At 47.4% G+C, this 144,179-nt stretch overlaps 2 protein-coding genes across 5 annotated transcripts; one reads left to right on the forward strand and one right to left on the reverse strand.

Moving 5' to 3' along the window:
• Positions 1-28,195: 28,195 nt before the first annotated feature.
• On the reverse strand, positions 28,196-60,971 carry PRDX6 (peroxiredoxin 6). The gene is made up of 5 exons (XM_054037851.1): positions 60,827-60,971; positions 52,067-52,223; positions 38,174-38,320; positions 37,060-37,206; positions 28,196-29,180 (listed from the first exon to the last, which is right to left on the reverse strand). The coding sequence occupies exons 1-5, from the start codon at positions 60,916-60,918 to the stop codon at positions 29,052-29,054; spliced, it is 672 nt and encodes a 223-aa protein (XP_053893826.1). The 5' UTR covers positions 60,919-60,971; the 3' UTR covers positions 28,196-29,051.
• A 2,814-nt stretch (positions 60,972-63,785) lies between these two features.
• On the forward strand, positions 63,786-106,062 carry TADA1 (transcriptional adaptor 1). 4 transcript variants are annotated; one of them, XM_054037298.1, is made up of 8 exons: positions 63,786-63,932; positions 75,958-76,049; positions 76,491-76,556; positions 85,691-85,788; positions 97,282-97,491; positions 99,092-99,243; positions 102,451-102,613; positions 103,443-106,062. In XM_054037298.1, the coding sequence occupies exons 1-8, from the start codon at positions 63,859-63,861 to the stop codon at positions 103,593-103,595; spliced, it is 1,008 nt and encodes a 335-aa protein (XP_053893273.1). In that variant the 5' UTR covers positions 63,786-63,858; the 3' UTR covers positions 103,596-106,062. The 4 variants fall into 4 exon arrangements, with proteins under 4 accessions (XP_053893273.1, XP_053893274.1, XP_053893276.1 ...); XM_054037299.1 differs by lacking the exon at positions 63,786-63,932 and adding an exon at positions 69,111-70,074; XM_054037297.1 differs by lacking the exon at positions 63,786-63,932 and having other exon boundaries at positions 74,002-76,049.
• Positions 106,063-144,179: the final 38,117 nt, after the last annotated feature.

Consider the following 144,179-nt stretch of genomic DNA (forward strand, 5'->3'; position numbering starts at 1 on the left):
AGGGAAGTGATTATTCCCCTCTATGCGGCACTGGTGAGGCCACACCTGGAGTACTGCATCCAGTTTTGGTCCCCCCACTACAGAAAGGATGTGGACAAATTGGAGTCCAGCGGAGGGCAACGAAAATGATTAGGGGGCTGGGGCACATGATCTATGAGGAGAGGCTGAGGGAACTGGGGTTATTTAGTCTGCAGAAGAGAAGAGTGAGGGGGGATTTAATAGCCTTCAACTACCTGAAAGGGGGAGGGGATTCCAAAGAGGATGGAGCTAGGTTGTTCTCAGTGGTAGCAGATGACAGAACAAGGAGTAATGGTCTCAAGTTGCAGTGGGGGAGGTCTAGGTTGGATATTAGGAAACACTATTTCAGTAGGATGGTGGTGAAGCACTGTAATGGGTTACCTAGGGAGGTGGTGGAATCTCCATCCTTAGAGGTTTTTCAGGCCCAGCTTGACAAAGCCCTAGCTGGTATGATTTAGTTGGTGTTGGTCCTGCTTTGAGCAGGGGATTGGACTAGATGACCTCCTGAGGTCCCTTCCAACCCTAATCTTCTATGATTCTGTGATTGGAGGGAACAACAATTGTGTTTTAGGAGGTGCAGGCAGACTCCATTGAAGCTGCTGAGGGCAGGGGGAAATGTTGGTGAGATTCTTTGAACCCGCCACCTGATTGCAAATTGTGAAAACAACCACAATGTCAGGAGAAAATGGCAGCCGTGTTTTTGGGACGAGTCCCCCCAGCTATAGGAAAAACGCCCCTGAGCCCATCACCACCCAAGCCATTTCTGAAATGGTGCCAACAGCTTGAATTTTGAACTGTCCACATTTTTTCCTATTTTTTTTAAAGTCAAACATTTTTGCAAACGTTCCCATCCCCCCTCCGATGTACAGAGGAGCAACACAGCCTGGGCCTGCTAGAAATTATCATGCTCCCCATTGGAGTTCTATAAATAACTCTAATAAATAACAAGACAAGCCCCCTGGACTACAGCTAAAGAACAGGGTAATTCCTGGGAGGAGGCGATGCATGGGGAGGGGCATGGGGGATCAAGTGTCCTCCTCCCAGTTTGGCCTGCCAGGGCCGGGAAGGGACAGGGGCTCTTCTACCTTCTCTCCCTGAGCCTTCTCTCCCTCCGCCCGCCAATTTGGCTAAATTGGCTGCTCATGCTGGCAGCCGGGCAGAGAGCAGGACATAGCCACATCTGCATGGGCTTGGCGGTGGGGGCTGGAGAGAGGGGACTCCAGCTCACTCGGCCCCTGTCTCCGCAGCAGGGCCTGGGCTGAGGGCAGCCAGAAACATGCTGGGGGGGGGGTGACTCTGGTTCGCTCACCTCTATCCCTGGCAATTGGGGTGGCAGTGGGCCACCCCCAATCTGGGCCCTGTTGCAGGGACAAGGGCCAAGCGAGGCGGAACCCCACTCCCTCACCCCCAGCAACCGAGCCCAGGCGGCCTCCCAGCCAGACTGTCTCAGGCAGAAGCGGCTCTGTCCCGCTCCCTGCCCGGCTGCCAGGGAGAGTGGGTCAAACTTGCCTGGGGGAGGAGGGAGGCATAGGGAGAGAAGGATAGAACCTGCAGGCCCCTCCCCGCAGGTCACAAGGGGTGGGGAGAATGCGGCGGTCCTGGCTGGGTGGGTGGGTGGGGTCACTCGGTAGGGAAGATACATGGGGCAGTCACATCCTCCCCTTTAGCCTGTGCCCCTCCCCCTCGTAACTTGCCCCCAGAGGGGATGAGGACAGTAGTGTCAGTGCAGGGATTGGATTTAGCCCTCTGAGTTGGAGCTAGAGGGTCCACTGGCATTTAACAAAGGCGCTGGTGTCTTAACAGGGGCACATCAACCCCCCTCGCAGACACTTCACCTCCCCAGAAGGCTTCTGTAGTATTTCCCCAGCTGTGCGGATCCCATGTCCTTGTGAGCACGGGAAGGGTGGCTGGGGTTAAATAATGGAACAGCATTCATTGAGACATTTGGCAGGCTTGGACCTTACCTGTTGACTTTCCCATTCACAAGCTTGAGATCATCTCCTGCCTGGAGTGAGGAGAGGAGCCCTTTGTCCCAGCTGCCCAGGGCGTTGAGGAACCAGAGATCCTGAGAGGCATCTACACAGGTGAGGGAGGGGATAAAGCACCTCCGAACCAATCAACGAGTTAAATGAAATGTTGGGACCCTGGGAAAGCAGCATGAGTGTCCCCAGCTCTGCCTCCTCTTGTGAGCTCTGCAGAGGCCAGTCTCGGCTAGAGATGTGCAGTATTTGCCATGGCTCTGAGCAACCCCTTTCCGTTTGGGGGGATTCACCCCCTAAGTACCAGAGTGTTCTGGAGACGTAAAACAAAACATAAACATAGAGTCCTAAGGCCCAAAGGGACCATTAGGCCCATGCAGTCTGGCCTCCTTAATCACCCAGGCCAGAGAACCTCCTCTGGAGAATCCTGTATCCAGCCCAGTGGCTAATGACTGAGCCAGAAAGGATCTTGGGGATCCAAAGAGAGAGAGAGACCCCTGCAGCCCCCGCACTCTGTCACCTTCCCTTCGCTGTTTCCTTCCCTAGCTGTCCTCTTCCATCTCCTCCTCTCGGCAGATGGATGTTGTGCATTCAGCTCTGGGGTTTGTGGACTGGGAGCAGTGGATATCGGTGCCACAGCTGTGTGTGGTTTCTATTCCCAAGGTTCCCTGTCTCCAACCCCCAGGGGACGGCTCATGCCCAGACACCTCTTTATCCCAGATGATGACGGGATTGTGTCTCCAACTCGAGAATCCTCACCTGGGAATCCCAACTGGAGAGTGAGCGAAGCAGTGGGCACCCTCTGGAGCTGCACAGAGAGAAACCCCCTCTGTGCATTGACTGTGGGGAGCGTTACAGCTGGTGGTGCATCAGAGACATCTCCCCTCCCCCCCACATAGAAACCAACAGGGCCGCGTCATCTGGACCCTCAGAGCCCCGTCCCACCAGACACGTTCTGCATCACACACCATTCAAGGCATGTGGGGTCTGCCGTGAGTTGTGGGCTGGGGAAAGGGAGCACATTCCTGGACTGATTGATTGCTTGGGAATCATGTAACAGGGGGCATTGGGGTGGAAACCAGAGGAGAAGGATTCCTGGGTGCACCACTGGCCTACTGGGTGACCTTGGGCAAGTCACTGCCTCGCTCTCTGCCTCAGTTTCCCTATTGGTAAAATAGGGATAATATTATTGACCTTTTTAAAACACTTTGATCTCTAGTGATGAAAAGCATTAGATAAAATAAAATAATAAGACCCAGCTCTTATTTTATTATTAAGGAGCAGCATCTTGGGTTCATTGATCATTGCTTACGTGCCAATGATCATGACTTGATTACATTTGTCATGTGCAAACAGAATAATGTCCAAACCAGTATAATTATATCTGCACTTCTGCTTTAAAAGGGCCAGTTTCACAAAGCTGGAAACAGAGATGAGTCAAATGAGCTGGGAGAAAGGATTTAATCAGAAAATTGTGAATGCTATTTTGGAGTTGTATAAGAACATTGTACTAGATGCCCAAAAAGCCAGAATCCCCCAAACAAGAAAGAAGACTACACAGGTGAAAAAACAACAACCACCTGGCTTAGAGGAGAAGTGAAAACAGCTATAAAAAATACAATATGTAACATATGGAGCGAAATATAAATTAGACGCTAGGAATTGTAGAAAATTGCTAAGGGAAGCAAAGGACACAAGGAGCTCATCTATGGCCAGCTGAGTTAAGGACAATAAAACCCCATTTTAAGAATATTCAGAATAAAAGGAAATCTAACAATGCTATTTGTCGATTACTAGGTGGAAATGGTAGAGCTGACGACAATAAAGTAGAAAAGGCCAAAGTATTCAATAAATATTTCTGTTTTCCATTTGGGAAAATGCCAGATAATGTATTCATGTTATATAATATAAAATACTTTCTATTCCAACAGTGACTAAGGAGGATGTTAACAGCAGCTACTTTTAAAGCAGCAGATCCAGATAACTTGCATCTAGGAGTTTTAAAAGAGCTGGCCGAGGAGCTTGCTCCCCATTAATGCTGATTTTCGATAAGTCTTAGTACGCTGGGGAAATTCCAGAGGACTGGAGGAAAGCTCATGTTGAGCCAGTATTTTAAAAGGGTAAATAGGACACCCTGAGTAATTATGGGCCTGTCAGACTGGCATTGATCCCTGGCAAAATAATGGAATGGTAGATATCCAATTCAATCAATAAAGAATTAAAAGAGGGTAATATAATTAATGCCAATAGCATGGGTTTATAGAAAATAGATCCTCTCAAACTAACTTGATATCTTTTTTTGATGTGATTACAAGTTTGGTTGATAAAGGTAAAAGGGTTGATGTTCTATACTTAGAATTTTGTGAGGCATTTGACTTTGACACACAACATTTTGATGAAGAAACTAGAACAGTATGAAATTAACATGGTGGCACCTTTTAAATGGATTAAAAACTGGCTGGCTGAGAATTCTCAAAAGGTAACTGTAAAGAGGGAATCCTCATTGATGTGTGTGTTTCCAGTGGGGTCCCACAGGGATCAGAGTTTGGCTCTCCACTGTTTAACATTTTCATCGATGACTTGGATGAAGGCAAAAAATCATCACTGATAAAGTTTGCAGACGATACAAACATTGGAGGGATGGTAAATAACGAAGAGGACAGGTCACTGATACAGAGCGTCTGGATCACTTGGTGAATGTGGCGCAAGCAAACAATGTGTATTTTAATATGGCCAAATGTAAATGTACATCGAGGAACAAAGATCGCCGGCCACACTTACTGGATGGGGGGGCTCTATCTGGGAAGCAGCGACTCTGAGAAAGACTTGGAGATCATCTTGCACAATCAGCTGAACGTGAACTGCCAATGTGACACTGTGCCAAAAGGGCTAATGTGATCTTTGGATGTATAAACAGGGGAACCTTGAGGAGGAGCAGAGAGGTTATGTCACCTCTGTGTTATCACTGGTGTGACTGCTGCTGGAATCCTGGGTCTAGTTCTGGTGCCCACAGTTCAGGAGGATGTAGAAACATTGGAGAGATTCAGCGAAGAGCTGCCAGAATGATTAAAGGATTGGAAAACCTGCCTTGCAGTGAGACATAAGGAGCTCTGTCTATTTAACTTAGCAAGGAGAAGGTTTGACTTGATCATAGTTTCTAAGGACCTACTTGGAAGGAGAAATTTTAAAATGGGCTCTTCAATCTAGCAGGCAAAGGTTCTAACAAGATCCAATCCTTGGAATTTGGAGCCAGACAAATTCAGACTGGAAATAAGACACACATTTTTAACAGCCAACGGTTGTGGCAGATTCCCCATAACTGGCAATTTTTAAACCAAGCCATTCTCTGAACTGTTATGTAATGTATTATGGGAGAACTTGTCTGTCCTCGGCCCGGGTGTGGAAGTGTTTTTAGCCCACCAAGTCAGGAAACAGGAGCCATGTGAGGAGCTTGCCCGACCCTTGAGTCCCAGGATGCAGTCAGGCCATACCAGTCCAGAAATGGGTTGCCATTGCCATATGGAAGCTGGCCATCCCAGACTGCTGCAGGTCAGTGGCTGGTCAGTTTGGTGGTGACAAGCCATCCGCCAGCCATTGTGGTGATGAAGGTTTGGGAGGTGATTATTCCTGTGGTTTGCCCACGGGTGGTGGCAATTACTAAGGGCCCCGAAATACTGGCTGGCTTTGAGCAGATGGCCTTCCCGAGCTGTGTAGGGCAGGGGTAGTCAATTGCTTTTTATCAAGGTCCAAATTTCTTGGTGAAGGTATAGTCAAGGTCCACACTCCAGAGGAAAATTTTAAAACATAATAACAATAAATATGATCATAAGTAAGTAGAAGGATTTCAGGGTCTGTTCAAATGCGTCTGGTGGTCTGGATTTGGGACACGGTCCACCTATTGACTACCCCTGGTGTAGGGGCCTTTGCTGGCACTCCTGTTCCCATGGTCTGCCTAGCACGAGGGGCACAGGAATATGGCAGCTGGAAAGGATACTGCTCCCTTGTTACAAAGCCTTTGGTCAACCACAGAGGGGGTTTCATGGACCCAGCATTGGACGCACTGGCGAGGTGCATGGTGCCAGAACATTCCAGAGATCTGGCATTTACCTGTTTGGACGAGAAAGGGCTTTGGTCCCCCACATGCATTTCAGCAGGTTCCAGTCAGCTCCTTAGTGGCCCATCCATTGCACCCGAGACTGCGAGGTGACCCCCGCACCTCACGTCTCCTGCACCAGCCCAAAGCAAACTTAATCCTTCTCCCATTGCTGGGAAGGTGGCGGGAGGGGCTGTCATCTGGGGAGGGAGCAGGCGACGTGCCGGAGGCTGCAGGGCTAGGGAGTGGGGGGAATCTCAGAGCACACCCAAGCAGTCTCCCAGTGTTGGCACTCATGGATCATGTAGGTGCTATTACTACCGAGCATCACCTTATCTCCGTGGAACTCAGGGGCCCACATACTGGTGCCAGTAATTCGTGGCAGGGCCACATAATCGGACCACATTAAGGGAATTTGCCCTGGATGTGCGCGCACAGTTTGAAATTGGACACGCAGGTGCTCATTAATAAAAATCGGGCCGGCAATAACACAAACCCAGCCTTTCAGCACCCCTCAAAAAATGGGGGCAAGCACTCATTGTGACCCAACCGGTTCTTCCTGCACCAGGGTTAACCACAACATCTCTATTTGCATCAAAGCTACAACTTGCTCCACTACACGACACCATTAAACTACTATTCTGTGCAATATTAGCAGCAACACGAGCTGTTTCCCGACCACTATGGTTTAATACCTTCCACATTTGCCATTGTCCTTCCAATTTTGAATTGACGCTCCCAACAACAAGGGGAGCCAGTCCGCCTGCAGCTGGATCACCCCTGAGTTGAGGGCGCCCAATGTGGCAAGCTTATTTTGCAATACTTCTATATCAAAGGAATTTAATATCCCCATACCAGTCCTAACCCCTCCTAGCACTGTCTCCATAAGGCCCTCCTTTTTTGCAACCCTTCCCCGCCCGTGGGCCAACTGAGGCTCGCCATTGCTCCCACAAACCGTCTGTCCAGGGCCAACAGCTCGCATTGTACAACCCAACACGGCCTGCACCCACATTAATATTTACATTAATTTCATCAATCTGTGGCTTCACAATTACGGGGCTACACGAGTCGTGCAAAAGTACTAAATGTGGTTTGCTTCAATTCAGCAGGGCAAAAACAGAAAGTACATATAGCAATATCAAAAGGGGTCTCGCCCCTCTATGTAAGTCTTATTGGTGAAGCTCCACATAGTCCCATGGGTTACGAGAAAACAGGTATCATTCCCAGTGCAGTTAAGCAACTCTTGTAGGGCAGCTGTATAAGAGGATTGGATTTGCAGCATCACCTGTCCACGCCAGTGGGAGGAATCATTTAGTGATTGTATTCCACTGATCGGCATGAGATGCTGGCCAGACCTCTCCAGAGCCGGTGGCCGTATCGACCATGGTGAGAATATTCGCCTTGCGGTGGTCGTGAGGGAGTGGGCCAACATAATCAACTTGCCAAATTTGAGTAGGCTGGTCTCCCCATGGTACCTGTCTGGGGCTTCCACCTGTAAGGGCTTAACAATCTGGCAAATCTTACAAATGGCTTTAGCTGTTTTTAGGGCTACATGTGAAGTGGGGATACCTCGGGCCTGCGCCCAACAGTACGCCCCCTCTGGACCCAAGTGCGCTGAGTGTGTGTGTATCCAGGAAGCCAAGAGGGAAAAGGCCTGCCCCTCATCAGCGGGTGCCGCTGTACACTAGGCTATGTGGGCCAGTTGGTCCATGGCAGCATTCCAATAATGCTCCTGGGTACGATTCTGGTGGGCATCTACATGAAACACATAAATCAAAAGGTCCTGCGCAGCAGAATACAATTCCATCCGGTTCCCTGATTTTGAACCTTTGACCGTCACCTCGCTCCCTGTTTTTTTATTAGTTGTCCCACGTAATTATTTGGTACTGGGTCCAGTGGTCCCTCCCGCTAGGCTGGGGGAGGGGCCTTTAGTAGTGGGCGGGTGAGCCCGCCCACTTCCCAGTTCACCAATATGAGAATACAATTCCTGCCAAATAGGGGCGCCCCACACGGGCTTGCCATGGATGGCCCAATCCTGGGCTCTCCAGTGGCCCATCCAGGTGGCCAGTCCCTGAGCCACTTCCCAAGAGTCAGTGTACAGGTGTACCTAGAAGTCCCCAAGGGCAAGTGCCCACCTCACTGCCAGCAGCACAGCATAAAGCTCAGCATATTGACTGGAGGCTCCCTGTCCCTCGGCAGTCTTGTGCAACTGGTGAAGAGGATTTGAGGCGACAGCTCTCCAGCGCCGCGTATTACAAATGTACCTGGCCAAGCCATCAGTAAACCAGGCGTAGGCCTGCTTGGTGGCACTCAAACTATCAAATGAGGCACCCCATTGCACAATGGGGGCTTCGGGTGGAGGCTGGGCTGCAGCGGGGGGGAGGAAGCTGCCCCACCCTCCACCTGGGGATGCACCAACTATTCATGAAGCTTACTACTGCCCTGGGGTACAGAATCCAATTCATAATGGGGATTTGGGGCTGTTAAACCACAATCTGCCCCTCAGTCAGGCGTTCAATTTCAATTGAGCTCCCAATCCGACGCCATAAGGGCCCTAACCTTGGACTGTGACACGGTGGGGCAGGGGTTCTGCAGGAGGCGATGATGGCAGTCCTGGGCATAGCAGATCGCCATAATCTCAGCTATCTCCTGCTGCTTGCAGGCCCTCTGCTAAGCCGCTTCCAAGGCCTCAGTTAACATGTTATTCTTATCCATGAGAGCCCGCTTATCATCCGCCAGGATGCTTACATTCTTCTCTAGCTGCTTATTATCTGCCGACAGCTTTTCCACCACCGTCAAGAACAACCACCCCCACCCCCAATCCTCATAAAGTTTATTATGCCCATATAACTCTATTGCCTTCTCCATCTGCTCAGCCAATTTGGCCAGGGTGAGGGGAACTTCATTCCTGTCCCATCCAACCGGGGGATCCACCTGGCATAACAATTTGGCCACCAGTGCCCAGTGGGAGGTACTACCCCAGTTGGGTATCTTGTCGGTGGCCACAACCCCACATCCTCACTTGCCCCACATCTGGCTACACCTCCCAGGGGTGTCACTGAGTGTATCCTGCCAACTACACCAGGTGTCGGTCCCGGGGCGGGGAGGCTCGGATACACTAGGTGAAGCCACGCCAGGTGCATAACAGGTTTTATTGCCAACGTATAATAAGCCTCCCGGTCTTCACGCATTACTAAATAGTTGCTTTCCAGCAAGCAAGCAAGCAAGCAAGAATCAATGCTTAGGCCCCTTCTGCTACGGACAGTCCTGGACCCTCCTGCCTTGTCCTTGAGGGCTTGTAGCAGGCGCTGCTCCAGTGTGGGGAATTCCTGGGCACCCACAAGGCCAGGGTCCGCAGGTGAGACTGTTCATCTAAGGCAATTCACATAGCTGCTTGTATCATCATCTCCTTCTAAGGGGGGGAGGGGGCGTATTCACCCACAAGCAGGCTCTGGCAGGAAACACTATTGCTTCCTATTCTCACACTTCACAGTCTTGGGCCTCGCCTATCTCTTCATTTGTTTATCCAGCCAAGTGGCTGCAAGCCAGCCTGGGCAGTCAAAGCCAGTTCACCACTAGCTCCCCCCGAACCATGCTGTAACAACAGCCCAAGGTAACTTTGGTCAGCCCCAACAACTTTATATTATTTTTTATTACAAATATTTGCACTGTAAAAATGGCAAATAAAATAAATAGTAATTTTCAGTTCACCTCATACAAGTATTGTAGTTCAATCTCTTTATTGTGTAAGTGCAACTTACAAATGTAGATTTTTTTGTTACATAACTGCACTCAAAAACAAAGCAATGTAAAATTTTAGAGATTACAAGTCCACTCAGCCCTACCTGTTGTTCAGCCAATTGCTAAGACAAACCAGAGATAATGCTGCCCGCTTCTTATTTACAATGTGATGAAGTGGGGATTTTCCCTTGTTATGTTGTGTGTGAGTCTTACTGTTGAGCTTATGTGAGTTTTACATGAATACTGTGTGTTCCTCAGTTTCCCTGTGTGCTGCACCAATACCTCGGTGGTGGGAATAGGGGTGTGTGACTTTGGATGAGACCTCTGGGGCAGGTGAAGCTGCTCCAACTGCCTGCACATATGCAATGACCCATGCCCTTCATAACCTGAGACCCAGGAGGGGGATGCAACCAGGTGATGACCAAATGACTGCCCAGAAAGAAAGAGAAAAAGAAGGGGGAGAATCAGTGGGGTGTCTGAGATCAGGTCGCTGGAAGCTGGCAGTGTGTTTGGGGGGACTGGAAGAGGGGGAGTACAGGCCATCTGGCCCAGGACTCCCCAAGATGGACTTGGCTGAAAGTCACTGATTTCTGTGCTAATAAGTTCTGTTCTATGCTATGTTCCTGTCAACTAATAAACCTCCATTTTACACTGGCTGAGAGTCATATCTGACTGCGGAGTTGGGGTGCAGGGCCCTCTGGCTTCCCCAGGAGCCCCACCCGGGCGGACTCGCTGTGGGAAGCGCACAATGTGGAAGGGGATGCTGAATGCTCCGAGGTCAGACCCAGGAAAGTCGAAGCTGTGTAAGCTTCTTGCCCTGGAGACAGTATGCTCAGAGAGAGGAGGCATGTTCCCCCAGAGTCCTGACTGGCTTCATATGGAGCAGTTCCAGAACATCGCCCTCGTGACTCCGTGACAACAATGTTACCTGAAAGTGAGAACAGGCATTCACATGGCACTTTTGTAGCCAGCATTGCAAGGTATTTATGTGCCAGTTATGCTAAACATTCGTATGCCCCTTCATGCTTCGGCCACCATTCCAGAGGACATGCTTCCATGCTGATGATGCTTGTTAAAAAAATAATGCGTTAATTAAATTTGTGACTGAACTCCTTGGGGGGAGAATTGTATGTCCCCTGCTCTGTTTTACCCACATTCTGCCATATATTTCATGTTATAGCAGTTTCGGATTATGACCCAGAACATGTTGTTCATTTTAAGAACACTTTCACTGCAGATTTGACAAAACGCAAGGAAGGTACCAATGTGAGATTTCTAAAGATAGCTATAGCACTAGACCCAAGGTTTAAGAAACTGAAGTGCTGTCCAAAATCTGAGAGAGACGAGGTGTGGAACATGCTTTCAGAAGTCTTAAAAGAGAAACACTCAGATGTGGAAACTACAGAACCCAAACCACCAAAAAAGAAAATCCACCTTCTGCTGGTGGCATCTGACTTGGATGATGAAAATGAACATGCATTGGTCTGCACCGCTTTGGATCGCTATTGAGCAGAACCTGTTATCAGCATGGACACATGTCCTCTGGAATGGTGGTTGAAGCATGAATGGACATATGAATCTTTAGCGCATCTGGCAGGTAAATATCTGGCTACAACAGTGACATGAGAATGCCTGTTCTCTCTTTCAGGTGACATTGTAAATAAGAAGTGGGCGGCATTATCTCCTGTAAATGTAAACAAACTTTTTTGAGTGATTGACTGAACAAGAAGTAGGACTGAGTGGACTTGTAGGCTCTAAAGTTTTACATTGTTCTATTTTTGAATGCAGTTATTTTTTGTACATAATTCTACATTTGTAAGTTCAACTTTCATGATAAAAAAATTGCATTACAGTACTTGTATAAGATGAATTGAAAAATACTACAGGTCTGTCTCATCTTATGCTGAGGTTACGTTCCGCAGTCAGCACCTAAAGAGAAAATCACGTATAGTCAAAATTACATTGAGTGTAATGGCGGGCGGAATTGCCCGCACTACAGAAACAGTATTTAAATTGTTATTTTTCTCTTTTTTTTGTTTTGTTTTGTTTTTGCCGACCGCATAAATCTGAAATTGCACATGTTAAATGCGCCAAGATGTGACAGACCTGTATTTCTTTTGTTTTTTAAAGTGCAAATATTCGTAATCAAAAATAAATATAAAGTGATCATTGTACACTTTGTATTCTGTGTTGTAATTGAAATCAAAATATTTGAAAATGTAGAAAACATACAAAAATATTTAAATAAATGGTATTCTATTATTGTTTAACAGTGCGATTAATCATGTGATTACTCGCAATTAATGTTTTTTAATCGCTTGACAGCCCTAGTATTCACCATTGTGGGCAGGATCCACACCAGACCACGAGCAATGGGGAGTTCTTATCTCTAATGACTGTGCTGTGACCACGTAATAGTTATGCTAAGGAGGGTGCCTGCATTGGGAAACCAGTCTGGCCAAGTTGATCTGCTGGGCTTTAGGGGAGTGGAAATTCCCCAAGCAGGACAAAGAGAGAGGGGTGACTAAGCTGGGGGTTATAAATAGACTCCTGGGGGTGGTCGGAGAGGCACATGTAGGGAGTTTGGACAGCAGAGGGGAAGGGGATGGGTCAGCCCTAGGGGATGAGCTGGAGGAGAGATGGATCCATGTTTCAGAACCCAAACCACACCCTGCAGCAGAAGGAGGCTGGAGGAGCCCAGACCACCCTGAGCCCAGCCCAGAGCACCCTCTGGAGAGCCGAGGGAACTAAGTGGGGACATGCAAGCCAGATTTCAGAGTTTGGTAGAGAACTGTGTATTTTGCATGCTGGTAAGTAAGGAGCAGTGCTGCATTTGAGTCCTGCACCGAGTGCGTGTGTGTTATGGGCTCCCCCTGCTCACAGGCCCTCCTGAGAGAGGTCAGCTCACACCTTCAGTGGGATCCTGGGGGAGGGTGTGTTTAAGCTCTAGGGCAGCCTGAGGAGTCAGCACAGGTTCTAGGGCAGAGGTCCCCAAATTGGGGGCGCACCCCTCTAGGGGGGCATGGAGGAACGTTTGGGGAGGTGCAGTGGGCCAGGCAAGCCCCCTTGGGGGGGCAGGAGGGAGCACCACCCAGCCCTGACCGCTCCACCCCCAGCTCTACTCCGGCCCCGCCCCCAAGCGCAGACCCAGCTCCCAGCCCTGCACTGCACCTAACCCTGTCCCCAGCCTTGGCCCCTGGCTCCGGACCCAGACCCAGCCCTATCCCCAGCTGCAGCCCCAGCCCCCTTACACTTGTCTGCATCCGTTTCTCTCCCCACCCCCCTCCCGCAAAGCCTTGGCCACGCTCCTGGCTTCTGGTGGGGGCACGAACACAGAGACCGGGGGCATGACTGTCAAATGTTTGGGGACCACTGTTCTAGGGGCTGGGCAAGGGACTGCATGGTCAGAGCTCTCAGGTTGAGGTGCTGAATAGAGGCTATGTGCCCCAAGCGTGTGGCCAGGGACTGCAGTGTCTGAGCTCTGTTCAGACTCTGCAAGCTTAAAAGACCTGGCACAGCAGTCTAGGGAGAGGCCGTGAGGGGCGGGAGGTGGGTGCTTGTGTGACCAGCCCCACAGATGGATGCGCTGCCAGGAGATGGAACTGATTGCAGATCAAACTTCTCCCGCCTCACCCTCTGCCAATGCCCCTCACCAGCCTGCCCTAGGGGACCTGCTCCGGGCAGAGAGGGGAAGGCCTGACTGTGCCGCTCTGCTGAGGCTGCCAAGGATGGGCGATTAGCACAGGTGGGGTTGGAGCTTTTGAGATGGGGACCCCTGTCCAGCAGGAGCTGGGCTGGGACCCACCCAGTGGGACCAACTCTTGGCTTCTCCAAGGGCGGTGACAGCACCATCTGCTCCTCTGCCTAAGATGACACCCCGCTCATTAAACTCCTCTAGGTGGTGCCGTGTCCCCGCTGCCCCAACCCAGGGTCTAACAGCAACCTGGGCTCAGTCTTGCTCTCTCTGCAGGTTTCCAGGAGCTGGACCAGGCCCAGAAGCTCTGCAGCATCGCCCAGGTGGCTGCAGGACAGGGTGGGGTGGGGTGGGTGTGTTCTGCTCTGTGCTCTCCCCTGTTGGCAGAAGCAGGACAGGAGAGCTAGAAACAAGGTGTCAGCTCAGGGGCAGCAGGTGATCTTTGCCCAGGAAGGTGAAGGCGTCTGGCCTAGTACTGCTCAGAGCAGGATAATCTTTCTTTGCATAGGAACCTGCAGGATCGCCACACCTGGATGAGACGCAGCCAACTTGGGGAGGGAGGGCAGCAGCCAGTAAGTGCATGTGGTACATCTTTGGGGAAAGGGAGATTGAGCCAATGCCACCATGGCAAACCCTGTAGTCCTACAAACTCATCTCCCCAGGGCTGGATTACCCAATAGGCAGACAAAGTACGTGCTTAGGGCACCAGCAAAGCAGGGGGCACCAAAAAAATGAGATTTTTTTGGAAAAAAAATAATATTTGATATTTAAAAAAAAGCATCAAAGTAGTCATCATGAAAAAAATCAGAACTTTGTTAGACTTCTTTACACTCCACTACACACTCTTCCCCCATTTTTCTGTTCTCTTTTTATTACTTATCCCCACTTAAACCAGGGGGGTGTCATACTAATGTAGATCGAAATAATGCGAGGAAATCAGAGACTGTAACTGATCATCCTACTCCTGGTGGTAAAACAGACATTGTTCTAGAAGGTGTGGATGTCAGAGACTGAACCTGCTCATGCTGTAAATAATAGGAGAAAAGATCCTGGTATGTGTGTTGATTTCAGTACTGATGATGTAGCTTACTGGATTGATCGTGGACCAAATGACTGTCAGCACCACACTGGTCCATTTGAGAAATCATGTTGGACTTTTACCAATGGCAAACAAACAAGATATTGTCCACAAAAAATATTTTTCGGCATGAATGGTGAGAAACACACTCGAGAATGGCTACTGTATTCACCATCAACAGGATCTGTGTACTGTTTTGTTTACAAACTTTTTGCATATAAACCTTCAACATCCCAGTTTGCAGATGGATTTAGTTACTGGCGGAATACTGTTTTAATTGAACAACATGAAAATACCACTACTCACAGAGATTCAATGTTGACATATTTAAATCAAAGACAGGGCTTTGGATTGACACAAAAATTGGAAGAACAAATTAAAGGGGAGCGTGAATACTGGCAACATGTCTTGAAGCGTATTATAGCTGTTATTCAAACATTAGCTGAACATGGTCTGCCTTTCCGGGGATCAAATGACACATTTGGATCATTGCAGAATGGAAATTTCTTGGGATTGTTGGAGCTTGTGGCTCAGTTTGACCCATTTTTAGCAGGCCATATCTCAAAATATGGGAATGCTGGCAAGGTAACCCATCATACTTATTCAAGACAATATATGATGAACTCATTGGTCTAATGAGTGACAAAGTTCGTTCAGCTATTGTCGATGAAATAAGTACTGCTGGGTACTTCAGTTTATCTGTTGACTCTACACCTGATCTTTCACATATTGATCAATTGAGTATTGTACTAAGATATGTGTCTCCCACAGATGGAAAACCAGTTGAACGATTGGAAACATTCCTCAATTTGAAAAGCCACACTGGTGAAGAAATGGCAAATCAAGTACTGCATTATCTGTGCCAAGTTTGCAAAATAGATTTCTCAAAGTGCAGAGGTCAATCTTATGACAACGCTGCCAACATGTCAGGGCGTTATCAAGGAATGCAGAAGAAGCTTTTAGAACAGAACAAATATGCCATATTCATACCATGTGCTGCATACTCTCTCAATCTTGTTGGCCGCAGTGCTGTTGATTGTTGTCCGGTGGCAGTAAGGTTTTTCTCAACAGTCCAGTTACTTTATACATTTTTCTCTGCCTCAACATTCTTAAAACATATTTGGGCATATGGATGCATTAGAAAGTATAGCTGAAGACCAATCAGAAAAGGGAGAAACTATACGAGAGGCAGAAAACACTGCAAACAAGATGCAAGAATCAGAGTTTGTATTCATGTTGACCATGTGGAATGAAATTTTACAATCCTTTTACCACACAAGTCAAGCTCTCCAAGAAAAAGAATTGGATTTGAAAACATGTGCAGACCTCTGTCAATCATTAGCAGACCACTTACACACTTTGAGGAATGATTTCGAAAGATGTGAAGGCATGTCAAAAGATATCTTGCCTGATACTAACTACAAAGAAGCCCAGTCCCCAAGCGCATCAGGAAAAAACAAGCAAATGATAGCAGTGCAACAGAAACAGCATTGAATCCTAGAGACAAATTTCACGTATCTACTTACTACGCTATAACTGATACACTTGAAGCTCATATGAAGAGGAGAGGTGAAGTGTACAAAGAAGTATCAAGTAGATTTTCTTTTCTAAACAATATGGACTTATCTAATGAACAATATTCACAAGGTTCCCAAAAGCTAGTTGACTCATACCCTGTTGACTTGAACATGAATCTCTGTGGAGAAGTGCGGCAGTTCTACTGTTATATGCGTGCAAAGTTTAATGAAATAGGAAAAATGAAATTCAGTCACATTGATCTCCATGACACAAAAGACGGAATACAATGTGTATTTCCAAATGTAGAAATTGCACTACGTATTTTTCTAACATTGATGATTACTAACTGCTCCGGAGAATGCTCTTTTTCTCAGCTGAAAAGAATAAAAAAACCCCAGAGAACAACAATGTGTCAGGACAGACTTGATTCACTTTCCCTATTGTGTATGGAAGCGGACATGCTTCCGCGAGTCAGCTTCGATGAACTTATCCAGAATTTTGCAATCAGAAAATCTAAAAAGAAGCTATTTTAATTTCAGGATACATGTAAGTTTTGTGTCATTTCGAAGAATAAAATTTTATTTTACGGTATATTATTGTTTTTATTTTGAATTACATATGGGGGGGGCACCATAATCTTTTCAGTGTTTAGGGCCTCTAAAGGTCTTAATCCAGCCCTGCATCCCCCATACGAAGCAGATGCCAACCCTGGTTTGTAAGGAGCATGTCTGCCTAGGGAAGGGATTGGGCTAATTGTGCCCAAAGGGCTGAGTGTCTCTTTCTGTGTTTCTGAATCTCCTTCCCCCGGTCACAGATATTAACGGGCCAAATTAATACTGACTCCACTTGACAGCATTTCTCTGTTGCTTTGCCAGCCTGGATGGAACTGTGACGAAGCGAGGATTTTCTGGAATATTTTTATGACTCCAATGTATGCCTCAGTTTCCCACTGTACTTTCCCCCAGCGGGGGGAGAAGGGTTACGTTTGCTTTGGGCTGGCGCAGGAGACACGAGGTGTGGGGGCTACCTAGCAGTCTGGGGCAGAATGGATCGGCCGCTAAGGAACTGGCTGGAACCTGCTGAAAGCGACTTCGTATCAGCATCCCAGAACATTCACACCCAGCAACCAGCCACGGGGAGGAAGGAGGTTTCCCTTCCTGCCACCTCTCAGCAGGGAAGCTGCGCAGAGACTCCAGCAAGAGTGAATGTCTGGAGAGGGTGGCTGCTCCCACCTGGGACTGTCAGAGAGGGACAGAGCCTAAAGATGGAGCCGCTCCCGCTTGGCTGTGGCCTGCTGTGGCTTGCCCAGCTGGAGGATGCTTTAAGCGTCATTTCTCCAGGCTAAGCTCAGGACTCCCCGTGCTTGTTTCCAGCAGCCCTTCGATCAATCGGTGAGCGGTCTCTGCGTGGTGCCGGTGAACAGTACCGGGATCGAGAACGGTGCCGATATGCATGTCGGTACCGGGATCCGGATCTGGATCTGGACGACAAAGACCGTCTGTAACCTCGGTGCCGGGAGCGGCCTCAGGAATGGGAGCGGTGCTCATACTGGTGCCGAGAGATGCACCTTGACTCCGACCGGTACCGATGCTCGGGTTGGTGCCGAGAAGAAGACCGGTGCCAGAAGGTAGATCTGTGCCGCGAGTACGACCGGCGCCGAGATGGAGATCGGTGCTGGGACTGCGAGCGGCGTCGAGACCTTCTCCAAGATCGGGAGCGGTGCCGCGAGTCCACGCCCGGAGATGGCGGCCGTATCAGGGTAGGCTTGCCCCTGGACTGTACCATACGAAGGGCATGCGGTGCCGTGGGTTGAGAAGGCACCGGCTCCGTGAGGGCGATGAGGTCTCTCGTCGTGGCAAATGCCTCCGGTGTAGAAGGGAGACAGGGCTCCACCACCTGATGAGGTGGTGAGCCAGTCTGCACCGGACTCAATGGCTCTACACCCGGCACCGGAGTTAATGGTGCTGATGATACTTGCACCCTCTGGTGTTCGGAAGCCGGGCGCGGCTCTACCACCGGTGCGGGGGGAGCCGTTGCCTGTTGGACGGCAGCGTCCTGAGTCTTACGGGGCCTTTTATGTCCCGGAGACAGGGACCGGCGCCGAGGGGCTTGCGGCGGACGCGGTGCCAAGGGAGGATGGTGCCGTGGCGCCTTTTCCGCGTCTGCCCGCAGTGCCGTACCGGAAGGAGCCGCTGGGGCACTACGCACCGAGGCGCTCGGTGCCGGAACCTGGCGCGCTGAAGGAGGATCCGGGCTAAGTGTCGCTTCCATGAGGAGCTGCTTAAGCCTGAAGTCCCGCTCCTTTTTCGTCCTTGGCCTGAAAGCCTTGCAAATCTTGCACTTGTTCGTTTGGTGAGACTCCCCTAAGCACTTCAGACAAGAGTCATGGGGGTCTCCCGTTGGCATAGGCCTAGCACATGTTGCGCACGGCTTAAAGCCGAGAGCCTTGGGCATGAGCCCGGCTGTGCGCCGGGGGGGGCGAAAGGGGGGAATAAAGGCCTCCTTAACCCCCGCTAACTACGAAAAACTATTTATAAGTATTAACAACAACTACAAGAAGCAACAGGTAAAGCTAGGGAGAGTGGAGAACAGCTATGCCAAGCTCCACAGTTCCAACGACCGTCACGGGCGGTAAGAAGGAACTGAGGGAGCGCTGGCTTGGCTGGGGTATATATCCAGCGCCATGAAGGCGCCACTCCAGGGGGCTCCACAGCCGACCCACCGGGTGTTGCTAGGGTAGAAAATTTCTCCGACGATCGTGCATGCGGCACGCGCACACCTAATTGGAATCGATATGAGCAAGCACTCGAAGAAGAACTGGCAGTGCCCAGGGCTTGGAAATGTATCGATTCCAGCTGCAGCATGATGGGGGCGGATCCTATGGCACTGCCTACCTGCCATTAAATGTGGCAGCTGGGAAGCACTGCCAGGCCCTGGAACTCTTCAGTGGCTGTGCAAGGCATGGTCTGGGTTATAATGAAAGAATAAGATGCCACCTGTTTCCCACCCACACTCTAAAAATGCCAGGATGGTAATAGGTCAATCCGGGGGCTGCCTGCAAATGCCCAGCGCTTCAATCAGGGGTGAGCAGAGAAGGGTTCAGCTCATCCACACCCTGCCATTACAGCCAGTGTTCTCAAGCTGGGGGTCAAGAAGAGGCGTCGGGGTTGGGATCACTCCACCATTCCCAAAGGGCCACGTGGGGAGTGACTAGACCCCAGCTAGATAGCAGGAGGGCCTCCCGGGATGTGTGTTGGTATGGATAAGCTGGGAGCCCCGGCTGCACAGAAATGGGGACCGCATGAGCAACCAGCTGCTGACCATGAAAGCTCGTGTCAATCTTGAGACAGTCTTGTTCAAAAGTAAATGAACCCAAAAGCACAGGCAGGGGCAAGGGCTTGGAGAGTAGCACGGACCCCTTTGGGCAGAGTGGGGTAAGGGACTAATGTCCAGCACCGGAGACAGCTCCTCAATGAGGCCTGGACTTGCCAGAACTTAGGACAGCTACCTGGGTTCTAGGCCTGCACCCTTGCAGGCCATGCTTTCAGGTCCCCAGGCCCTCCTGCTAGCTTTCCTAATGCAGCCTCTGCATTGCAACCAGAGACAGGGTCACATTACCCCTGGTCTTAAGCTGTTAGTCACACGAGTGAGGGCGGGTCTTGCAACATACGTGAACAAAACCAAGAAGAGCCCTACGTGGGGAAAGGCTTCATCTTCATTGGGTGCAAGCCCAGGGAGTCATCTGTGACATGACATCTAATGTCACCAGAGCCTGAGCGAGGGGCTGAACAGATACCAAATAGACAGTGTTCTCAGTAACGTAAAGAGCAGCTTGGGGTTTAAGTGCAGTGCCTCCTGCTGGGCCCACTGGGATATTGCACAGCTCATCCCAGCATCCTAGCAATGAGAGATGGAAAAGACCTGCTGGGTCAGAGCTCATGCCTGTGATGACAGAAGGTCCAGCAAGCTGGAAAATTTATGCAAATCTCTTAATATCCTGATTTGCATATGGATGAATATGCATTATATGTCTGGCTTTTCAAATGCCTCCCCACCACTCACTTTCAGAGTCAACTGCCAAACCCATCATTCTTCCTTGTCTGCCCTTCGCTCATGCACTATTGCTCCCATGTTCCCTGCTGTGCTCCAGGCCCTGAATCCAGGCCACTCTCCTTTCAGCAGGTGGCTCATTGACTCCTGGAACCAACATCTTGACCTCCCCAGAAAAGAGCTTGTTTTGGCCTCTGAGATCTGCTGTTGGCCTGACTAGGGAGAGGCAGGGAGGAAATGATTCACTTCTAGTGACGTGTAATGTTAGTCTGCAATAAACCAGGCAAGGCAATGAAATACACGAGAGACTGAAACAGCCCAAGGAGCTGTGTACAAATGGGAGAATGGTTCCTAGTAGGAAGCAGCTGGGATTACCCCACCTAGTTTTTCTACCAGAGCTAACCCAAGCTACTTGTCCATCCACTCGGACTTAGATCTTAGATATCTGTGTCTCTCTGGCCCTTTAGATCTACCCCTGCTTGACATAACCTCTCATTTGGAGGAGGCTCATCCTGTAAAGAAGGCTGGTCTTGTGGGTGAGATGGTAACCTGGGGCTTGGTTCAATTGCGATGATGATGGATGGATCTGCTGTATTTGTCATTTCTTCCAAGCATTTGTCTGCATGTCTTTCCTGGTTAATATGTCATGCCTGCTTCTCAAATGCTCTTCAGTGAGAGAGCAGTGAACATGTGTCTTGTGCTGATTGTGCTTTGGGGATGTGTGACCTCTGTATATCACTTTGGCCGCTGGTCAGTTTCAGAGAGGATGCCTCATGGCTGTTTACAAATTACTTTCCATGGGAAATCAAAGGGCGTTCAACATCAGATCTTTTGATGCAGGGAGATGCATGTAGACGAGGGCTTTAGCAGTTTGCTGGCTCTTTTTCCTGACAAACATCAGTTTGGATGTGCAAAGGAAAGGTGTCTTTCAAATTCCATTTGCATCCTCTGTGATTTCTAGGTACCTTTCAATGCTACCCACACGAAACCCCAAAATGTCATGCTGGTCTCATGACATTTTATGCTTTGAATTTGAGTTCCTGCATTGCTGTGCCCACCCAGCACTCCAGTTGCTTGTGAAAACAAAGGTCTTGCACACTCTGAAATAACCCCCTGGTGTGTGATTCACAATTCCTTTCTGATGGGGGAGGGGAAGAAGCAGTATGGCCCTGGGACGAATGGCCTGAATTTCTGGATTTGGGCATAAGAGGTTCTAGGCAGTGGTTGTGACTGTTTTTGCATTGCTGCAGTTCTGAGATAATTGTCCACGTCTAACTGACAAACCCCTGGCCAGGAGACAGAAAAGGTCAACAGTTCAGGCACAAAATAACCTTGAAGCCTGCCTTGTGGTGAAAACATGGAGAGGGGGTGGGAAGAATATGAGCGACACCCTTGTGTCTTTCCTCTAATAATCTGGGTCAAAAACAAAGTAATTTTCATAATCAGAAATGTATGGTTATTGCATGGTGTCACTACAGGACACAGTTAAGACTATTGGGTCCTAACTTCATTTCTAGTAGAGCTAGTTGGGATAAAACACTTTTTCTACAGAAAAATGCAGATTATTCAAAACCAAAACAGTTCACAGGAACAGGTCAGTTTTATTGGCACTCTAGATTTGATAAGTGAGGGTGGAAGCTTAGATATGTTAAATTATCCTAGTTTAGCACTTTTCAAACTAAAATACAAAAACATTTTGAAATTTTAGTTACTTTAAGTATAAATTAACCATTCCTCCCCCGCCCCACAAAAGGTCAAAATAAAGCCAAAACATCTCAAAATTACCAAAACAAAATGTTTCAATTGACCCCCATCCAAATTTGGTTTGGGCTTATCAGTTTGCAAAAATTTGAGATGGTGACTTTATGACCCAATTCGGGATGGATACATTTTTCAAAATCTCAAATTCTGAAACTGCTCCCTGCCCGACTTTAAATTCCAGACCTTCACATGTTTGGATTTCTTTTAAGTGTAATCTTAATTCTGAATGTTCTGGGTTTGTAATGCTGTGGTTTTGTGGTAATTGCAGCACTCCTGTCATTTTTTATCTTTATGTAACTGCTGTGTTCTCTGAACTGTATTCCATCTAAACATGGTCTTTTTATGGGATTTGATCAGTGTTTTGGAACAGGAGTTGGTAAAGGGAGTGCAATTCCAGAGCAGACTGTGAGAAACTCTGCAGCCAGGGACTGGGCAGCATGATGGGAGATGGGATTTGACTCGAGTAAGTGCTAGGCGATGCCCACTGTCAGGACTAGGCTAACTTCCTGAGTTTGTGGGCTACTTTAAAGATTCCATTTTGAAGCTAGGCCCAAAGAGTTGACTTTACAGGCCCTATTCCCAGCTGAAAGGGCTCTCAGGGGGCCAGTAATACACTTCAAATGGGCACCTATTCTGTACTGGGCCTTTAAGTGATGGTGCAGGTGTGTTCCCACTATGGGGAGGAATGGAACTGGGAGCTCAGGCAGCAGAAAGGGCCTGTTATGGAATCTGCTTGGCTCACCCACCCCCTGAGATTGATTTTCTGCTTGCCAGACTCCGCGCTGGACCTACCCAGAGGTTTTGGTCTCCCCCTAGTGGAACTCTGAGAACCTGCAGGAGTGCGGGAGGATGAGCAGTGCCTTAGAACCGGGGATTGTGGATACAGAATTTGGGTTCTGATCCCACTGCTGGCACTGATGTGGCTAGGGAACACACTTAATGTCTGTGTCTCAGATGGAGGGGGACATCAGGGCATGTGATTAACCCCCCAGCACAGACTCACTGCCCCCTACCACAAATAAATGACCTTTTCCCTCTCCCCCACACCTAACCCACCAGCATTCCCCATTTCCCCCGTGGCAGCCCCTAGTGATGACCCTTTACTTCTCCAGCTAAAGGGCCTGCATGTTCTTCTAGCCTGGTCTTGGGCTCAATTCCTGCCACAGACCATTCAGCCATGAGAATACTCTGACTAACTATGCTTTGATTTAATTTTTTCTTTGCCACTATTTCTCTAGTGGCCTTTCAAAGCTCTAACCCAGGGGTGGCCAACCTGAGCCAGAGAAGGAGCCAGAATTTACCAATGTACATTGCCAAAGAGCCACACTAATACATCAGCAGACCCCCACCAGCTCCCTGCTCCCAGCGCCTCCTACCCACCAGCTGCCCCTCCTCATCAGTTATTTTGTGGTGTGCAGGAGGCACTGCGGGGGGTGGGGGGGAGCAAGGGCACTGCAGGCTCAGGGGAGGGGGCGGGAAGGGGTGGAGTGGGGGCAGGGCCTGTGGCAGAGCCAGGGGTTGAGCAGTGGAAAGTTGGCACCTGTAGCTCCAGCCCCGGAGTCGGTGCCTATACAAGGAGCCACATATTAACTTCTGAAGAGCTGCATGTGGCTCCAGAGCCACAGGTTGACCACCCCTGCTCTAACCAGTTAACACCAAGAAGCAAGATCCTCCCCCACCCCCTTTGCCACTAGAAGTGACTCTCCTTTATCTTTCCTCTGCTCCCCTCCTTTATGGCACATATACAGTCATTTAACTTTATATTGACTGGAAGCAAAAATTTGTAAGCAGCCCAGCTTCATCCCACTAAGATATATCCTCTCCGACTGCAGGTGTCCTTGAAAATAAATGTGAAATCTTCTACACCTAGTTTTGAAGCAGTTCTCTTGCTCTGGAATTTTCCGGTGGGCAGATAACTCTGAATTCTGGGGAATTTTAACATAGTCTCTGTTTGCTTGCATTGCACTGAAAAAGTCACCTAGAAAACCTAGATCACTCAGATATCAAAGGCTGGATCCTCAGCTGCTGTAACTTGGCAGGGCTCCACTGCAATCCATTAAGGTATGGTGGCTAACACCGGCTTTGAATCTGGGCCATAGGTCTCTTGATTTCAAAGGGCAAGGTGCCTCTCAAGTTTGATCCAGAAAAGAAATTACACCGTAAAAATTGTAGGCCTCAGTCCGGAAACAGATTTACACAAATAGCTTTAAGTACATGAGTTTTTCAGTCACAGTCAATGGGACTCACTGCTCATGGGCTTCAAGTGAAGCATGTACGTATCCTGCATCTTGGCAGAGGGTTAGACTAGATGACCCTTGTGGTCCCTTCTAACCCTCTGGTTCTATGATTCTGTGTATGTTCCGGTTAGTTGGTTTTCCTCACTGTTCTGCAAATGTCACAGCGAAGCATGAAAGGAACTTAAAACACTGCAAAGGAGCCTTTCCAAAAGGATTGAAGCAACCTTGGGCTTGGCTAAAAAGGACAATCAACTGGTTCAAAATGGTCCACCCTTTATGGACCAGTGCTTTGAACTACGTATCCTAGGCCTGTCACACAAATGTTTGTAATAGGTCTGAGTTCCCCTTCCTCCCAAAATTTTTCTCTACTCTGGCACAAGGATCAGGGTCTTGCAGCTATTTCTCTGTAACTGGGAAATGGATCTACCAAAGCCAGATCTGAAGGATTTACATCTCATAGCATATGGACATATAAAGAGAGAATTCAAGTTCAGATACTGTAGTTGGATTAAAAAGTGGCCCAACCCTGATGAACACCAAGAAATTATTGTTGTATTATTTTTTGTAATACAAACTCCATTTAAAAATAGGTGGAACATCATGACAGGCAAATGTTAGCAATACACAAGAGGAAAAGGAGGAACTCTGAAATGCTTTTTAGCTAAGTAGGGGAACACGGTAAAAGCAACAGAATTTTAAAAGCAATCTAGTCCCACCTCCCAACTAAACCTGGCCTAGGCAGCATCTGTGCTACGCTGGTGCCATCGCCTGGATACTGCCGGGAATGCAGTGTAGGAGTTGAGACCTGAAGCTGTTCCCCTGATAAATGGGTAATACCGCCGGGACAGCAGCTGCCTTTGGGATACAGCTCTGAAAAGCCCAAGGAGCCCCCAGAATGATGCTTTCCAGAATATTACCTGGCCGGCATATTCAAATTTAGGTGGTGCTGATCCAATATAAGGTTAAGGGAGGCAGTGTGGCCTAGCGGAAAGAGCCCTGAACCCTCACGATCCATACGTTCTAGTTCCAGCTCTGCCCCTGGTCTGCTGGGTGACTTTGGGCAAGTCACTTCCCTGCTCTGTGCCTCAGTTTCCCCACTGGTGAAACACTTACCTCCTTTTTAAGGCAGCAATGAAGAGAACCAGATAAGTTCATTATTATCCAGCTTGGGCCAATTCTCTTTATTCCCTGATGAGACTCCAACCTTGCTAACCCCTAGGCAGTTCAAGGGAGTTGCAGGCTCAGGCTCTGTCTTGTAGGTGAACTAATTTAGTTTTCTTGTTTTCCTCTGATGATCTGAAGATAGAAGTGCTCCGGGCCAGCTCTAAAGATGAGAGGCAGCTCAGCAAGAGCCTTCCCCCACCTGCCCCTGCCCCATCTCTAACCTGGTCAGCAAGGGCCAAACACCAGTCCTCGGAGAGAGAGGGCTGGGCCCGCTGGCAGCAGGACTGTGCCGGGAGGGCAGATAGGGAGCCAGGCTGTAGGGGACGGCCACAATGCTTAATGAGTGTGTATCTCCTTTCGTCAGACACCTGGGGCCAGATCCTGGCACAAAAGCTTTAAGCTGCTCTGGTGGCACAAAGGGGGACTTACATGGGCCTGAAAAGGGCAGCTGGAGATGCTCTGGTGCAGGAGTCCCTGGGTCTGTACCACCCCTTCTCACACAGGGGCATGGCTAGAACATGCTGCATGGCCTGGTGAGCCTGGCTGGTTTGACAGCCCCTTGCAAGCAGAGGCCAGGCTGGAACCCCATTTTCAATCAGTAATAAATGGGTCATTTTTTTAAAACACTGGAAAAGGTGTCAAAAATTGACATCAACAATTATGGTAAAAAAAATCTCATTTGGGGGGGGGGAAATAACTTGAAAAAGTTTCAATCAGCTCTTGGAATAGCTCCCTCATAATACTGCTAGGGATGCCCTAGAGGACACTTGGGAGCAGGCAGTGGCTTTGTAGCTGTGTTGGTCCCATATGAGACAGGCAAGGGGGAGTGAGGTAATAAGATAGCCCCTCACGCACCTTCTCACTTTCTAGCCAGGCCTTGCTAAACTTGCTCAAGAGCTGTTAAGCTACACACTAGACCTGCCCGCCTCCGGGTGAGCTGTAGAGGGCAGGTGGCCTGGCCTGGAGAAACGGGCTGCATTCAACAGCCCTGGCCTACTCTCCGGGGAGAGTCAAAGTACTGTTCTAAAGCAGGGGCCAGGATGACAAAGTTAGAGTATTACGCATTATCCACAGCATATTTCCCACTGCTGATAGGAGCTCTGCCCCAAGAGCAGGGGAGATTGTGGCCTCGACACAGCAAAGCAACGTCTGGTTAGTAATGTTAGTTGCATTCAGCATCCTGCAGTGAGGACAGAGGCAGGACATGTAGGCCCAGTGCTATTTCTGCCCTCTGTGCATACACAATTACTGGATAGCAATTGGGCCACAAATTTACCCTAATTGTGAGCTTAACTGCAGGGAAAGTGGAGCCAGGTTACCAGTGTTCCAATCATATGATAAACATGGATGGGAAAGGTAACAAGGCAAACGCAGCCTGTTCTATAAAATGGTGTAAAAGTGAAGAATAGACTGAGTTTCTCTCCTCACAAGGGGCTCTGTCATACAACTCAAGGATTGTGTTGAGCAATCAAAAAATGTGGGCCTGGAAGTTAACAGACCGAACTCAGCATGTCAGCAGTTAGGCCTAATTGGTAAGAAAAAAAGAGGCTGGACTATTCTGCCCATCACCCCTTTAGTGGGGCCCTCTAAAAGAGGCTTTAGGGGGGCAGTTCAACCAACTAAGGGATGCCTGGAAGAGGGGAAAGGCCATCAGGCTCCCACACCAGGACTCTTGTCCTTTGCCCAGGGATGCCAAGTCATTGCATCATGATGCAACCGCACTGTGATCTGAGCTACCTGACCATCATGGCCACATGAATGGAAACTCCTGCTGGAGACCCCAGATCCAACTTCATCTTCCCAGCCCTCATGGGTCCCTGTCTGCCCCTCTGTTTTCCCTCCTATCCTCTCTCTGCTTTCCATGTGATCCTAAGTTTAGATCCTGGCATTAGCATAGTGTGATATCATGAGATAGCGTATCCAGCTCTGCCCCAGCTTGAGACCAGTAGAAAGGGACCAGACCAGCCAGATGATGTCCCAGACCCCAGACCAGAAGATGAGCCAGGGTAACTGCTGTCATGACTGACCTGCCAGACCAGAGCATCTGGCTGTAGCTGACCTGCTGCCTGAAGCCCTGGGAACATCAACAAAGCTGTATTTCCTCCATCTTTACTACCCTGCCTCTCCCCTTTGTGCCTCTCTCTCTGTCAATTAGGAAAGGTGACCATTCTTAACATCTTGAAACTGAGCAACAAAACAAGCCCGTCTCCCATCTCTCCCTGCCCTCAAGAAGGGATGTCTGATTAGAGAAGACTACCTGGCATCATCTCTCTTTAAATGGGAATTTGATAACCAAAACCTAACTTTGTTTTACAGACTCTTTCCCAGGTAAGTGCCTTAGGACTTGTTTTAGCTTCTTTTCTCTTGTGTATCCCAGTCAACGACTCTCCAGGCTTTAGCATTTGTTTCTATTGTTTGCCATTCTGCAGGCTGAAGTCTCTGGTTTCCAAACCCTGCCCCCTCTGTTTAAAACTTTTTAATGTTTGTTAGTTTCAGGGTCATGTTAACAACTTTGGCAATTTGGGCTCATATACTCCATGGAAAGGAATACAACACCTCTCCAGGGCAAACAAGGGGGATTCAGCCAGATTCAGAAAGTAAGGGTACAAAGGTACAATGTGTAAAGATAATCCTATTAGTTGCTTTTGTTGAGTCTCCTGTATTTTGAGATAATTGCTTCATTTACTAAGTGATTAGGATGGCAAATACTACCATGCTGGCCTGAATCCAGAGCTCTGGTTACCGGTGTAAGTCTCCATTGCACAACTCCACCAGGCAAGGCCATGTTACAAATCTATTTTGAGCCTAATGGTGCATGTTGGAATGCTGAGGTAAGGGGGAGATAAAACACACTACACACACTTCTGATAAATGCGGCTTTATTTGTTGAATTCCCACCTCCAAGAAAGCAAAAATTAGGCAACTATCTAAGCAAAAAAACCCATGAAAAATACAGATCTGTAATAAAGCCATGTAACTACAGAGGAGCCTACAGCTCCTCTAATGCAGCATCGGCTTTGGTAACAAACTTATCAAAGTAAGTTAGAGTAATTTTAGTTCTAAAGGCACATGGCAGCTTGGACAATTCATGACCTACCACCCCATCCAATTTTGGCTGCTTATTCAGCAATTCTCACAGCCCAGCTGCAGCTACTTTGATAATCTTTGTTACATTGTGAATCATTACTTGCAGGGGTGCATCTCATTGTAGGATGGGATCTTCCTTTTGAAGCCTGAAGTGTTTCCACCCTGCCCCAGCACCAATATTAAACAGGAGAGACCCAAGAGAACAAGCATTCAGCACTATTACAAATCCATCATCCTCTTCCACATGTTTAGCAGTTCCCAGTGGAGTAGACACATTTCAGTTTTCTAGCTAAAGGTATGTGGGGTGAGTACCAAATGAATGAATGATCAAGAATTTCATATTGTACTGCTGCAGCCCAGCTGGTTTCAAGCAGACAATACAAGGCTGCTGATCACATGGCTTATCAGAACCAGCATCTGCCATGACACTAATCAACTCTGAGTCAGCCCCAGGAAGGCTCCCTGAGAAGCTAACACCAGGCACAGCAGCTGTCAGTTTAACTGTTCTGACAACTACTCCCTGGAGCAGCCTCTGTCTGTGCTCCCCATCCCACACAGGCCACCGCAAGGCGAATGGCTCTGCTAAAACCACATGATCAGCAGTCTGGTATCTCTGCGGCAGCGACGTGCTCTAAGGCTGCGGGGTGTAGCGGAGATACTTCTTGCCCGACGGGAGTTCCTTGGTGAAGATTCCTTCGGGAAACAGCTTTTTGGCCTCATCATCTGGCATGCTGGGAATAACCATGACACGGTCTCCACGCTGGTAAGAAACGGGGAATATTTTAGTGAAGCAGAGAAATCGAGGGACTCTACAAGGTGTCTGCGCTAAGAAGCGAGACTTTAACCGCCCCCCCTTTTTTATTAAGACCCTAGTCACTGTATACACTGATGTGCACATGCCACCCTCAACACCAGTGTTAAACTTCACCAGCTACAAAAGAGGTGTTACCCCCACTGAGGCAGAAGTGGAAAATGAATCTACTCTTGAACCCACTGTGCCATATTCAGATGTGCAGCAAGACATCCGGCTGCCATGAAGCCTCTGGGACATATTCAGCAGTGACTTGAATGGAGATGGGATATGTGCGAGACAGGCATCAGTAATGTAACTTGGACCAATTCGGCAGTCAGGACAAGTAACACTGCAGCAGCAAAGGAGGGAGGTGCAGCCAGATAAGTAACTTACAGAAGGGTGTAAAGGGAAAATAGGGGGGCTTCATTTTTACACCTTTGCTTGCCACCTGTCTTCCAACCAGGGAACACGTTACACCGGCTTGCTGATCAGTTCCTATGCAACAATACAACTCACCTGGTCATCACCACTGATCTGCTCACAAGGAGGAAGCTGACCCCTGGGCTAGAAGAGTGGAGCTGCAGCGATGCAGTTGCGCCACTGTAAGCTCTCTAATGCAACCTCTCCAAGCGGATGGGAGGGAGCTCTGTTGACTTAACTACTCCACCCCCGTGAGCGTGGGAGCTGGGTTAGCAGGAGAAGCTCTCCCACAGACATTGCGCTGCCCACACGGGTGCTTAGGTCCATGTCACTTATGTTGCTCAAGGGGGTGACTTTTTCACACCCAAGTGACATAAGTTATACTGCAGTGAGTGCCTGTGTAGACATCACCTAAATCTCCCCAAAGAGGGTAGAATTTCCATTAAGCCCCCCAGCTTTTGTGAATTCCCTTCTCAAAATAAAACTTTCACAAAGCCACACACACCTCAGGCCCAGAGAAGCAGCAAAGAAACCTTTGCCTTTGGTCCTTTATGGACATCCCAGCAATAGGAGCAGTATAAAAACCAAGTGCTTTGCATGAATACACAGGGAACTCCTGCATCACCAATGCAAAGCTGAAGAGTCGGGAGGTGGAAGCTCAGTCAAAGTCATGAGTCCTTTTTGGAAGCTTAGCTGATGCTGTAACACCATGTAACTGAGGCCTGGTCTACACTACGGGTTTAGGTCGACTTTAGCAGCGTTAAACCGAATTAAGCCTGGACACGTCCACACAACGAGGCCCTTTCTTTCGACTTAAAGGGCCCTTTAAACCGGTTTCTTTACACCACCTCCGACGAGGGGATTAGCGATAAAACCGGCCTTTGCGGGTCGGAATTGGGGTAGTGTGGACGGAATTCGATGTTATTGGCCTCCGGGAGCTATCCCACAGTGCTTCATTGTGACCGCTCTGGACAGCGCTCTCAACTCAGATGCACTGACCAGGTAGACAGGAAAAGACCCGCGAAGGTTTGAATTTCATTTCCTGTTTGCCCAGCGTGGAGAGCACAGGTGACCACGCAGAGCTCATCAGCACAGGTAACCGTCATGGAGTCCTCCCAGGATCGCAAAAGAGCTCCAGCATGGACCGAACGGGAGGTACGAGATCTGCTCGCCATATGGGGAGATGAAGCAGTGATAGCTGAACTCCGTAGCAGTAAAAGAAATGGAAAAGTATTAGAAAAGATCTCCAAGGCCATGAAGGACCGAGGCCATAACAGGGACACACAGCAGTGCCGCGTGAAAATTAAGGAGCTACGGCAAGCCTACCACAAAGCCAGAGAAGCAAACGGAAGGTCCGGGGCAGAGCCGCAAACTTGCCGCTACTACGCGGAGCTGCATGCGATCCTAGGGGGTGCAGCCACCACTACCCCAACCGTGTGCTATGACTCTCTCACTGGAGAAACACACAGGGAAGACGGTTCGGGGAACGAGGAAGATGACGATGGAGGTACTGTAGGTAGCTCACAGCAGCAAGGAAGCGGAGAAACCGGTTTCCCCAACAGCCAGGATATGTTTGTGACCCTGGACCTGGAACCAGTAACCCCCGAACTCACCCAAGACCCTCAGGGCACACAGGAGACCTCTGGTGAGTGTAACTTTGTAACTATTTGTAAACATTACAAAAAAAAAGCAAGCGTGTTTAATGATTAATTTGCCCTGGCAATCGCGGCCAGTACATCTACTGGAAAAGTCTGTTAACGTGTATGGGGATGGAGCGGAAATCCTCCAGGGACATCTCCAGAAAGCTCTCCTGGTTGAAATGGGGTGATTTTATTAAGGGGGACATTCAGAGGCGCCCGTTCCTGCTATTCTGACCAGAAATGTTCCCCGCTGTTAACCACGCGGTGGGGGGGAGGGGTGAAGTGAAGGGGGTGGTTTACTTGTGTTTGTGCCGCATGTTAACCGGGAAACCGCAGCCCCCTCCTTTTACATTGAAACCCCATTTTAAATGGACAACCCAATTCATCCTTGATATGGGAAATGCGCTGCTGTTTGCAATCTTTCCCGCATGTTAAGAAGGTTAAAAAAGCCAAAACACTGTGGCCTACGATGGCTGCCTGCAAGCCGAAATATGCGACCTTGTAATGAAAGACTGTACCCATTGTTCCCTAAAATGTGTCTTTTTTAACCACCTCTCCCTTCTCCTCCACCAGCTGCAAATGTTTCTCCTTCGCAGAGGCTTGTGAACATTAGAAAGAGAAAACGTAAGACGAGGGACGAGATGTTCACGGAGCTGCAGATGTCCGCCCAGGCTGATAGAGCACAGCAGAATGCGTGGAGGCAGTCAATGTCGGAGATGAGAAAAGCCCAACATGAACGAGAGGAGAGGTGGCGGGCTGAAGACGATAGGTGGCGTCAGCTTGCAGACAGACGGCAAGAGGCAATGCTCCGTCTGCTGGAGCATCAAACTGATATGCTCGAGCGTATGGTTGAGTTGCAGGAAAGGCAGCAGGAGCAGAGACCGCCGCTACAGCCCCTGTGTAACCAACAGCCCTCCTCCCCAAGTTCCATAGCCTCCTCACCCAGACGCCCAAGAACACGGTGGGGGGGCCTCCGTCCACCCAGTCACTCCACCCCAGATGATCGCCCAAGCATCAGAAGGCTGGGCTTCAATAAGAGTTAAAGTTTTAAAATGCAGTGTGTCCTTTTCCATCCCTCCTCCCCCACCCATCCCAGCTACCTTGGCAATTATCCCCCTACCTCTGTAAGGAACTAATAAAGAATGCATGAATGTGAAAAAACAATGACTTTATTGCCTCTGCAAGGGGGAGGGGAGGGTGGGGTGGGGTGGTTGGTTGGTTTACAGGGAAGTAGAGTGAACCGGGTCGGGGGGGGGGGGGGGTTGGAGGGTTCATCAAGGAGAAACAAACAGAAGTTTCACACAGTAGCCTGGCCAGTCACAAAACTCGTTTTCAAAGCTTCTCTGATGCGCACCGCGCCCTGCTGTGCTCCTCTAACCGCCCTGGTGTCTGGCTGCGCGTAATCAGCGGCCAGGCGAGTTGCCTCAACCTCCCACCCCGCCATAAAGGTCTCCCCCTTACTCTCACAGATATTGTGGAGCGCACAGCAAGCAGCAATAACAATAGGGATATTCTTTTCGCTGAGGTCTGAGCGAGTCAGTAAGCTGCGCCAGCGCGCTTTTAAACGTCCAAATGCACATTCCACCACCATTCGGCACTTGCTCAGCCTGTAGTTGAACAGGTCCTGACTCCTGTCCAGGCTGCCTGTGTACGGCTTCATGAGCCATGGCATTAAGGGGTAGGCTGGGTCCCCAAGGATCACGATAGGCATTTCAACATCCCCAATGGTCACTTTCTGGTCCGGGAAGAAAGTCCCTTCCTCCAGCTTTCGAAACAGAGCAGAGTTCCTGAAGACGCGAGCATCATGTACCTTTCCCGGCCATCCCACGTTGATGTTGGTGAAACGTCCCTTGTGATCCACCAGGGCTTGCAGCAGCATTGAAAAGTACCCCTTGCGGTTTACGTAGTCGGTGGCTTGGTGCTCCGGTGACAAGATAGGGATATGGGTTCCGTCTATGGCCCCGCCACAGTTTGGGAATCCCATTTCAGCAAAACCATCCACTATTGACTGCACGTTGCCCAGAGTCACTACCCTTGCTATCACCAGGTCTTTCATTGCCCTGGCAAATTGGATCACAGCAGCCCCCACCGTAGATTTGCCCACTCCAAATTGATTCCCGACTGACCGGTAGCTGTCTGGCGTTGCAAGCTTCCACAGGGCTATCGCCACTCGCTTCTCAACTGTGAGGGCTGCTCTCATCTTGGTATTCTGGCGCTTCAGGGCAGGGGAAAGCAAGTCACAAAGTTCCATGAAAGTGGCCTTACGCATGCGAAAGTTTCGCAGCCACTGGGAATCGTCCCATACCTGCAGCACGATGCGATCCCACCAGTCTGTGCTTGTTTCCCGGGCCCAGAATCGGCGTTCCACGGTATCAACCTGCCCCAGTGACACCATGATTTCCACATTGCTGGGGCCTGTGCCTTGTGAGAGGTCTATGGCCATGTCAATTTCCTCATCACTCTCGTCGCCGTGCTGCAATCGCCTCCTCGCCTGGTCCGGGTTTCGCCTTGGCATGTTCTGGCTCTGCATATACTCCAGGACAATGCGCGTGGTGTTCATAGTGCTCATAATTGCCGCGGTGATCTGAGCGGGCTCCATGATCCCAGTGCTAGCTATGGCGCCTGGTCAGAAAAAAGGCGCGAAAGTAGTATCTGATGGACCAGGAGAAGGAGGGCGGGAGGGAGGGAGGGAGGGAGGGAGGGCCAAGTGACGACATGGCGTACAGGTACAGGAACAGGGAGAAACACAAACAACTGTCACACAGAATGGTCCCCCCAAAGATTAAACTGGAAACCCTGGGCTTAGCAGGCCGTTGATTTCACGGAGGAAGGGGAAGCAAATGAACACAGAATAAATCTATTTTTTACATCTTAAGGTGGCAGCCGACGCTGCAGCATGAGTGACAGCCATACCAGTATGATGATGATGGGTACCAATCATAATATACCATCATCTGCCAAAAGGCAAGGGGCTGCTGCTGTGTAGCAATGCAGCCCCATGTCTGCCAGCCCCACGTCCGCCAGCACCCAGCATCGCCCTCGGCCTCTTCTGGGTGCTTAGCAGACAATATTGGGCAATTGGCAGAAAATAGTACATTATGACTGGTAACCGTCATCATCGAGACAGTAGCATGTCTGCCCAGGTGGCCATGATTGACAGCCACTCCAGTACGACGACGACAGGTACCAGTCATAATATACCATCGCCTGGAAGGGGCTGGTGCAATGCAGCCCTACGGCTGCCAGCCCCACGGCTATCACTCATGCTACACCGTCTACTGCCAAAAGGCAGTTAGCAGCTGCTGCTGTGTAGCAATGCAGTCCCACGTCTGCCGGCACCCAGAGGACATATGGTGACGGTGAGCTCAGCTGTGCTGAGCGGGCTCCATGTTGTCTGCACAGGTAACCCAGGTAACCCAGGTAAAAAGGCGCGAATCTATTGTCTGCCGTTGCTGTGACGGGGGAGGGAGGGGCCTGACGACATGTACCCAGAACCGCCCGCGACACTGTTTTGCATCATCCGGGCATTGGGATCTCAACCCAGAATTCAAAGAAAAGGCGTGAACCGCTTCGCGGCTCGAGCTGTGGCGCAAACGTAGTATCTGACGGCCTAGGGGAAGGAGGGAGGGGGGCCGAGTGACGACATGGCGTACAGGCACAGGGAATTAAAATAAAGAACGGTGGCTGTGCATCAGGGAGAGACACAAACAACTGTCACAGACTGGTCCCCCCCAAAGATTAAACTGAAAACCCTGGGTTTAGCAGGCCGTTGATTTGACGGAGGGAGGGGGAAGCAAATGAATACAGAGAAAATCTATTTTTTACATCTTAAGACGACGGTGCAGCGTGACTGATAGCCCTCGGCATCTTTCTGGGTGCTTGGCAGCAAATACGGGGCGGTGTATGACGATGGTCTTCAGGCCTATTGCACGAGCTGCTGCTCAGGGAAGACTCTGCTAATGTGCGATGACCCGACTTGTAATAGGCCGGCTAACAGTCATAATACACCATTTACTGCCAAAAGGCAAGCCCCACGGCTGCCAGCACCCAGATCGCCGATGAAGGCTACCAGTCTACTGCACCGTCTACCGCCAAAAGGCAGTTAGCAGCTGCTGCTGTGTAGCAATGCAGTCCCACGTCTGCCGGCACCAAGAGGATATATGGTGACGGTGAGCTCAGCTGTGCTGAGCGGGCTCCATGTTGTCTGCACAGGTAACCCAGGTAACTAACCCAGATAAAAGGGCGCGAATCTATTGTCTGCCGTTGCTGTGACGGGGGAGGGAGGGGCCTGACGACATGTACCCAGAACCGCCCGCGACACTGTTTTGCATCATCCGGGCATTGGGATCTCAACCCAGAATTCCAAGGGGCGGCGGAGACTGCGGGAACTGTGGGATAGCTGTGGGATAGCTACCCATAGTGCAATGCTCCGGAAGTCGACGCTAGCCTCGTACTGTGGACGCGGTCTGCCGACTAGAGCACCTAGAGCATTTTATTGTGTGGACATACACAATCGGCTGTATACAACCGATTTCAATAAAACCGGCTTCTATAAATTCGAACTAATTTCGTAGTGTAGACATACCCTGAGACTTTTACCACACTCCCCAGCTACAGGGCATTTCACAGCAGCTGTGAGGACTGAAGCAGGATCAGAGTCCTAAGACGTCAGCCTCTATTAAATCTAAAAGCAAAACTCCATGAGCAGTACAGCTCTGTTACCCTTAAGCAGTCCCGAGTCCAAGGCCAGTGATGAACTCTAGCTAGTTCATTAAGATGGTAACAAGTCAGAAGGAAAAAAAAAAAAAAAAAGTCTTCCCAGTGTTATGCAGATCAGGAGAGAGCTGTTTAGTTTAATCATGAAAAGCTATGAAAAGCTATGAAGACTTTTCCATTAGGTAAAGTGACCTAGATGGGCCTATAAGATACCATGGATCAAACGAGACTTCTCTTTGATGCAGATAACATAAGCAAGCATCAGAAAGGTCTACTTCTTTAGGACAACATGGGTCTCCCTCCTCAGATTAAGAAAGACAAACCCCCTTCGTGGGGTGTCACAGTGATGGGCTCTGGAGGATTCCAGATGGTTTGTTTGCAAGAGAGGTTTTTCTGAAACCAGGGCAGCACTGGGCTCTGCAACTGGCAGAACAATTCTGCTTATCATGCACAAGCAGGAGCAGAATCCAGCTCACTCTGCCCTTGCCTTGCAAAGCCCACACTGATAACGGGGAGAGACAGTCATTTATTATCTCTAAACCAGCCATGTGCAACTCTTAACAAGCGCAATGCGGGCAGTGCTGTTGTTACCGTTATTTTCCCACTGTTACTACACCTCTCAGCAGCGCAGTGTGGAGAAAGATAATTCTGTTTCATGGAGGATTGTGCTATTTTGAGATCTGGTTTGCTCTGGTTAGGAATTAAAACTCAAATTTTCCACCCCAGGGAATGGAGTCCCAGCCCTGGGGCAATCTGTATGCCTGGATTCCATTGCAACGTCGATGAAATTGGACTGTTGCAACAAAAGTCTGATTTTGCCAAATCAGCAAATTCCGATGAAACACTAGTCCGAATTCTCCCAGCCAGCTTCTTCTCAGCCTCGTGGTGTGCTCTTAGCATGTCCCAGGATTGCAGGGATTCTCACAATCCATGTCTCTTAGCGCATCCTCTGTGTGATAACTACCTAACTTCACCTTGTCCTGAGAATGGGCACACAGGCTCTAGGAACTGTCCTTCTCTACACCTGGAGCTGCCCTACAGAATTGGGTTGTAGCTCTACAGATATTTACCTTCCAGTCCACTGGGGTAGCAACCTTGTTCTTTGCAGTCAGCTGCAGGGAATCCACTACTCTTAGGATCTCATCAAAATTTCTGCCAGTGGTTGCTGGGTAGAGGATTGACAGTTTCAGCTTCTTATCTGGGCCGAAAACAAACACCTGAACAGCAGAGACACATAAGGAGACACTCTGGGAATCTGAATAGAAGAGTAACCTGAATTTACATCAGCTACAAGCATTTAACAGTGTCAGGTAAGCCACATTTCAGTGAGACAGGTATTTTAGTACTGATAGTCTCCCTCATCCATCAATGACCCCACTGCCTCCTTCAAAGCAATCCCTGCTCCATCCTTCCTACCCATAATCCCCATGCTCTCCCTCTTCTGAAAGGCAGTCCTGGGTCCTGTCCGTTTTAGACTATAAGCATTTAGGGCAGAACAAGTGCTATTTACATTGATGGCACTAGGTTTATTATAAAACAGTCTCATCTCTTTTAGAGGAAAGATGCAGCCACATACAAAGGAAGTAGCCATCTGCTCTTATGCAGTATCTAATATTTCAGGTGTGTGGTTTATTTTACTGTGTGGAGCATTACTGCCGCCTCCCTCTGCGGGTCCCTACCTTGAAAGGGGACAATAACAGTCTTTTAATACTAGTGCTGGAGGGGAAAAGGAACATCACAAAACTGTTTAGTTCTACTCCTTGCCCATTTGAGATCCCAGACAAGGAGTGTTACCGATCTCGTCATGCTCTCAGCAGGACAAAGCAGTGCAGGATCAGCAAGCTAACATGCTTCTGCCTCCCAGTTACAACTGGCTCCGGACCAGCATCATGGCTGGGCTCCAATGGAGGGTAGCTACAGCTAGGAGAGGGATCACCCACCCAACCCCCCACTGGCAAACCTCAGCAGGACAGGAGTCACTGAACTGCTTTGAAGATCTGCCCCATTCTCCAGTCAGGCAGTTACTCTAGTCACTAGTATGCAATGGACCAGTTATTTAGACTGCTGCACCGGGGTAGCATGCTAGTACAGACAAGGCACCAGGGACTTAGGCACAGTGTTGTCCAACCCTATTCATGCCCACACCTGGTCTACACTAGTGCCCCACATGCAGCCTGTACTCACCACACGCGCTGTCAACGGCATGCCCTCCTTGTCCCGCTCGTCTGGGTCCAACATGCCCAACCGGATTGAAAGTTCCCGCTTTGCATCGGCAATTATGGGAAAGGGGAGCTTCTCTGTGGGCTCATCACCGTTGTAAGCATTGATGTCCTGTAGCAGGAGGGGAGAGAAAGCACAGGCATGCTTAGCGCTTTCTGAAGACTCAGATGAAGGGGGGAAGGGGGGAAAAATCCCATCCAATTTTACTAGCAACCCCTCCAGATTTCAATGTACGGATTAATGTGCTACACCTGGGCAGAGGCAATGAGGATTCTTGGCTCAGGCTACCTTAGATTTCTGGAATGGGGGATTATTTTCTAAACAAGATTTTGAATTTGAGTCCCATTGCTATGGTTACCCATTGGGAGTGACATTAGCAGAGGACGAGGGCAGATGTGTGGAGGAACAGGGCTACAGTGTAGAGAGAAAACTTCTCTTTAACTTTTACAGTTACAGGTATTTGCTCCCTCTCCCATCACTCGCCACCACCTACAAGTCCACTCAGTCCTACTTCTTATTCTGCCAATCACTAAGACAAACAAGTTTGTTTACACTGATGGGAGATAATGCTGCCTGCTTCTTGTTTACAATGTCACCTGAAAGTGAGAACGGGTGTTTGAATGGCACTGTTGTAGCTGGCATTGCAAGGCATTTACATGCCACATATGCTAAACATTTGTATGCCCCTTCATGCTTCAGCCACCATTCCAGAAGACATGCTTCCATGCTGATGATGCTCATTAAAATAAATAAATAAATAAATAAAACAATGCGTCAATTAAATTTGTGACTGTACTCCTTGGGAGGAGACTTGTATGTCTCCTGCTTTGTTTTACCTGCATTCTGCATGTATTTCATGTTATAGCAGTCTTGGATGATGACCTAGCACATGTTCATTTTAAGAACACTTTCACAGCAGATTTGACAAAACGCAAAGAAGGTACCAATGTGAGATTTCTAAAAATAGCTACAGCACTCGACCGAAGACTTAAGAATCTGAAGTGCTGTCCAAAATCTGAGAGGGTGGAGCATGCTTTTAGAAATCTTAAAAGAGCAACACTGATGCAGAAACTACAGAACCCAAACCACCGAAAAAGAAAATCAACCTTCTGCTGGTGGCATCTGACTCAGATGATGAAAATGAACATGCGTCAGTCAGCACTGCTTTGGATCATTATCAAGCAGAACCCGTCATCAGCATAGATGCATGTCCTCTGGAATGGTGGTTGAAGCATGAAGGGGCATACAAATGTTTAGCACATGTGGCATGTAAATGCCTTGCAATGCCAGTTACAAAAGTGCCACTCAAACACCTGTTCTCACTTTCCGGTGACACTGTATACAAGAAGCGAGCAGCATTATCTCCTGCAAATTGTAACCAACCTGGTTTGTCTGAGCAATTGGCCGAATAAGAAGTAGGACTTAGTGGACTTGTCGGCGCTAAAGTTTTACATTGTTTTATTTTTGAATGCAGGGGTTTTTTTTGTACATAATTCTACATTTGTAAGTTCAACTTTCATAGTAAAGTATCAGAGGGGTAGGCGTGTTAGTCTGAATCTGTAAAAAGCAACAGAGGGTCCTGTGGCACCTTTGAGACTAACAGAAGTACTGGGAGCATAAGCTTTCGTGGGTAAGAACCTCACTTCTTCAGATGCAAGTAATGGAAATCTCCAGAGGCAGGTATATATCAGTGTGGAGATAACGAGGTTAGTTCAATCAGGGAGGTGCTCTGCTAGCAGTTGAGGTGTGAACACCAAGGGAGGAGAAACTGTTTCTGTAGTTGGATAGCCATTCACAGTCTTTGTTTAATCCTGATCTGATGGTGTCAAATTTGCAAATGAACTGGAGCTCAGCAGTTTCTCTTTGGAGTCTGGTCCTGAAGTTTTTTTGCTGTAAGATGGCAACCTTTACATCTGCTATTGTGTGGCCAGGGAGGTTGAAGTGTTCTCCTACAGGTTTTTGTATATTGCCATTCCTGATATCTGACTTGTGTCCATTTATCCTCTTGCGTAGTGACTGTCCAGTTTGGCCAATGTACATAGCAGAGGGGCATTGCTGGCATATGATGGCATATATAACATTGGTGGACGTGCAGGTGAATGAGCCGGTGATGTTGTAGCTGATCTGGTTAGGTCCAGTGATGGTGTTGCTGGTGTAGATATGTGGGCAGAGTTGGCATCGAGGTTTGTTGCATGGGTTGGTTCCTGAGTTAGAGTTGTTATGGTGCGGTGCGTGGTTGCTGGTGAGAATATGCTTAAGGTTGGCAGGTTGTCTGTGGGCGAGGACTGGCCTGCCTCCCAAGGTCTGTGAAAGTGAGGGATCATTGTCCAGGATGGGTTGTAGATCACTGATGATGCGTTGGAGAGGTTTAAGCTGAGGACTGTAGGTGATGGCCAGTGGAGTTCTGTTGGTTTCTCTTCTGGGCCTGTCTTGTAGCAGGAGGCTTCTGGGTACACGTCTGGCTCTGTTGATTTGTTTCTTTATTTCCTTGTGTGGGTATCGTAGTTTTGAGAATGCTTGGTGAAGATCTTGTAGGTGTTGGTCTCTGTCTGAGGGGTTGGAGCAGATGCGATTGTACCTCAGTGCTTGGCTGTAGACGATGGATCGTGTGGTGTGACCGGGGTGGAAGCTGGAGGCATGAAGGTAGGCGTAGCGGTCGGTGGGTTTTCGGTATAGGGTGGTGTTAATGTGGCCATCGCTTATTTGTACGGTGGTGTCCAGGAAGTGGACCTCCCGTGTAGATTGGTCCAGGCTGAGGTTGATGGTGGGGTGGAAGCTGTTGAAAGCATGGTGGAATTCTTCCAGGGCCTCCTTCCCATGGGTCCAGATGATGAAGATGTCATCAATATAGCGTAGGTAGAGAACGGGCATGAGTGGACGGGAGCTGAGGAAGCGTTGTTCCAGGTCAGCCATAAAAATGTTGGCATATTGTGGGGCCATGCGGGTGCCCATAGCGGTGCCACTGGTCTGGAGGTATATATTGTCACCAAATTTGAAATAATTGTGCGTGAGGATAAAGTCACAGAGCTCAGCAATAAGTTGTGCTGTGTCATCAACAGGGATACTGTTCCTGACAGCTTGTATTCCATCTGTATGTGGGATGTTTGTGTAGAGAGCCTCTACATCCATGGTGGCTAGGATGGTGTTTTCTGGGAGGTCACCAATGCATTGTAGTTTCCTCAGGAAATCTGTGGTGTCACGGAGATAGCTGGGAGTGCTGGTGGCGTAGGGTCTGAGTAGGGAGTCCACATATCCAGACAGTCCTTCAGTGAGAGAGTGCCAATGCCCGAGATGATGGGGCGTCCAGGATTTCCAGGTTTGTGGATCTTAGGTAGTAGATAGAATAACCCCGGTCGGGGCTCTAAGGGTATGTTGATTTGTTCCTGTGTTAGTGTAGGGAGTGTCCTGAGTAGATGGTGTAGTTTCTTAGTGTATTCCTCAGTGGGATCTGAGGAAAGCGGCCTGTAGAATTGAGTATTGGAGAGTTGTCTGGCAGCCTCCTTCTGGTAGTCAGACCTGTTCATGATGACAACAGCACCTCCTTTATCAGCCTCTTTGATGATAATGTCAGGGTGGTTTCTGAGGCTGTGGATGGCATTGCGTTCTGCACGACTTAGGTTATGAGGCAAGCGATGTTGTTTTTCCACAATTTCTGCCTGTGCACGTCGGCGGAAGCATTCTATGTATAGGTCCAGACTGTCATTTCGACCCTCAGGAGGAGTCCATGTGGAGTTGTTCTTCCTGTGTTGTTGGTGGGAGGGTATCTGTGTATCAGTGCGCTGTTCAGTGTTATCATGAAAGTATTCTTTGAGTCGGCGGCGGCGAAAGTAGGCTTCCAGATCACCACAGAACTGTATCATGTTCGTGGGGGTACTGGGGCAAAAGGAGAGTCCCCGAGATAGGACAGACTCTTCTGCTGGGTTGAGTGTGTAGCTGGATAAATTGACGATATTGCTGGGTGAGTTGGGGCCACAACAGGGGTACCCCTATGTGGCAGGTAGGATTTTAGACCGCTTACGGTCCTTTTTCCTTTGTAGAGAGGTGAAGTGTGTAATGTAGATCTCCTGTCTGTCCAGGAATGGCAATATACAAAAACCTGTAGGAGAACACTTCAACCTCCCTGGCCACACAATAGCAGATGTAAAGGTTGCCATCTTACAGCAAAAAAACTTCAGGACCAGACTCCAAAGAGAAACTGCTGAGCTCCAGTTCATTTGCAAATTTGACACCATCAGATCAGGATTAAACAAAGACTGTGAATGGCTATCCAACTACAGAAACAGTTTCTCCTCCCTTGGTGTTCACACCTCAACTGCTAGCAGAGCACCTCACCCTCCCTGATTGAACTAACCTCGTTATCTCCACACTGATATATACCTGCCTCTGGAGATTTCCATTACTTGCATCTGAAGAAGTGAGGTTCTTACCCACGAAAGCTTATGCTCCCAGTACTTCTGGTAGTCTCAAAGGTGCCACAGGACCCTCTGTTGCTTTTTTCATAGTAAAGAGATTGCACCACAGTACTTGAAGGAGGTGAATTGAACATTTGTTTTTGTTTTTTACAGTGCAAATATTTCTAATCAAAACTAAATATAAAGTGAAGACTGTGTTGTAACTGAAAATATATTTGAAAGTGTAGTAAACATCCAATTTAAAAAAAAAATTGTATTCTACTATTGTTTAACAGCATGACTCATCTTTTTAATCGCTTGACAGCCCTAGTTTTAAGTAGTACAATGCAATATTAATCACTTACAATATGTGCTGAAAGAGCCCATATTTGGGGCAGAGTTTTTGTACTGGAGCTCAGATAAAGGAGGCTCACTGATGATGGATGTGAATCGTTCTGTACATGTGATTCCCTGGGCCTCACCTCTGATAATTAAAAAGGCCCCATTACACACAGCTAGAGTCAAATTTAGACCTGGGGTAAGCAGGTACAACATATGCCGACGTCAGTAACAGTTGCACCACTTAGATCAAAGGTATGTTCGGCCCCTGTTCTTTAGTGGGTGGAACTTTGCTCTCTAGCCAAGGTCTAGATTCAGCAATGAGACCCAGAACAAGTTACCTGACTATCCTCAATACTGGCTGGCTAGGGTAAAAACCACCAAAGAGAGTACAGGCTATGTCAGATTCAAATGAAAAATGCAATGCACATTTGCTGGGGAAAAATTTACACCGTATCCACCCCACCCAGCATTAACCAAGTGGTCTACCCCATCACACTGGCAGAGAAACACACAATTTGATATGCTGTGGTTTTGGAACAGTGAAGAGATTATCTACAACCAGAAACGTTGAGATTGCACCACAACTGTCCAGTACTAATGTAGGACAAACCGGTTCCATGCCCTAAGCCAAACCTGGCCTAGTTAAAGAGTCAGTTTTCTGAGCAGAAACACATTTTCTCAAGGGTTGAGTTTGGATCTGACCAGACTGTTAGTCTGTCAAGTCCTTTTCAAGTCCAATTTAAAAATGTATTTATACACTTTGTGGTGACTTGCTTAGTATTTACACAGCATAGTAAGAGCAGAGCCACTGTGCCAATTAGAGTTTGTAGAACTGCAAAAAGTCTGAGGCAAACAGACCAGGTTTTCCCAGAACAGCAGCTCTCTTGCTACCAGCACTGAACTACTTCTCCCGTTGACATAGGCATCTCCCACACAATATCATGATGTACCATCAGCATAGCAGGCCATTTATACCCTAGTAAGCGGCAGGGCAGAAAGACTAAGGGCAGGACAGTCTGGCTTGGGAGGAACAGGAAGGGCAGAGATGCCACTTGTTAATAGTAGTGACTGCTGGGCAAAGCTTTTCTAGTGAAGTAGGCATTTGTTTCTCAGTGGCCAGTGCACTGGTCCCTATGTGAATGCTGATCCTTTGGTTATGTGTCACAGCCAACTCTTTATAGCCATAAACCTAATGTGGTGATAATTTCTCAAGGATACTTTAAATTTGTTTGTTGTTACCACTCAACTCCTAATGTGTCAAAAAAAGTCTCTGTATAGTCTCTTTATGCTACTCTCTAAGACTTCTACAATTCCCATAGCATGGCAAAATATTTTATACCAGATATTGGCAACCTTTGGCATGCGGTCCGCCAGGGTAAGCACGCTGGCGGGCCGGGCCAGTTTGTTTACCTGCTACATCCGCAGGTTCGGCCAATTGTGGCTCCCATTGGCCGCGGTTCGCCACTCCAGGCCAATGGGGGCTGCAGGAAGTGGCGCCGGCCAAGGGATGTGCTGGCCGGCGCTTCCCGCCAGCTCCATTGGCCTGGAGTGGCGAACCACGGCCAGTGGGAGCCACGATCAGCCGAACCTGTGGATGCTGCAGGTAAACAAACCAACCCGGCTCGCCAGGGTGCTTACGATTAGACAGATGTCTTGTTACTACTATTTAGATCTTGTATAGAACTAAGCTGTGAGCTTTTGGGGGCTGAAATAGTCTATCTCCCCTCCAGCCTCCTTGCTAGAGCTGTGTGAATAAATTGGGTTTGGGTTTTTTTGGTTTGGTGGCCCAACAAGGTGGAGAACTGTTTTGGTTTCACCCAAAACAAAATACAAGTTGCTTTTTGGATGAACTAAAGTTAAAAAAAATCAAGTTTGACCAGAATCTAACATTTTGTTTCACACACACTGTTCCATTTGACATTTTTATTTTTAAATATAAACTAAAATTAAAACAAACAAACAAAAACACAACAACTTTTCCCTCCAACAGAAACAACTCAGCAAATTAAACACCAATTTGTGAAATGTTTCTGTTGACCTGAATCTGTGTTTTTTGTCTGAAGGATTTCACCCAGCTCTACTCCTAGCACATTTCTGTTTTACTGCACCCACAACAACTGTTCAGTGGTCCTTTCCTAAAAGGTCTGCATAGGCTCAGTTTCAGTTTACCCTGAACTCCTCCTGCTGCATATCGATGGAGATGATCAGAGCACCAAGGTGACTAACCCAGCTGACTTGCTTGTTGTGTGTAAGATCCGTTTTGATAGCCAGGCAGGAGGCGAGAGTGCAACCCAGGAGCCCACACCGCCTTTCTGGAGATTTCAGGAGGTGGTGCAGGGCACAGCATTGGGAGTCTGAGACCTGGGCTCTATTCCCAGGTCTTACACAAAAGTCACTTAACCTCTCTGGGCTTCAGTTTCCCCAGGTATGAAATAGGTATGTTTGCCCAACACTCCACAGCTTGAGAGCTATTGGTGAAGTAGGTGGTCTACACTAACACCAGTTTCATAGAGGGTGAGCGCACTGTCTCTGCTCAGGGCTAATCTCCAGCCAAAACCTTTCAGATAAACTCATGAGGAATGACTGAGCTGTTTTCTAGGCTGAGGCAGTGATGTATGCCACAGTCCATGGATGGCTCTTTGAACTCCACCACTGGTGTGCATCTACTGAATGGGATTTGTGATTTATACCCATGACATTTCAGTGAGGTTCCTGCCTGTCACCGGGCTCCAACAGATTAAGATATAAGCAGGTCATAAGATTTCCTTATGATCTCTAGCAAGTCAGAGCTCAGAATACGAAAGCAGCCAACATGCTAGCTTTCTGAATCCACACTAAGGGCTGTATGAGCCTCCGGATGTTAGAAGAAGTTAGTCTTTGTAAATAAACCTGGATGTATTTGGCAGCTCACAGTCATCCTGTGATCAACAATGTGATGCGGCTATTAAAAAGGCTAATGCAGTCCTAGGATGCATCAGGCGAGCTATTTCCACTAGAGACAGGGAAATGTTAGTATCATTATACAAAGCACTGTTAATACCTCATCTGGAATACTGTGTGTAGTTCTGGTCTCCCATGTTTAAGAAAGATGAATTCAAACTTGAACAGGTGCAGAGAAGTACTACTAACATGATCTGAGGAATGGAAAACCTATCTTGTGAGAGGAGACTCAAAGAGCTTGGCTTATTCAGCCTAACCAAACAAAGGGTGAGGGGAGATACGATTGCTCTCTATAAATACATCAGAGGGATAAATACCAGGGAGGGAGAGGAGTTATTTAAGTTAAGCACCAATGTGGACACAAGAACAGATGGACATAAATGGTCTTTCAAAAAGTTAAAGGCTTGAATCAGACAAAGGTTTCTAACCATCAGAGAAGGGAAGTTCTAGAAGAGCCTTCCAAGGGAAGCAGTGGGGGTAGAAAACCTTTAGTCTTTTCTTTGATAAGCAAAGTAGACTGAACTTCAAAGCTCATTAAAAAGCACGTTTTCCAGACCTGAAATCACTCGTGGCTCTTTTCTAAACCCTGTCCAATATTTCCACATCTTTTTTGAAGTGTTGATACTAGCACTGTGCACAATATTCCAGTAATGGTCTCACTATAGTCCAATACAGACTTAATACCACATCCCTACTTACACTCTTTTTCCAACTTGCACAGCTAAGGATAATGTCAGCTTTCTTGACCAGGCACCACATTGGGAGTGCACGTTCAGGTGGTTATCAAGTCACCTGGTTGAGACAGTCTACAATGGCATGTGGCCCATCTGCAGCTGCTAGTAGCAAATATCCCCAACAGCCAGTGATGGGACACTAGATGGAGAGAGCTCTGAGTTACTACGGAGAATTCTTTCCTAGGTGGCTGGCTGGTGCCCACATGCTCAGGGTCTAACAAATTGCCATATTTGGGGTCAGAAAGGAATTTCCCCCAGGTCAGATTGGCAGAGATCCTGGGGTTTTTTCGCCTTCCTCTGCAGCATGGGGCACAGGTCACTTGCAGGTTTAAACTAGAGTAAATTGTGGATTCTTTGTAACTTGAAGTCTTTAAACCATGATTTGAGAACTTCAGTAACTCAGCCAGAGATTAGGGGTCTGTTACAGGAGTGGGTGAGGTGCTGTGGCCTGCAATGTGCAGGAGGTCAGATTAGATGATCATGATGATCCCTTCTGACCTTCAAGCCTATCAGTCTAATCAGAGTGCTGCTCTATAAAGGGATCTAGAAAGCTCACTGAACAGACTGTTCAATCCAGAGCAAGAGTTTCTGGATTTGGAGACTGGCTGGGTGCCTAAACCAAGTCCTAACTTTCCTCTTTCATACCCACTCATCACGAGAGTCATCAGGAAGGTACTGGCTGTGCTAGTCCCTGTTTGGTGTTGTGCTGTCAGTCACTTTTAGGACTGGATTATTCTCTTTTAATTAAAGGACTGTGCTTTTCTGAACCATTGTAAATCCCCAGCCACCTCATGAAATTCTGTACGAAAAAGTGAACTGGCTCAATGGGAAGTCTTGAGGGTAAAGTGCACAACTGCCAGTTTCTCCAGTTTATTTTTAGCAGCAAAGTCCTGAGATCCAAGGAGACTCCATAGCACAGTGTCATGTGCAGTGAGCGGTTTAGTGGATAAAGACATGGCTTTCTGGACTTTCATCTAAGTCTACAAGGCACTTGGCAGGAGTACAGAAAAAGCTTCAAGAAAATGATTTGATGGCTGCAGTCCAGTCTAGCAGGGGCAACCTCCTGCATTACAACTTTCACTGTGTTCGTCATTCAGAGAGCAAGGGCTAATTTGACAATAAATGCACCGGCTCGCCTGGAAAGACGTCTCACCCATTTCTAGATCTGGGCAGTCCATCACTAACGTAGTGAACCAATAAAGGAAGCTGCTAGATGGATTCATAGGCATGCAGCATTATCCTGCATCATTCCACAAAGCTTCAAAGCACAATAGTCTCTCCATCAAAACTAAAAACCAAAATTAAACTCCACTACAGCCATCTCTACTCTTTTGATATAGGTAAATATTCTTGTTTCTATTACAGCCCCTGAAATGCATCCTGTTTAGAGCTGCTGACATTTCCCAGAAATAATTCTACTGTGATATTTTTTCCTTTCCTCACCTGTTTATTGAAAAAGATTATTAGCATGATGATTTGTTTTGAGAGATCTGCTCCAGAAGGAGTCAGTCTTTTTCATGCAAATACCCCTAAATGAGAGTAAAACAAACAGGAAAAGCAGCACAGAAGCAGCAATATCCAAGTCAGAACCATCTCTAAACAGTTCACAGAGGTTCCAAATTCTTTTAAGTGACCCATGAGATACATAACTCTGGATCAACCATGTATCTTCATTCAGAAAAGCTGGGTCCAGAGGAAGAATCCACAGGATTTAGTTATGACTTCTGAGAAGTCAAGTCATTCCAGTCTCTCCCCTACTGCCACAGAGCTTCATAAAAAGTAACTGCAATCTGCACCCTTCAATGCAGTGCAACAATCCAAGACTCTTTCAGCTCCCCTATAAACTGGTATTTCCCTGTGTCCAAGTTAAAATAAGCAGGTGTCACTGAAGTGACTGGCAGTAGGCTTTTCTCACCTGAAGAATCTGAGGATAGTTGGGCTGAGACAGCAATGAAAAACAAGACCATAGATGCCTGCTAAGGTAATAGTAGCATCAGATGTTGGTGATCACTGCAGTGATCGTTTAGCTTGGGGAGTCGGGGCGGAAGAGAAATGAAGATCTCACTTTCTGAAAGCTATTTGTCACTTGCTTATATCAGCAGAATATTAAATACTGAAATTTTCCTTCTGATCTCTTAATTGAAAGACGAAAACATTTTTTTACTCTGACTGCATATAAAGAATACTACAGCTTGTGAGGAGGCAGGCAAGTTATAACCTGACTGATGCCACTGACATTATAATACTAGCAGAACTAGCTCCGTTGGTACAAGAGGGAAACTTCACTTCTGCATATATAAAAAAGGACACTTACTGTATAGCAATTTGAACCATAATTTGTATACCTTCAGCACCTCTTCTCCAGTTATCACAAAGCTCTTCATAAGCATTAATGAATTCACATGGGGCTGGACAGGACCGCGAAAAGTCATCAAGTCCAGCCCTGTGTGCTGTGGCAAGACCAAGTAAACCTAGACCATCCCTGATAAGTGTTTGTCCAACTGGTGTTTGTCCAACCAGTTCTTAAAAGCCTCCAATGATGGGGATTCCACTGCCTCCCTTGGAAGCCTATTTCAGAGCTTAACTTAAGGGCTGTTATAAAGAGGATGGTGAGCAATTGTCCTCCAAATCCACTGAAGGTAGGACAAGCAGTAATGGGCTTAATCTGCAGCAAGGGAGATTTCGGTCAGATATCAGGAAACACTTCCTAACTCTAAGGATAACTCAGTATTGGAACAGGTTACCAAGGGAGGTTGTGGAATCTCCATCGATGGAGGTTCTTAAGAACAGGTTGGACAAACACCTGTCAGGGAGTCTCTAGGTTTACTCGGTCCTGCCTCAGTGCAGGGGGGCTGAAATAAATGACTTCTTGAGGTCCCATGCAGCCCGACACGGCTATGGTTAATCCAAAGAGAAGTTTGCTGGACAACAGTGGCACAGATTGAGAAAACTTACTCTTTAGAAAAGTTATGCTCCTTCTCTAATCCCCTTTTTGTTTGATCCAGTTATGAAAGAAGCTGCAATTTAAAGGGCAATCCTTACTTCATAGGCCTCAGTCTAGGATTTCATGCAGACTGCCTTTGTCCAGATGGACAATGACCAGCTTCATCTGCACATCAGGGTTTGCTATCTCTTGCCATTAAAGCTCTCTGCTGTGTTCAACAACTGAGCAGGGGTCTCTTGGGGTTTTGCTCCTGGCTTGTTGCTTACAGAAGAGTTTAATTGTGATCACCCCAGTTCAGTGCTCTGGGTCTCCAGCATTACCCTAATCACTTCTCTAGTTCTCCTGGGATCTATCCTGGCATTTCAACAGTTTAATGACTAGAGGGATATAGACATGTGGATTGTCTCCAGTATCAAATGTATAAAGATTCCAAAACAATCAATCAGTTGTCTTTGCTTCTGGTAAGAACAGCCTTCCATACTTTGTACGTTAGATGCTGATAAAGAGCTGTAACCCACTGGAGCACCCCAGTGGTGTTTTATCATCTCTCCCTCTCTAATACTGCAGCAGGATTCTCTTAAACTTACTTCAAAAGCTCACAGTCCCAGTGTGACCCTGTACTCTCAAACTCATATTGACTAACTGGTGAAGGTGTCATGCCATTGTCAGAGTCAGCTGCTGTTTATGATTCACACCATCCCTACCAGGATGCTGAGACTGAGCAGTCGGATTCAAATCCTAGTTCATTTTCCTTTTAGGAACCATTTTGAAGCCTAATCTCTAGTTTCCAGTGGAAGCTTGTGCACATTAAACAGACATTTCAAAGTTTTCTATAATGCTGTATGTCTATAGGGCACTTCTGCGGTGAGACTATCTCCCAGCTCATGACAATTGGCAATGTTTGCTAGAGCGACCCATGAATAGAACAGCAGTAATTGCTGGAGACCAATATTTAGTTGTATTGGTAGAACTCTGGGGATAGAGGACTGGAAGAGCTGGGGTTATTGCAAGTCAGGATTGAAATGCATTCACAAGAGCTCAGAGGAGAAGTTATTCATAGATTTTAAGGCAAGGATTATGATCTTAGTCTGACCCTCCTGCATAACAGGCCATAGACTTTCACATAGTAATTCCTGCCTCAGGCATGTAACTTCTGATTGAACTAGAACAGATCTCTCAGAAAGGAGACATCCAATCTTGATTTAAGATTTCAAGTGATACAGAAGCTACCACATCCCTCGGTAAGTTGTTCCAATAGTTCACTAGCCTCACTCAAACATTTGCACTTTATTTCTAGTCTGAACTTGTCTGGCTTCCCACTTCCAGATACAGAATTGTGTTCTGCCTTGTCTTGTGGATTAGAGTCTTCTCTTATATAAACCTTCTCTGCTTGTAGGGACTTCCAGAAGATGACCAAAGCACCTTTAGTCTTCTCTTTGATAAGCTAAGTAGATTGAACTTCAAAGCTCACTAAAAAGCACGTTTTCCCAGACCTGAAATCACTCGTGGCTCTTTTCTAAACCCTGTCCAATATTTCCACATCTTTTTTGAAGTGTTGATACTAGCACTGTGCACAATATTCCAGTAATGGTCTCACTATAGTCCAATACAGACTTAATACCACATCCCTACTCACACTCATTTTCCAACTTGCACAGCTAAGGAGAATGTCAGCTCTCTTGACCAGGCACCACATTGGGAGTGCATGGTCGTGGTTGATAACCACCTGAACCTTTTCTCAGTCTATCCCACAGGTCTCAGTGATTGCTGACTGTTCTCTGAGGGCATTATTTGGTTCCCATATACATTAGGAAACTCCCTCCTGTCTAACTCCTAGTTTGAAGTAATTTTATGCCGTAAGAATGATTAGGATGCCATGAACACTGGACTATGCCAAGACTGATTAAGGCAGCATTAAGGAAGTGACTAATATAAAGCCATACTCCAGACTCATTTCCATATGGTGGAGGCAGAGCCTTGGCTTCAAAGTATAACAATCAACCATTTGAAGAACGAAAAGAAAACGTGAGGGATAGACAGGGCAGAGCTGAGCCAGCCGAGTCATATCCTCTAATAAAATTACAAATATCTGCACTCAGATCAAAATACTGAGCCCACTGATCAGGTGTGGGAGAGAGTCAAAACCAACCAACCAAAAAACTACAAGCAGCAAAGATTTCTGAGACCCAGAACCTGGGGTGGAGGTAGAGTAGTGATGAAAAGGTGTAGCCTGGCCAATTGTTTAACTACACTGACAGTTTGTTCTTAATGTTCAAGAGACCAAATTTAGCCACATTTATTGTATTGTATACACATACCTATTAGTGTGGTGTATACTACACCTCCATATGTATTGGCGAACGAGAGTATGTCTGTCAGTCAATGGCTTTATTCCATTAGTGTGCTTATGTTACAAAGCAAGACCAACCCTTCTGCATACTAATAATACAGGCAGTTATCCGGGGCTCCCTCCCTCCCTGCTGCCACCTCTTCATCCCCAGCATACCTTACTCCAGGCGAGATGGTCACTCACATCATCAATAGAGAGGGCTATCATTTTAACATTGCGCTTTCTGAACTCAGGGGCCAGCTTTGCTGCTCGACCCAGCTCAGTGGTGCAGACTGGAGTGAAGTCACGGGGATGAGAGAAGAGGATGCCCCATCTGAAAGGGAACAGAATGGAAGACAACAACAGAATGAGCCCAGATTCTGATTAGGAATCTGCTAGACACACAGAGAAATACCCAGCTGCAGATGGTATTTTAAGCTTGCTAGCCTCAGGAATTAAATGTGCTGTTCATCTCCTCATCAGGTGAGCACGGAATTCTTTTAAGAGATCCTCCTTGTGTCTCCGTCATTGTAAGAGGCTGAGGTGAAGCAAATCTTGCAGAAGGAGCCTTCAGGCTTTTAGAACTCTTCTCCCCAATCCTCACTATTCATGCTCATCTCCCTGTTTTGCCTCTCCACATTACCTTAATGATGCCCACAATTCACATGTCACTGTATCAAAAGATAATACGGTAACTAAAAAACTTTAAAGTGATTTGTCTCCAGTGGCTGCCACCTCCGCTCCCATCCTCCAGGACAAATATTGCTGCATTTCTTTGTCAAGTAGAATCACCATAGAGTTAATGCCAGTGTATACAGTATACACTAGCCCTTTTTAGTGCCACTGGAACAAGACTCTGCTACTAAGTCTCCTGAATTAACATCCTGAAAGGGTCACTGATATTTTACAACCTCAATTACCACCTTATATGCAGTTTTCATCTAGGTCATCACTTCTAGATGGGGACACCCCTTCAAAATAAGGTGATGGTCTTGTCCTGGCCTGGTTTGTTATATTGAACCTCAGAATATTAGTAGTTAGCAGCTGATGTGCTGTAATAGCCCTAGGTTCTGGTGTGATAAATAATACCTAGCTCTTATATAGTGCTTTTTGTCAGTAGATATTAAAGTGCTTTATAAAGGTTGTCAGTATTCCTGAACCTCTTTTATAAACTGAGGCAGGCAGAGGGGACAGGTGAGCATGGGCAAGTCATATCAGGTCAGTGGCAGAGTTGGAGGGGAGTGGGGAATCTCCTGCATCACAGTCTAGTGCTCTATCCACCAGGCCACATCAACTCCCCATTGATGAGCTGGGGAAGGACAGTTAAAAAAAAAAATGGGGAAACAGCCCACATACGCACAATTACAAAGAGTCTTCACAGATGAAGAAATTTCTATAAGTATGACTCAATACTAAAATTCATTTGCAAATTCAACACCATTAATCTGGGCTTGAATAGGGACTGGGAGTGGCTGGCTCATTACAGAAGCAGCTTTTCCTCTCCTGGAATTGACACCTCCTCATCTATTATTGGGAGTGGACTACATCCACCCTGATTGAATTGGCCCTGTCAACACTGGTTCTCCACTTGTGAAGTAACTCCCTGCTCTCCATGTGTCAGTATATAATGCCTGCATCTGTAACTTTCACTCTATGCATCCGAAGAAGTGAGGTTTTTACTCACGAAAGCTTATGCCCAAATAAATCTGTTAGTCTTTAAGGTACCACCAGACTCCTTGTTGTTTCCTTTTAGGGCTGTCTCATGATTAATCACACTGTTAAACAATCATAGAATACCATCTATCACTATTTTTGGATGTTTTCTACATTTTCAAATATGTTGATTTCAATTACAACACAGAATACAAAGTGTACAGTGCTCACTTTATTTTTGATTAAAAGTATTTGCACTGTAAAAAAAAAATAGTATTTTTCAATTCACCTAATACAAGTACTGTAGTGCAATAACTTTATCATGAAAGTGCAACTTACAAATGTAGAATTATGTACAAAAAACTGCACTCAAACAATGTAAACTTTTAGATCCTACAAGTCCACTCAGTCCTACTTCTTTTTCAGCCAATCACTCAGACAAACAAGTTTGTTTACATTTGCAGGAGATAATGCTGCCTGCTTCTTATTTACGTCACTTGAAAGTGAAAATAGGTGTACTCATGGTACTGTTGTAGCCGGCGTTGCAAGATATATACGTGCCAGATGCGCTAAAGATTCATATGTCCCTTCATGCTTCAACCACCATTCCAGGTGACATGCGTCCATGCAGATGAGGGGTTCTGCTCAATAACGATCCAGAGCAATGCTGACTGACGCATGTTCATTTTCATCATCATGAGTCAGATGCCACCAGCAGAAGGTTGATTTTCTTTTTTGGTGGTTTGGGTTCTGTAGTTTCTGCATCAGAGTGTTTCTCTTTTAAGACTTCTGAAAGCATGTTCCACGCCTCGTCCCTCTCAGATTCTTAAATCTTGGGTTGAGTGCTGTAGCTATCTTTAGAAATTTCACATTGCTACTTTCTTTGTGTTTTGTCAAATCTGCAGTGAAAGTGTTCGTAAAATGAACAACATGTGCTGGGTCATCATCCGAGACTACTATAACATGAAATATATGGCAGAATGCAGGTAAAACACAGAACAGGGGACACTGAACTCCTTGTGGTAGAATTGTGTTATAAATTTAATTAATGCATTTTTTTAAATGAACATCATCAGCATGGAAGCATGTCCTCTGGAATGGTGGCCGAAGCATGAAGGGGCATACAAACGTTTAGCCTATCTGGCACGTAAATATCTTGCAATGCCAGCTACAAAAGTGCCATTCAAATGCCTGTTCTCACTTTGTGGTGACACTGTAAATAAGGAGAGGGGCAGCATTATCTTCTGTAAATGTAAACAAACTTGTTTGTCTGAGCAATTGTCTGAACAAGAAGTAAGACTGAGTGGACTTGTAGGCTCTGAAGTTTTACATTGTTTTGTTTTTGAGTTTTTATGTAACAAAAATAAATCTACATTTGTAAGTTGCACTTTCATGACAAAGATTGCACTACAGTACCTGTATGAGGTGAACTGAAAAATACTATTTCTTATTTATCATTTTACAGTGCAAATATTTATAATAAAAATATATACATTTTGATTTCAATTACAACATAGAACACAATATACATGAAAATGTAGAAAAACAGCCAAATTAATTTTTGAGTTAATCGCGTGAGTTAACTGCAATTAATCAACAGCCCTACTTCCTTTGCTTATTTAGCTAACTGAGTGGTGCAGAATGAACTACGCTCAAATAGTTTGTAGTTCAGTACAGATACTTGCAAAGGTCAAATGCTGAACTGGGTGTACAGAGGGTAACAGGCTGAGGATTATGAAAACCCATGACTGTGCTTAGAAACCTAGCAATGGATTTTGAAGAGTGGTGCACTTACAGGAATCTGATTTTATGGACATTCCCTTCTCTGGCACACACACAGACAAGCTGGGGCTCCTGGCCAGTGTCTTGACCCTCAATAACTATTTTTTTTTAAATAGAGGGATTTTTAGATTCAACTGCATCCAAAAGTCACCATCCTAAACAGCCAAAGGAGGCCAGTATACTTACTGCTTCTGCTGCCACAGCAAACCTCAGTCTGTTCCATCCCCAAGTTCAGACAAAGGCCAGGTAAATTATTCTGATATGCAAATGTGAACCCTAGTCCCAGACGGATCTGGATTTTTTTAAATTAACTCCCCCCACTACTTTGCGCATAAACTTTGTGTGCTTCATTTCCACCAGCACCGCCTACCTATAACATGGGATAATGGTCTTATCCCTCCTTTGTAGAGTGCTTTGAAATATACTAAGCATTGCTAAGATAAGTATAATTTATAGATTGGGCTTGGAATGGAATCAATTCACTCCACCATTGCTAATCTTGGCATAAAAACTGCAACCCAAGTTTACAGAAAACTTTGCACCTCAACGATGCCTTCCATGCAAGGATCTCAAAGCGCTTGTCTACACTTGAAATGCTACATCAATACAGCTGTGCTGCTGTAGCACTTCAGTGTAGACACTACCTCCGTAGACGTAGGCCTCCCCAAGAGGCAGTAGCTAGGTCAACAGAAGAATTCTTTCAACAACCTAGTGCTGTCTACCTGGGGATTTCGGTTGGTGTAACACCACCGCTCAGGGGTGTAGATTTCTCACACCGTTGACCGATGTAGTTAAACCAACCTAATATTCTAGTATAGACTAGGCCAAAATACTGCAAATACAATAATGAACTGAGATCATATCGCTAAGAGGGAGCACCCATGTCACAGATAAGGAAACTGAGGCTCTGGGAAGTCAAGTCACAGGAAGGGTACGATAGACGAGAACCCAGTTTGATCCCCAGTATCCTGTTATGAGTGCTAGAGCAGTGGTGCCTAATCTGTGACCCTGTAGGGCAACTGTGATAAGCAGAACATGTGTTTAATTATGAATGGAAAGCAAATACCCTTAGCTGTGCCCTGAGGCCTCTGCATCATCAGTCCTGCTGCTACCTGAGGGAAATGGGTGCAGGAGCAGTGCCAGGAACATTCCCATAATCCTGTCCCTCCCGTTGGCTGTCTGCTGCCCTTTTGAAATAATATATTTGGCCCTCAGGTGGCAAGCTTTGGGCACTATGGTGACAGACTGTTTCCTCATGGCATACATGAACACAGACCATTTCAAAACCATCCCCTTCTGCAGGGCTGAGTTTTGTGCTGCCATCAGACTCCACTAAGGGCCCAGCAGCAGTCCAGTGACACTCATGATCACAGGTTTCAGAGTAGCAGCCGTGTTAGTCTGTATCCGCAAAAAGAACAGGAGTACTTGTGGCACCTTAGAGACTAACAGATTTATTAGAGCATAAGCTTTCGTGGACTACAGCCCACTTCTTCGGATGCATATAGAATGGAACATATATTGAGGAGATATATATACACACATACAGAGAGCATAAACAGGTGGGAGTCATGATCACAGTGGCTTCTCCAGCTCAAATCAAGTCACGTAATGGTGGCACTGCCCCAGCACGGAGATTTCAGCTTTTTACTATCCTTACTTCCTTCACTACCAAATCTAACGCGTTTCCTTCCATTCCCCCATTCAGTGCTCCTGACAGCCAGCACCATGTGAACTGCCTCCAGCAGCATACATCCTCTATTTATTCTCTTAAATCTTCCTTAATTTCATGCCACCAGATTATCTTAGAAAATTATTGCCTTTTAATGCCCTATGAGGAAATTGCTGTCATCCCAGACCTATAAAATGCATTTGAAATGACTGTTACTATAATTTCAGATGAACAAACATTGGACAATGGATATTGAACAAACTGGCACAGCAACTTTTTTCTTATTTCAGTCACATTGCTTTGGGGGCTGAGATTGTTCTATACATAGCGTGAAAGTTAATATTCTTTTATAATTCCCCCTTGGGGAAATAGGGTATAAAAATGCAGATTTGTTTCCAAGTTCCACTGTCTGATCTGTTTGCCTTTTTTGTTATTTAATGAGTAATCTGACATGAAATATTAGAGCTTGTTTACACAAGGTCAGAAATGACTCAGCTGTTTCAAAGCCTAAATGGGATCCTGTTCTTTCCAAATCCCACTCTGGTTCATACCAGTAAGTGTTATCCTCGGGTACTGAGCGACTGACCTGATAACACATATTCTGGCAATGTGGGCTGAGCACTTTGTATTTCACATTACACCATGCTCCCTATTAGTGTTACAGAAGATGCATGATCTTTAGACTGAATAGTAACATTGTTATCTAAATCCTCAGTCCCCTTTTAACTACTGTATTTGCTGTGTTGCATTGGTGAGCAACAGACAGTCTAGATCAGGGGTGGGGAAACTTTTTGGCCCGAGGGCCACATTGGGGTTGCAAAACTGTATGGAGGGCCGGGTAGGGAAGGCTGTGCCTCCCCAAACAGCCTGGCTCCCACCCCTATCTGCCCCCTCCGACTTCCCGCCCCCTAACTGCCCCCCTCAGAACCGTCGACCTATCCAACCCCGCCCTGCTCCTTATCCCCTAACCGCCCCCCAGGACCCCATCCACTATCCAATCCCTGACTGCCCCGACCCCAATCCAAACCCCTGCCAAATTCCCCGGGACTCCCACACTTATGCAACCCCCGTTCCCCGCCCCCTGACCCATCCAACTGCCCCCTGCTCCCCTGACTGCCCTCTGGGACCCCCTGCCCCTTATCCAACCTCCCCCCCCCGGCCTCCTTATCATGCCGCTCAGAGCAGCATGTCTGGCAGCCGTGTCCCCTGGCCGGAGCTAGACATGCTGCCGCTCTGCTCTGAAGGAGCACGCCACTCTGCTGCCCAGAGCGCTGCCCGCACAGCAGCGTAGCTGCAGGGGAGGGCGGACAGCAGGGGAAGGGCTGGGGGCTAGCCTCCCTAGCCAGGAACTCAAGAGCCAGGCAGGACAGTCCCACGGGCTGTAGTTTGCCCACCCCGGTCTAGATCCTATGCAGACTTACCAGGAAGGTACATTATGCATTGAGCTGTAGATTGCGAAAAAACAAAATACTGCCCTGTCTTACTATGGAAATACCTATTTCAAACTTCAAGGGATGGCCAGACAGCTTAGTCCCAACATTTAAGATTTGTAAGAAATTTTATAGAAACTAATAGAAGTGCCTTCAGAAAGTTAAAAGCTTCATTGAAAAATTTTGTTTTACTTTAAACATTCTGCTGTAGTGATTGGAAATCAAAACCTCGCTAGAACTGCCTTATGCTACAGCAGGAGGACCAGAAACTGAAAATGGCAGTTTTTTTAAAATTCTGAGTTCTGTCAGAAAATATATTACATATTGCAGCTGCATTTAAAGGGCATAGGGACAACTGTGACCAGAAGTCACAAACTTTACCCATGATGATATGAAGTCTGTGGATCTGCCCACACTACAAATAAAACATTCAGGGTCCCAGAGTGTCACAAAGCACTGTGCAAGCATTAATGAACTAAGCTTCATTTACCCCAATGGACAAACTCAGGTACGGAATAGTAAGTGGCAGGACTGAAGCTGCTAGTCTCAGAATCTCTGCACTGCTGCTCACGTATTTAATGTATGTAGCTTATCTCCAAAAGATGTGGTGAAGTCAGAGCATCACTCCAAAAACTGGGGTGAAACCCTGCCCCATTAAACTAAATGGTAAGATTCCCATTGACTTCAAGTGAAACATGAAGAAAAACCCAACATTGCTCTGAGTTGTTCAATGTAACAGTTATAGAGGAGAATCAGACTAATTTGTGACACTGGGGTGCAACAAATTTACCTACACCATGAACTCAAGGAGAAAAGCCTATACAGAAATAGAATGAAAAGCCAGGTCATGAGTCAAATGTTGCTCTCAGTGACACTTCTTTAAATCTGGAATGACACCATTGAATCAGTTATTCTAGATCGGGGTAGGCAAACTATGGCCCGGAGATCTGGCCCGCAGGATTGCCACCCCTGTGGCACCATGGGGCTAAGGCAGGCTCCCTGCCTGCCCTGGCCCTATGCCACTCCTGGAAGCAGCTAGCACCATGGCACCTAGGGGAGTGTGGGGGCAGAGGGCTCCACGTCCCCACGGCACCTAGGGGAGTGTGGGGGCAGAGGGCTCCAAATGTTGCCCTTGCCTGCAGGCACTGCCCCCATTGGCCGGGAACAGGGGACCATGGCCAATGGGAGCTTTGAGGAAAGTACCTGCAGGTGAGGGCAGCACGCGGAGCCCCCTGCTTCCTCCCACCCCCAGGGGCCGCAGGGATGTTGTGCCAGCTGCTTCTGAGAGGAGCACAGGACCAGGGCAGGCAGGGAGCCTGCCTTGGTCCCGCGGCGCGGCGCTGCCACCCTGGAGCCGCTCAAGGTAAGTGGTGCCAGGCCAGAGCCCACACCCCATCCCCCTGCCACACCCCTCCTGCATCCCAACTTTGAGCCCCCTCCTGCACCTCAACTCCCTGCCTTGAGCTCCCTCCCACGCTCTGCACCCCTCCCTACACCCCAAGCCCCTGCTCTGAGCCCCTCTGCACTCCCTCCTGCACCCTAACCCCCTGTCCTGAGCCCCTTCGTAAACCCTGCACCCCTCCTGTGTCCCAACACCTTGCCCTGAGCCTCTTCCTGCACACCGCACCCCCTCCCACCCGCTGCCCCAGCCCTACTTTCATGGCCCTGCATGCAATTTTCCTACCCAGATGTGGCCCTTGGGCCAACAAGTTTGCCCACCCCTATTCTAGATCAACACTGGTATAAGCAAGAACAGAACTGGGCCCAAGGCATGTGGAATTTTGGTTGATACTTTAAAGGTTATGCCAGCAATAGCCCAACTGTAGACACAGGGACACTAGTATAAGCTATACTGGCATACTCCCCTTTCTGGTATAGGCAAGGCTTGTGTGTGGGTGTGGGGAGACAACAGTGCGAGGAATGCATGGGGGGAGGGGAGAGGAGAGCTGGGCAAAAAGAGAACAGGTTTGGGGGATGTGGAGTCAGGAATACAATTATTCCAAGTTTCTTAATGTGCCTGATATCATTTGTGCAGAGGACAAAACCCAGCCCTCCAGCTAACCCCACTGTCAGCCATTATCCCCTACCCTCCATTGAGAAAAAGAACCCAGCCACTTCTCCCCCCTCACTTCCTAGCCCTATAGCCCACCAGAGAGAAGGAAAGAGGAATCCCCCAGGCCCCTTAACCCTATAGCTCCACCCAGAGAGAGAAGGAAGAGAAGCCCCCACGCCTATAGCCCTCTGAGAGAAAGAAGAGAAGCCAGCCGCCCCCCGCCAAGAGCTGGCAACCCAGCCCACCCCCGCAGACCCCGAACTCCGCCCCCCAACGGTGGGGGTCCCTGTCCCCTACCCCGGGCCCGCGGGCGGGCAGGAGCCCGGGGTCCCCCAGCCTGCGCTACTCACGAGTCTCCTAGGAAATCGTGGAAGCGGATGCGGCCGTGCGTGGTGTCCGCCTCGAAGTTGGGGGCCTCGTCCCCCAGCAGCAGTCCCGGCATGGCTAATGGCCTGACTCCTCGCGGGCGACGTGCCGGAACGGCGGCGACAGCTACTGATACAACCTCCGCAGGGGGCGGGGCTGCCATGATTTGTGCCTGGCCAATCAGGAGAAAGGCACGGATAGCGCCCTGCAGGGTGCGCAGCTAGTGGCTAGAGCAGCGGCCTGGGAGCCAGGACGACTGGGTTCCAGTCCTGGCTTGGTCCCTGGCGTGACCTCGGGCAAGTCACTTCACTCTGTGTGTTTAGAGTGCAAGCCCTCGAAACAGGGGCTGTCTCTTGTCATGTGTTGGGGTAGCATCTAGCCCCCAGTGGTCCCCAACATTTTCTATCACGCCCCCCCACCATAATGGAACCTGTCTGCACCCCCCCACCCCGGAACCTCAACTGGAAGCTTGGAGCTGAGGCCGAGGGTTGGGAGAGAGCCACGGCTGGAGCCCAAGCTGCAGCTGGGAGGGGCAGGGCCGGGGGCAGAGTGGCACCCAGAGTGCTGGATAGCACTCCTTCCCGCCCTCCGTGGTGGCTGGTCTGGACCCTTCTGTGCGCCCCCCAATGTTCCTCCACACCTTCCAGTTTGGGAACCACTGAACTAGCTCTTGGTTAGAGCTTCTAGGTCACTACCCATAATACAAATAGGAATCATACCAATAACATGCAAACATCACTTCCATAACCCAGTTCTCACACATTAAGGAAATAATTTAACACTATTTTAAAGATAGAACAATTAATTATTGGAGAAAATAGCAACTAACCTTTATTAAGACAGTATGAGGATAAGCAAGCAACATAAAAAAGAATAATAAAAAAGCAGCATTTTATAAAAACATACTCTGTTAATACAACTTTTTGTATCAGCTTCTCTGAGAAAAGTTCTTAGGAGAGTATTATTGTCCAGAGGTGTGGCTGTCTGCACAAGGAAAAATGTTGCCCCTTAAACGTATAATGTACTGGTGGCTAGAAAAGTATTTGCAGGATCAGAGCCCAAGCATGTGTGTAATTTTACTCATATGAGCAGGCCATTGCAGAAAAGTGTGTAAAGTTATGTGTGTGTCTTTAGAACATAAGAATAGCCACAGGAGTGGATCAGACCAGTGAATAGCCCAGTATACAGTTGCTGATAGTGGCCAGTGCCAGATGCTTCAGAGGAAATAAAAAGAATAGCGCAGTTTCAAGTGATACATCCCTTGTCATTCAGTCCCAGCTTCTGGTAGCTGGAAGTTTAGGGACCCCCAGAGGATAGTTATCTCCCTGACAATCTTGGATAACAGCCATTGATGGCCCTATCCTCCAAGAACTTATCTAATTCTTTTTTTGAATCCAGTTATACTTTTGGCCTTCACAACACCCCATGGCAATGAGTTCCACAGGTTGACTGTGCATTGTGTGAACTATTTCCTTTTATTTTAAACCTGCTGCCTATTGATTTCATTGAGTGACCCCTAGTTCTTGTGTTATGTAGGAGATAAATAACACTTCCTTATTCACTTTCTCCTCACCATTCATGATTTTATAGATTTCTCTCATATCCCCTCTTAGGTCTCTCTTGTAAACTGAACAGCCTGGTCTTTTTAATCTCTCCTCATATGGAAACTCGTACATACCTCTAATCACTTTTGTTGCCCTTCTCTGTACCTTTCCCAATTCTAATATATCTTTTTTCAGCTGGGGTGACCAGAACTTCATGCAATATTCAACGTATGGCCATACCATGCATTTATATAGTGGCATAATGATATTTTCTGTTTTATTAGCTATCCCTTTCCTAATGGTTCTTAATACTGTTAGCTTTTTTAGCTGCTGCAGAACATTGAGCAGATGTTTCCAGAGAACTATCCACAATGACTCCCAAAATTTTTCTTGAGTGTTACAGCTAATTTAGACCCCATCCTATCATATGTATAGTGAGGATTATTTGCAGGATTGGGGCCAAAATTTAGAAAAATACAGACTTTAGATTGAAGAGAATTTATGTAAAACGACAAAGGGCTAAATCTAGCCAGCTGCTGAGCACTGAAATCAGGATTTGGGCCCAAGACTGTTTAAGTATACCCTGGATCATTGTAACAATTGTCTTTTAAACCATATCTTGCATTCTGCAGCTTCTGAATCTGCACTGGGATTCAAATAAATACCTCATGTGGGCTAAATCCATCCTATGTGGTGGATGATTTACTCTGACCTAAAATGAAGATTTCTGGGAAGGACTATTTCACACACGGTGAATCCATGAGCCTACTCAGGGCACCCATGTGGGTGTCCAATAAGCCTGTAGTGCACACCAGCCGCACCTTCTGTGCCCATGAGGCTGTGCTGTGAGAGACCTCCTCAACCTTCTCTCCACAAGCAGTGCACATGGTCCCTCTCTCCCGAAGCACTGGGGTGGGTGTATAACCCTGACCCCTCAAATTTTCCCTTGTGATTTTATAGGGATAGTCCCGATATTTGAGGCTTTTTCTTATATAGGCACCTATTATCCCCCACCCCCATCCTGATTTTTCACACTTGCTATCTGATCACCCTACCCACCCCCTGGTTGCTGCTTCTTGACTCACACAAAGCTGATCCCCTGTGACCACCTCTATCTTCCCCTGCCAGGGCAAGCCCTGCATGATACTGATCCCCCCGGCCCACCCCGCAGCGCTGATTGCTGGCGCGCCCCCACCTCTCCCTCCTGGCGCCTGGGGAACGGAAGCACCTGACAGTGACACACTCCTCCTCCCTCTCGACCACCACTGGAGAGTGACGTCATGTGACCGGCCCTGGGCTCCACTAGAAGAAGCGGCGCGGCCGGGAGTTGTGAAACAAGCAAGCAGCGGAGGTGGGCGGGGAAAGACGAGACAAGACACGCGCTAGTGCACAAGTTAGTTGATGCTGTGGTTACCGCGTACGGCTGGGTGCGCAAACGGCGCGGGAGGGCGGCCAGGCGCCGGGAGGGAGCTATGGCGACGTACGTGAGCGAGCTGGAGGTGGCCAAGAAGAACCTGAGCGAGGCGCTGGGCGAGAACGTGAAGCAGTGAGTGCGCCCCGCACGCCCAGTCCGGCTAGGCCCGTCGAGCCCCGGCCTCGATTTCTGCCCGGTCCCGGGGCCTGCCGGCTGGTAGAGGCCGCTCCTGGGCCGAGGGGCTCAGCCAGGAGCGTGTCCCAGTCGCTGGGCGCCCCGTGGCCTCGACTTTCCCTAGGGCACCAGGCAGCGCCCGGCCCCCAGGGGCTGAGTTCCTGGCCTGGTGGGGACCCCTGGGGCTCGGCCTAGGCCGCGGGAGGAGGGAGCGGAGAGCCTGGTCAGGTAATGGGTGTCCGCGGCTCCCCGCGCGGCCTGTGGGCCGGCGTTTAAGGGGAGCGGCGCCTGACAGGAGACCTAACCACGGGAACCAGCGTCACGGGGCTTAGTGGCGTCTCCGTCGCGGGCCATTTTGAAATCCCGACTGGCCGTTCGGGCTGTCAGAGCTGCCTGGGCACTGGCGTGGGGACGCTCTGCGGCCTGCGCTGGCGGGGGCTCGGGTTGGGGGATCACAGCGCTGCCTCACAGGCTATGACTTTATTTAGCTAAGCAGCGTGTTTTCGTGCGTTGACAGGAAGCGTGAGCTTTGCAGGCCCAGCTTAATAACCGTTCGTGTCCGTTTCACCCCGTGCTCGGGCCACTGGGGGCAGTAAGAGATCTGGGGAAGTGATGAAGTAGCGGCCTCTGTCTCTTCTCCCACAGCCTATCCAATTAAAACTCCGGATTTAGCAAGAAGCTGGCAAATGTAGCCGGAAGGGACCTGCTGACTCCTGCTGCATTCTGGTTTACTTTAAACATCCTGTTCCACCATGAGAAATTGTAGGCCCTCATTTTTAACACACATAGGGCTTAACTAGGTCATTTAAGGTCTGCCTGTTTAATTAACGATGCCTTCTTTCCCCTCTGCTTAAACTAAACAGCTAGTAAGCAAAATGAGAACTGGTTGTTCTCTCTTGGTCTTTTACTTACAGTAAATTTACAGATCTGCAAGGATTCTGTCTGAGTACAATGGACCAGTTAGTTCATGTGCCTTTGTCTATGCTAAACTTAGTTTTATATAATTGTTTCCCCATTCCCCTGTAATAAACTTAAATAACAAATTAGAGACTTCTGTTTATAAGCAGTATAATGGAAATTGAATTGGTCCAAATGGGTTCTCTCTCTGGTTCTTCCGCTGGGTTATTTTGACTCTGGTCAAGTCACTTCACATCTTTGTGCCTTTATTTTCCCATCACCAAAATGGTGAAAATGATATTTCCATCCCTTGTAAAGCACTCTGTGGGAGCTAGGTAGTATTATTAATGGCAGGCATAAACTCTGGATGTTAGTGCTGCAGTTTGCTTCTAACACATTTTTTATTAGATCACGGTGGTAGATAAGAATTTGTTGTAATAGTTCTTCAATGCTTTTACTACAGGGAAATACTGTCACTCAGAATGAATGACCATAATTACTAGTCTTCAGTTCAGTGACTTTCTGGTTCATGTTTGGTCTCAGAAGCTGGTGTTGCTTTAGTGCATGAAAGCTTGGACTATCAAAGGCGGAGCATATCGCAGATGAAGGACGTGTCTGATGGAGATTTTGAGAGAAAGTGTTAAACTTTCAAAGCTATAGTATGACCATTAACACCAGTATTAACCAGAAGCTGGCATGAGGTGTAGGTGTACATGTATGATCTAGAGAGCACAGAAGCACAGTTCTCACCATCTATCTGCAGATGCTCCATATTCTGTGCTTCTTGGCATGTTTTAAACCCTAATGCCATACCTTCTGCCTTCTCTAGATGCTAGAAGTGGGAAGGCAGCTTTCATCCCATGTCACAGGCACCTGACTTTGAAGGCAGGTGTCTGCTACTCTGAATCTCAGTTTTGGGGGGATCTTGCCTTATGGATCACTCCAGTGCTTGCCTCTGCTGTGAGTCAAACTGACCCAAGTCTTGTCAATTTCATTCTATTGCTGTTTTGGGATGCTATGAGCAGCATCACAGGTAGTAGACTGTCTGCAGACTCACTGTGACAACTTTCTATTATATATGTATATTTTCATAACCTCCACTTGTAAGAAGTGGGTTTCAGCCATCATGATTCTATTTTTAAGCATTTTATGACAGAGATCCGTGTCATTAGCTCAATTTTACAGAGTGGGAAACTGGGCCCAGACGAGTGAAGTGACTTGCTCATTCACCCAGCTGACCATTGGGAGAGCTGGGAATAGAACTAGATCTCCGGGGTCCCAGTCCAATGCACTGTGCCAATAAGCCACATTGTATCCCTTAGTTAGTGGAGCACAGCTGTTTCTCATCCCCTCTTGTCAGGGAAAGTTTCCTGTTCACCAGGGTTTTTCAAATCCTGTTGGTCTAACACTGGCCAATTCTATTATATATTCATTTGAGTCGATTGTTTACCTAATTGGGAGCACTTTCCCTTTTCCCTCAAATGTGCTTTTAAAGTTTACATCATTCACCACAGTGTTTTAGTTTGAATTGAGTATGGGAAGGAGAAATATTAAAAAAATTATTTGATCAAACTGTGACTGGGAGATATGATTACCTTAAGGACTCCATGCTTTTTGGCCCACCTCTCTGCTCATTTCCTGTCCACCACACTGCCTGGGATGAAACATGTGAAATGGGATGTACACTTCTCTGCAGTGTTTGCGCTGCAAAAAATCTATCAATTTAACAGAAGGATATAGGCAGAGAGTTGGGGGGAAGGATCTGGAAACAGCCCCAGGAAGTGTTATGTCTCCCCTCTCCTATGTGGATTAAAAAAGATACATTTGATTCAACAATATTTGAAAATGCAAATGTCTGCTTCTCCCCTCCCAATTTATGGTTGCTGAAACAGCATTAATTATCCCAGCATTCTCTGTGCTCATCAGCAGAGTCACAAAGTATAATTGCTGTCGTGGTGACTGGTGGCAAGGTGGCAGATCTGCTGAATCATTTAGGAACAGGAGTAGGGATCCATGAGGTTGTGGGAGGGGAAGTAAGGTGCTACAGATGCATGTTGTAATCTTTGTTGGACGTTGGAGGCCTACTCTGCTTCCCTCTGCATCTTTATCTGAGAGGAAAACAAAGGTTTGAAGCACCACTAGGACTCTAAAAAGTAAGTAAATGCCTATATTCCTCTGCTTTATATTTGGATAGAGCCAGCTGGCTTCCTCAGATTCTGTACTCCCTTCTTCCACCCCCTTCCTCCACTAACGAAATGTTTTGGCTCTCTCTTGGGATGTCTGAACAGCCCTTAAGACTAAGTTGATGTGACAGCAAGGTGGAAACCTTTCCTGGCCTTCAAAAAGCATGCATTCATTGACACAACCAATGTGACCTATATGCCTTTCTTAATGGAATATTTTATTATCCTGAACAAATGTACCGTCTGCTATTAAATCCATTTGTTGTCCCTGCTGGAGTCAAATCTGCTGGCTGTGGTCCAGATTTATTACTAAGTTTCTGGCACCCAGCCAGATTTACAAACAGCAGGGCTGTAGATTTCTAAATTGCCTGAGTGTTTTCGACAATTTCAGCATTGAAGGTTAAAACCTGTATGTTGGGTAAAGTCTTGTGAATTTTAAATGCCTTCTCTTTTAAGAGAGCCACCATTCCAGTGACTGAGAAACTTTAAAGAAATATAGAAACTAGTGGAGGTATCTGTCAAGGAATGTGTATAGAGAATGCCCACAGATGTTAAGAGCTCTTGGTGCTATAGCTAAGTATTATTAAGATCCTAAGTAAAATATAAACTCTGATCCCAAATATGGGACAAATTGCCTTCCTAATGGCACATGCTACTCTCACCTCCTAGTATTCTTGGACTACAGTTGTATGACTGTTATATTCAGCAGTAGCATGTTAATATATAGGAGTCTTTGTATTAATGTAAAAAGCAACAGAGTCCCGTGGCACCTTTAAGACTAACAGATGTATTGGAGCATAAGCTTTCTCGGGTGAATACCCACTTTCTCAGATGCACGAAAGCTTATGCTCCAATACATGTTAGTCTTAAAGGTGCCACAGGACTCAGTCTGGATCTGTAAAAAGCAACAAACATGGCTACCCCTCTGATACTTGTATTAATCTAGTGGTCTCCAAACTGGGATTTGTGAAATGTTACAGAGGGTTCTCGGGGGAGGGAAACTCCCTAACAGTGGAAAGAGCTGTCCCTGGGCAGCATGGGGCCAGCAGCCCGGAGCCCCTGTACTTCTAAGAGCTAAGCAGATCAAAGCAAGCACATCTGTCACACTGAGGAGATTGAAACTTCAAGACTCCTTATAAGGAATGGAAAGGGAGGTGGATATTTTTTGCTGTTTTTAAAATTAAATAAGCAGCTAGTATTGTTTTTAAAATTATTTTGAAGAACAAGTTTAAGTTTTGTTGTAATGTATGTTTGCCTGGACTGCTCAAGACCAGAATGCTTGTGTAGTAGGAACTCTTTGGATTGGCTTTTTAAATACCTTCATGCTGTTTCACATCTGATACTCCTTGATGAAACATGGGAGCCGTGTCTTATAACATGCTTATTCAAAGTGATACAAGCTACAAAAGTGAGATGGTGGAAGAGTGTTGTAGTTTTCATAATGTAATAAAAATACTGTAATGATAGATAATTAATACTAAATAGTGTGTAATAAGCATGTCATAAAAACAAATTTTATATTTCCAAGATCACTGCTTTTATAATTTATACTCAGGTAAAGGAGAAAATCCCTGGAAATATTCACTTTTTAGGAGAGGGTTCGCGAGTCTTGACATTTAGTGAAAGGGGTTCACAGGTTGTTGAAGTTTAGGAACCACTGTATTAATGTATTTGTGCTCCCTCTGCTGGCTTTGCTGCTGCATAACTACATCCAGAACTGACCTGTTAAATCATTGTGCTAATGAGTGATTAGCGTTAGTACAAGTGTTTGTTGGCATGTATAAATGTTTGCAAAGGGGGAAAATGGATAATTTGAAGAAAACAGTTTTCCTACCTGCTTCTAAAAGTCTCTACCCCATTTTCCAGTCAGGATAAACTGGCCCTTAAATAGATTCAAATAACATAATCTTGAAACAGCTTGACATTAAGAAATAAATGACAAAACAAAGAACCTGTAGTGTGGGTAGCTTTACAGGTATTTGGAAGCCAATCTCCTTCTTAAAAAAAGTATGTGGTTTGGGGAAGGGGGGGTGGGTTCAAGTTTTTCGGACAGATTTGAAGCCTGCAAGTGAAAAACATAGCTGAAACTCAACAAAGAGACCTTGGACTCATGGATAGTTGTAAGAAAACATTTTATAACAAAAATGATTAGGGGTATGGAACAGCTTCCATATGGGGAGAGATTTAAGACTGGGACTGTTCATCTTACTCATCTCTTTTCCAAGGGGGGGAGGGGGTGGAGGTATGATTGGTATGGAGAAAGTGAATAGGGGAGTCTTATTTACCCTTTGACATAACACAAGAAGTAGGGGTCACCCAATGAAATTAATAGGCAGTAGGTTTAAAACAAACATAAGGAAGCACTACTTCACACAATGCATAGTCAACTGGTGAGGCTCATTGTCAGGTGATGTTGTGAAGGCCAAAATTATAATAGGGTTAAAAAAAGAATTAGAGAAGTTCCTGGAGGATAGGTCCATCAATGGCTATTAGCCAAGATAGTCCAAGATGCAATCCCGTGCTCTGGGTATCCCTAAACCTCTGACTGCCAGAAGCTGGGGCTGGAAGACAGGATGATTTACTTGATCGATTGCCCTATTCTGTTCATTCACTCTGAAGCATCTGGCACCAGCCCTATCAGAAGATGGGGATCCTTGGCTAGATGGATCATTGACCTGACCCAGTATGGCCATTTGTATGTTCTTAACTCAACTACACCTAAATTTATAGACTTTAAGGCCAGAAGGGACCATCATGATCATCACATCATAGGCCACACAACCTCACCCATTCACTCTTGTAATAGGCCCATAACCTCTGGCTGAGTTACTGAAGTCCTCAAATCTTGATTTTAAAGGCTTCAAATTAGAGAATTCACCATTTTTTCTAGTTCAAACCGACAGGAGACCCATACCCCACACTGCAGAGGAAGGTGAAAAAACCCCAAGGTCTCTGCCAATCTGACTGGGGGGAAATTGCTTCCCAACCCCAAATATGGTGACCAGTGAGACTCTAATCAGGTGGGTGAGAAACACCTGGGAAAGAATTCTGTGTAGCAACTCAGAGTCCTCCCCATCTAATGTCCCATCTCTGGCCATTGGAGATGTTTGCTAAAAGCAGTTGTGGATGGGCCATATGCAGGTTTAGGAAACCTCATCACACAATCTGCTCCATAAACTTATCAAGCTGAGTCTTGAAACAAGTTGTGTTTTTTGTCCCCACTACTCCTTTTGGAAGGCTAGTTAGAAAGCTTTGTCATATTTCTAGCCTCATCTTATTGATGGCTGGTTTATAGCTATTTGATCTTGTGCCAACATTGGCACTTAACTTAAATAACTCCTCTCCTTCCCTGGGTGTTTATCCCGCAGATGTATTTATAGCAGGGCTGTCAATTAATTACAGTTAACTCATGTGATTTAACTCAAAAATTAATTGTGATTAATTGCCATTTTAATCACCATGTTAAACAATAGAATACCAATTGAAATTTATTACATATTTTTGGATGTTTTTCTACATTTTCAAATGTATTGATTTCTGTTGCAACACAGAATACCAATTGTACAGTGATCACTTTATATTATTTTATTACAAATATTTACACTGGATAAATGAAAGATAGTATTTTTCAATTCACCTCATACAAGTACCAGAGTGCAATCTCTTTATCATGGAAGTGAAACTTACAGATGTAGATTTTTATATATATACACTCAAAAATAAAACAGTCCACCCTGTCCTACAAGTCCACTCAGTCCTACTTCTTACTCAGCCAATTGCTAAGAGAAACAAGTTTGTTTACATTTACGAGAGATAATGCTGCTGGCTTCTTATTTACAATGTCACCTGAAAGTGAGAACAAGCGTTTGCATGGCACTTTTGTAGTTGGAATTGCAAGGTATTTATATGCCAAATATGCTAAACATTCGTATGCATTAATTAAATTTGTAACACAATTCTCCCCCAAGGAGTTCAGTGTCCCCTGTTCTATGTTTTACCTGCATTCTTCCATATATTTCATGATATAGTAGTCTCGGATGATGACCCAGCACGTGTACTTCATTTTAAGAACACTATCACTGCAGATTTGACAAAACACAAAGAAGGTAGCAATGTGAGATTTCTAAAGATAGCTACAGCACTCAACCCAAGATTTAAGAATCTGAGAGGGACAAGGTATGGAGCATGCTTTCAGAAGTCTTGAGAGCAATACTCTGATGAGGAAACTACAGCATCAGAACCATCAAAAAAGAAAATCAACCTTCTGCTGGTGGCATCTGACTCAGATGATGAAAGTGAACATACATCAGTCTGCACTGCTTTGGATCGTCATCAGCATGGATGCATGTTTTCTGGAATGGTGGTTGAAGATGAACGGACATATGAATCTTTAGCACATCTGGCACGTAAATCTCTTGCAACGCCAGCTACAACAGTGCCATGCAAACATCTGTTCTCACTTTCGGGTGACATTGTAAACAAGAAGCGGGCAGCATTATTTCCTGCAAATGTAAACAAACTTATTTGTCTGAGTGATTGTCTGAGTAAGAAGTAGGACTGAGTGGACTTGTAGGCTCCAAACTTTTACATTTTTATTTTTGAATAGTTATTTTTTGAACATAATTCTATATTTGTAAATTCAGTTTTCATGATAAAGAGGTTTCATTACAGTACTTGTATTAGGTGACTTGAAAAATACTAGTTTCAGTGCAAATATCTGAATTAAAAAAAAGTGAGCACTGTACACTTTGTATTCTGTGTAACTGAAATCAATATATTTGAAAACATCAAAAATATTTAAATGGTATTCTATTATTATTTAATTTCTTTACAGCCCTAATTTATCGAGAGCAATCCTATCTCCTCCACCCCCCCCCCCCCCGCCTCCCCTCAGCTTTGTTTGCTTCTGTGAGACAATCCATGGAATCATAGAAGATTAGGGTTGGAAGAGACCTCAGGAGGTCATCTAGTCCAATCCCCTGCTCAAAGCAGGACCAACACTAACTAAATCATACCAGCCAGGGCTTTGTCAAGCTAGGCGTTAAACCTCTAAGGATGGAGATTCTATCACCTCCCTAGGTAACCCATTCCAGTGCTTCACCACCCTCCTACTGAAATAGTATTTCCTAATATCCAACCTAGACCGTCCCCACTGCAACTTGAGACCACTGCTCCTTGTTCTGTCATCTGCCACCACTGAGAACAGCCGAGCTCCATCCTCTTCGGAACCCCTCTTCTGGTAGTTGAAGACTGCTATCAAATCCCCCCTCACTGTTCTCTTCTGCAGACTAAATAAGCCCAGTTCCCTCAGCTTCTCTTCTTAAGCCATGTGCACCAGTCTCCTAATCATTTTTGTTGCCCTCTGCTGGACTCTCTCCAGAAAGGATGTGGACAGATTGTAGGTTGGGGGGGGGGGGGGGCTCAAAACTGGATGCAATACTCCAGATGTGGACTCACCAGTGCTGAATAGAGGGGAATAATCACTTCCCTCAATCTGCTGGCAATGCTTCTACTAATGCAGCTCAATATGACACTTGCTGCCTTGGCAACAAGGGCACAAAGTTGACTCCTATCCAGCTTCTCATCCAATGTAATTCCCAGGTCCTTTTCTGCAGAACTGCTGCTTAGCCAGTCAGTCCCCAGCCTTTAGCAGTGCATGGGATTCTTCCGTCCTAAGTGCAGAACTCTGCACTTGTTCTGGCTGAACCTCATCAGATTTCTTTTGGCCCAGTCATCCAATTTGTCTACGTCATGCTGGAGGGTAGGGATAGGGTCCAGAGTATCTACCTCTCCCCCTAGCGTAGTGTCATCCACAAACTTGCTGAGGGTGCAATCCATCCCATCATCCAGATAATGAAGATGTTGAACAAAACCGGCCCCAGGACTGACCCCTGGGGCACTCCGCTTGATACTGGCTGCCGACTAGACATCTAGCCATTGAGCCCAATGATCTAGCCAGCTTTCTAGCCACATTATAGTCCATTCAGCCAATCCATACCTCTTTAACTTGCTGGCAAGAATACTATGGAAGACCATATGAAAAGCTTTGCTAAAGTCAAGATCTAATATGTCCACTGCTTTTCCCCATGTCCACAGAGCCATTTATCTCATCATAGAAGGCAATCAGGTCCTTAAGCCTAGGTTGTTAAGTTTCTTCTCGTAAGGTATGTTCTCTATTCCTCTAATAGTAGCCCTTCTCTGTACCTGTTCCAGTTTGAATTAATCTTTCTTAAACACGGGAGACAAAAATTGCACAAAGTACTCCAGGTGAGGTCTCACTGCTGCCTTGTATAATGGTAATAACACTACCCTATCTCTACTGGAAATAGCTTGCCTGATATCCTAGGATTGCATTAGCCTTTTTCACAGCTGCATCACATTGGCAGCTCATAATCCATCCTTTGATCAACCAGTACATCCAGGTCTTTCTCCTTCTCTGCATCCAACTGAAACGTCCCCAGTTTATATTAAACATTCTTATTGTTAAAAGAACAGGAGTACTTGTGGCACCTTAGATGCATCCAAAGAAGTGGGCTGTAGTCCACAAAAGCTTATGCTCTAATAAATTTGTTCGTCTCTAAGGTGCCACAAGTACTCCTGTTCTTTTTGCGGATACAGACTAACACGGCTGCTACTCTGAAACCTATTCTTGTTATTCCCTAAATGCATGACTGACTGCAATTTGAATTATTAAAATGTATCCCCTAAGAACGGCCATATTGGGTCAAACCAAAGGTCCATCTAGCCCGGTATCTTGTCGGCTGACAATGGCCAATGCCAGGTGTTTTTAATGTAGCCTTGTAAAACTAGGCAAATATCTAGGTAAGTTGATATGCCCCTTGGAAGACCTCTATGTACCCCTGGTTGAGAACCACTGGTTTAGGTGTTAGGCCATGCCGAGATTATCTTTAATCTCCACTCCACTCCAGGCTTAGCGTTCCTACTTCTTTCCTTGTTTTCTTTTTATTTATATGGCTAAAGAACCTTTTACTGATGGTTTTAATTTCCTTTGCAAGGTCTAACTCTGCTTGGCTTTTGTCAGGTCTCACTTTTTCCCCTACACTTGCTGACTTCCAAGAGGTAGCTTTCCTTGCTGATCCATTCCTTGTAGGTTTTCTGTTATCTTTTAATAACATGTTTGAGATGCTTGTTCATCTAGTTTGGTCTGCAATCCTTCCCTATGAATTTTTTTCCTATTGTTTGGGATGCAGACTTTAGATAGTTTCTGCAACTTTGATTTAACATAACTGCAAACCCCCGTCACGTTCAGATCCTGGAGTTCTTCAGTCCACTTCCCTAACTAATTCCTTTTAAGTTTTTGCCCTTTTTGAAATCAAGGACCCTAGTCACTGATCTATTTTTGATAATTCAGTTTTAACTAAATGGAAGGATAAACTCACATTCACTCAAACAAAGGTTGTACGCTACTACCAATTCTTTTGAGGTCCTTGCTACTTACCAATACCAAATCTAAAATGGCATCACGTCTTGTAGGTTAGTAACTATATGGTGAATAACTCTGTCAGCTATCCCATCCAGGAATAGCTGGGGCCTACCATTATAAGTAGCATTTACCCCCCAATCTATATCTGGGCAATTAAAGTCTCCCATAATCACACAATTCCTAGTAATATTTATTTAATTAAAAATATTAGAGGTCTCTATCCAAATCCGACCCTGGGGGTCTGTAGCAGACCAAATCTAAATACAGTTGGAATACACAAGGGTGTAACTAGCTGATGCTGTGCAATTTAGAAGATGGACTGCTTCAAAAACAACTTGCCTAACCTTTAATAATCTAAGGTTGTGACAATAAAGCTAAACATTAATTATGTATTTCACTGAAATTATTGAAACAAGTGGAAACCGATTGGTCTAGTTTTGTCATCCCCCACTTTCTGATTATCAGTCACTAGCATAATGCTCTTTGGCTTACCAACACTGCAGGGAAATATTTTAATCTTCCTTCTTCACCGTGAAAGAAATCTTGGAGTCATTGTGGATAGTTCTCTGAAAACATCCACTCAATGTGCAGCGGCAGTCAAAGCTAACAATGTTGGGAATCATTAAGAAAGGGATAGATAATAAGACAGAAAATATCATATTGCCTCTGTAGAAATCCATGGTATGCCCACATCTTGAATACTGCGTACAGATGTGGACGCCCCATCTCAAAAAAGATATATTGAAACTGGAAAAGGTTCAGAAAAGGGCAACAAAAATGATTAGGGGTATGGAATGGCCGCCATATAAGGCGAGATTAACAAGACTGGGACTTTTCAGCTTCGAAAAGAGACCACTAAGGGGGACGTCTATGATAGACGTCTATAAAATCATGACTGGTGTGAGATAGTAAATAAGGAAGTGTTATTTACTCCTCATAATACAAGAACTAGGGGTCACCAAATGAAATTAATAGGCAGCTGGTTTAAAACAGAAGTATTTTTCACACAACTCAGTCAACCTGTGGAGCTCCTTGCCAGAGGACATTGAAGGCCAAGTCTATAACGGGGTTAAAAAAAAAAAAACCCTCCATGAACTTATCTAGGTTATGTCCATCAAGACTATTAGCAAGATGGTCAGGGATGGTGTCCCTAGCCTCTGTTTGCCAGAAGCTGGGAATGGGCGACAGGGGATGGATCACTTGATGATTACCTGTTCTGTTCATTCCCTCTGAAGCACCTGGCATTGGCTACTGTCGGAAGACAGGGTACTGGGCTAGATGGACCTTTGGTCTGACCCAATATGGCTGTTCTTATGCAATCCTCTGTTTTCACTGAAGTTGTACTAAAACGTTGCTTTTTTTTATTAGATTTTTCTAAAATGTATGGGAGAAAAGGAATAGATTTAGTAGGCAAAGCAATGTTGTTTACAGTGCTCAATGTTTTATCTCCCATGCACAGATACTGGGCAAACTTGAAACTTTGGTTCAAGCAAAAGATCAGTAAAGAAGAGTTTGATCTGGAAGCTCGCAGACTCCTCACTCAAGATAATGGTAAGAGACCGTCCCTAGGAGTGTCCCTTTTTCTGTCTTCCCACATTTCTCAAAATACCACATTCTGGGTTAGTTGCTGCTTGCTACACACCAATGCAACCACATAAAGTGTGACTACAAAACTCCACTACTCCTCTAGAACTTGCCTCTTCTCTTGGGCCACATGATCTTACCACTGCTGAGATAAGAACCTTCTCCTTTGCAGCTCCTAATTTCATAGAGAGGCTAAAAACCTATGTAAAGGATATCCATTGGGAGGTGTATGCAGCTAGTGGAATGCATGGGAAAACATGGCTGTGGAAGGTGTAAACAAAATCACTTTATAAGGTAGCTTCAAGTGGCTGCCTTTGGACTTTGCCTGCCATGTTGCTAATGTGAATCTGTCTTCAAGTAAAACTTTCTTCCCTGGCGTCTGTCTGAGTGAACTCTTTCTTTTCGCAGTCCATTCTCACAATGATTTCCTCCTGGCTATTCTCACTCGATGCCAAATCCTGGTTTCTGCACCAGGTAAGAGAACAAACTAATAGTTTTTAAAAATAGATCATACAACACAACCCTGGGAAGTGTTTATGGTGAGCTTTGTTTTTAAGCTATATGCTTGACTTATTTAGACTTAAATGGTATGTTGTCTCTTATATGAGCTAGGTGCCGTATGACACACTGGGGATCCTGACTGGGGCCTTTAGTTACTATTGCAATATAAATATGATCATCTGTATTCTAAAATAAGGATTTCACACACTTGGCTAAAGACTAGTGCGCTACATTGCCATGCAGGAGACCCAGGTTTGATTTCTAGTCTCATGCTTCTTTGGCTGTGAGCTCTGTAAGGTGGTGTGCTCTGTGCCCCACCAACCTGCAGAGCCAAGTGAAGAGAGGATTTGCTCCATGTTTTCCAGCAATCTGCTTGGCATGATGTGAGAATGGTGTTGACAGCCTTATGTCAGAAAGATTGAAACTCTGAGTCATGGAGGGAGGCAGCACTAGGAGAGAGAGAGAGAGGGTTTTTTTTTTTGTTTTTGTTTTGTTTTTCACCCTGTCCTGTCCTCGGAGTAGAGGGGAGGACGGGAAGCTTCTAGTTGTAACGTTTTAATTTAAAATGTTGCCAATAAATTTAGTATCCTTCTGTTAAGCCCCTGCAGCTATCACATTATGTCTGGTGTTATGCTGCTCTGTGGTGTCTAGTGAGTTTCAGTATTGCTGACACCAGAATGGATTTTGAAAGTATGGACCAAAAACTTAGCCACAAGACCCTTTGAGTGAAAGTGATTCAAACTGCAAATTAGAATACAAGTTTGAGACTGCTAGAAAGTTCAGGGACCGGCATCTTAGGGTCTTGTGCTGAGCCTGCTGTATTGTTTATGCTGACTGCATAATACAATCGAACCTGGCTAACTGAACATCAAAAGTTCTCCATGTAACTTCTGCAGCTTCTCGTTTGATTGTTTTTTTTTTTTCTTTCTTCCATTGGGATGGCTGCAGCAAATACGTTGCACTTGGTTTGTTTTATAATCTAAACCTTCTGAATAAAACCAGACAGACTTAACCACAGCCCGACTATCCTTTCAAAAAGGACAAGGCAGAGGACTGGGACTCTGCAGGTCTGGGTTCCATTTCCCAGGAGTGACACAGATGTTGTCATGTGTACCATTGGGCAGGTAGGGCTCAGGGTCTGGTCCAGGGGGGATCTCCGCTCCTGTTTAGGCACCTAAATGAGTGGCCAGATTTTTTTAATAAGGGTTTGCACAGCACTTGACAGCTCTGCCTGAGAACAATAGGAGCTGCTTGGTGCTGAGCAAGTACACTTAGAAAATCTGGTCCATTTCTCAGTACCCCTTATCCCCACTTTACAGCTGGGAAAAACACTTCTCCACCTCAGAGGAGTGATGTGAGGATAAATCCATAAAAAGTTGGGAGGCACTTAGATACTACAGTGACAGGCGCTGTGTAAGTACCTAGACAGACAAAGCATCACATGAGTACTCTATATGGATAATAAGAATTACGGTAGAGCTGCTCACATTCTGTTCCAGATTGCCGATTTCAGGGAAGATTCTTGTTAGACCCCTGAGGATACTTAACTTGTGGAAATTGCCTCAGTCAGTGGTTTTTGTTCCTAGGAAGACTTTCAAGAACTGTTTTTGCTTTCACATGCTTGTGTTTTCTCCCCCCAGGAAATCCTACTGAAATGTACATTCAGTTTATAGGGTCTCTGAGCATCTTGATGAGCAAAACAATTAGTTGGTTTTTAGCTAATTCTGGCTTCTATAGGGCCCCAATTTCTTTTTCAGTAATCTTGGGCTGACAAAGACTTGGAGCTATGGTCATCTACACCTGAGACTGGATAACATTTTTTTGTTAATTATTCAGGGTTGGCAACACATTTTGGTTTAAGGGCCACCAAGTCTGACACACAGGGATGGGTTGACCATGTCCCATTTGCCTCCAAAGAGAGGAGGAGAAGTGAAAAGAAGAAATGTGTGAGAAAGAAAGAAATGGGAATAAAGCGACAGCTGAAGACCGAAGAGAGTGATCAGAGCGATTCTCCTAACCACTTGTCTGTCTCTCTTCTGGCCAAGAAAATAAAATACTGAAAAACAAATAAATTAAAGAAATAAACAGTATGGGCAGGTTCTTTTCTATAACCGATATCCTTGTAGCTTCATCTCTGTTAGTATGTTTCTTTTTCTCTCTCTGCTGTATAATGTGTGTTGGAAAAGTCGCAAATGCCACCGCCTTCCTTTTGCTGGGGTTTGACTGTACTCTGCTGCCCCTATGGAAAGCAGTGCAAGCCTGGAGCGAAGCAGCTTTGTCCTCTTTCTCAGCTTGTTGCCTTTGTTAACAAGGCTAGAAGCTGGCTAGGTCTGCAGTGGATCGGTTGTCAAAAACCCCCTGCTAATGTGAAGTTGGCAAGTCTTGAACTGAACAAGAGTAGCCATTAAAGCGCCTCATGTGCTAATACTGCTCCCTTCAATGTGTGCAATAAGTACAAGCTGTGCTCTAGAAATTAGTAAAATGAACACATGCTGTCACTTATGCTACTTCTAAGCACCTCTAGTTATGGAAAGAGATGCAGTTCCTTAATATTACACTAGATGACAGCTACAACATATGGCCTGGCTGTGTAGATTTGTGTGTGGTAACACACGTGCTCAAAGGAGCAGTTAATGGTGCTAGAGCCTCCTTGGCTCTGAATGTGCTGATATTATTGCAACTTTAAAATATCCAGGCTTAACATTATATGAATCTGTTTGCATAAAACCTGATGAGGGAATAGTGGCAGAAGGGCTTAGTAGCAACACATGGAATCATATCTGTCTATGAAGGCAGTACAACTGCACTCGTCCTCTCTAAGTGCCTTGCGAATTCTAATGCATTTATTTTTAGAGAATTTCTGGCTTTCTCCTGATTCACTAATCATATATTTTTAAGATTGTTGGAGAAGGCAGGTTAGAGAGAGGTTTATGCTTCAATCTGACAGCAGGGAGGTCTGGTATTGTTGATTGCTTCCAGGCTTGTGTGCCACACTTGAAATCAACCTGCTAAGCAAACTCTCTCTCACTTTTGAGGTTCCCAGTTGTAGTGGAATTCAGTTGTCATGACTGAAAAGAGTGAGAAAAGTCCCTCAGCATAGCTGGGGTTACTTATATAAAGGCTTTTTTGAGGATGAGAACTGAAAGCTTGACCTTGCTGCTGTCTTCAAGTCTGAGCTAATGCAAAGAACTATGGCTCTGTATGATGTGCTCTTGGTAACCTATCTTGCTCAGTAAGAAGACCTGCTGTGTTTTTGAACAGCTGTGCCTCTTTTCTTTTTCTTCACTACTGTTTTTCCTCCTGGTATCCCATGCTCACTCCCTCTACCCACTCTCTTAATTTCTGACCTTCCCAAGACTTCCTTACTTTGCTTCTAAAGATTCGCAATGTTTACAGTTCAGTCTTATGCCTTCTACAAAAGAAGAATGTGTTACCTTCTAAATTGACTAGAATACTGGCTTATTCTACAAAATGAAGAGCACTTGCATTCTGTCTCTCATCGAAATGCTGACCTAGCCTTATAATGTACGGCTTGTGACCGGTCATCCGAGGCTATAGGTCAGAAGAATGCAAGCCAAGTGTATAGGTATAATAACAGACCTGGGGAAAGAATAAAGAAAAATGGCAAAGCCTGATGTGGTCTGTGCAGCACAAAGCAGAGCATGTAGGAGGAAGTAGCTTTAAAATGAATGGGTGACCAACAGAGTCCATCACACAGATGGGGTTCATTACTTCAGTGCCCTAATACTTGAAGCCTTTAATATGGACCTGATGATTAAGTGCTAGAATACTGTGTGTTTAAAAGGTATTCTAAGGGCACGAGGCTCAAGAAAATTAAGAGGAAACTGGAAACAAAATATTAAGTTGTAGAGACGCGCCCTCATAGTAGCAAAACACTAAGCAAGTGCTTAAATCCTTAATTTTAAGGCCCATCAGCTTCAACAGAATTTAAGCATGTACTTAAAGTTAAATAAGTGCTCAGCTGAATAGGGTTGGGATTGCTTGCCTACTTTTTGTTGAAGGGAACCTGTATGATCAAGAACACTTTTTAACCCAGAGATCTGCTTCGGGATTTTACACAATCAGAGGGTGACCTATAGTTCTCTGTAACTGCAAGGGAAAATAATCTTGGCAATGTGAAGCCCCAAGTTCCATAACTAAACATCCAAATGACAGTGGAGAAAACAGGACTGATGTGTTGAAAGGATAGGCCTTTAGCTAACGTTGCTGTAATTGTCTGGAAGCATTAGGAAATCAGATAGTGATCTCCAACTGGTTATGTTACTGCCACATAGATTCAGTCCTTCTGGAAAATACTATGGAGGTTCTTCAGGATCCTGATTTAGAATTCAGTCAGTAAATAGGATCATCAGGCACTTGAATATCTGTGATAATAATGAAATTCTTGTTTTTCATATTCAGCTTCTTTTCCCTCTCTGCCCTGCTAACATTGAGCCAAGGGTGGGGGCTTGTAGGAATAAAACAGGTGGACTGCTATGGATGAGAGAAGTAAAGAAAATGTCCTAGGAATACTATAGAAGCCAAACTATGACTAGCCTACATGCTAAGCAGGTAAAGAGTAACTGCTCTGAGATCCTTGATAAACTGTAAAAAATACTAGAGAAATGAGCACATCCTGAAATAAACAGCAGCACCCAGCAAACTCAGATTTAGCAATTAGCCATGATGCTCAATGAAACAAATATAAATTTTAAAGTTCTCAAAATACAAAAAACCACATTCAACTTTTCTCCTAAATTGAACTGACATTTTAAAAATAGCTCATAAAACAACATGCAGAAACAAAATTAGAGGTGTTAGAAGCAAATTGATCTATTTACATCATAAAGAGCATTAATTTCACAGTCTGTTATTTTTACTGAGTGGGCAAATAGGACAACTGGCTGTATAACTGAAACAATACTGCTCTATAACACCCCTACTAATTCTTGAGTTAATGATGCAAAAGACTTCAGGGCCAAGATTGGAGATAGACTTTTTTTCCCCCCTCAAATGTTACATAATAGTACTGTATGTAATGTGGCAAATCTTCAACCTGGCCAGGCCCTCCTGGGCAAAAATGATTGTGCCCCTCGTTGCTAGTGTACATACTTTCCAGATAACCAACTGCATTGTCTGAAAACAAAGAGCCATAAAGGCCCTCCTTAGCTTTCCAAATATTCTTGACTTATGGATGGTCTTTAGATAAGGGAGCCAAGGAGCCATTTGTTACATTAACATCTGCCTTAGCTGGTAGTTTACAAATATCTTCTTCTCTAAGCTTAATCAAAATTTTCATACATGTAAACCTCCCACCCCACCCCTGAATTATTCCACACCACTCTCTCCTGTCATCCTACATTAGAAAGCCTTGGCATTTTTAGAGTTTGATTTCTGAGCGGAAATTGGAGTGAGTAGCGTATTAATCATGCGTATATGGTGCTGCAGTCAGGCTGTGACTTTCCCTTGTCCCTAGAACCATTATAAAAAACCAGTGCCAAAGCCCAGTTAGAGTTAGGATTTCTTAATTTTAAATCTGGAATACTTCCTCTTAAGACAGGTTGAGAGGTTGGGATATCTCACAAGAGGCTTCTCTCTAACCTTCTAAGGTGTGGGAGGGAATAGCAGGGGTGGATTGAGTACTGGCATTACCCTTCTTCTACATTCATGCTCTATATTCTGAGATGTGGAGCCGAGACTGAAACAGCCCAGCTCTTCTGAATCAGAAAAAATGCCAAATACCCTGTTTGGGCTATGAGATACAAATGGGGGGACTTCAGGGGTAAAACCTTTCAAAGATTTTTCCTAAGCTGCCAAATTCTCCCTAACATAACTTTGAAATTCAAAAAGCTTTGCTTGGTTTCTGACATATCCTTAAACACCATTTCCAGTAACTTCCCTGTAGTCAAATAATGATCACAGTATTGTTAACCCCACCCTAGCGTCTGTGTGATATTGTCCAATTTTATATTGTCTGCTCTTTGACAAGCTAATAGTTGCGTAACTACATAATTTTATTGGCTATCCTGTGGAATGTGTGGTAAATCATCTACCTTTCTGTTTTTTTATTGTTTGTTTTCTTTAATAAAACAAAATGATCACAGCAGGATACTGAAAGCCTGAAGGAGGGGCAATGTTATTTCCCTGAACAGCATTGGGGGTGCAGATGTTTGCAGAGGAAACATAAAGGAGAGGTTTGGCTGGGTATTAGATTTATCATGAGAGAGCTGGGCAGCCCTTACCTCCCAGGAAGCAATCCAGATCTTTGTCCATTAGTGGGAGCTGCACAGTCAGCCAGAGAGCTCAAACTGGGGGCAGGGCAGGTGCCTGATAGTACTACGAGTGAATGAAAAAATCCATCAGATCAACCCTCCCCCAAAAATAATGGCGTGGGAGCTGGTGCACAAGATTCTGTGAACATTTTAATAGGAGATACTGACTGAACTCTATAATCCCACATACCCTTGGCAATGGGAATCCTGTAAAGTCTATAATATTGGTCTGGCTAGCAGTGGCAATGGAAGTACAAGTAGCTAACTCCTGAGCAGTATCCAATTGGGCTGCTTGGCCAGACCTTCTGGTGTGATGTCGCATAACAACCATCCTTGCTGCAATTGGTTTCACTCGGTCCTTCCTCATCCTTCCCTCAGTTCCACACTGTTGCTAGCTCTCTGTCTGCTTCCTGGATCTATTTCTTCTGCAACTTCTTTCATACTCCCCTGCCCTTTAAGGATGAATATGACCTTTGTTTATGAAGGGTCTGATCTAGTGCTTATTAAAGTCAATGGAAAGACTTACACTGACTTCAGTAAGACCCAATGAGCCAGACTTTGATACCCTCACCCATCCTGGATAGAACTTTACTCTACAAAGTTGTCCACCACTTGTGGCATCGGATACTGTTCAAGTGTGAGTAAGGGGATTGGTATCTGGCCCCAAACATTGGACCAATACATTGCTGCAAATTTACCTTTCAGCAAGTCTGCCCATAAACTTCAAATTGAACTTTGTTGTTGCCTTAATTGGAATTGAATACCTGCCAGGCACCGGATATTGAAAGGCTAATAGTACATGCTGTGTTAGGATATGACAATCTTTCTTACAAAACTCCAGAATGTCAAACAATCTCTTCAATAAAAGATATATCTATATTATGCTTAACAATCCCTCTCATTTCAAAATTACTTACAAACTATAGTCAAGGATGACTCTGTTAGTGAAATGTAGCATTTCTGGGGGTGACGTATGGCAACTGTCAAGTAGAACACAACAGTGCTACACAACTGAACATGAAGAGTACCTTTTTAGAACTGAAAATGTAGAAGGAATTTATTTAGGCTGTCCATAATTCCTAGAGTTGGAATATGGCCAGAATGCTGACACCAAGACCCCTACTCTTAAAAAGAATGTCATGGGATCTTTAAGGACCACATGTGATCTGGACCTTGTTTTAAGTCTCATCTGAAATATGCAAAGTACTTAGATTCTTTAAGGTGCTTTATCTTTAAACACATGAGATACAATGGGATTCTTCATGTGCTTAACTGCTTTGCTAGAGGAGGGCCTAGCAGCACAGTTCATCCCAGTGCTACTTTTAATGCTTAAACAATAACACATTTAAATACTTTAAGCACAGAGGGAGTGTCTGCTGAGCTGCATGTGTGTGGAGATGTGGGACGGGGTGCTAGTGAGAGGGCCTGAATGATACGCATCATCCTGCCTACCAAAACCTCTGCCTCTATGGCCCTGAGCAACTTTGTTCTATCTTCAGTTTCCCTGCAATGCTGTACTCTTTCCCTCCCTTTCCACTAGAAGAGTTAAGGTTGCTCTGTTATGTTGCATAGAGAGAAACGTCTAGTCTGTGAGTGTACAACCCCAGCTTGGTTTAAGAATTCTGTATTTAACTTTAGTTGGTGACTTCCTTTTGTCCAAAAACAATTTCTTTTTGGGTGAGGAAATATGAAATGATTTGGGTGTAGAAAACTGTTTTTAAAATACATTTTATTCTCTTATTAGTAATTCTTCCAAGTCAACACCATTGGTACGAGCTCCTTGGTGTCAGTAGTATAGGGACTACTGTGCCAAGAAATCCTTGTGTTTTGAGGGTATATATGGAGCTCTTACTCCTTGGGGCAGCTATTTCTCTGGGAATGTAAGAAAATATGAAATCCTAGGTATGTAAAGGATTCATTAACAAGCATTAACAGACAATGCAATAGCTGGTATTTTTTCCATCCCCCAATATAATTTGAGTTCTGTAAGATGTTTCCCCACGTTGTCCTCAAAAGTTTAGGTCATTGTTTTTAAACTGAAAAGCTCTTTCTGGGTGTAGACATTTGTATGCCGCTACAGGATTAGAAAGGGAAATTCCAAGCACTAATTCCTTGGTCAGACTCATGTCATGTGAGATAGCTCTGTGAAATATGTTGAACAGTTTGGAGACTATAGAACTTTCTCAAGGTAATTATCATCACTAAAACCCAGTGAACACATATCTAGCTTTTTTCTTTATATGATTTTGTAATTTGCATAATAGCACATACAGGTCATACCTGAACAATTAGGGCCCAATTCTGTGAGGGTCAGCTCAGTTCTTCTATAGGAGATGAGCATGCTTAACACCTCTCAGGAGTCACTTGGAACTCTGCAGGGTCTGACTTTAACTATGCTTCTCAAGTATCTTAATGTACTGCTTAATAACTATCTACAGAAGTCATCCACCAATACAGTGCCTGCCATGTCCTTTTAGGTAGCTGTACTATTGTCTTAGCCATTATATACATGTGCCTTTGTGATAGCCTCATGCATCTATTGCAGTTTAAAAATACATTGCAAGAAAGGCACAATATAGTTCAGATAATTTCCCTCTGAAATATTAGAATTATTGCTCAGATACATGGTTTTAGTAGTCGAGAATTGTAACAAGCCAAATAGTGTAAAATAGAAATGGCACATGCACTTAAATTGGAAAGGATGGAAGTGCTCTTCAGAGGTGCCAGAACCTTGTGGGTTTTGTCTTGTTTTTAAATGTATAAACTAAATTATATTGGCTACAAATGGGAGTGACCTTCCCTTCCCCACTTGTTTTCCTTCTCTCCTATTTTCAGAGGGTCCTGGGCCTCTGCCGTGGACGGGTGGTTCTGCAACCAAACCTGGAAAACCCAAAGGAAAGAAAAAGTTTTCTTCGGTTCGGCAGAAGTTTGATGTAAGTTTATATTCTGCAAAGGGTCTTAGCTCTGCTAAACACTCTAGAAATGAAGAGCTGGCAACTTGTGAGCAGTAAATGGTCCCTTTGTTAGCCGGGATGGCTAAGATGCTTTACCTCATTCCAGCAGAAGTGTTTGTATTAAAGCAGTGGTTCCCAAACTTTAACAACCTGTGAACCCCTTTCACTAAAATGTCAAGTCTCACAAACCCTCTCCTAAAAATTAATATTTCCAGGGATTTTCTCCTTTACCTGAGTATAAATGATAAAAGCAGTGACCTTGGAAATATAAAATTTGTTTTTATGACATGCTTATTACACACTATTTATTATTAATTATTATTTATCATTACAGTATTTTTATTAGAATCAAACGAAAGGCAGAGACAAAATTTCTCGATACTTTAAATGACTGCTTATTGGAGCAGCTGGTACAGGAATCCACAAGGGGAGAGGCAACTCTCGATTTAGTTCTGAGTGGAGCACAGGATCTGGTCCAAGAGGTAACTATAACAGGACTGCTTGGAAATAGTGACCATAATATAATAACATTTAACATTTCTGTGGTGGGAAGAGCACCTCAACAGCCCAATACTGTGTTATTTAATTTCAGAAAGGGGAACTATGCAAAAATGAGGAGGTTAGTTAAAGAGAAATTAAAAGGTACAGTGACTAGAGTGAAATCCTTGCAAGCTGCATGGTCACTTTTCAAAGACACCATAATAGAGGCTCAACTTAAATGTCTATCCCAAATTAAAAAACGCAGCAAAAGAACTAAAAAAGAGCCACCGTGGCTTAACAACCATGTAAAAGAAGCAGTGAAAGATAAAAAGGCATCTTTTAAAAAGTGGAAGTCAAATCCTAGTGAGGTAAATAGAAAGGAGTATAAACACTGCCAAATTAAGTATAAAAATGCAATAAGAAAAGCCAAAAAGGAGTTTGAAGAACAGCTAGCCAAAATACTCAAAAGGTAATAACAAAATGTTTTTTCAGTACATCAGAAGCAGGAAGCCTGCTAAACAACCAGTGGGGCCCCTGGACGATCGAGATACAAAAGGAGCACTTAAAGACGATAAAGTCATTGCGGAGAAACTAAATGAATTCTTTGCTTCAGTCTTCACGGCTGAGGATGTTAGGGAGATTCCCAAACCTGAGCCGGCTTTTGGAGGTGACCAATCTGAGGAATAGTCAAAGATTGAAGTGTCACTAGAGGAGGTTTTGGAATTAATTGAGAAACTTAACTGTAACAAGTCACTGGGACCAGATGGCATTCACCCAAGAGTTCTGAAAGAACTCAAATGTGAAATTGCGGAACTATTAACTATGGTTTGTAACCTGTCCTTTAAATCGGCTTCTGTACCCAATGATTGGAAGATAGCTAATGTAATGCCAATATTTAAAAAAGGCTCCAGAGGTGATCCTGACAATTACAGACTGGTAAGTCTAACGTCAGTACCTGGCAAATTAGTTGAAATAATAGTAAAGAATAAAATTGTCAGACACATAAAAGACCATAAATTGTTGGGCAAAAGTCAACATGGTTTCTGTAAAGGGAAATCATGTCTTACTAATCTATTAGAGTTCTTTGAAGGGGTCAACAAACATGTGTCTGTACTGTGAACAGATGTGGTCCTCTCATCTCAAAAAAGATATACTGGCATTAGAAAAGGTTCAGAAAAGGGCAACTAAAATGATTAGGGGTTTGGAACGGGTCCCATATGAGGAGAGATTAAAGAGGCTAGGACTTTTCAGCTTGGAAAAGAGGAGACTAAGGCGGGATATGATTGAGGTATATAAAATCATGAGTGTTGTGGAGAAAGGGAATAAGGAAAAGTTATGTAGTTGTTCCCATAATATAAGAACAAGATAGTTAAGACCAAAGCAGACTGTGAAGAACTTCAAAAAGATCTCACAAAACTAAGTGATTGGGCAACAAAATGGCAAATGAAATTTAATGTGGATAAATGTAAGGTAATGCACATTGGAAAAAATAACCCCAACTATACATACAATATGATGGGGGCTAATTTAGCTACAACAAATCAGGAAAAAGATCTTGGAGTCATCGTGAATAGTTCTCTGAAGATGTCCACGCAGTGTGCAGAGGCGGTCAAAAAAGCAAACAGGATGTTAGGAATCATTAAAAAGGGGATAGAGAATAAGACGGAGAATATATTATTGCCCTTATATAAATCAATGGTACGCCCACAGCTTGAATACTGCGTACAGACGTGGTCTCCTCATCTCAAAAAAGATATACTGGCATTAGAAAAGGTTCAGAAAAGGGCAACTAAAATGATTAGGGGTTTGGAACGGGTCCCATATGAGGAGAGATTAAAGAGGCTAGGACTCTTCAGCTTGGAAAAGAGGAGACTAAGGGGGGGTATGATAGAGGTATATAAAATTGAGTGATGTGGAGAAAGTGGATAAGGAAAAGTTATTTACTTATTCCCATAATACAAGAACTAAGGATCACCAAATGAAATTAATAGGCAGCAGGTTTAAAACCAATAAAAGGAAGTTCTTCTTCACGCAGCGCACAGTCAACTTGTGGAACTCCTTACCTGAGGAGGTTGTGAAGGCTAGGTCTATAACAGCGTTTAAAAGACAGCCTCCATGAATTTATCCAGTTAAGTCCATTAATGGCTATTAGCCACGATGGGTAAGGAATGGTGTCCCTAGACTCTGTTTGTCAGAGGGTGGAGATTGATGGCAGGAGAGAGATCGCTTGATCATTACCTGTTAGGTTCACTCCTTCTGGGGCACCTGGCATTGGCCACTGTCGGTAGACAGGATACTGTGCTGGATGGACCTTTGGTCTGACCCAGTATTGCCATTCTTGTGTTCTTATGTATTACATTATGAAAACGGCAACACTCTTCCATGATCTCACTTTTGTAGCTTGTATCACTTTGAATAAGCATGTTATAAGACAAGGCTCCTATGTTTCATCAAGGAGTATCAGATGTGAAACAGCATGAAGGTATTTAAGAAGCCAATTCAAAGAGTTCCTCCTACACAAGCATTTGGGGCTTGAGCAGTCCAGACAAACAATGCACGTTACAACAAAGCTTAAACTTGTTCTTCATAATAATTTTAAAAACAATACTAGCTGCCTATTTAATTTTAAGAACAGCAAAAAATATCCACCTCCCTTTCCATTTCTTATAAGGAGTCTTGAAGTTTCAATCTCCTCAGTGTAATAGATATGCTTGCTTTGATCTGCTTAGCTCTTGGAAGTCCAGGGGCTCTGGGCTGCTGGCCCCGTGCTGCCCAGGATCCCTAGGGACAGCTCTGTCTGGCATTAGGGATTTTTTTCCCGGGAACCCCCTGTAACATTTCGTGAACCCAAACCCCAGTTTGGGAACCACTGATTATTAAAGCAATAAGTATTCAAGTGTAATTACCAGACAAGTCTCTTTTAGTCCAGATATTTATAATTTCGTGCTGCCCCGATCTCTTGTTGACTTCAAAAAGCTAAGTGCTTCATGAAGCAAAAGGTCATTGTTCCATATATTATAGTTACCATTGTGCTTACCCCTTCTTCTCAAATTGACTTGCTGCATGAGCCTGGTTGGGCTAGCCAACTCCATATTGCTTTGGGCCATCTGGATGGGTGCAACACTTTCTTTTAAACAGACCACACTTAAAGGGCTCCAAGTTCTTAAGGGAAAATACTTCGGAATGCCTCTTCTCTGCCTAGCCTTTTCCCTGTGGAGTGTGGGGAGAAACGCATAGGACCAGGTTCTCATTTACATTAATCCCCTTTTACATTACTCTGGCATTCTAAAGGGTCTGTAAAGTGGGCCCACTTGGAGGCTGCTTTACACTGCCAGAGTGGTATAAAAGGCATTAGTGTGAATGAGAATTGGGCCCATAAACGCCGGAGACTAAATTTGACACTGGTATAATCAGGCACTGTAATACTCTTTACAAACAGCGGTTTTAAAGAATTGTGAACCCTGTGGAAGTAGAATTGTATTTAGAAATTGCCACAATGATTCAGACAATATTTCTTACAGTCTCAGCCAAAACAGGATGAATAGTAACAGCAATGCATATTCGGATAATCTGTAGTATCTTCATTTATAGAAATTCTCAGTAATCTCTTCGCACTAAGCAATTATGAGAATCTGATTAACTGAGTAATACATATGTCTGGTGATGGACTTAAAACTTGGTTTGTTTAAAAAATGTGAATGTGTATATATACTGTAGATGTGGACCTTTTTTCAGGAATGTATGATAGTGTAGTACTATATTAAGGTTTTATCAGGATGAATTTTGGTAGTGAAGTTAATAATCCCATTAGAGTTAAGATGTTCAGCTGACACCAAAATACTGCTGAGAGAGTTGATTTCTGTTAATGCTCCACTCGCTCTCTCAAAAGGACCACCTCTCTGCTGCAAGGAGGGAAGGGGAACGGAAGTCTCTTCTACTCTATCCCTTCCCCACCTTTCTTTTTTCTTTTTTTCCCCTGCCCCATGAATAACTTCTGTACCTGACCCTGCTATTAGTATTCCTCACCAGCATGATATTGACACAATTTCATTGCTACCCAGAAAGGTCCCAGTAACAGCTGTGAAATTACCAGATTTCATGTTAATTCCACTTTGCTTCTGCTTTCCAAAGGCATATGTTCTCTGTTTGCAGAATCAGTTACATTTTGAAGGTTATATCTTTGCAACCAAATGAAAGCTGAAGTCCTCAAAATTAGCAGAACAACTTCCCACTCATTAGTGGTAATATTTTTTCCATCAGATTTAAATAAATGTTGGTTAGATATATGGTTATTCTTTGTAGTTTTGTATAAAGCTTTTATAACCCCCTCTATCCGAGGATGTCTTTACAAACATTAACTAATTAAGCATTTGATATTTTGGGATCACATCTGATATTTTGGGATGACTGAAAAACAGCTGCTTCTGAGGGGGAACACCCAGCTGTTTAGCAGCACGCAGCAATGTTAAGTTGAAAAGGTAAGGTAAATTGAAGTGTAGTTGTAGCTGTGTCGGTTCCACGATATTAGAGAGACAAGGTGGGTAAGGACATACCTTTTATTGGACCAACTTCTGTTGATGAGAGAGACAAACTTTTGAGTTCTGTATGGCTTGAAAGTTTCTCTCTCACCAACAGAAGTGGGTCCCATAAAAGATATTACCTCACTCACCTTGTCTCAGATAAATTTAAGACAGGCAGTATATAATAACCGAAGTTGGAACCCAACTAGACTGCTATGCTTAAAATCCCTATTTTCTTATGAAAAGTGCCTTGTTTAATAACCATATAAATTCAGGACCTCAATTCCACATCTCCCCTGAAAGCTGTATTCAGTGCTGGAATTAGTAGTTCTTCTTCGAGTGATTGTTCACGTCCATTACACATTAGGTGTACGCGCGCCGTGTGCACGGACGTCGGAAACTTTTTCCCTTAGCGGCTCCCATCGGGCCGGCGGGGCCCACTCCTTCCCGCCAGAGCGGTGCCCCGCTCCAGGGTATATATATCCCTGCCGACCCGACCCCTCCAGTTCCTTCTTACCGTCCGTGGCGGCGTTGGAACAACTCTGTCTCTCGTCTGAGAGTGTCCCTTAGCAATAGTCATTAGTGTTATCTAGCAGTTATCAGTTAGTTTGTAGTAGTGTTGAGCCAGTAGTTAACAGCTCATTAGGGTACTTAAAGTTCCTGCCGGGGTTGTTTGTTCAGCCCCGGCACCGGCCCTGGGCGACGGGGTATGCCACACGCCCAAGGCTTCAAGGCTTGTGCCACGTGCCGCAGGCCTATGCCATTGAGCGACCCCCACGCTTCGTGTCTCCGTTGCCTGGGGGAGGCTCACCAGAAGGAGCGCTGCAAGATCTGCAAGGCCTTTAAGCCCAGAACTAAAAAAGAGAGGGACTTTCGCCTTAAGCAGCTGCTCATGGAGACGGCGTTACAGCCCTCCACTTCGACGGCACCGTCTGCCTCCGTGCGGAGCGCCCCGGCATCGGTGCGGGAACCGGCGCCGGCGGGTCACCCGAAGCCTGCGGCACCGACCCAGCGGGGAAATACACGACGCCGATCGTCTTCGCTGGCGAAAGCGAAGGGCCAACCTAAGGCCCGAGGACGCTCCCCGCACAAGAGGGCGGCACCGGTAAAGACCTCGAGTGCCCCTAAGGCCGATACGGCCACAACACGGACCCCGGTAGTGGCTCCGGCGCCGAAAGGCCCGTCGAGCCCCGGGATGGGCGCGTCGAGCGAGGATGAAGGACTGGAGGAGCTCGTGGAACAGCCCTCCACTCCGGACACGTTTGAGGCAGCTAAGGACCTCATTGCTTGTCCGTCGAGGCCCCGGCACGCGCTGAGGGCGCCCCGCCTATGCTGCCGCGCAGAGGCAAGCCGGCGATGGTGCGCCCATCACGGTCGCCGTCTCGGCACCGCTCCAGGAACCGGTCCCGGTCGAGCTCCGCCTCGGTGGACTCCCGGTTGCCCTCGGCGCAGAAAGCACCGCAGCAGTCGGGCTTCAGCAAGCGGTCGGCACTGACTCAGCAACCGAGCACGAGTCGGCACCGCGAAGCGTCGGCGGTTCGTTACCCAAGGCCGACCAGCCGTAGCCGTTCCCGGTCCCGCGATCACCGGTACCGTTCCAGGTCGGCGAGGCACTATTCCAGGTCCTGGTCGCGGAGGCGCTACTCCCCAAAACCGGACCGGCACCATCCTACGGCTCCACCGTGGCCTTCCAGGTCACCGTCCATGGTCTCGGGGACTGACTCAGACCGGTACGGCGGGTATGCCCGTAGGTCACAAGCCAGCAGGGACTACGGTCAGTCCCAATGGGGCCAACCGAGCCAATGGCCATTCTGGACACCCTGGGCCTACCACCAGCAAGGGCCCCCATCGAGGGCCTCGAGATCCGGGCCATCCGGGTACCGATCCCGCTCCCCGCGGCACCGTCCGCCATCGTATAGGGAGGCAACGGTCTCTAGACCACCGGAGCGGGAAGGAGTGGACTCGGCACCGAGTACGGTGCCGTCCCAATCCCACGCTGCGGGTCAGGCCGCAGAGGAACAATTGGCTGATGCCGGATTGCAGGACAATGAGGATGGGCAGAAGGCCCCGACCTCTTCCTCCTCGCCAGACGAGGTGGTAGCGGGCACACTGGTGTCCGGCCCTCCCCCGATTGACCATCGGGCACACCAAGACCTGCTTCGCCGGGTAGCCCTCAATCTGGGCTTGCAAGCGGAGGAGACTGAAGAGCAGGACGACCCCATGGTCGATATCCTGAGCCCAGAGGGCCCCTCCAGAGTCGCTCTCCCGATTATACGGACAGTACAGTCCAACTATAAGATGGTGTGGCAAACACCGGCCTCCAGTGCGCCAACTGCAAAAGGCGTGGAGAGGAAATACTTCGCCCCATCTAGAGGGTTTGACTTCCTCTTTCTACATCCGTCCCCCTGTTCGCTGTTGGTCTCGGCAGTCAACGAAAAGGAGCGGCATGGCCAGCAAGCTCCTGCCCCCAAGGGCAAGGAAGCTAAGAGATTGGACTTATTCGGGAGGAAAGTCTATTCATCGGGGGGCCTTCAACTGAGGATCGCCAATCAGTAGGCGATTCTAAACAGGCACAATTTTAACTCTTGGGCATCAGTTGCCAAGTTTAAGGACTCCCTCCCACCTGACGCGCATCAGGAGTTCACGGCCCTGGTGGATGAAGGAATGGCAGTGGCCAAGACCTCATTACAGGCCGCAGTAGACTCAGCCGACGCTGCGGCTAGAACAATTGCGTCGGGAGTCGTGATGAGGCGTTCGGCGTGGTTGCAGGCTTCAGGTCTCCCGCCGGAGGTGCAGACCACGCTGCAGGACCTCCCGTTTGAAGGTTCGGGCTTGTTTTCCAACCAGACGGACGCCAGGCTACATAGCCTTAAGGACTCACGAGCGACCCTTAAGTCGTTGGGTATGCACACTCCGGTAATGCAGCGTAAGCCCTTTAAACCCCAGCCGCCGCAAAGGCAATACCACCCTCGCCCCCGACATGAGCCGTACCGCCATCGAGGCAGGGATAACAGGCGGAGACGTAACAATACGCCTAACCAGGGCCAGAGTCAGGGCCAGGGCAAGCCACAGCCAGGGAATAAACCAGGCTTTTGAAGCTACGCCCGAGGACAGCGTACCATATTCCATACCGGATCCTCCTCTGTTTTTCAAAGACCGCCTGTCCCATTTCTACCGGGCATGGTCGCACATAACATCGGACCAATGGGTCCTGCGCACAGTGAAGGCGGGCTATACCCTCCAGTTTTCCTCGCCCCCTCCCTGCCATCCCCCTTCCCCGTCCCTCTTCAGGGACCCTTCTCACGAGCAACTTCTCACGCAGGAGGTTCAGACCCTTCTCGCTGCTGGAGCAGTAGCAGAGGTCCCAACAGACCTGAGGGGAAAAGGATTCTACTCCAGATACTTCCTGATCCCCAAGGCAAAAGGAGGCCTCCGTCCTATTTTGGACCTGCGCGATCTAAACAAGTTTCTGATCAAAGCTCGCTTCCGTATGATCTCCCTGGGAACTATTATCCCATCCCTGGATCCGGGGGATTGGTATGCTGCCCTCGATATGAAAGATGCCTATTTTCACATCGCAATCAATCCGGCCCACAGGCGATTCCTGCGCTTCGTTGTCGACCAGCGCCACTTCCAATTTACAGTCCTGCCCTTCAGCCTGGCGTCAGCACCACGAGTGTTCACGAAATGCATGTCAGTGGTAGCAGCCTTCCTTCGAAAGAGAAGGATGCGTGTGTTTCCGTATCTGGACGATTGGCTACTCGCGGGCAAGTCGGAGGCCAAGGTCCGATCTCACGTGACGCTGGCCTTGCTGACGTTCGACAAGCTCGGCCTCCGGGTCAGTGTGCCCAAGTCCACGTTAGTCCCCACACAGAGGCTGGACTTCATAGGTGCAACCCTGGACTCGGTAACCGCACAAGCGAGCCTACCAGAGGCACGGTTCATGTCAATTCACAGAGCCGTAAGCGCGGTCCAAAAGTTCCCCACGACAACGGCAAGGTGTTGCATGCAGCTTCTGGGGCATATGGCAGCTTGCACACACGTGGTCAGACATGCCCGCCTGAGGCTCCGGCCTTTACAGTTGTGGTTCGCCCACACGCATCGCCCCAACAGAGACCCGTTGGATCAAGTAGTCACGATCCCAAACCAGGTGCTCGGCTCGCTACGCTGGTGGCTCGATCGCCAACAGGTATGCGAAGGGATCCCCTTCGCTGCCCCACAGCCCACTCTGACGTTGGTAACAGATGCATCGGACCTGGGTTGGGGGGCGCACCTGGGAGAACTGCGGACACAAGGGCTGTGGTCCAGAGAAGACAAGCTGCTTCACATCAATCTGAAGGAGCTAAGAGCAGTTCGCCTCGCCTGTCAGACCTTTCGCGCCACCTTAAAAGGTCACAGCGTGGCAGTCCTGACGGACAACACTACCGCCATGTTCTATATAAACAAGCAGGGCGGGTCACGGTCTTCTCCCCTCTGTCACGAGGCACTCCAATTATGGAACTTCTGTATAGCCCATGCGATACACCTCATCGCGACGTATCTTCCGGGGATTCAAAATGGCTTAGCAGACCGCCTCAGCCGATCCTACCGAATGCACGAATGGACGTTGAGGCGAGACGTCCTGCATTCGATCTTCCGGAGGTGGGGCTTTCCCCGGGTGGATCTATTCGCCACCAGGGACAACAGCCAATGCCCTCAGTTCTGCTCGTTCCAGAACCTCAGCCGGGGGTCATTAGCAGATGCTTTCATGATCCCATGGGGAGGGAGCCTGAGATATGCCTTCCCTCCGTTCCCACTCATACACAAGGTTCTCCTCAAGACCCGCAGGGACAGGGCGACGATCATACTTATCGCCCCGGCCTGGCCACGCCAGCATTGGTTCACGTCCCTGCTGGAACTGTCCATAGCCGATCCAATCACCCTCCCCCTCCATCGCGACCTAGTCACGCAAGACAAAGGTCGCCTACTCCACCCGAACCTGTCTTCGCTACATCTCACGGCATGGTATCTCTCTGGCTGAATGATGCAGAACACAGGTGCTCTCACCAAGTCCAGCAAATCCTCCTTAATAGTAGGAAGCCCTCTACAAGAGCGACCTACCTGGCAAAATGGAAAAGGTTCTCCAACTGGTGTGAGCCTCAACGCATACAGCCTTTACAAGCCTCAGTTCCGTCGATCCTGGACTACCTACTGCACCTCAAGAATCAAGGGCTTGCGCCCGCCTCAATTAGAGTTCACTTAGCCGCTATCTCGGCCTTCCATCCAGGAGAGTTGGGAGTGTCAGTGTTCTCCAACCCCACAGTGGCCCGATTTCTCAAGGGGCTGGAAAGGATGTTTCCCTACTCGCGCCCGCCTGTCCCGGCGTGGAGTCTGAACCTAGTCCTAACAAGACTTATGAGTCCCCCCTTTGAGCCCCTAGCCACTTGCTCCCTCACGCACCTCTCGTGGAAGGTGGCGTTTCTCGTGGCCATCACATCGGCCAGAAGGGTATCGGAATTGAGAGCCCTCTCTTCGGAACCACCCTATACAGTGTTCCATAAGGATAAGGTGCAACTGAGGCCGCATCCCAAATTCCTCCCAAAGGTGGTATCACAGTTTCACATGGGGCAGGACATTTGCCTACCGGTGTTTTTTCCTAAACCCCATACGGACCCTCACCACCGCAGCCTACATACCCTGGATGTCTGAAGGGCGTTGGCTTTTTACCTGGAACGGACCAAGCTGTTCCGCAGAACACCCCAGCTGTTCATTGCTATTGCGGAACGTATGAAAGGCTTGCCTATCTCGACACAGCGCTTGTCGGCATGGATTGTGCATTGTATACGCACTTGTTATGAGCTCGCCAATGTTCCGGCCCCGGAGATCCGGGCCCACTCGACTAGAGCCCAAGCGTCCTCAACGGCCTTCTTGGCGCAGGTCCCTATCCAGGAGATCTGTAAGGCAGCCACCTGGTCGTCCGTACATACGTTCACAGCCCACTACGCGATCCATCATCAGACCAGAGAGGACGCGATGGTCAGTCGGGCTGTGCTACAGTCAGTTGTACCTTGACTCCTACCCACCTCCAATGGTAAGCTTGGGAATCACCTAATGTGTAATGGACGTGAACAATCACTCGAAGAAGAAAGAACGGTTACTTACCTTCTGTAACTGTTGTTCTTCGAGATGTGTTGTTCACGTCCATTACACTTCCCACCCTCCTTCCCCTCTGTCGGAGTCTCTGGCAAGAAGGAACCGGAGGGGTCGGGTCGGCAGGGATATATATACCCTGGAGCGGGGCGCCGCTCTGGCGGGAAGGAGGGGGCCCCGCTGGCCCAACGGGAGCCGCTAAGGGAAAAAGTTTCCGACGTCCGTGCACGCGGCGCGCGTACACCTAATGTGTAATGGACGTGAACAACACATCTCGAAGAACAACAGTTACAGAAGGTAAGTAACCGTTCTTTTTTAAATTAAAAGTGTGTTTCTCTGACAGCACCGATTCCAGCCTCAGAATCCATTGTCTGGCGCCCAGCAGTTTGTGGCAAAGGATCCTCAAGAAGATGATGATTTGAAGCTGTGTTCCCATACAATGATGCTTCCCACGCGGGGCCAGCTAGAAGGAAGGATGATAGTCACTGCATATGAGCACGGGCTGGACAATGTCACCGAAGAGGCAGTGACGGCTATTGTCTATGCTGTGCAGGTTAGAAAAGACAAACCAATGATGTGGTTTTGATTATGCTACTAACAAAAGGCTTGGTATATAGTGGGGCACTACAGTGTATGAGAGGAAAATAGCTTCACTATATTTACAGGTGACTTATGAGAATCCACGCCATGTGTTTCAAAGGGGCCTTCCAAACTGGCGCTGAAAGTTATTCTTGCAGCTCTTCAGATCAGAGTCTTGGCCCACACAAAGGATCTTGGATTCGTGCATACAAAAATACAATTTGCAGAAGCTCAGAGTGAAAAATTGTAGGCATAATTTTAGAAGCTGAGTTTGAAAAGTTGGACCTTCAGCTTTTAAACTAAAAGATTTCTTTAACTATGATGGATTTTTAAAATGTATATTCCATTGCTAGCAGGGGTTTATACTCCAATTTTATATCCAGAGGCAATAGAATTAGTTTTGAACAGTCCCTTTTTAGGCACATCAAGCTGTTGTAAAACTTGTCTGCTATTGAAGCTCAAGCAAGGTAGATAAATCATATAGTGCCCAAACCTAAAGTGCTGATTACATACAATTCTCATTGTCTTCCCATTGGGAGTTATGGCGATTAGCATCTCTCAAGACCAGGTCCAAGCACTGCAAGCAACTACTTAGGACTTGTGCTTCTGGGGGCTTACACAGCAGACTCAGGACTCCAGAGGCCAGTCTGATCTCCCGATCCATCAATAGGACCAGATGCGGGAGCAACTTTCTGCTTGTTCTTTCCACCCCTTCACACCCTCTCCAGCAGTTTCACCTCAGAAGTAAGGCCAGCCCTTTAATAAAAATATAGTGTGGCTTTCAGAATAGCTTTAAGTGCAGTATTCCCATGCACTGTCTGATGCTGATTATGAAACCCTTTCTTGTCCTCTACCACAGTGTGCTAGTTAATGGTGGGAATTTCCTGACATTTAAAAGACATTTTTAAGGTTGGTACCAGGAGAGCTCAAATTAGAGCTGTAAGTTTCAGTTCACAGGCAAGTGCACACAGTACTCTGTTTACTGTGCTTGTTCTGCTTTGTGTACAAATAGGGTAATGAAATTTACACCAATCCTGCTGTCTGAAGGCAAGCTCCCCTGAAGTTTGGTACCCTACTGATTTGCAGAAATAAATCAGGAAGAGAAACACATGAACATGTGATAGCAAGTAAATCAGCACGCTGGCTTTGTTTTGATTGGGTTGCCCTCCTGAGGAACTAGGATTTTTATTTGGGTTGGAGATCTGTTTTTTTTTTCCCAGGGCTATCTTGATTGATTTTTTTCAGATTCAGTACAAAACTATAAAATACATCCTTTTCCAGATATGTGATGCAGGGGGATGCTATTTGTATCATCCTCTACTGAATGCACTTCCTTTAAAATAACATTGCCAGATTGTGCCTCTAATAATGGAAGCTATCCATATAACAGAATCCACCTGTTAATAGACTAAAATGAATAGTTATGAAACTGTCTCTATATATGACCAATGGCATTTGTGATGTACTGATTGCAGCAGTATCTAGGTGGAAGGGATAAACAGGCCTATGTGACACTATTGTAAAGTTTTGAGAGCATGCTCCACAAATGGTAAAGGTAAGGTTTGTCATTACAGAATCACCTTAAGGATATCCTGGCATCTGTAGTATCCAGGAGGAAAGCCTATCGCCTGAGAGATGGTCATTTCAAATACGCCTTCGGAAGCAATGTTAACCCACAGCCTTACCTGAAGAACAGTGTTGTTGCCTATAATAATCTAATTGAATGGTAAGCGAGCTCTCATGGAGCTACCTTGTTCTAAACATAGTCATTGAGTAGTTGGTGTAGGAGACTGAGCACATTGATCCATTTTTTAAAATCCCTGGAGAAAACTTGGTGGTAATATTTAATAGTCAGAAACTGCAGATGTGCCAGAGGACTATCCCTACTAGGCAGAGGGGAAGGACTTGGGGTTTAGCATAAAGTGCCCTGGCAAGAAGTCTGTGCCCTTTACCACTGTACTCACCTGCTAGGAAGATACTGGAATTCCTGCTTGGGTGTTCTCTCTAGATCCAGTCTGAGTACTCAATTTTTCATATAAGCCTCTGGTTAGTAGGCGAGTGTTTGATTTGAAGCACACAGACTCTTACTCCCCGCCTTCCAACTATCTCTGGCTGCTGGAAGGGAGAAGCAGCTTTCACCTGGGAATAGCGAAGGGGTTGGGCCACTATTTTTCCCTTCCCCGCTCTCCTGGCTCTACCACTTCCCCAGCCTCTCTTTGGGTCCTACTCCCATGTGGATAACTCCAGTGTCTACCTTTGTTGCTTTCCCAGACAGCCACAGTATGGAATTGACAAAGATACTGGCTCATGGCTACTGTGCAGAACTCTTTCGGTCAGCAGTAAAATTATCAGCAGTGATGTTGATTTCAGTCTCCTGCTGCAGCCTCTTGGGAAGGCTATGAGCAGCAGTAATCTTGCATCTGTCTGCAGACTCAGGAAGACTGTACAATTCATATCTGGAAGGTTATCTTCTCAGCATAAGGAGTGGGTTTTTTTTGCATGAAAGAGTAAATTCTGCAGAAGATTATGCTTCTCCCACTATCCCCTCTCCACAGAGAAAATTGCCTGCTCCCTACTGGCAAATGGATTTTTCAAGCTCTGATAATGCTATGCACATCTGAAGTACCTTTCATCCAGGGATCTCAAAGCCCTTTCTGTACGTTAACTGCCAAGGGAAGGGAGGAAAGCCCATTACTGGAGACATTTAAATTGGATTGGCTAATATATTGAATTGTATTTTTGGACTAATTATACACTGGTCCCAGGGTACAGGCTTGATGATCTATAACTAAGGCTATGTTTTAGTCACAGATATTTTTAGTAAAAGTCATGGACAGGTCATGGGCAGTAAACAAAAATTCACAGCCCGTGACCTGTCCATGAGTTGTACTATATACCCCAAACTAAAACTTGGGCCCAGGACCTCTGCTGGTGCTGGGGGCGAGGCAGGCAGCATGCAGCCCAGGACCCCCGCTGGTGCAGGGTGAGGGAGGGTTGGCGGGGCTGGCAGGCTCCCTACCCAGCTCCGCGTATTCCTGCAGCTCCTAGGGTGAGGGAAGGCCAGTGGACTCCCTGCACTGCCCCGAGCTCCGACTCCACAGCTCCCATTGGCTGGGAACCGCAGCCAATGGCAGTTGCGGGTGCGGCGCCTGTGAGTGTGGGTCGTGCACAGAGCCCCCAGCCCCTCCAGCTAGGAGTTGCAGGGACATGCCAGTGTTGGAATGTGTTCATATATTCAGTGTGTTTTAGCAATGTTAGCAGTACCTGTGCCAAGTTCATGTACCGGACACTGAACTTACAGGCATTTACTTCAGTACATCGCCTGACTTTGGTTCACAACGTCTGGCTCAGGCCTCAGGTCTTGCACCAGGCCTAATGCTCTAGGCTCTCTCTACTACAGTAAATAGAGCATGCAGCTTGTGATGAGAGAGAGATTGGAATTGCCAGAGGTGCAAGCCATGGATGGTAACCCACAGAATCCTCAATCAGTTTGTGCTACCCTCCTGGAGTGGGGGCAGTTCAGTAGTTTAGAAAGCGGAAACTTGGAATTCTGATTAATTGGTTAGTTATTCCTTCCTTAGGAAGCATTAGTAAGAAACCAGAGCTGGCCCTTGGGGTGGACTCAGCATCCAGTGTTTTGTCTGTATTCCATTCCAATCTTACATCTCCCTCATCACTGTGCTATCTGAGCACCTTCCAGGAGTGCACAAAGTAACATGACTAGCATCTGTCACATATGGGACTCCCTTTTTTTCTCCTCCAAGGGAAAATTATGTTGAGGTCTTTTAAATAATTTATATTTGTTTTCTCTCTGCTGTGCTCTGTGTGCTTTTCGCTGAAGGCGAGGTCAGAAAATTGCACCCACACTTGGAGCATAAGCTGGTGAGAGTCAAGGCAATTCTTAGATTCTGTAAAAATTTGTTCCGTAGTCTCAGGCTGGCCCCCAGTAAAGCTCAGTCTCTGCACAGGAAAACACAACCTTCGTGGTGGACAGCGCCAGTGTACCTTGGGAGCAGGGGCAGTTCCAGGGGTGGGTGAGCTGGGCAGTTGTCTGGGGCATTGAACTGCTGTGCCACTCTGCTTTGTTTTGCTTTGCTTCTGATCAGTCGGCTGTTTGGTTTAGTTTGGTTTGGTTTTTGTCCATCACTTGTGCATACAAGTGATGAGTTTTGCACATGTAAATTCTTTCAACTTCAGGGTAGTAGGGGGCCAAAAATAGGACTAGGACAGCTCCGGCTTGGGAGCAGAGAGGTCAGCCACAGTCCCAGAGCTTCAGGTGAACTTTTAGGTTTTACCTTCAGCACCTTGCAGATAAAGACTTTGTTTGTTCCTGCCTTGTCTCTGCCAGACACATGGGCCAGAGTGGGCTCCTTTATGTTTTCAGTCCTGAGATATTAAGGTCTTTTAAATAGCTAATCTCCAGAACACATCTTGTCTCTTGTAATCTCTGAAATCCAAACAGCGGTGCACTATACAGCGTGTTGTTTATGCTTAGAAGTAAGCATGCTGTTTCTGGCTGCTGGGGAGCAGTGGGATTTTGCCATTTGAAGAGTTGCAACTGATGCATAGTTTAACCAATAAGTATTTGTTTTTAGTTTGCGCAACTCTTTACTTAGTGTAGACACAGCCTTGGGATCTGTTCTGGCTGGAGATTAGTCATGTAAGAATGCCAGCAGCCTGTCTGCAATAAAGTGACCAAGTTAAAAGTAACGTAAACCAGCTTAAGTGTGGCCACACGGCTTTGCGCCATTTTAACGCAGTCCCTTTTAAAAGCTGATTTTTAGTGAAACCAGTGCAACGTTGGTATCCAGACAAGGCCTGAGCCAGCTCTGAGTGAAGAATAAAGTTCAGGAGCTAAGCTACTGCCCTGATATTTCCCAAGGTGAGTGCTTCTTTATTGACTGGAATGTCTTTAATGTCCCTCTCTTTACAGTCCTCCTACCTGCGTGGCACCTTCTGCGGGTCAGAATCTAGCCTCCCACCCCGCTCCTGACGATGCTGAACAGCAGGCGGCTCTCCTCTTAGCATGTTCCGGGAATACTTTACCAGCTACTCTCCCTCCCGTGAACATGTATGACCTTTTTGAGGCATTACAGGTAACCATTCACGTTCCATTGCAGCATGGCTTGGGGATATGCTTTCCTGAGCAGAGACTGCTAGTCAGAGCTGATTGTGTCTGCTCTGTATTATGTACTGGGAGACTGACCTGATTTCACGCCCTCCCCACTGCCTGTTTAAACAAACAGGCTGTTTCCTTGTTTTCTTCTTAAATCTGTGGCTATACATGGAGCTGCACAGAGTATTAGGCAGGGACTCTGGATTGGCCCCGCCAGTTGTGTAAATGTTGCCAGGTAGATGCAAGCACATTATGCGCTAGATCATAGGTTCTCACCTTGGGATTATGCAATATGCGCTATGGGGTTACAGGTGGTCACAGCCCCCCTCTCTGCATTCGATTGATGGAGATTCTGGCAGAAATACAGCACACTGAGTTGCCATATAAATCCCTCTTTTCTCTGTGTTCCATGCAGGTATTTATTACCAGCTGGACTGCCCGAGCTGTCCGTCCCTGGGTTTGCATGGCTTGGGGCTGGTGAGACCAAGCATTCTCAGACTCCTGGCTCTGGAATTAGCTTCCTGAATTTGACCCTTACGAGCATGTTGCAAGCACTATCTATTTCCCTATGCTTATCCTGAGCGGCCGCCTTCAGTGCAGGTGGCCTCTTCTGGGTGTATGTAAATATTGGCAAGCTAGAAACAAAGCAACAAGCCTAAGTCCTCAGGTTGCCCCTGAGAACCCCCTCATCAGCTTATTATATAGTTATAATAAATGCACTAGATGCATCTTATTTTAGAAACGGGGGGCGTGAGCGTGATAGCATCTGGCTAGCAATGTTTTCTAACGTGTAACCCCCGCCCCTGCAGGTGCACAGAGAAGTTGTTCCAGCACACACCGTCTACGCTCTAAACATTGAGAGAATAATCATGAAACTTTGGCATCCAAACCACGAGGAGCTGCAGCAAGACAAAATCCATCGCCAGCGCTTGGCAGCAAAGGAAGGGCTGCTGCTATGCTAAAGTGAGAATGGCCGGCATTGAGGCGGGCTGTCATTTTGTGAACTCGGTAGCGGGGTCTCCTCAGCTTTGCCGTTATGAAAACAGTGTCGAATCTTGCATCATCGTGTCAGCATTTCAAGGCAGAAATGTGTAATATGTGTAACCTTTTCCTATGGAAATGTGACCCAAGGGTAGTACATCTTGTTTGCTATTGTGAAGCCGTAGAGTCAACCCAACTCTGGATTACTCTGACTGCTTGGGGCTGCACTGCTCCAACTGCATTTGAAAAGGAATGGAAGTTAGACTGTGTCCTGTGTAGGGAAAAATGTGAGTGGCAGGGGGAGAAGGAACTATTTAGTTTTAACTATTTAGTTTTGTTTAGTAGGTGTGATGGATCTGTGCTGGCAAACAGTCTACTGCCATAAAGGGCCTGACAGAGTGCATGACTATTTATCACGCTTGCCAGTGACTGTCCGGGTTGCAGCCTGAACCACTGTGCTTAAAATCCAGGTGAAGAAACATGCCTGTGGCAAAGTACCTTTCCTTTGGTGTAACTAGGACTTCCCTGTGAAGGGGAGAGGTCTGCTCCTCACTGCCAGAATGGTTGTCATGCGTTCTCCCTCTCTGCGCCCCGTCAGTGTCACCAGGGAGAACCCAGATCCTGCCATTGTCCGGTGGCGGGGGAGGCTCAGACCACAGAAAGAGTTGGAAGGAGTATGGGATGTTGCACTTGTCAAAGGGGCAGATCCAAAGCCCATTGATCTCCCTGGGTTTTGGGGCAGGCCCAAAGTGCAAGTGCCCTGCTGTGGCAGGTATTCGTATTGGAAAAGGCTGTGTTCTGAGAGTGCCTGTGGTGTAATCACACTAGTATATAGCTTACCAAAGTATGTTCAGAGCATGTATGAAGTTGGAAAAGCAGTGTCTCTTAGTACCCAGGGCTTGATCCAGCTCTCCATGAGCTCAGTGCGAGTCTTTCTCCTGATTTCATTGGGAGCTGGATTGGAGTTCTGGGGAGTCAAGACACCCAAGTGAAGATGAGTATATTGCCCACGTGGACCCTCCATTTATACCCTGGCATCCTCCACTTCTGGATCTGGAGTATGAGATTGTGACACACAAATTAAAGGGCCTATGATTTCTATGCTGAGAGAGGAAAGCTGTTTAAAACACACTGAAATATAGAGCCAATCTTTCAAACTGGTGGTTAGGCTGGACTGTGTTTGGGGCTGTAGCCCAGTATACCCAAATCAGTGCTGTTTTACCTATTCAGAAAACTGGACTATGGCAGCTTCCTGTAATGCGGTGCTAGGAGGGGAGACTGAGGGGATGTCTACACTGGAACTGGAATGTGTCATTTCTAGCTAGAGGAAACATCCCTGCACCAATGCACTAAAAACAGAAGTCACACCGCCCCAAGTATGTACCTAGCATTTCCGGTGGGATTGTACTCAGGGTGGCTAGCCACTTATACTGTGGCGGCTACACTTCTGTGTCTAGTGTGCTAACTCTGAGCTAGAGCAGGTATGTCTGCTCAAACTGGAAATTACACCTCCAGCTCCCCTGTAGACATACCTTAAAGGGCTCCCTGTACCCACTCCTTTCCCCCTCCTCAGAATATGCTTGTACTGGGGCAGCTATAATTTAAAAAAAAAAAAAATTGTTTCACTAGAGTACTCAAAACACAGAGCCAGTCTCCATCTCTCCTCTGGCTGCCTTCCCTATAATTGGTGAGGGGCTCAGATCCCTCACATCCAATCCCTGACCTATTAGTTTGCCTATGCTCCAGGGAATCCCCTTAACAAACAATAGGTTCTGGTTCTGGAGGATCACTAATGTAACAAGATGGCTCCCCGTTGGTTGGTACTTCCTGTTTTTCTGAAGCTTCCCGGGGGAAGGGGGCGTGGAAGTGTACTACGTACCATGGTGTGAGGGGTAGCAAGGGTGGAGACTGCAGTTTATATCCAGTGGCTCAGGATGAGAAGGACCCTAGTGAGTTATGAAGCCAATTCCAGGAGATGGTGGTGGAGGAAGAAGCAGCATGAGGGACCTGGTAAAGCACGTGGTCACTAGTAGCAAGGACCTTGCAGTAGCAGCTCCCAGCCTCCTAAAGCTTAGCTGTTTCTGAGCATATGTGGAATCTGGGAGAGGACACAGATTCTCCCTCCCCCCCTCTTCCCAACACCCATTTTTTCTTACTTCAGGTATATGTAGCAGAATGAGCCTTAAACCCCACCAGTTTGAAATCCACTAGTTTTAGAAGGCAATTCTTAAAACCAAGACTGAACTATAAAACTTACAATATATACTAGTGAGATCAGCAGGGCACCTGAAGTACTACTGGCTTTGGGGTGGGGGTGGGGGATTTCCCAGCTAGTCATAATGCTTTGATATGGAATGAAAACATTAAGTGTGTTTGCTAGAAATTTAAATAAGCAGCCTCTAAAGTGTCATACATTTTTAAATAAAATGCCTTAGTGCTGAAATGAAATATGCATTTGTGTGTGTTTGTATGAAGAGCACGCCATGTATATGCTGTGCAGAACCTTTTATTCTCCAGTGCTGTGTAATCTATTCAATGTAAAAGAAAAGGAGTTAAAGGAAACCTGCCTCACAGGGCTGTATTAAGGAAATGCCTCCATTTTCCCCATCTGTAAAATGGGGGTGATGGTACTGACCACCTTTTTGTAAGAGGATTTTAAATCTACTGATGAAAAGCGCTATAGTACAACTACATGGTATTATTTTATTACAGTACCTGTGGCACATCCCCATAGCCCTGCCTCCATACTGGCCCTCCTTCCCCCTGTGGCCCCTCCCCTCCTTGGTTTGGTTGTGACAGGGGTCACCCACAAGGGCATTCTCTTGGAAAGTGTTGGGGTGAGTAGCTAGTGCCATTAACTGACAGTAGTCTATCATTTGGGTGGACTTGGCTGTCAGCACTGGCACATTCATTCACCATCAGCAATTGCCTGGCTACTATCCAATAAATGGAACTGGTGACCTTGAGCAGTATAGTTTTTCCAAATTGGAAGTTATGTTCTCAGTGTGACCACCCTTGGAAGAAGTAAACTATCATGTCTGGGAACTGTTAGTGGTAACTTTTATTGTGACTCATGTCAGTTGTCAAATTTGGGGTTATTTCTCTCATCAACAACCCATAATAAAGGAATTTCCCAAATTTCAAGAATGTGGCTCAAAAAGGCACTTTGTGGAATCCAATGGTCTTTTGGCTACCTCTGAGGGACGGCCCAAAGGTCAAATTTGTTTCTTTGCCCACCACTTCTTGTACTGAATGTCATTCAGTCACCTCTTCATACAGGTCTCTAGTATATCAGTATGCTGCTGTATTGCTGTAATAAATGCAAAGTCCTTTTCATAGATTCATCTGCATCATGGTGTGTTTAAAGGTTAGAATGTACAAGACGCGAAGAGGGAAGTTTTAAGCATGAGGTTTAATTTATAAGTGGAGAGGGAAGCCGGAGACTTGTGGGAGGAAAGTGGGGCCTAACACTGGAGAGCAGGTACTCTTGGAAGAAGGTAGCTCCTGTGCCTTGGAGCTATTCTGAGGAAGACCATTTGCTCTGCACCATTTAGAAACAGCCACTTGCTGCCCATAGCACCATTTGGCTTCCTCCACTGCCTCCTGTCTTGTGCCCATCTCCTGATATTCTGTGCTGTCCCAATCCCCATCCCCCAAGCAGTGAGATTCCATCCCAACCCCTAGATTGCACAGCCAGCTTCTTCAGGAAGGTTGGGGGAAGAGGCTGTTTCTTTGTCCATAGTTTAGGCTGTTCTGGGGATGTGTGTTCACGCCCACACTGCCTGTCTCATTGCAGGAGCTGGGAAATGCCATATGTAACAGGTAACGCTAACTTTAAAAGAAGACTGTCGGCAATTTACTACAGAAAGGAAAATCCTAAATCAAATGGCAGCCAAAAGTGGGATTTCAAGCTGCTGCTTCCAGATTTCTTTGCCCTGATCAATTCTCTCACTTCTACTAGATGGCAGAGACCAGCAAAGATTCAAGGAGCCGCTTCTCTCTCCCATGGCTAACGGAGACTGGGACCAACCCACATGCCAGCAGGGCCTACGGATGCAGATGCTGCTGCTTTCTTGACAGAATACCTAAATCTAGCACTTTGCAACCCTTCCCTGAAGGCGGAGGGAGGGAGAGCTGATGCTCACAATGCCGTAACAGTCATCACATGACTATGCGGACCTTTAGAGCACCTATTCAAGATTCCCCAGCAAAGAAAGGAATACGTGGGACTGAGATCTCATGTAAAAAAAAAAAAAAAAATTCCCTTGGGTTTTTTTCTTTTTCAGTATGAGTCTTACTCATACCTTAACCTATCCGCAGTAATGCTCAAAGAGAGCCAAAGCCCGGGCCGAGAGGAAGCCAGTTGTCCAGCAAAGTCGAATTTTTATCAGTTTTGATTTGAACTTCTACAAGGCGCCCATGATGCGGGGGGAGGGTGAACTACGATTCAGCCATGCTGCTTAAAAGAAAATTTCTCAACAAAATGATATGGAGCTTGATTCTCCTTCCGGTTGTGAGGAGTCTTAACACAAAGTCAAATGCACACCAGCTTTTTCACAGGGGCCACGAGCAGTGATGTTAGCCACCTTTTTAAGCAAGTATGACAGACTGAAGAGTCCTGCTAGTTCAAATCCCATGAATAACTCTGAAGAGAGCGAGGAATGCTCATACTTAGTCCCAACAGCACTTTCCACAGTGTTATCCCCCTGTTACCGGTGGTGGAGAATGGGGCACAAAGAGGTTAAGTGACTTGTCCCAGGTCACACAGTGACTCAGTGGTGAAGGCTGGATAAAGGTCCCTCCAGGTTTAGTGGCTCTCATCTCTGTGCTAACTACACTAATCACTTCCCAAAAGCTTTGCTAAGGCTGCTGCTGAATCGCCAGAATTTGAACATTAGAAAGTAATGAAACCTTCAGGAAGGCTTTCCCTTTGTATCCCTAAGAAGGTTAGCATTACCAGAAGCCAAACCACAAACTTATGTAATGCAGGAAACACACACTTAAAGTAATACCTCCCACACAACGCACCCAGACACCCTTACGGAGAGATGTCTTGAAGAACAGGCAAAGACAGAGTACTTCTGTGTCCCACACACTGACCCCTTGTGCAGCAGGACTCTGATTTGCACCGCTCCAAGTCCCTCCAGGCTGAATTTTTGTTGCTACTCCACAATTGAGCTTCCTGTCTGACTTGCTTTCAGTTTTGAAATTGAGTTTGCAATCAAAAAGTCTAATAACATGGTTAATTTTCTAATGGGTCCTTGTTTGTCATTGCTCCAGGCATATCAACTCTCACTGGGAGAGAAAAGGTGGGGGCCGTAATATCTTTCTATTGGACCAACTTTGGTGAGAGAGACACGGTTTTGAGCTCTCCAGAGCACTTCTTCAGATGTGTGGAGCTAGAAGGCTTGTCTCTTTCACCAACCAAAGTTGGCCTAAGAAGATATAACCCCACCCACTTTGTGTGTCTCATATCCTGGCACCAACACTACAAACAAATCACTTGGGCGGAGGAGGAGTTAACAACAGAGGTCAAAGTAGTAGATGTCATAACCTTCTCCAGATCTCCTACTCTTTCACAACAGAGTATGCAACATTATACAAAGTATGAGCAGCCTTGCCTTGTGCCTACAGTCCTTAGTCACTTTCCATAGCAGAGGTCAGAGTCTTGTGGGATCAAGGCATGGTGGTTACCACAGAGAGCAGAATTAAGGTTCTCAGGGTATAATGAAGCATTACCATAACTGCATTGTGTAAGTCTGTAATTAATTTTTTGTAACACTAAATAAGGCAGATGAGACCATTCTGATCATCTAGTCTGATCTCTTGCATAACACAGGCCAGAGAATGTCACTTAGTAATTTCTGCCAAAAAGGGAATTATTCTGTCGCACAGTACAGGAACCTGATAACTTCTGGTTGAGCGAGACATGTATCTTTTTGAAAGATATCCAATCTTGGTTTGAAAAACTCCAAGTAACAGTGCCTTTATATACCACATCCCATCAGAATATCTTCTAATGGCTAACTACCTTTGTGGTGAATGTTTCTAAGTTTCAATTTGAATTTTTCTAACTTCAGCTTCCAGCCATGGAGTTTTGTTATGCCTTTGCCTGCTAGACTAAAAAGATGCCTAAAATCAGATATCTTGTTGTAGATGGTAATACAGCCATCTCTTAACCTCCTCTTTGGTATAACAGATTGAGCTCCTTCAGTCTCTGCTGAAAGGCTTGTTTTCCAGACCCCAAATCATCCTTGTAGCTCTTCTCTAAACCCTGTCCAATTTTTCCTTTGTGGGGCATAGACATGATGCTCTAATCAGTGCTGTATTCAAAGGAATATCATCTCCCCATTCCCCTGCTTATACAGCCAGTGATCAGACTAGTAATTTTTTCCCACAGCATCAAACTAGGAGATCATTATTATTTATCTGCAGGGTGGGGTGGTACCTAGGCACCCTCTCCATAGAGCTGGATCCCATTGTGCTAGACACTGGACAGATGTGTAATGAAAAGATTGCCCGAATGAGATTACAATGTTTGTTTGGTTACCTACTATGGCCCATAAGTCTTTTTCAGAGTCACTGATACAATCCCCTCTCCTGAAAGTATGGCTGATTGAATAGGCTCCAAGGGTAACAGTAGAAGCTCTATGTGGGACATTTAAAATCAGACTGGATAATACTAGTGGTGATAACAGCGGAAATCTTATATTGGACTGACTGGATAGACAAGCACCTGTCAGGGATAGACTAGGAATACTTAGTCCTGCCACAGTGCAGGGGGATCAGGGTTTCTCAACCTGAGGCTTAGGACCCCAATGTTTCAAAGGGTCACGTGGCAGCTCCTGTGGCTCCTTGTCCCACAAGGCTGGCTGGGCTCACTCCTGGCTCCAAGCACTGCAACCTCTGGGGTCCCAGCATCACTCAGTTTTGGCCCAGGGTCATGACAACGGGAGTCCAGGTAGGCCGGATTTGAGTGAGTGGCCCTGCAACTCCACAAGCCAGGTCACAATTCCACTCGCACAAATTTGGTCCAGTCAAGGGGGTGGGGCCAAACCTGAGCAGTGCTGTAACCCTGGAGGTTGCACCACCTGGAGTGGAGAGCCAAGCCCAGCCAGCCCCACAGCTCAGGCCCTGAGGTCAGTAAAATCACTTTAGTTGTGTGGAAGACTGAGTAGTTCAGCAGAGATGGGAGAGGCCTGAGAATCAAAGGGAAGCTGTGTCAAGCATATGCTGTGGGGAAGCAGTAAAGGAGGCTTAGAGGTAGGAAGCAGCCAGGAAAAGAGCAGCATGTCTGAAGAAGCAGACTTAGCTCCATAGTACATGGTTCCTGGGTCAGAACCCAGAATAGCATGTGGGCCTAGGTTCTCCTGCCAGCCCCTGAGGAAAAGCACTCCCAAGGAGCTATGGAAGAATTATCATTTGGATGTTTAACTTGGACTTACAGTTGGATCGCTTGTTCCCCTGGAAGGGGACTGAACTTTGTCTTGGCTGGAGGGCCGACCCACAGAAGACCTGGCAAAAAGCAGATGGCCATCAGGAGGCACTGGAGAGGAGCATCACACCCTGACCCAAGAGGGCTCTGTGGGTGGTGAGTACACCACTTACAGGACCATTAGATCATCTGGTCTAATCTTCTGTCTATCATGGGCCATTCATTACACTTCCCCCAGATATCCCTACATTGAGATCAAAGACTTTAGTCCTCAGGAGACTAAACTGTTGTGGCTGCAGGCAGAAAACAGGAGAGACTGGGTGCTCCAAGGCCCCTGCAAGGGCAGGGCATTGATTAGGTGAGATATGGCCAGGGAACCCAGCAGGTGACCCATGCCGCAGAGCAAGGCAAAAAATTGCCAAGGTTCCTGCCAATCTGAGCTGGCAGAAATTGCTTCAGATCTGACAGTCAGTGTGAGCATGATACAACTTTCAGGACAGGACAGCGAGATGCCTCCCGTGTGTCCTACCCTCACTCTTTACTGTGTCAAACTTGACAAAAAGAAGCCCAAATGGCTCTTTCTTCCAGGTCTCTCATGCTGTGCTCTCCATGTAGTGGCTACAAATGGCCAACAGCTGGCGCCAGAGCACACGTTATAAATTGTAATAACTTCTAGGAATTAGCTCTGGGACTTCCCTTCTCTTGCATTCCTGTGGGCTGGGGTGTGAAGGTATCGTTGTGTTTTGGTTTCAAAACCTGGATTGTAAAATGTTGAGAATGAGCTAGAATACAGGGCCTGTTTGTTAATGGTAGGGCAGCAGAAGCATAGACTGGTTCTTTCTCTGGTCAGTTCATTGAGGAGTACTGAAATATTAACTGGAACAATTTTCTAGCGATGCAGCGGGTGTTCCATCATTTGGAGCCTTTACATCAGGACTGGACATCTTCCTAAAAAATGTGCTGTAGTTCAGCCAGAAGCTATGGGGCTTGTTGCAGGAATCCCTGGGTTAAATCCTATGTGTTAAATCCCTGTGTTAAGGTCAAGACTAAGTGATCGTAATGAGCACTTCTGGCCTTCAACTATGAAATGTGTGTCACGGAACTCAAAATGTGACCATTTCTGCTGTTTGTTGTCAAGTCAAAGCTGGCTTTGTTTTTCTGAATATTTCAGGCTAAAATAGGGCCATGTTTGGTGAGCTGGTTTTCAAGCCAAGTTAGTTCACTGTGAAAACAGATTAAAAATGATGATTGTGAAGCCAAAATGTTATGTTTTGGGGGTGGAAACTGCTGAGATGAAATTGCAGAAAGTGTTCCCCATTTCACCTGCCCTTTGTGCAGGGGAACTGCGAAAACCCTCTTGTGAACACAACTGACCTTTAGGGTAACGTGAAAGCAAATCTCTACTTAACTTCTTATTTTAATTGAGTCTCTCGCCCTTTGCCTTGCGAACGGACCTCTAGGGCTGAAAGCAGCACGCAGCTGAGTTCCACCTCTACCTCCCAGAGTAGAGAGGGAAACATCAAGTTTCCTGCTTCTACCATGATGCCAGCAGGAAATCAGCTGGCAAATAACAGTTGAGGGGTAGGTATGGAGAGCTGGCTTATCATATATTTGCAATTATTTGGGAAAAATTGCAAATATCTCTCTTCCCTTAGGTTGCACGTCATCTTAGTTTATAAAGGTATTTGGGGCGGGTGGGGACTGGATCTCCCTATATCTATATAGTAGGTATTTCTATGGTTCACATTATCATAATGTCTGTGCACCTCACAATCTTTAATGTATTTACTCTCACAACACCCATGCGAGGCAGGGAAGGGTTATTATTCACAATGTGCTTGGGCTCCTAACTGCCATGGACATCAAAATACCTGGGACATGACTAGCTTTGAAATCAAGGGGGAGTGAAGCCCCTCTGAAAATCCCACCAGGTGCTAAAGTACCTTTCTAAATCCAGCCCAGGGTGATTTGCCCAAAGTCACCCAGAAAGCAGGGAATTGAAGTGGGGCCTCTAGAGCCCCAGGCTAACACCCAAAACTGGACCACCCCCCTCTCTGTAGTCATACAGTGCTTAGCACAATGGGTTGTCTCTGCAGATTAAGGCCCTCTCAGAGCTACCATAATATACAGAGTTACACTTAAACAGTCGGACACATCTCACCCTCCCCCCCAGGTCATGGTAATCCATAGACACAGCTCCCTCATACGCTCCAGCTGGGCCCATGCACAGTGGGGTGGTGATAATGGTGAAGAATTTGGCAGGAGAAGAGGAGCAGAAAATTGCTTTGGGAGGCTGCCCTGAAAAGGCTGTGGCTGGTTCTGCTCATTAAACTCCTGTTTTCTTGAAGGCTCTCTTCACTGCTTAAAAAAAAGTTGTTTTTTTTAATCTGTGGGATAACTAACATGCAAGTGGTTTTTGGGGTACCCAGGACCAGTGTTTCCTTTAATTTTTCCCACACAGGTGCAAAATAAATTTTGTTATGTGCACATTTTTGTTATGTGAAGATGATGTGTCATATTGGTCATATCTGTCATATTGGTGCACATAAAATTCATATGGCGGGGGTGGGGTTTGGAGTGTGGGAGTGGGCTCAGTGCTCGGGCAGAGGGTTGGGGTGGAGGGGTGTGAGGGCTCTGGGGTGGGGCCAGGAATGAGGGGTTCAAGACAGAGGGTTAGTTTGTGGGGGTGAGGGCTCCAGCTGGGGGTGCAGGCTCTGGGGTGGGGCCAGGGATGAGGGGCTCAGGGCTGGGGCAGAGGGTTGAAGTGTGGGGTTGTGAGGGGATGAGGGGCTCTGGCTGAGTTAGAGGGTTGGGGTGCAGGGGGTGAGGGCTCGGGCTGGGGGGTTTGGGGTGCAGGAGGGTGATCCGAGGCTACAGCAGGGAGAACTTTTCCCCAAAGAAGCACCTGGGCTTTGCGGGAGAGGCACCTCTTCCTGCCGTGGCAGCTCTGGGGCTGGGGCCGCGGGATAGGTGCCCCTCTCCCGGCCGTGGCAGGGCTGGGTTGGGGCCAGGGGAGGGGTGCCCCAGTCGTGGCTGGGTTGGGGGAAGGCACCCCGGCCACGGCGGGGCCTGGGAAGAGGTACCCCAGTCGTGGCAGGTCCAGGCCAGGGCTGAATTCGGGCTGGGTGGGTTCCCTGAGCACCTGCATGGCGCTAAATAGGCTGCTGCACAGCGCGCAGCTTACAGGGAACTTAGCCCAGTACTGTGAGTTGCCCTGTTACCCCCTGTTCCACCATGAGGGAGACTTGCCTGTGCTGGCTGGGTGTTCGTTCCCCACCACCACCACCACCCTCCTTTCAGCTACTCAAGCGCTCTCCTCTAGGCTATGCCAGACTAGTCTTTGCCTTGCAAGTTAGCAATAGGTGCACTCCAGACCCAGAGTCCCTTTGAATCGTTCTCCTGCGATATCCAGGCCCAGACACTGGCTACTCACAGACATGCCAAATCCTCCATCCCCAAAGGAGTAGTGTACCTCAGTTTACCATTTTTAGCTCAGCCATCACTCTTGTATAGCACGCAGCACTTGTGAGCACTTACTGTAAAAGAAAAGGTAGTTTATTCAAGAAAAAATAGTTAACTAGAAATGAGAGAGTTGTGGAAACAAATGGTTACAATGGAAACCAGAATCACAAAATGCAAAATAGGATGTACACTCATTAATAGTTCCCTTTCCTATCTAAGAAATTGTTTCTCCCCAGCTACCCCCTCAGAATCCAGTCTTTTGCAGAGCTGGCTGGCTTACCAGGATCCAAACTTTCATGAGAATATCCTCGCACCCCCTCCCCACCAATGTCTCCTCAGTGAAAGGATACAGTGTGCTTTCCCTACCCTCAGTTACACTGAACATCTGTATTTATTCAGAGGCAGAGTGATTCTACCTGTTGTAATGTTCTTTTCATCTCCAAGTGGTTTTGATTGCAACTGTCTGATGGTTTTCCACTGAAAGTCTCGGGATGGAGCAATGCTAGATCACGGAGTCTTGCACTCCATCACAGTGGGGTGACAGCTCCCTCCTGCCTGCTTGGGCCATCACCAAGACACATTATCATCTGGTGACTACGTTTTATTCCAAGTCCATAAAGCATACTGTCCCTATAAATACATTATTCCTTAAATTATACCCATACATACATCTCTCTCATTTACAAACCTTGACAAGTTACAAGCTTTCTGTAGATGTTTTGCATATTCTTAATGGATGAAAAGCCCATAAAACGTGTGTGACGGGTTGGGTCACAGAAACCCCCTTGGGACTGCCACCTGATGTGCTGAGGCTACCTCTGAGCCAGTTTTCCCTAGCAGCTTGGGATTTCACTACTCTATCATGTTGAGCCAGACACGCTAGCCTGCTACAAATATGGACCCAGGTCTGAACCATGTCCCCCCAAAAGCTGCAGACTTAACTGAAAACGGCTTAGAAAGTGCTCCTGTCTCTAGCACCCAGATACCCAGCTCCCAATGGGATGCAAACCCCAAATAAATCCGCTTTACTCTGTGTAAAGCTTATACAGGGTAAACTCAAATTGTTGGCCCTCCATAACATTGATAGAGAGATATTCACAGCTATTTGCTCCCCCAGGTATTATGTACTCTGGATCAATTAATAAGCAAAAAGTGATTTTATTAAATATAAAAAGTAGGATTTATGTGGTTCCAAGTAATAACAGACAGAACAAAGTGAATTACCAAGCAAAATAAAACAAACACGCAAGTCTAAGCCTAATACAGTAGGAAACTAAATGCAGGTAAATCTCACTGTAGCGAGGCGGCCTGGCTCCCAGGCGCCCCTGGAAGCGACGAGCCAGAACAGCCACCAGAGTGGGCGGAGCCACCGCTGCCTGTCCCCGCCCCCCAGAAGTCAAGGGGCGGGACAGGAAGTATAAAGGCCAAGCCACAGCGCTCAGTAGCTGGCCGGCAGTGGGAGAGGACAGACGCTGGTGCCCGAGCTCCTGCGGACCTGAGCCCGCCGAGAGCTCGGTATCCTGAGGAGGACTGGCCGAGCCTGCCGAGAGCCCGGTATCCTGAGGAGCGGGCTGAGCTTCCCCCCGCCGAGGGCCCAGAGGGAGCGACAAACCTACCTGCTGCTCGGGGCCCGGAGGAGCCCATGATCTGCGACCCAGCAGACGGAACTCAGGAAGAACATGGAAGAGGAGATGGGAAGTGGCCCGGGGATAGCAGACACCGAACCCATGTCAGTGTGTTGCGGTCAGGATCCCCACTGACTGTGTGGCAGACGGATTGCTGCGGATAGGGCCCCAGGCTGGAACACAGTGGAGTGGGTGGGCCTGTGTTCCCCCCTGCCACCCCGCGCTGGGTGGCAGTCTCTCCTCCTCCCTGTCCAAGGGGCCTGGGCCTCTGACAGACTATTTGTTGGCTTCCCCGCCCTGACCTAGGGCCTGGGCTAACCCAAACTGACCCAGCCCCTGCTACAAGGCCTGGGCCACTGACTGTCTATTGGTTCGCTGCCCCGCCCTGACCCAGGGCCGGAGCTGTTAATTGTATACTCAGCCCCTGCATAAGGGCCTGAGCTCTAAACTGCTAATTGTGTGCTCAGCCCCTGCATAAGGGCCTGAGCTCTGAACTTTTAATTGTGTGCTCAGTCCCTGTCCAAAGGTCTGGGCCCTAACTGCTATCAGTTTTGTAGCGGGGCGGCCTGGCTCCCAGGCGCCCCTGGAAGGGACGAGCCCCACCCCGGAGCTATTACACGTGGCGAGCCAGCCAGGAGACCCACCCAGGATGTGGGCGCGAACCCTCGACTCCGGGGAGAGAGGGGCCGGGGGAGAAAGATCCCCCTCCCGAGAGATGGATCTGTCCCAGCTCTTGGCCCTGGTGACAGAAACTCAGGAGCGGCAGCAGGCGGCCCAGCTGCAACAGCAAAGGGAGCAGCAGGCCGCACAGCTGCAGCAGCAGCAGCTGCTCATGGAGCAGCTTGGAACTCAGCGGAACCAGCTCGTGCAAGACCTGGTCACCCAGCAGCAGGAGTTCCAGCGGGAGTGTCTCCAGCAACTCGCAGCGGTGCTGGCCCGACCCGGAGAGGCACAGCCGGGACTACGCGGCCCAGCCCCCCGATCCGCCTGACGAAAATGGTACCCGGCGATGACCCTGAAGCCTTTCTCGTCACTTTCGAGCGGGTGGCCGTCGTCGCCGGTTGGGCCCCGGAGCTATGGGCTTCCATATTGGCCCCATACCTGACTGGGACGGCGCAAATGGTCTACCGAGGCCTGTCGGTGGAAGCCGCCCAAGACTACAGCCAAGTAAAGGCTGCCATTCTCGATGCCCTGGATGTGAGCCCCGAGACTTTCCGCCAGCGGTTTAGAAGTCTGACCTACCCCACGGGGGCCCGACCTCGGCAGGTGGCCCAGGAACTCCGGGAAACCTGCAAGCGGTGGTTACAACCCGAGCACCGAACATCGGAAGAGGTAATGGAACAGGTGCTGCTAGAGCAGTTCACCCATGTTCTTCCACCACGGGGGCGGGCCTGGATCCTCCGCCACCGACCAGCGACCCTGGCCGCCGCCGTGTCACTAATGGAGGACTTCCTTGCGGCTGACACGCTGATAGGTCCGGGACTCCGAGGGGCCCCACCCGGGGCGGAGCGCCCTACCCCCGAGAAGAAAGGGACACCCGCTCGAGCGGATTCACGGAGTTCCTCCCGGGAAGCCGAGGGTTGGACTCGTGCCCCAGTGGCACCCGGGCAACCTGCTCAGATCCCGACCCCCATAGGGCAAAAAGACCACCGAAGTCCACCGGGACCCCCCCCGGTGTTCAGCCCCGGACGGGACGGGCCACCCTGGGGCCCTGTTTCTCCTGCGGGGAGTACAGCCATCTCCAGCAGGATTGCCCAGGGCTGGAGTGTACCTTTGGCCAGGTCTGTGCAGGGGAAGCTCGGGCCCGGCCTTCCCAGGCAGCTAAGATCACCGTGCCGGTGGTCCTTGAAGGATACCCAACGGTGGCCCTCCTCGACTCGGGCTGCGGACAGACGCTAGTCCGCCAACGCTTCAGTCCCCCGGCTGACGCCCGATTGGGTGAAATTCGCCTGCAGTGCATCCATGGGGACATATGGCCCTACCGGAGTACCCGGGCCCAGCTGACGATCGAGGGGGTCACCCGATCAATGGTGGTGGGACTGGCCCCACAACTGGCCTACCCAGTGATCCTGGGCCGGGACTGGCCGGAGTTTCCAGCAATCCTCCGCCGGCACGCAGGGGACGACCCGCAGGCCATGCCCGCCTTAGAAGGGGAGGCCCCCGAGAGCGAAGGAGAGGAGAGAGAAACCCCCGGGCCAACCAGCTCGGCCGGAGAACCAGAGGATGCTCCCCCAGGGGCGGCGACAGATTCCTCGCCCACCACGGACTTCTGCCGGGACCAACGGGCCGACCCCACACTTCAGCGAGTATACGAACAATTGGCCATGGCGAATGGGACTGTCCTCAACCCCGGTCGAGCGGCCCAGTGGCCACACTTTGAGTTGCGGCAGGACCGCCTGTATCGGGTCGAGCGGGACCCCCACACGGGGGAGACCCGAACCCAACTCCTCGTTCCCCGGCGTCATTGACAGTCCGTCATGAAGTTGGTCCACGACGTCCCCGCGGCTGGACACCTCGGTCACGAGAAAACCCTGGCCTGGATTTTGGGGCGCTTCTTCTGGCCAGGGATGTACCAGGAGGTGAAGAATTACTGTAATTCCTGCCCGCGCTGCCAGTTGGCCACCCCGGCCCGGACTCCCAAGGCCCCGTTGGTCCCGATGCCCCTAATTGAGACACCCTTTGAGCGTGTGGCCATGGACCTGGTGGGGCCCCTTCCCAAAAGCAGTGCAGGATTTCAATACACCTTGGTGATGTTAGACTATGCTACCCGGTTCCCCGAGGCAATTCCCCTCCGGAACATTACAGCCCGCACCATCTCTGATGAACTGGTGAAGATTTTTGCCCGCGTCAGCCTACCCCGCGAGAGCCTCACTGATCAAGGGACAAACTTTACTTCGCGGTTGCTCCGCCAGGTGTGTGAGCTTCTGGGGGTCAAGCAACTGCGAACGTCAGTCTATCATCCCCAGACGGACGGTCTGGTCGAGAGGTTTAACCGGACCCTAAAAGACATGCTCCGTAAGTTCCCTCCGGAGGACCTTCGCCGATGGGACCAGCTACTCCCACCCTTGCTCCTGGCGGTCCGAGAGGTCCCCCAGTCGTCGACAAAATTCTCGCCGTTCGAACTGCTCTACGGCCGTCGACCGCGGGGCCTATTGGACCTAGTGAGGGAAACTTGGGAGCAAACCCCCTCACCGACCCAGGGCCTCTTAAAGTATGTGATCCAGCTCCAGGAGCGTCTTAAGCAGGCTGGAGACCGGGCCCAAGAGAATTTGAAAGCCGCCCAGGAGACGCAAGCCCAGGCCTACAACCGGGACGCCCAAACACGGGACTTCTTACCCGGAGACCAGGTATTACTCCTTCTCCCCTCCAGCGAGTCGAAGGTTCTGGCTCGCTGGCAAGGACCATATGAGGTGGTCCGGAAGGTGGGCCCGGTTACATATGAGATCGACCAGCCCGATCGGAAGAAGCGGATACAGCAGTACCACATCAACCTGCTCAAGCCCTGGCAGGAATGGGAAGGGCTTTTGATTAACCCCTATCCACCAGATCCCAAGCTAGGGCCCCAGGTAGCCCATACCCATGACCCTGAGGAACCCCAACTTGGGGAGACCCTGACGGAGGAACAACTTAAGCAAACCCGGTGCCTCCTACGAGCGTTCCGTCACACCTTCACTGCCCAACCAGGAGCCACCTCCCTGGTGTACCATAAGATCCAAACGGAGCCGGGGGTGGTGATTTGCGGTGCAACCAGACCCTTGCCATATCACCAGAGAGGCGCCGTGGAAGAGGAGGTATGGGCGATGCTGGACCTGGACGTGATTGAACCATCGCACAGCGAGTGGCGAAGCCCAGTCGTGTTGGTACCGAAGCCCGACGGCTCCCAACGGTTCTGCATCGACTTTAGGCGTGTGAATGCCATCTCCAAGTTCGATGCCTACCGCATGCCCCAGATAGACGAGCTGTTGGCTCGGTTAGGAGGAGCTAGTTACATCACGACCCTGGACCTCAGCAAGGGGTATTGGCAAATCCCCCTGGACCCTACCTCCAGGGAGAAAACTGCGTTCGCCACCCCTACGGGCCTATACCAGTTTACCCGAATGCCCTTCGGCCTCCACGGAGCCCCGGCCACGTTTCAGCGCCTGATGGACCGCCTCCTCCAACCCCACCAAGACTACGCGGCGGCCTATTTGGACGACGTAGTCATCTACAGCCCGCAGTGGGAAAACCATCTAGAACAGGTCGCAGCCGTCCTGAGGTCCTTGCGGGCCGCCGGGTTGACGGCCAACCCGAAGAAGTGTTGCATCGGCCGACAAGAGACTAAGTATCTGGGGTACACTATCGGGCACGGTCAGGTGAAACCACTGGTGGACAAGGTGCAGGCCATTGCGACCTGCCCCCCGCCCACCATGAAACGACAAGTACGCCAGTTTCTGGAGCTAGCGGGGTATTATCGACGCTTCATTCCCCACTTTGCGGCGATCGCAGCCCCCTTGACGGGACTCTTGACGAAGGAAAGCCCCCGGCAAGTGGTCTGGACCCGCGAGTGCGACGAAGCCTTTCAAACTCTCAAAACAAGCCTCTGTCAAGAGCCAGTCTTATATAGCCCCAATTTCAAGCAGGCCTTCGTCCTGCAAACCGACGCTTCGGAGGTGGGTCTCGGGGCAGTCCTCTCCCAAGAGGTTGGCGGCGAAGAGCATCCGGTCCTTTATATCAGTCGGAAGCTCTTCCCCCGAGAAAAGAACTATGCGGTGGTGGAAAAGGAAGCCCTAGCCGTGAAGTGGGCTTGCGACGCCCTGCGGTACTATCTCCTAGGAGCCCCTTTCATCTTGGTCACCGACCACTCTGCTCTCCAGTGGTTGGCCTGCATGAAGGACCATAACATGCGGCTACAGTGGTGGTACTTAGTGCTGCAGCCCTATGCCTTCACCGTTCGCCATTGGGCTGGGAGAGACCACGCGAACGCCGACTTCCTTTCCCGCCTAGGAGGTCTGGAAGGGTCTGGCCCCAGTACCCGGGAGCCAGCCTTGAGGGGGGGGCCGTGTAGCGAGGCGGCCTGGCTCCCAGGCGCCCCTGGAAGCGATGAGCCAGAACAGCTGCCAGAGTGGGCGGAGCCACCGCGGCCTGTCCCCGCCCCCCGGAAGTCAAGGGGCGGGACAGGAAGTGTTAAGGCCAAGCCACAGCGGTCAGTAGCTGGCCGGCAGCGGGAGAGGACAGACGCTGGTGCCCGAGCTCCCGCGGACATGAGCCTGCCGAGAGCTCGGTATCCTGAGGAGGACTGGCCGAGCCTGCCAAGAGCCCGGTATCCTGAGGAGTGGGCTCTCGGCAGGCTCGGCCAGTCCTCCTCAGGATACCGAGCTCTCGGCAGGCTCAGGTCCGCGGGAGCTCGGGCACCAGCGTCTGTCCTCTCCCGCTGCCGGCCAGCTACTGACCGCTGTGGCTTGGCCTTAACACTTCCTGTCCCGCCCCTTGACTTCCGGGGGGCGGGGACAGGCCGCGGTGGCTCCGCCCACTCTGGCGGCTGTTCTGCTAGTCGCTTCCAGGGGCGCCTGGGAGCCAGGCCGCCTCGCTACACTCACCCTCAGAGATATTCCAATAAGCTTCTTTGACAGACTAGACTCCTTCCTAGTCTGGGTCCAACAATCACTCACACCCCCGTAGTTACTGTCCTTTGATCCAGTTTCTTTCAGTCTTCTCTTTGGGGTAGAGAGGCTATCTTCTGAGCCAGCTGAAGACAAAATGGAGGGGGGTCCAGGGCCTCTTATATTCTCTCTTGTGCCACTTCACAGCCACAAGATGGGATCTCTAGCCACCTAGGCAAGTCACATGTCTATGAATGATTCAGCTTTTTGGAGGTAGACGCCATTGTTTAAGTTAGTTTGAACGTTCCTAGGAAAGTTCAGATGTGGATTGGCGTCTCCCAAAGTCCATTGTTAGTTAATTATTCCCAATTACTTGAATAAACCCTTCACACTATGTGGACAAAATTTGTTTTATGTGCTTCCTACAGCAAATGCTTTAAATACAAGCATAGAGCCAACGCTCATAACTTCAGATATAAAAATGATACATGTCTACAAATAGGATGAATATATTCAGTAGATCATAACCTTTGCAGAGATATATTACATGGCATATCTAGCATAAGACAGTTATGTCATATTTACACTCATAAGCATATTTCTATAAAGCATTAGGGGATGCAGCGTTATAACATGGGGTTGGTATAGTGCGTTTGTCAGGTCTGAGATGAGTTGTTTGCAAAGAACAAGGGACTCTTGGCCAAGGGGTCTCTGTCTCTGTTAGCCATCCTGCTGTAAAAGCCCAATGGGAACAAGGCAGTGTAGTTTTATTCTAAGGCCAACCGGAGGTGGGCAATTAACAGTGCTGATCTCCCCTAGCTACTTTGCTGTAAAAACTGCAGGTGCCTTGTCTCCACTAGGGTTTTACATCAAGAGAACTATTGTTTCAGCTACCTCGCTGTAAACCCCACCACCACCTTTCTGGCAATGGGGATGTGGTCGAAGCCAGGGGCTGAACTTGCTGCAACTTACTCAGGGAGCTACCCTGCTGTGGGTGGGCCTGCAGTTTCCATGGCAGCTGTCTCAGAGGGAATTCATCTCGTGCGTGTCTCTCTGGGAGGGTGTCATTTTGTTCCCACGCACTTTCCTGGCATCTCTCCCGGTCAGTGCCTACGTGTGCAGACTAGAGTCCTAAGAGCTTTAGTGGGGGAGAGCCTGGGGCTCCATTTCCTGAGCTCCCACAGAACTAGGAAAGCCCTGGCTGTCCCTTTCCCCCCACCCGTTATGGGGACACCACCACCAAATCCGGGGGGGGGGGGGAAATCTGCTTTTCAGCCAGCTGCCCAGTTAGTCCATGAGCCAGAGGGGAACTGCTCCCCACCCCTCCAACAACATACCACAGGCTGACCTGCCTGCTAGCACCAGTGCTGGAAATGGCCTCAGTAGTACCTCTGCTGGCAGAGGGGTTATCCTATCTGAGCAATTGAGGGAAGCCTCCGTGAGGTGCTGGGGTGGAGAGAAGAGAGGCTGGGCTTAGGGCTGGCATGGGGGCAGGGCCAGCTCTGGCTTTTTTGCCGCCCCAAGCAAAAAATGCCCGGCCGGCCGGAGCTGCAAGGGGGGAGGGGAGGGAAACAAACCTGCCCCCCGGCCAGGGCGGGGGGGAGAGAAGAGAACAAACCGGCCGGCTGGACCGGCGAAGGGGGGGGGGGAAGAGAACAAACCGCCAGCTGAAGCAGCAAAGGGGGGGGGGGGAACAAACTGGCCGGCCAGCCTGAGCGGCGAGGGGGCGGGAAACAAACTGGCCGGCCTACCGGAGCGGCGAAGGAAAGAAAAAACAAACAAAAAACCTGCGGGGCGGTAGGAGCATGGGTGCAGGGGCCTCCCGGCCCTGCAGACCACGGGCAGCGGAGTGTGCACCCGGGCTAGCGGGCGGAGGGGAGAAGAGGGGTGGCCAGGGCTTCCTTAAGCGGGGCGCTTGCCATGCGGCCGCTCCTGCTGCACCGCCTGCCGTGAGGGCTCCGCGCCGCTCCGGTCAGTAGGCAGGGAAGGACGCGAGCTGCACCTACAGGGTGCCGAGAGCAGCAAACCAAAAAGAAAAAACCTGCAGGGGCGGCCAAAGCGATGAAGCGCAAAAAAAAAAAAAAAAAAATTAGATGGAATGCCGCCCCTTGGAATCCGCCGCCCCAAGCACGAGCTTGCTCGGCTGGTGCCTGGAGCCGGCCCTGAGTGGGGGAGACAGGTGCTATGGGCAGTGTCCCCCACGGACACTGATGGGGAGTCAGTGAAAAGGAAATACAGTCTCAGGCTGAGCCCCACTGTACTGTCATTTCAGGAGGGTTGTGCAGGCCAATATCGCGCAGGGGTGGGGAGTGGGGGCAGAAGGCAGGAAAGCAGATAAACAGCGTATGGGAGCTGAACCCAAATCCTTTCCATGGAGAGGGGTTGGCGCCACCAGTCCGGTGCTCCTATATAGCGTTGCCAAGGAACTATTCATGCATTGCTGCAGGAATGCTCCCATCTGTAAGGTAGGACAGCACAGCGCTGGGAGAAATGTTGACAAAGGTCATAGAGGTGAACACCTACCTCTTTATCAAAAGGTCAAGGGGTTTTCAAACCCATGGAAAACCTGGGTTTCAAGGTTTGCCTGAAAAATCTCCCCGCAGTAAATACCATGGATCTGACTACAATCATGTCACAGCAAAATTAGTTAGGCCCAGCCAGGGTTTGATCTGGTGGGTCCAGGGAGGGGAAGCCTTGGAGTACTGAGCCATCCTTGTCAAGCTGTCCTGTAGTGACTCCAGAGCATGGACGCCAACCTCAGGGCAGACTGTTGGGAAACAGGGCACAATCCCCAATAGGCCGGGAGCTCTATACTTAGATTTAACCACCCCATGATCAAGTCTGATCTCCTCAGGCACTATAACATCCTTAACATGGAGTCACAGGCAGCTCTTTGAGTCATTCTGATCTGTCCTGTCACCTAGGCTGGCCTGCATTTGTGATAGACAGTCCTGTTAGGTAAAAAAGCAAGTCCTCACTCACCTCTCCAGCACCCGAGTTCGTGCGGAGTTGGTATGGGGCTCACAATCTGTCAGAGACCAGACACCAATTCGTTGATCAACGGGCTCACACTATCCTTAGCTTGAAAGGCTTCAGAGTAAGTGTGGCAAGTTTATTAGAGGTGAGCATCAATATTTATACACAGAAGTAAACAAAGTGATTAACAGATCATAATGGTCATGCATAATCAATCAAGATTCTACAGGATAAAACAGGTTAAAAATGTAAATTAAGAAAGAGAAAAGGGGAGATGGCTACTTAAGGGGAGGGGGGTGTCATGAGTAGTTCGCAGGTCAGAGCTTTGATTAAAAGTTCAGACAGAGACATCAAGTCTGGGTTAAGTTTAAGCTCATCAAAAGTTCAGACTCAACATTCCTCCATTTGTAGCTTTGGGATAACTATTTACCAAAAGCTACACCCCATTTTAAGGAGCCAAGGGCCGCTTGGCAATATCAGCCTGGGCCAACTCGAAGAGAGTAAGGCCCTTGGCTGAAGTAGGAAAAGAATAAACTGACCCACATGAGTCTATGAGGGAGGGGACACACTGAATACAGCAACACAGTATTATAAGGATTACTATGGCCCCAACAATACCCACCAAGAGTTTTTTAACCCACCCAAATCCAGGCAGCCAATTCCATAAGGCTCCCCACCAATCATAAGGTGGCTGGCCAGAGGAGTAGTTCTTAGCCATTTCCCTTAGATGTTTGGTACGTTGAAAAGTGTCAGAGTAGGTGTCATTTACAAAAACACAACATTCTTCATTTATGAGGGCGCAAGTTCCTCCCTGGGCTGCTAACATTATGTCTAAAGCCATTCGGTTTTGCAAAGCTAACTGGCGCAGCTGGGACATTTCCCCGGCCTGATTCTCAAATAGGGTCGCAGTTTCATTGGTTAAAGATTCTAGTAGTCCCTGTAGACGGATGACACCACCCCTCAAGCTAATGAGACCAGCCCACCGCTGCCACGACAAACCATCATGGATATTAATATCTCTGAAGGTTTCACGGATGTTACGAACATGGGGAAAATGAGGGGGAGTGAGGGAGATGCGAGAAGGCGGTGTTAGCACGCTAAATAACATGACCCTGCCCAATCAGGGGAGAGAAAGTAATAAGCTTTGGGCCCGCACACCCAGTATGTTCCATACAATGCGTTTCGGGTATTCCATTTCTCAAAGTAGGAGGTAACCCACCACCCGTTGGACCACTGTTCCCCTGGTAACGCAGAGGGGTCGTTGTGCGAACTGCAGAGGCACAATTTGGTAGTGGTGTTTTCAAAGGGCAGTATAGTACTGCTTGAGCAGTTGTAGAAGGCAATCGTATATCCCTTAGCAATTAGTTGGACACCCTCGTGATCTGAGCAGGGCTTCTTAAAAGCTGACTCTGAAAAAGTCATGCCCACCCATGAAAAAGTTGGATCGGGGTGAGGGATCCACATATGGGATAAGTGGGATGCGCAAGGCTTGAAGCCAAGATTTTTACTAAAGGCGGTGCCATTAAAATACATGTTGCATTTACTTGTTCCCACAAAAGTTGACCCCTTTTCTTTAACAAAACACAGTGATCCTGTCTGATTGGTTACCCTGAGATATCTGTTAATTGGCACTCCTGTTTTGTTCCATGTAAGATTGTGTTGGACTGGATCTTTTACTCTAGCCGGTGGCATCCAAGTCATATTAGCAGTGGTCAGGGGAATGGGTGTGAAGGGGAGTCCCTGTTCTGCATTTACTGGAAATTGAGTACATACCCAGCAATTACTTCTATTTCCTAAAATACGAGTTTTAACCTCGTGGGAATATCTAATAAAAGCATTATCTTCATAAGCAGAAAATAAACTAAAAAGGCATAATAAAAAACATACAGTTGTCAGAATAAAAGGTCCTCTCATTTTTTCCGAGTCAATTTAAGTCTGATGTCTGAAAGAGGTAAGCTGGTCCACTGGTCGGAGGCAGTGTCCTCAGTGGTGGCAAGAGCTGCTGGTCCGTCACTGTGGTCCACTACGGCTAGCTTGACATGGGAGTGGTGGATCCAGGATTTGCGTCCTTCCAGGAACACTGCAGTCTGGGTTGTTAAAAGAACCTGGTGGGGTCCAGTAAACCTTGGCTGGAGGGTGTCGCCACGAACGAACTTTTTGGCCCAGACGAAGTCCCCTGGTTGGAACGGGTGGATCTGTTCTTCCAGCGGCACGGTCTGGGAAAACTGCGAGGCTTTCCAAAGGGTACGGAGGCAAGCCTGTAGGGAGGGAAACTGGCACGCGGTCATATGATCCCCTCCCAATAGTGAAACATCAGCACGTGGTAGCGCCCCGCCTTTGAAAGGGGGGTGTCCATAGAGCAGTTTAAAGGGGGATAATCCCAATACACAGGTTGGGCGAGTACGAAGGTGAAACAGGACCAAGGGAAGTACCTGAGGCCACTTTAACCCTGTTTCCTGACAGTATTTAGCCAATGTAAACTTAAGCTTCCTATTCATACGCTTAACTTTCCCGCTAGACTGGGGGTGGTAGGGTGTATGAAAGGAGTGTGAAATGCCCAGTTCTTGTTCTAAACGGCCAAGGACATGACCAGTAAAGTGAGGTCCGCGATCTGAGTCAAGCACGAGAGGGATGCCAAAACGGGGTACAATGTCTCTAAGGAGAATCTTCGCCACTGTGGCAGCAGTACAATTAGCAGTAGGAAAAGCTTCGACCCAGAAAGTTAGAGGGCAAACCAAAACAAGGAGGTGCTTTTTCCCAAAAGCCTTTGGCAGATCTGCAAAGTCAATTTGAAGATGTTGAAATGGAGCAGCAGGTGGAGGTCTTCCACCCTTAATTTTTTTAAGAGGCGGAGCAGGTCCATTACGCTGACATGTGCTGCATGCTTTCACTATTGACAGGCAGTAGGGTTGAATACCTGGAGCATACCAAAAGCGAGCGATGGTGTCCACAAGGGTGTGCGTGCCGTAGTGACCCCCCTTATTATGGTGCCAGCAAACTGCCACGGGGTATGTGGAGCGAGGGAGGCAGGCTCGGCCATCCGGCATAAGCCAGGTCCCTTTGACCAGAGTGGCTCCGAGGCTCTCCCACGACTGTAGTTCAGCAGCGGGTACTGGTACGGGGTGCGGTGGAGTAAAGGAGGAGGCTGCAATAGCCAACGTGGGCATGGCTAAGGGTAAGACGGCAGCCGTCTTGGCGGAGGCATCAGCCAGGGCATTCCCACGGGTGACGGGGCTATCATCTTTAGTATGGGCCCGGCAGTGAACTACAGCCAGGACCGAGGGTTCTTGGAGGGCGTCCAAAAGCTTGTGGATGAGGGGGAGGTGCTGAATGGGCTTATCTGTAAGATGCTATAAACTACTTCCACACAGTCGTGCTGATCCTGGAGGACTGGCAGGTCAGGAAGCAAGGTAGCTGGATTAGGGGGCCCACACCTTTCAAAAATTAGGTTAGTGTCTTTTAAGAGTTCGGCCTCTAGCTGTTGCTGACGATGGGCCGAAAAGACTTGGGTTGTGCCCCTACGCAGAAGGGCTGACAAGGCATGAGAGGTCCAAACCGTGGTAAAATGACCCAGGGTCAGGCTCTTTGCCTTTGTGATCAGCAGGGCAGCTGCTGCCAGAGTCCAGGTGCAGGATGGGGTTCCCTGAGCGACAGGGTCGATCTGCTGAGAGTAAAAAGCAAGCAGGAAATGGTGGGGCCCGCTCAGCTGGGTAACGACGCCACTAGCAATTCCGCCCCTCTCGTGGACAAAAAGGTGAAAGGGTTTGCTGTAATTGGGGGGGCAGAGAGACATGGAGGAGGCCACACTGTCCTTGAGTAACTGAAAGGCTTGGATTGTGTCCGGGGACCACTGCAAAGGGTCAGGAGCAAGGTTAGCAGTGAGTCGGTGGAACGGTTTGCTTAACTCCCCGCAGGACCACAACCAGGGGCGACAGAAGCCAATTAATCCTAAGAAACCTCGAAGTTGTTTCTTGGTGTTTGGCAGAGGGCAGTTTTGGATAGTCTTTATGCGGACTGGGTCCATTTGTCTCCCCTCTGGGGTTAACAGGAAGCCCAGATATCGGACCTTCTGTGAGACCCACTGAATCTTGTTAGGGTCTACCTTGTGGCCTCTGGTGTGTAGGTATAATAAAAGTGCCTTACCATCGATGCGGAGGGCAGCTTCTTCGCGGTTACCTAATAGGATGTCATCTACGTATAGGACTAACGTGGATCCCTGCGGACTGGTGAAGCCTTCCAAGTCGTGGCGGAGGCATTGGCTGAAAATCGTGGGGCTGTCTCTGTAGCCTTGAGGAAGTCGTTGCCAGACATAACTTTGTCCCTCCCAGGTGAAGCCAAAGAGATACTGAGAGTCTGGGTGCACAGGAATGCTGAAAAAGGCTGATTTTAAGTCAATAACAGTGAACCACTCAGCATCTCAGGGGATTTGGCTGATGATAGTAGCTGGATCAGGAACTACTGCATGAAGAGGGACCACATGCTGATTAACAACCCGTAGATCCTGTACAAAGCGCCAACGAATAGGGTCTCCGTCCTTTTTAGGAGGCTTTTTGACAGGCAGTATAGGGGTGTTACAGGGAGTGCGCTGAGGGCGGACTAGCTTTTGTGCAATGAATCCCTCGATAATGGGGCGGATGCCCTCCCGGGCTTCCAGCGACAGGGGGTATTGAGGGTCTGACGGGGGGGGTTAAGGAGGGCTTCACTTGAATCCTTACTGGCTCTGCCGAAAGGAGCAGGCCAACATCAGTGTAAGAAATTCCCCAGAGGGTTAAAGGCAAGTCAGTGAGGTCAGGGGAGAGAGATGGGGGGGGTTTCCCAATTACCCTGAGTTGGGGTCGAATCTCCTAACACTGTCATCAATAATCCTACCCCTTCAGGAGTGCAGGTTAAAGTAGCCTCAAGCTTACAGAGTAAATCCCGGCCCATCAAAGGGATCGGACAAGCTGGGGAAAAAAGAAAACGTTGAGAAAAACATTTATCAGCATAAATAACATTTAGAGGCAAAGGGAGTCCCAGAGACTGTGGGTTGCCCTCCACCCCAGTTGCAGTTTTAACCTCAGAGGATAGCCAGGGAGAGGGGGCATGATTTAAAAGAGAGAAAGTAGCTCCAGTATCAATGAGGAAGGAGACAGGCAGTCCTTGGACTGAAAGGGTTAGACGAGGCTCTTTGCTGGGAGGGGAGAAAGTGAGGAAGGAGCCGGCTAAAGACATTAAGGAAATAAGACCATCAGATTGTTTGCCTTCACCCCCGGGGTACCGTCATTGAGGAGGTTGAGTTTGGTGCAGCTGCTGCTGTTGCCCGTAGCTGATCCAGGCCTGGGGAACGGGCTGAGCTGGTGGTGCAGGGGTGTATTCGTCCCTGGTGTAAGTATCTGCGGATGCGACCGAACCCTCTGGGCGTCCCCAGGGGAGGGGTATGCAACTTGCTGCATCTGCTTGATTTTTTTTGCCTAGTAATTACTTCTCCCGAGGTGTGTCCTTCCATTTCCCCCTTATCCCTCTGCAGAGATTCCGATCTGGAGTCCTGCAGATTCCCCTCTGCGCCCTGGAGAGAGTCCCGCTGCGGAGGAATAGGGGCAGGTGCAGTGGGGACCAACTGACGAATCAAAACACGCCGTGGTTTACACCCTTCATCGAAATAACATGGAGGGGGTTCACTCTCGGGAGAATACCTGACTGCCATAATTTTTAAAGATTTCCACAGCTCTGCTGCTGTGTCCCAACAAAACCAGTAACATAACTGTCCCGGATGGTCTTTTTCGATCTGGCTCCTTACTCCTCTTAAGGCAGCCTGTTCGAAAGAGCCATACGAAGGCCACCTCATCTCCGGGTCGGCCAATACCGCGGTATACCCAGTCCAATTCCTTACACACAGTGTGTACAACTTCTTCCTAGACATTCTTGTCTGTACTGGGAGTTTCCCTTCGTTCCATAACTTATTTACAATCCCCAACGGACTCTCAAGAGGCATGCTAGTCCCTTGACCCATGGTGTCTGACAGGAGCCCTCCAACTGGCGTTTACCCTGCTGTCCAGTACACGACCCCTCAATATTGAATTGGCTGGGAGAAATCTCCCGTGGCGCCTGCCAATTCGTATATGAGTGGTCTGACCACTGGACAGAGGCACCGCACCAGAAGGAAATCCCGGACGAGCCCCCAAATTGTTAGGTAAAAAAGCAAGTCCTCACTCACCTCTCCAGCACCCGAGTTCGTGCGGAGTTGGTATGGGGCTCATACCAATTCGTTGATCAACGGGCTCACACTATCCTTAGCTTGAAAGGCTTCAGAGTAAGTGTGGCAAGTTTATTAGAGGTGAGCATCAATATTTATACACAGAAGTAAACAAAGTGATTAACAGATCATAATGGTCATGCATAATCAATCAAGATTCTACAGGATAAAACAGGTTAAAAATGTAAATTAAGAAAGAGAAAAGGGGAGATGGCTACTTAAGGGGAGGGGGGTGTCATGAGTAGTTCGCAGGTCAGAGCTTTGATTAAAAGTTCAGACAGAGACATCAAGTCTGGGTTAAGTCAGAGCTCATCAAAAGTTCAGACTCAACAGTCCCGTACACCAAGAATCACAATATTCAAAGGACCAGCCACTTACCCCAGGTCAATTGCACCTTAGGTCTCCCACTAAAGCCAACGCTTATAGCCAATCCTGTAATAAATTATCTAAAGGTTTATTAACTAGGAAAAGGAAATAATTGTTTACAAGCTTCAAGCAGGTAAACATAGACACAAATAGTTCCAATCTTAAAGTTCAAAAAGTAATAGAAGCTTCTATAATCAGCAAGCTCAATGTGTCCTTTAGGCCGGGCTAACCCCGGCTAAGCACTGGGGATCTTTTGCTTAAGGTGAGGGCAACAAGTTTGGGACTCACCACCCAGTTTCTTCTGCTGGTTGTCTCCAGGAATTAGCTCAGTCCAGTGGAGCGCCCTCTCCTGGTGGTGTCCTGCCCATTGTCTAGCCCTTGGTTGGCATCTGAGTCCGCGTCACTCACCAGCTCATGGCATCCTCTTCTGGACCACTGCCCCTTAGTCCATTCACACCCCGTTCCGGGGGGTGGGAAGGATCAGCAGTCTCTCTGCACCCCAGCCACCATGTCCAACCACACACCCCAAAGTCTAATCCCTTCTGTCAGGGATCTGGCGTGGTCTGTGATGGCCGCTCCCCACGGCCGATGGCTGGGCATACTGCAAGGGGGAAAAGGGGGGAACCCAGGTCTGCCTTCTACTCTGGGTCCCGGCCCAGGGACCCTCTGGCAGCAGCCTCGCTGTCTTCCTTCTCTCCCCTCATCTGTCTACTTCCCTGGGCCGCTTCCCCTATGGCCCCTTTGCACTTGCTAGGCCCTTCCCTTCAGGGCCTGCAGCCTGGCAGGCTACAGGCTAGAGCTCCCCTCTGCTCCCCGAGCCTGCCCAGCACTGCGCTGTCCAGGTACTAGTCTCCTAGCTCTGGAGACAGACTTTCCCCTATCAAAGGCCTGGGACAGACTAACTCTTCTCTCCCTGAGCAGCCTTTTTATAGGGCTGAGCCTGGCCCTGATTGGCTGTCTCCAATCAGGACCCTGATTGGCTCCCAATAAGCCCTTCTCTAATTGGCTGCCTGTCTGCGCAGTCACACTCTTAGGGGGTGGGGCAGCCGCCCCACTACAGTGAGTAATCCTCACCCCTCGGAGTTCAAGCAGCATGAAGATGCAGTTTCCCAGGGCTTGTCTACAGTACCGCGTGGGGTCGATCTAAGATACCTGGTGGAGTACCGGAGTCGACGGGAGAGCGCTCAGCAGTTGATTTATCGCGTCATCAACCCCCGCTGGATCGATTGCAGCCCGCGGATCCGGCTGGTAGTGTAGAAAAGCCCTCATTGTCAGGGATTTTTATTCCCTTTCCCCCTTGTGTGAGCTGCCAGTTCATCTGATAGGAGGAATTCACTTAAATGTCTCCTCTTCAGTGGAGGAGAGGGGAAAGAAAGCAATCAACCAAGTGTTCTGTCCTCTTTGATGTTTCACAATAGCTGGTCGGGTGTTGATGGGCTTTGTCTGTGGGGGCAGGATTTAATACCTTTTGTTGTAGGCCAGCATTTCACACTAATGTCTCTCTCCTCTCTAGTGACTTCCACTGCTATGGAGGCTTACAATGCAAACATTTAAATAGCACCTTATCACACAGGCTACCGATGTTCTAAGTGAGATTAATGCAGGCAGCAATTTGCAAGCATTCAATGAAGTCTAAAACATTAAGCACATTTTCATAACTCGAATAGGTATTTTAGCAATGCTAACACACAAGTGAGCCAGACTCATTCCAGCCATGTATTTGTCAGTGTTCAGTTCAGACATGGGGAGCCTTGGCATGAGCTGGAACCTAGTTTGCCAGCATCACATCCCCAGTGCAAAAATGGTGTATGAAGGGGTGTCACCGACATTCCTGAATATGCCTCAGGATTTCCCTCTTCTTGACACTACCTTTTCTTCCCCCTTGATATGGATTATTTCCATGTCATACTTTTGCAGAGCTAGCCTCCAGGATAATAATTTGGAATTGGTGCCTTTACCTTGGTGCAGCCATATCAGTGGGGAATGGTTGTCAGAATGTTAAATTGATTGTACAGCTAAGGTTTAAATTGCTTAACAGCCCATACTATGGCATAACATTGTTCTGTTCACTGGGGGCCAGTCTTTTACTCAAGAAGGCATGTCCTTGAAGCCGTTCTCGCAGGCTGGAGTCCATACCACCCTGTCTGGCTTCCCTTTTTTTTTTGGTAAGGTCAGTTATGGGGGCCACAATGTCACTAAATCCCTTTATAAATGTTGGGTAAGAACTGGCCAGACCAATAAAGGGTTGTTGAATCTGCTTGTTGGTGTGTGGGGCAGGCCAATTTCTAATGGCTTCTACTTTTAAAGGCTCCAGGCGAACCAACCCACTGCCCATGCTGGACCCAAATAAGCTTCCTCAGCTCTCCGCCTCCTTCCCGCCTTGCATTTGGTCACTTTGGCAATGAGGTTGGCTTCTCTAAGGCCTTGGCTACACTTGCACGTTATACCGCAATAAAGCCTCTCAGAGCGCTCTACCTTACTCCCAGTCCACACTGGCAAGATACGTAGAGCGCTCTGACTCCCTGGCTGGAGTGCTCCTGGTACTCCACCTCCCTGAGAGGATTAACAGCGTTGCATATTAGGTGAGACGCTTCAGTGTCAGTATAAACGAGAAGTAACGTTACAACGCTCTAATTGACCTCCGGAAACGTCCCATAATCCCCTTAACTGAAGTGGCCTCTTTTGTCTTTGTTGTAAACTCGGGATGCGGAAGTGCCCTTTCAAAGCTCCGTTTTGGAGTGCCGGCTGCTTTTCTGGTCTGAGAAAAAAAACAAACAGCTAATGTTTGCTTTGAGTGAGTGAGAGAGAGGCGGGGGAGGGAGGGGTGTCTGAACTTACAAGACAGCATGCTGACACACTCTCAGCACCCCAAAACACACTCTCTCTCCCCCCACATACACACAACACACTCCCTGTCACACTCCACCCCACTCCACCCCCATTTGAAAAGCACGTTGCAGCCACTTGAACACTGGGATAGCTGCCCATAATGCAATGCTCCCAATGCAGCTGCAAGTGCTGCAAATGTGACCATGCCAGTGCGCTTTAAGCTCTCAGTGTGGACAGACTGGAGTGCTTTCCCTAGTGCGCTCTCCGAAGGCTGGTTTAACTTAAAGCGCTCTACAGCTGCAAGTGTAGCCAAGCCCTAAGCCTCTGCAATTAGATTGCCATGTGGTTCAGGTGGTCTTGCCAGAAGTTGCTAGAGATAGTAGAGTTGTCTGACCAAAGCCAATATATATAAACTCAATATATCTGTCAACTCAGTGTTGATAAATGCAAAGTAATACACATTGGAAAACATAAGCCCAACTATACATACAAAATGATGGGGTCTAAATTAGCTGTTACCACCCAAGAAAGAGATCTTGGGAGTCATTGTGGAAAGTTCTCTGAAAACATCCACTCAATCTGCAGCGGCAGTCAAAAAAGCTAACAGAATGTTGGGAATCATTAAAAGGGATAGATAATGAGACAGAAAATATCATATTGCCTCTATATAAATCCATGGTATGCCCACATCTTGAATATTGTGTGCAGATATGGTCACCTGTCTCAAAAAAGATATACCAGAATTGGAAAAGGTTCAGAAAAGGGCAACAAAAATGATTAGGGGTATGGAATGGCTGCCGTATGAAGAGAGATTAATAAGACTGGGACTTTTCAGCTTGGAAAAGAGACAACTAAGAGAGAATATGATCAAGGTTTATACAATCATGACTGGTGTGGAGAAAGTAAATGAGGAAGTGTTAATTACTCCTCCTCATAACACAAGAACTAGGGGTCACCAAATGAAATTAATAGGCAGCAAGTTTAAAACAAACAAAAGGAAACATTTTTTCACACAACGCAAGTCAACCTGTGGAACTCTTTGCCGGAGGATCTTGTGAAGGCCAAGACTATAACAGGGTTCAAAAAAGAACTAGATAAGTTCATGGAGGATAGGTTCATTAATGGCTATTAGCCAGGATGGGCAGGGATGGTGTCCCTAGCCTCTATTTGCCAGAAGCTGGGAATGGGTGATGGATCACTTGATGATTTCCTGTTCTGTTCATTCCCTCTGAAACACCTGGCATTGGCTACTGGGCTAGATGGACCTTTGGTCTGACCCAATATGGCTGCTCTTATGTTTCTTTTACCAGGATGTCTGTTTTCCTCCCCCACCAAACTTTCCTTAACCAAAGTGACTTGGATGCTATTTCACAGAATCTCAGGGTTGGAAGGGACCTCAGGAGGTCATCTAGTCCAACCCCCTGCTCAAAGCAGGACCAATCCCCAGACAGATTTTTACCCCAGTTCCCTAAATAGCCCCCTCAAGGATTGAACTCACAATGCTGGGTTTAAGCAGGCCAATGCTCAAACCACTGATCTAGCCCTCCCCCCACCGCTTTCCCTCTAGCCTTGCACACTAGGCCATTTACCTCAGGCTTTCTCCATAAATTCTTCACTACCCTCCCAAAGCTCAGTCTTGCTAGGATTTCCACCTGCCCTCCTGTTGCCTCTGGGGCAATGGTCATGGCATTCCCTGTGGCAGTGGGGTGTGGATCGTGGGGTTACCTTAAATTTTGGCCAGTTTTGCTTTTATATGCCTGGGAGCCCCACAGCAATGGCAGACTACCTGTCTTCCTTTTTGGAGGGGGTTTTAAACCCTGGGCTCCCTGAGCACACCAGACATCTTGAGATTAGGGACTTTGTCTTATATACACAGCTATGCCCTCCCCTCCCCCCTCCCCCCCCCCCCAGAAAAATGTATTCCAATTTTTCACACTTGCTGTCTGGTCACCCTAATCCCACATAGTCTCTCAAAGGTGGACAGGAACTCTTCTATTACAGTCAGTTTCTCTTATAAACTAGGCAGACCGTCTCCCATTCCTTTGTGTAGTGCATGTGGGTGGGGGTGTATTCACTGCATGGGGAAGCCCCTTTGGCTGTGCCAGTAGTCTGACCTGCAATGTCTGAGCTTCCATCAGCCTCCGGTGCGTCCTCTCCTCCACTTCCCCCTTGGCTCTGACTGCAGCTAGTTGTTCCTTGCATCTTTAGTGTGTGCTCTCCTCCGCCTCCTCGCTGGTCTTGACTGTGGCCTGGGCTGCCTCAGTCTCCATGATCTGCAATTCCGCTGTCAGTCTCTGATGCTTGCATTCTTCCAGGGCTCTCAGGGACTGCAATTGGGCCACTTCCACTGCAGTGGTCACCTCTGCCATGCCTGGGGCAGGAGGGGCCTTGGGCACCTGGTCAAAACTTACAAGCAAAGCTCTCAGCTCCTGACCTGGGTTTTTCCTATTAAAGGCTATTCCACCTCTCCAAATGTTCAAGGTCTTTTGTCTCAAGACCATCGTATGACTGTACTTCACTCGTGTCTATTCTTTAGCCTTTAAAATGTTCAATAGCAAGTTTAAGCTTTTAACAGCATCCTGGTTATGATCTATAACCTTAATTGACCTGTGATATGTGAATCCTGCCATGACTGCAAGGTAGGAGAGCTTGGGTTCCATCCCAAGTCTGGAAGTCTACACAGCTTGGCTGGATCCTATTGGTTCCTGCTTTTGAATCAATGGAAGGTTGCCAAAACCCACTTGGCATAAATTGGATGGTCCTGTGGCCAAGACACAGATTCGGGCTTGGGAGATTGTAGATGAATTTTTGGCTCTGTCCATGTTCATACAACATGTCTGTGGCAAGTCACAGCTCTCTAGGCCTCAGTTTCCCATCTGTAAGATGGGGATGGTGCTATTCCTGTTCCCCAGTACTTAGTCTTGTCTATATAGATTGCGTGCTCTTTGGGACAGGATCTCTCTCACTGTGTATATGTACAGTGTCTGGCACTTGGCCGAGACCTGGAATATAAATAATTACATCCAAAAATATCCGTATTAAAACAATGTTAAGACTGCAGTATGGAGCTCTGAGAAGTTAGGAAATGCCAGAATTGAGGTGGCTTGTGCATGAAGCACTGAATGAGGCAGGGATCCTGTGGAAAAAATGACTGTGTAATTAAAGACTATATTATAATGTAAATACACAAAGACACTCAATTTGTTGTAGGTAAGAGTGGTTGGAGCATGCTCAGAAAAGATGGAATCTCTGGAGAAATTAGTTGTCAAACTCTAACAAGTCTCTACTGAACATGTGTGAACTGGGATTTTTTCCAGAGGGTTTATAACTTGGTCAGATTTGAACGTATTTTCACAGGAGCAGCAAAAGCAGATCCCTGACACCCCTGCTAAATTTCCTACTCCAAAGCGTGGCAGGGCTATGTAAGCCTTGTGGCCTGATGCCCTACAGGGTTGGGAGCTTGCTATTGACACCTGCAGGGGAACAGGGCAAAGAACAGCTCAGAGCTGCTTGAGAACTCCAGACTGGCATTGGGTTTGGGGAGGGAGCTTCCTGCTGCCATCTGTTGGCAAGCAAGCAGAAATAACTGAACCAGGGCTGGCCTTACCATGAGGCGAACTGAGGCGGCCGCCTCAGGTGACAGACTGTGAGGGGGTGGGGGCGCCACTAGGACCCAGCGTGTAGAAAATTGTGTCTGCTGCTGGTGCATATGTATTCTCTCTGCTCTAGAGGCACAGAGATGGTGGAGTGCTGTGCTGGAGGAAGGAGGGCACAAGAGACATAACAGGCAGGCAGAAGAAAAGGTGAGAGGGAATAACAGAAAGCAGCAGGAGCTGCAGGGACAGAGAGGAGGAGAAGCCTTTTATGTACCTTTCTAGCACCCCCAGGAACCTGGACTGATTAACACCAGCTTCTCAGAGAGCTTCCTGTTTCCTGCTGCTTCCCTGAATCCACTTGAGGAGAACAGGCAGTCAACTGAAGTAGTAGGAGCCAGTTAGGCCCTTAAGACACTGATATCTTCCCTCACTCAGGCCCGGCTACCAGTCTGCTTATTTGTCCCCTTCAATTGAGTGTTGAGAGCCACTATAGCTGGCACAGAACAGCAGTCATGAGTGAAAGAAGAAAACGCCCCTCTGGGGCAGCATTCAGAAAAAGAAAGCAAGCAAAGGAAGCTTTTCTATCTAAGCAGGAAGGAGCTCTCCTGAGATACATAGACACAAATGTTCACGGTGAGCCTTCTGGCCCCAGGGAGGATGTGAGTGGTGAGGAGATGCCTGATCTTCCAGTTAGTTAGAGTGCAGGTGACCTGGCAGCTACTGCAGCATCCATATCCCCAGCTCAAATGGATGTAACCAAGCAAGTTCCTGAAGAAAAGTGTAACCCAGAGAAGAGTGTGGTGGAGGAGCAAGAAACAGCTGCTGCTGAGTTTAGTTCCTTGAGTCTAGATGATCCAGGACTGTGGACCCACTTGAGCAGTACCCTGAGGGACTTCCTTGTACTGCATGGGCGACAGCAAGTGAAAAACGTCATGTTCCCCAAAGACTATGAAAATAGAAGTTTCCATTCAACACATTACCGGCGTGAAATTCCCAATGGTGACAAAGTGGAGAGGCCATGGCTTATGTACTCAAAAACCCAGAATGCTGCATACTGTTTTTGTTGCAAACTCTTCCAGTCTAATGTTCCAGCCACCTTGGGTTCTACAGGAACAAAGGACTGGAAAAATCTGGCTAGAAATCTGGCATGCCATGAGAAGGCAGCAAATCACCAGAGATCATTCCCTAGGTGGAAAGAGCTTGAGATGAGACTAAGGTTAAAGGCCACCATAGATGATCAGCATCAAGAGAAGATTCATCGAGTCTCTTTACTGCCAAAATGGTCTGAAAAGGCTCATTTCCATTGTGAGAATGCTTGCTACCCAAAATCTAGCACTGCGTGGCACTTCAGATCAGCTGTATGTGCCAAACAGTGGAAACTTCCTTAAAATTGTGGAGCTGATGGCTGAGTTTGATGCTGTACTCCAGGAGCATCTCAGAAGAGTCACCACCCAAGAAATGTACACACACCACTACCTTGGAAACACCATTCAAAATGAGATCATATAGTTACTGGCAACAAAAGTCAAACAGAAGATTGTGGTAGATCTGAAGTCAGCAAGATATTACTCTGTTATTCTGGACTGCACACCTCACATCAGCCATACAGAACAAATGACTTTAATGATGCATTTTGTAACAACAACAGAACTTAGTGAAAATGTCCCTGCAATGGTGACTGTCAGAGAGCATTTTCTAGAATTTATTGACATTGATGATACTACAGGAGCTGGTATGACAAATGTGCTTCTTAAAAAGCTGGAAGATACGGGAATTGCGATAGTTGACATGAGAGGTCAGGGCTACGATAATGGTGCCAACATGAGAGGAAAGAACAGAGGAATGCAGACACAGATCTGAGAGTTAAACCCTCAAGTTTGTTTTGTCCCATGCAGTTCTCATTCATTGAACTTGGTGGTCAGTGATGCAGCATCAGCTTCTAGTGAGGCTGCTGAATTTTTTAATGTAATTCAAAGCATCTATGTATTTTTCTCTGCATCAACTCATCGATGGCAAATTTTGAAGCAACATCTGGGAACATCCTCTCTGACACTGAAACCACTGAGTGCCACATGATGGGAAAGTCGAGTGGAAGTGATAAGGCCTATCAAACACCAGATTGGGAAGATAGATGATGCCATAGTTGCCATTATGGAGGATAATGCTATGACAGGAACTGTTCGTGGGAGAACAGTGGCAGAGGGAAATGGAATCACCAGAAACATATATAACTTCAAATTTCTGTGTGGCTTAGTGTTGTGGCATGACATACTGTTTGAAATAAATGTTGTAAGCAAGAAACTCCAAGATGTTGACCTTGCTATATCTGGAGCAATGGAACAACTGGACAAAGCAAAGTCATACCTACAGTCTTACCGGTCAGATGAGGGATTTCAAAACGCTTTGAAAAGTGCACAGAAGTTGGGAGAGGAACCTCACACTGAAGCTATTTTCCCACCCATTCAGGAATACGAGAGTCACTGAAGAAGAAGACATTTTGATTACGAGGCACGGGAAAATCCCATAAGAGACCCCAAACAACAATTCAAAGTTGAATTCTTTAACCAGGTTCTAGATTGTGCAATACCATCAGCTGAAGAACGTTTCATGCAGCTCAAGGTTGTATGATATTCCAAAACTCCTCACTATACCCAAAGAAGACCTACCCCAGCAATTCAGGGCAATAGAGACAGTATTGACACATGATGACATGCGCGATATTGATGAACTAAAAGCCTTTCAAGATACATTTCAGCAGGATCAACTCCAAAGGCTGTTCTGGAATATATGTGCACAAATAAGATGATCACCCTCTTTCCAAATGCTTTTGTTGCTCTGCGCATACTTCTAATGCTTCCTGTAACTGTTGCCAGTGGAGAACACAGCTTCTCCAAGCTGAAGTTAATAAAAACACATCTACGCTCCACAATGACACAGGAGAGGCTGGTCAGCCTTGCAACCATCTCAACAGAGCATGAGCTGGCCAAGACTCCTTCAGCAGGAAGCAGTTCAAATCTTTGCAACCAAGGAGGCACGGAAAACACCGCTTTGATTATTCAAACAGATAAAAATGCCAGTGTTTACTATGCAGACAAGAAAAGTTACATTTGCTGTTCAGGCGTTTGAAAGTTAAGTGTTACTTAACATTTTTGAACAAGGCATTTTAATTTGTTAGTTCTCCTTTATTGGGGTAGGTAGCAGAGGAGTAGAACAGGAAGAAGGCAGAATTGAGACCTTTCAAAGTTTTGGCCCAAGCGAGGGGACATGGGGGTGTCATTTGAGCTCCCAGCCTCAGGTGCCAAAATGTTGTGGGCCGGCCCTGAACTGAACCGAGGCCTGGCCCATTCTGTCATCTGATACTCTGAGGTATTTTGGTTAAAATACAGTTTGAGTTTAGGGGCAATGAAATGTCCCTGCTGGGAAATGAAAGGGTGAGAGAACAGCACCAAATGCCCCCTGGGGTGAGGGGTCACCCTGACCTAGAGCAAGGTCTGGCACCGTTTGATAAGGGATGTAGACAAAGCATGAGCAAGGAAAGAGACTGGCTCCCATTTTCTGCTGGGAGTACCTCCGTGATGACACAGGCTTTGCTAAGAGTCCTGTAATCCGTTGATTCCTCTTTTTAGCAGCACTTCCCTTAAGGGCTGAAGGCTGGCCTGCCGGAATTCTTGAACCGGGACAACAAGCTGAGTGCAGGGGAGGGAAGTGGTGAGAAAGTTGGCTCCAAAAGGAAGATTGCCAAGATGACCTGGGAAATAGAAGCCTTACATAATATTGTTATCTGCTGCCGTTATTTCTCAAGTCTATTCCACCCCCTATAAAGTTCTCTTTGTTTTAAACCTGTGCTGTGAGTGGGGATGCATTGCCTAGCAAGGGTGCTATATATAGTTTCCCAGGTTTCTGGGTGGGTGCTGGTGGTGTCTAGGTTTTCAGAAGGAAAGCAGAGGAAACTGTCCCCTCTCCTCGCTGCTGCCAACGAGAGCAGTTAGAACTTCTCAACAAAACTGTTCTAAGAAATTTTTTTAAGCTGACACATTTCAGCTGAAACTGCCCCCCTCCACCAAAAAAATAAATAAAAAAAATTTAGCCTTGAGGCAGACATCCAAACATGGAACATTTTAGCCAGACTGGTTAAAGTTTGGCAAAGTTATAAGCAACCAATACCAGGGTCTTCTAGTGGAAATAGTCAGGTAACCTTAACTATCGGCATCACTAGTAATATAATGTGCCACGTAGAATATAGTGCAGTGAACAGATGCAAAATCCTTCTGTCAGGCTATGGAAAAAACAGCCCTGCATCAGAAAACCTCAAGGCCTCATGGTGCAGCTGCTCTCTAGCCCAGAGAAATCTGGGTGTCTGTAGGTAGGAGTAAAGAAGCCTCTATTAACACTTCCCAGCTTGGACAGTGCCAGCTTTCTTGACCTTTTCAGTGTTTTAATCTTCAGGACGCCCACGGTAGGAAAAAAAAAAGCCCCAAAACACAACAAACCCCTCAGCAGCACCAGTCCCCAGTTCTGTTTTTCACTACCTTGCATATTCCCTCCAGCCGCCTGCACTGAAATGACTAATGGCCTGTGAGCTAGCAGTGGAAATTCTACACTGCAGGGAGCTGATGCACAGCAGGGAGGGAAGTTGCTTGAGAATGGGAAGAGGCAGAGTGGGGTCCAGACTGTTGACCTGGGGATAAAAATGCCACAAGCCACTAGAAGCTTGTGAATACGACTGCTCCCTTTGGTGCCGTTTGAACTGGTGGTAGCTGTGGTGGGAATTCATGGGTAATGCAGGCATGGCCTAGCAGAGTAGAATGTGCTAGGACTGGTGCTTTAGTACTAAAGTTGGCAACACTTGTGTCTGAATGATGGCCCGATGAGTAGCTCTCTGTTCTGCCACCTGGTAGATGTGGGCACAGAAGGATCCTTGGGATTGTCGAGTCTTGGCTAAGCTGGGGTTGGGAGGGGCACAGAGTTGTGGGGTGGAAAGAGGACGTACTGAGAGAATTGAGCTACTCTTTTGTTGCCTTTTATGTTAGAGATGGGCCTGGACCCAACCCTTGGATCAGATCCCACACTGCTCCCAACTTTAACGTGTGTTTGGGATCCAAACCTGGATCAAATCTTCATGGTTGGCTTCTCTGGTTCTTCTGAATCTGGACCCAGATTTGGATCTCAGTTTTGCTGCTTGGTCCCAGCCTTATGATACCAGAATCCTGGACTCAACCACTCCCCAGCCCCAAGTTTTCAGAGTAATGCTTTCAGAATCCAAACCCAGTTGGAGCCTCTCTCTGGGGATCTAAATTCCTTCACGCTTTGTGGAGTGGAGTCTCTGGAATCTGACCCTGGCTTTGAACTTCACATCCTGCCCCTTTTTGTAAATGGTGGAAGTGAAAATCTTGGAACAAACGTGAATTTCTGGGGGTTCTAAATGAAGATTGGGCTCTGGAGGCATTTCAGCTCATATGTCCTAACTCTGACGAAAATCTGCACTACAAACTGAGCCTGTAGATGCCAAAAACATTCTCTGTGTGCCACAATTACTTGTAATAAAAGTCTTTGTTGCTGACAGGTCCTTGGCAGCTCCACTGCAGACACGGCAATTACCTTGATTTACACTAGCTGGGGATGTGGCCCATAAGATCTGAATCTGTATACTACAACCTTCTCAATATTTGTGTCTAAACAACTCACAACAAAGGGATAAAGGGCACAGACAGTGCAGTGATATCTGTATACAATTCACTATATGCAGTACAGAAGCTATTGGTTAAAGGTCACCAATGATGGCATGAGACCTTAGGAGCAGTTTGATCATTCTAACCACATCCTAATAACAATAGAATAGTGAAATGAGCTGTGGGCAGCAAAATATTTCATTAGGACATGTCATGTTATGCAGGAGGTCAGACTAGATGACCATAAGGGTTCCTTCCAGCCTATGCATTTATCTCACTTCTATTGTAAATGGAGATTTCAGTAGAGTGATTAAGACGTTGTCCAGTCATCTCCTGGAATCACTCTATCTAAAATCTTGTTACTATAGTATTGCCTGTTTGTTAGCCGATAGCATGCTCAGTGCAGTACAAGATGCAAATATCAAGACAGTCCTTGCAGGTTGGTTCAGCAGAGTGGTAAAGAACACCCTGTTTGAGTCTTGTCTGTGTTACAGCTTCCATCAGTCAGGGAGGACAGGTCTGAAAAATCCTAGTGTAGACCAGGCCAAAGGCAGGCTCCTTAGTAGCCAGTGTGCCAGTGGAGCTGGCTTCCCTGGGCATCTCCAACCAGACAGAAGAGAGGGAAGCCATAGCAGGACACTTTATGCTTATGCCATAGAGTGGCTCTTTGGCACTGATGGAGCGAGCTGAGATACGATGCTAGGCCAGCAGTTCATGCCAAGCTTCCACTCTGTACCTTTGCAAAGGAAAGTCACTGTGGGCAAAGCGACTGCAGAGAACACAGATCCCCTGTTAC

The sequence above is a fragment of the Malaclemys terrapin genome, chromosome 8 (genome assembly GCF_027887155.1).
Source record: "Malaclemys terrapin pileata isolate rMalTer1 chromosome 8, rMalTer1.hap1, whole genome shotgun sequence".
Lineage (NCBI taxonomy): Eukaryota > Metazoa > Chordata > Testudines > Emydidae > Malaclemys > Malaclemys terrapin.

Excerpts from the sequence above, each read along its gene's own strand:
- PRDX6 (XM_054037851.1), bottom strand. The coding sequence starts at position 60,918 with ATGCCGGGACTGCTGCTGGGGGACGAGGCCCCCAACTTCGAGGCGGAC. Across the intron at positions 52,224-60,826 it reads CACGATTTCCTAGGAGACTC|ATGGGGCATCCTCTTCTCTC; the intron begins GTGAGTAGCGCA and ends GTTCCCTTTCAG. Across the intron at positions 29,181-37,059 it reads CTACCCCAGTGGACTGGAAG|CGTGGAGACCGTGTCATGGT; the intron begins GTAAATATCTGT and ends GTTTCTTACCAG.
- TADA1 (XM_054037297.1), top strand. The coding sequence starts at position 75,800 with ATGGCTGTTCTTATGCAATCCTCTGTTTTCACTGAAGTTGTACTAAAA. Across the intron at positions 97,492-99,091 it reads CTATTGTCTATGCTGTGCAG|AATCACCTTAAGGATATCCT; the intron begins GTTAGAAAAGAC and ends TTGTCATTACAG. Across the intron at positions 102,614-103,442 it reads ACCTTTTTGAGGCATTACAG|GTGCACAGAGAAGTTGTTCC; the intron begins GTAACCATTCAC and ends CCGCCCCTGCAG.